Here is a 144,179-nt window from a genome sequence, read left to right on the forward strand (position 1 = left end):
AAGAGAGAGAAAGAGAAGGGGGGGGTGCTCTAGCCACACTTGTGGCTGCTTCCACACTGGACAAATAACCCAGTTTGATACTGCTTGAGCAGCCAGGGCTCCATGCTCTGGACTTCTGCGCCTTGGAGTTGGTTGTGGCACCAAAGGTGCCACAACCAACTCCAAGGCGCAGAAGTCCAGAGCATGGAGCCCTGGCTGCTCAAGCGGTATCAAACTGGGTTATTTCCCCAATGTAGAAGCAGCCTCTGTGTCTCTGTGTTTTGTGGCAACAGCAGAAGCGCCTGGAAAGGGAAAGAAATGTAGCACCTCATTCCCCTGGTAATAGTGACACGTGGAACAGACATCCCCAAAGTCAATATGGGTCAGTCAGTCCCCATAAATCCCAAAGGGGGAAAAGGCGCCAACTTCCTCTCTGGCCAGCATTCCTCCAGGGCAGGGAAGGACATGGCTGAAGCTTTCAAGGAATAATACTTTTCTGTGAGAGGCTCTTTGGACCAAGGAGGAGGAGAGGATGAGGTGTTCCCTGGCTGAGGGCAGCCACACTGCAGAAATAAACTTGATGAAAGCAAACTTAAAGTGTCATGCCTTATCATGAAAGAAAACTTATTATCCATACCTTACTAGGAAAGAAACCTTATTATCGTGCTTTAATGTGGAAGAAACATTATCATACCTTATTATGAAAAGGTATTATCATAACTTGTGAGGGGGAAAAAAATCTTATAATCATCCCTTATGAGGAACGCCTGAGGGAGCTGGGGATGTTTAGCCTGGAGAAGGTTAAGAGGTGATATGATAGCCCTGTTTAAATACTTGAAGGGATGTCATATTGAGGAGGGAGCAAACTTGTTTTCTGCTGCTCCAGAGAACAGGACCCGGAACAATGGATGCAAGCTACAAGAAAAGAGATTCCACCTCAACATTAGGAGGAACTTCCTGACAGTAAGGGCTGTTCAACAGTGGAACACACTCCCTCGGAGTGTAGTGGAGTCTCCTTCCTTAGAGGTCTTCAAACAGAGGCTGGTTCTGTCGGGGATGCTCTGATTTAGAGTTCCTGCATGGCAGAATGGGGTTGGACTGGGTTGCCGTAGTCTCTTCCAACTCTACAATTCTATGAGTCATACCTTATTATGAAAAAAACCTTATTATCATATCTTATGAGGAAAAAACCCTTATGATCATACCTTATGAGGAAAGACTTAGAGAGCTGGGTGTGTTTAACCTGGAGAAGACATGGTTAAGAGATGATATGATAGCCTTGTTTGAAGGGGTGTCACATTAATAATAATAATAATAATAACAACAACAATAATAAATGTATTTATATACTGCCTTTCCTTAAGATCAAGGTGGTTTACAAATCTAATGCCTATTTGTACGGTGGAACAAGCTTGTTTTCTGCTGCTCCAGAAAACAGGATCCAGAACAATGGATGTAAGCTACAGGTAGAGATTTCACCTTAATATTAGTATGTACTAATGTACTTATATTGTTTTACAGCCACAGTACTCTATATACATTTCAGAGTCTCTGTTATTAAATTTTAGTTCTTTTCTATTTGCTATAGAATTTCTATAGGGTTTTATAGTGTGTTTTACTTGTCTTAGTGTCATTTTGTGTTATTTTGAAATGGCCTAAGGGCTAATCAATAAACACTACTACTACTACTACTACTACTTCTTCATAATATTAGGAAGAACTTCCTGACAGTAAGAGCTGTTCTGCAGTGGAACACACTTCCTTGGAGTGGTGGAGTCTCCCTCCTTGGAGGTCTTTAAACAGAGGCTGGATGGCCATCTGTCAGGATGCTTTGATTGTGAGTTTCTGCATGGTAGGAGGTTGGACTGGTTGGCCCTTGTGGTCTCTTCCAACTCCTATGATTCTAAACCAGTTTGGAACAGGTTTATTTCCATTACGTTCACACTCATCCCAACTGGAATTGATGCAGTTCACAGGGGAGTGGCTGAAAAGCCCACTTAAATTGGTACATTTGGCTAAGATATACAAATGGATTAATTTTAAAAGGACGGTAGTTGACAAAACAGAAGAATCACATAAAAAAGAGAATGTATTGTATATCTGGGAGAGGAGGCAAGGCAAGAAGTCCTAGAAAACCTGGGTTTCCAGTAAACCAATAGGATATTTGTTCCATAAGATAATTTTCTACTTTGTCAAATGCTTATGAAGATGTTATAATTTTCTTTACTGTGTAGTCAGTATTTTATATAGCACAAAAAACTCAGAATGATGTCATTAGAATTTTAGCAAGAAAAGAAGGGAGACAAAGTTATAGAAAAAGAGGAGGCTGGCAGAAAATTGAGAAGTAAAAGATAAGTGTAGCAAAAACAATCTAAAACAGGTCTACTTCTAGTATTTTAGGACACTTGTGGACAAATTGCTAAGGCTTTTCTTTTGGAGGGAAACACTAATTGTGGAGATATTGTGTTTGCAGTCTTATGTGCAATTTTATAACTTTTTTTTAATCTGGTGAGCATTCCTGTTCTCAACTACTCATTGTTTACCTTCGCATGGAGCTTTGTTAGTGTGCAAACGAGAGCTTCAACTCGAAACTTCTGATCCAATCCTTGTGCTCAAGATGGCTGGTAAATACCAAATCACCGTATGGGCAAAGACTCAATGGATTCACAAATCCAAGAAATTTCTATCAGTTTCTTCCTTAAGTATATCATAGTTTAGCTTGCAATTTTAATTCCAAACAGGGTTCCATAATATGTTGTAATATATCCTCAGTGTTTTAAAAGGAACAAGACAAATGCACTACCAGGTTTGCATGCCCCCCCCCCCCCAAATATAGACTATACAGTATATGAATATTTTCATTAAAATATTCAGGGCTTCAGCAAGCATCAAAGTCTTGTAATTGGCTTATTCATGAAGCATTGTCCCCATCAACCAGTGCCTAGCCTGATCTCTACATGTGTCAAATAGCCTAGATTGCTATCAGGAAAAAGAGTAAAATAAACCAAGCACAGGGCCAAATGCAGATATTTGTGAATGCAACCTTCCTCCTACCCACCCCAATGAATCTCATGGACCACAATCTGATTTATATGACTGAAGATGCTTAACTTATGTTTATATCATCTGCAATACATTTTATCAATGTTTATGTAAGGAATACTCATGGGTTTATGTTATTTTTTGTTAAGACGTAGTGCTTATTTGAGGCATCTAAATGGCATTGAATGTTTTTAAATGGTTCCACATATAGATGATCCAGCAGTGATGGATAAGCATCCTTCCTACAGAAGCACAGTTAAATTATTCCCAAATTTCCATGGCAAGTGCAGTGCCAGATTTGCATGAGGAAGAAAATCTCAGCAGTCCATATATCCATATTTTTATTAAAATACTTCAGTTGAATTTTGTGTAGAGACATATCTTGAGTACTAAACTCAGCTAAATTTGCAAGTATTACACCAAATTTCCCATCCATCAGCTTCCCAGTTGTTTTGCACATGCCCATAAGGAAATCATTTTAAATTTTTGTTCCACATTTCTGAAAGAAAAGCTCATTTTTAAAAAAAGAAGCAAAAAAAGTTACTTCAGGAAAAAAAAATGCCCAATCCTGATAGAATTCCCTAAATCTGTTCACCTTGTATAGGTTTAAATCTGAGGAGAAAGACCTAGTGATATGATTTTGTACAAATCATTGGACCCTGATATCCTAAACAAATATTTTGCTGCTGCAGTGGCAGTAGGAGCAGATGTTTCCTCCTTTCCCTTATTTAACTACAGTATAGCCAGAGGGATGAACTTTCCTTTCTCCCTAACACCTGAAATGGTGCTACAGCCATGACTCAGACATGAAAAGAAAACACCTACTTATCTGCTCAGGCTAAGTAAGAAGAATGAAAGGGATGAATTGGTAGCTGGATTAAGTAGGGAGGGAATCTTCTCCAATTCAGGTGGGTATCAAGCCAAACAGTTCCAAACACTATAACCCTTATCGTAGTTAAGACATCACAAAAATATTACAAAACAAGGAATTACAGTTAATTTGCTCAAGTTTATTTTAACAGTTACTAATAAGCAGAAAAGCAATCTGAAGAATTTGTAATTGTTTGCTATGACCAGTATATTTATGTAAAACACACCTGTTCTGATTCAGATAGCACATTCATCACAGATGTAAGCCTGAGATTTCCACTTGGTTAATACCTTTTGGGATGTGAACCCTGAAGATGTGGAAACAAGACCCAAGGATAGCACTCTTGGCTTGCATCCTTTTTGGCTGGTAGGGGAGACAGGCAATGGAAGTGGTGAATCTATACAGAAATCTAGGTGTAGTACAGCTGAAACATATTACAATAACCTAAACAAGACACTATCCGAGGATGGATAACTGTAACCAGACATTCTGTTTATGACTACACACTTAACTAGTAAAAGTAGTCTTGAGGCACAGAAACCAGTTTAGCTCCCAGTGATAAAGATTTTTCTGAATATGTCTGAATATGACCCTGTATTTGGGGGGTGGGGTGCAACACCATACAGAAAAGGCTGGAGTCCATCTTCCCATGCTCCCAGACCACAAAGCAATAGTAATTCCATGATGCCTGGATAAAACTTCAGTTTATTAGTATTTTCTTGTTTGTTACCAAAAAACAAGATAGCACTTTTATTTTTGGATTAAGGAAGTCATGGCTTTATCACCCACTATTACCATAAACAGCACTTGGAAATGATCACACAGACATAAACAGTACTTCTGAAGCATGTACTTCTGAAGGAAATAGATTAAGACCCAGCTTTCCAAATTACTTAGGCTTTATTAATGTAAATGAGTGTTATGATCGAAATTGCCAAAAAATAATAATTTTGTTCCCAGGTGACTCTGAGTACACTCCTGCAGTTTCCATTTGGGCTGATCTGCAGTTACCTAGAATAAAAGCTAGTTTATGGATATTACTTCCTAAGCATACTGCCAAAGCAAACAGAATGAAGTAGTCTTTGCTAGACCTTGCTGCTTTCTTGACCCTATATGCTCTGGCTTGTAGTTTTCATTTCTCACCCATCTAAGCCATAAATACACTTAGCCCAATCAATTGGATTTGTCCATATGACTCTGTTTCTGTTTAAGAGACAAAGGCGGGATACAGACCGCCGCTTTGCGGCGGTCTCCCGCCGGCGCCATTTGCTCTGCGCGGGAGCTGCAGCAGCCAAACTGCACAGCTCCCGCGCGGAGCAAAAAAGAAGCTCCATTTCGGAGCTTTTTGTGGCGCCTTTATGATGTCGCAAGGCGCCGCTGGCGCATTCGCAACGTCATAGGCGATGCGACACATCTGGACGCTATGCGTCCAGTACGTAAACATGGCGGCCCCCATGTGGAAGGGGCGCTGCCATGTTGTACGTATTCTATACGTACTAGGGTTAGGGGGGTGCGGAAGCACCGCCCCTTCCTAACCCTAGTACGTATAGAATACGTACTATATGGCGGTTTGTATCCCGCCATAGTAAAAAAGGTAAAGGTTTCCCTTTTGACATGATTGTTAAGTCATGTCTGACTGTAGGAGGTGATGCTCATTTCTGTTACTAAGCTGAGGGAGCCAGCGTTGTCAAAGACAACTCCGTGGTCATGTGGCAAGCATGACTACACAGAACGCTATTACCATCCCACTGAAGTGGTAGTTATTCATCTACTTGTATTTTTACATACTTTCAAACTGCTAAGTTGGCAGAAGCTGGGACTAGTGATGGGAGCTCACTCTGTTACACAGCACTTGGGTCTCGAACTGCCAACCTGGTGATTTTGCGACTGTCAGAGTCAGTGTCTTAACCCCTGATCCCCCATGTGCATAGCAAAAACTTTAAATTCAAGATTGAAGAGTGCTAATGTCCCATCCTATTGCATGTAATCACAGTAGATAGCTTGATACACTGTTGAGAAGGCACATAGCAATCTAGGACAAAGTGAAAGACACCAAAGAAACAACTGGAATGGCAAGTTACAGTATACTTAAAAGGTTGCACTTGCCCTATTTAAAAAATGTTTTCGAAGCCAACGAACACTGAAGATTTCTGATATACAAGTGTTTGCATATGTGGCAAAACGGAAGTGAGAGTAGCAAGAGTTTGGAAAATTAAATGTCTATATGGTTAGGAGGGTAAACTACAGAAGTTCCAGAAATGGATTTCACAATCTATACTTTCCTACACAGTGATGTGAAAGGATCACATTGTTGCATGAAATGAAACCATGCTAGTGCCACCAATGTACAATTAAGATTTGTACTTTTCCTGAATAGGCATGAAACTAAATCAAATCCATCTGAGTAAATTGGATTAGCAGTTCTTTAGTTTTGCTTTATTTTTCCTGGGCACCAAGAGAGATGGCTTCAGTTCTTCTGTCCCATGAGCATAATGACATGATTCTGAATTCAGAGGACAGCCGTGAGGATGATGAATATAAAACCAACATAGACGAGTTTTAAATGCTTTAGGAAGTCTTTGTTTAACCTGATTTCCCGGCCTGTTTTTCTTGAGTGGCTCTCCTTCTCTCCAGTCACGAATATGAACTTTGCCATTAAAAACTATGATTAAGAAAACAAAGTCAAATATTAGAGATTGCAATTATCAGTGCTAGAATTTAAATACAAATATGAACATGAAATATCTAATTTTCAAAGGGGTTTCAGATGGATATGTTGAAGAGGATACCCCACAAAAAACTATAATAAATATATTAAGTTTTAAAGTGTTGTAGGCACTCTACTGTTTATTGTTCATCTAGCTGTATATTGTTTTGTAATTATCCATATAACTTAACATAATTAACAGTACCAATAAATACAGTTTTAAAAAGGTAACAGCTGAGATCTAAATAAGTGCTAGCAGAGCATGAATCTCCACCAAGATGCCTACCAAGGAAGGAGGTTGCCCTTCTTCTCTGCTTACTTCCTGGGTGCACAATAGCAGCTGGAGGATAGCACAACTTAACCTTTCAGCTATTGATTAGCTATGGGAATAACACCTGAACCTGTTATGGTTGCCCTTATGTACATGGGTAAGAATGAGCAGTCTCTGGTCCCAGTGTAAGTCTGTCCTTTCTTCTGTACTGCTTAAGGGCAGCCAGAATTTATCTGGATGCATCACAGCACCTGAAAAGTAGCTTGTGGGGAGAATTGTGCTATATGCATGAACCCCATAGCTACTGTTGTGGAGGTGGGATGAAAGGCATTTTATAAGGACACTGAACACCTTTTTTAAAAAGTACATATGCTGGTATAAACAGATTACACCAACACATGCCATTGACAGGATACTGACTAATATATAAAATCCAGTTATTGCTCAGTATGGGCAAAAGTAAACTCAACATGCAAACATATGGATATGAACAGAGGAGAATTTAAATGAGTTATGGATGACATTTAACTTTGTTCTGACAAAAAAGCAATAAATTATTATAAACAAAGCAAAGCCCTTGTGCTACTTGCAAAAATGCAATTTTTAAATGATTCTGAAGCTGAATGTACATGCTGTTGAGAAGTGAAGGAAACCGTTTTTCATAAATATTTAATGCAATTCATTAGACCACAACTTAAAGGAAGAAGAAAAGCCTGGCTTGCAAAAAGGCCAAGATACAATCAAGTAAGATTAGAGCATGTGTTTGGCCTCAACTATTCCCAGGTCTGATCCCTGGTATCTCTCCACTAGGGAAGAAGCATTAGGAAGATAGTTTTGGGTTCTGCAAAGTGGTCTGAACATTTTCTAGCAGCATCCAAAACTCACCTAGCCATGGTGACACACATCTTAATTGCATCCCATGGATTACTGTAATGTGCTCTATGTAGGGGTTTGCCTTTGAAGAGTGTCTGGAAACTTCAGCTGGCCCAAAGAGCTGTATTCAGACTGTTAACTGAAATGGCAAATGTATGCCTGCATATTATGGGGTATGTAGCCCAGAGATTGTGTTACAGCACCAGCTATTTACTGGGATGGCTATGTTTCCACAGGTAGGTACAGACTTGTTTCACCAAGACTTGGAAGGAGAAATGACCTTACATAACAGGCTGGATTTTCAATGTGCTGTTTTCTTTTTAATTTTTTATAGGTTTTATTACATTTTTAAGTGTTATGTGTCATGAATTTTTAGCTAGGATTTTTAACTGTTTAACTGGGAAAAAGAAGAGGTATAAATAAATATAACAAAAATATAATAATCATCATCATCACCATCACTACCACAATAACAGCAGCAGCACAGGAGACAGCACAAGGAAACGTAGGGGAAAGGGAGAAAACACTGAAAATCGCTTCTCCCCAACTTCCATACATAGAAACGTCAACTGTAGCAAACACCTCCTGTGAGGAGTTGACACCTGTAGTAACAATGTTTTAAAATCAACATAAAGAAAACCAGAATTCACTTAACATGCCCAGTCCTTACCTTCAAACACTTGATGATTGTTTCTCAGCAAGGTCTGCAGGCCTCCATATTCATTCTTTAGAGTTTTTAATGTTTCTTTGTCTAAATGTTCTGCAATTTCTCCCAAGGCAAGACTCACTACAGAAAATAACATATTAGTGTGAAATAATGATTAGCCCTTGGTGATATTTTTAGTTTTGAGTTTCTAAGAACTGTGAGCTAATACTCTAGCTGTCCTGTGACACATATCCTTCTGTGACTGTGTGGGTGCACACAAACATGTGCTGTACATACATGTACACATATACACCCATTTTTCACTAACCACAAGAGGCCATTTCAAAGCAAGATTTTGCCATAAAAGGCATGAAAGAGGTACAGACTCACTAGTCTATTTGTCACAGTTAATCAAGTATGAATTAATGCAACTATCATCCAAAGGAAGGTGGGTGAGGGTTATTTTACAGGACTCTACTCGTAAATCTGCTTTTCAGTGGTGCACTGAAAGAGTCACTGCTTCCCATGCCAAAAGTTCCACTGTAGCTTTCCTCCAAATTTTATCCCAAGTAGGTACATCTCTTTCCTTCTTACATGTGCTCTTCACACCATGCCCTCACTGAATACAGCTGTGATGTATTCTCATCACAGCTCTGCTCTGTTGTCATAGTTACATCTTTTGATTCCACCCATCAAAAACCTACCTTTGAAGCCTGGCACCCAAGTGAAGTGAGGCACCCTTCCAGTCCCAGGGTACACAGAACACTTGTGTTGCTGCACACACCATTCCCCAACACTCCAATCTGCAGTGCCTCAGAAACACTTTGGTTGGGGTGCTGCATTGCTGCAAAGGTACATTTCTGGCATCATGTTTGGTCATTCACAACTGTAAATGTGATTTCCTAGCAATTACAAGATCATAGGTCCAGTTTATAGGATTATAAAGTTGAAAGGGGCATCTCATGGAGCATCAAATCCAACCCCCTGCTCAATGTATGCCCAACAGGAGCTGTCCAGACTCTTTTTGGAGAAGATCCAGAAAAGGAGCCCCTGCCACCTTTCTAGGCAATTGGTTCCATTGCTAATCTGCTATTATCAATATGTTATTTCTAATGTTAAATTGCAACTAACCTTCCTGTATCTTAAAACCATTAGACCCAGTCTTACTCTCTGGAGCAGCATAAAACAAACCTGCACCCTCCTCTCTGAGACAGCCCTTGAGTATTTAAAGAGTGCATTCATGTCATCTCTCAGTTGGCCAGTTCACCAAGCTGGCCATGCTCACCTCCTTCAACCTCTCCTCCTGTTTTGTTTTCCATACCTCATCCTTAAAACATATCCAGAGGTAGCCATATTGGCCATACAGCAAAATGTTATTGTTCTTACTCCAACTTGTCTTTCTTCTTCTTAAAATGACACACCCAGAACTGAAAGCAGTATTCCAGATCAGCATGACAAGAGCAGAATATCGTACGAGTATTCTCTTCCTGGACTTGGAAAGTATCCTTCTATTAATGAAGGCTAAAAGAGTATTTGCCTTATTTGCTGCAGCATCACAACACTGGATCATATTCAATCCATGAGAAGCAATAATCCCAAAGTCCTTTTCACATGTAGTACTGCTGAGAAATATATTTTCCCATACTATATCTGTGCATTTTGTTTTTATGGCCTAAATGTTGAATTTCGCATCTGTCTCTATTAAATTTATAATTTTATTAATTTCAGTCCATTTTCTAGTTTATCAAGGTCTTCTTGAATTCTGTTCCTGTCTTCCAATGTGTTAGCCACTCCACCCAGGGGTTGAGCAGACAGGCCAATCTTATTATTATTAACCTTTATTTATAAAACGCTGTAAATTTACACAGCGCTGTACATACAATCTTTTTACTTGGATGGTTCCCTGCCCTCAAGCTTACAATCTAAAAAGACACGACACAAAAGGAGAAGGGAGTGGTGATGGGAAAGGGGCCTTTCTAGTAGGATAATACATATAAAATACATAGCAATACAGGAAATGATTCAATAAAACAGACAACAAAAAAACTCTCTGGGTCTGGTGCTTGTCAAGGTATGCTAGTTGTGGATGAGAATGTAGTAAACTGGCAGGTGTAGTCCATGATGCACTAGCAATCAGTCATGTAATCAGCTAATTAGGTCAGGTGACTGTGTTAGCCAACTAGCAAAGTATAACCGCCTTGTCAGTCTGCTGGGTTGTTGGGAGCACTCTCTGTACATGCTCTCCATGCCGCTGCAGTGGTAAGGTAACATTGACATGCTGCTGGACTAGGAGTTTTTACTGTGCTTGTTTTTTGCTGCTACGAACTGTGCCATTTATACTTTGTTTTTTGCTTCAGTTTTAAGACTTCTGCTGAGTAAAGCTATTTTTGTTAAACACCTCCAAAACTCTGCTGTTGTTATTTTTTGCCTCAATATACACACCCCAACAGTGCTCACCGAGTTTGGTCCCCAGATTGGCACAGGGATAGCTGCATATTTACATATCTGTCCCTGTCCCTGTCCCTGATAGGACCCACTATCAGTGCACACTCCTTATCTTGCCATGCCATCACTTGTACTCAGATGTTCCCTGCCACTTCTTCTGACACAAAAACAGGGCACATACCTGCATCCATGTGGACAGGCACTGTATTTCCACATCAGATGCAGTGATAGGAGATTCTGAGTATGAGCAACAGTGCAACAAGGTAAGGAGTGTGAGAGTTCAAACAGGAAACCTCATGGCAAATCAGAGATCAAATTCCCCTGGGTAACGGCTGTTTACCCCAGGGTCAGCCCAGATCCACAGGATGCACATTTGGTCTGGCAAGATCAGACATGATCCTGCCCCTAGGGCATCTGCATCTTCTGAACTGGACACGAGGCCAGGGAGAACACAAGCCTTTTGGCCTGTGAAGACAACCCCCCCCACCCCAGTTTTGTATCAATTGCAAACTTGACAAGGATTCCCTCCACCCCATCATTTAAGTCATTGATAAAAATATTGAAGAGTAATAGCCCTAGGTGAGAACACTGATGCACTCCACTCAAGACCTCATAGAATCATAGAGTTGGAAGAGACCACAAGGGCCATTCAGTCCAATCCCCTGCCATGCAGAAAGATACAATCAAAACACCTCATTTCGGTTTGAAGTGCAGCAACTGATGATGACTCTTTGAGCAGTTTTCCAACCAATTATGGACCATCTGACAGTGTTCCCATTTACTTCAGATTAAATCAATTTGCTAATCAAAATATAATGGGGGACCTTGACAAATGCTTTCCTGACATCCAGATAAACCCAGAACAGCATTTCCAGCATCCACTAAAACTAATGACCTGATTGAAAAACAATATATATAAACAAGATAAATAAGATCAGTTTTGCAGGAGTCATTCTTGACAAATGCTTACTGGCTTCTACTGATCCCTGTGTTGTCATCAAGATACTTACAGACAGCCTCCTGTACAGTCTGTTCTAATATTTTTTTCTGGTATTGAAGCCATGCTTACTGGCCTTCAGTTTTCTTGATCTTTTATCTTTTTTTGAAGAGAAAAAAACACATTTTTTTTTTCATCCCCAGTCCTCTAGTACCTCACCCATTCTCCAAGATTTCTCAAAATAATGACAAGTCGTTCTGTGAGTACATCATCAACTTCCTTCAATACTCTGGGATACAGTTTATCTGGTCCTGCAGATTTGAACTTATTTAGGATAGCTAGGTGATTTGTGACTCTTATTCATCTTGATTTGCAATCCAAATTCCTTGCCAAGCACTCTGCTGGTGCATGAAAGCTACACAGTCCTCTTCTGGGGAGAACAACGTAGTACTGGTAATAGTTATCGGACAGTTCTGCCTGTTTTTCTTCTTTTTTTGTGAATTGTTAGTTTTTTACTTTCCGTGTTGAGCAGTGGTATCACCATTTCCTCAGTCATTCTCTTGCTTAGAACGTATTTCCCCCCCAAAAAAACATTCTTGTTGCTTCCTGTTTCTCAGCTCATTTGAGCTTTAGCTTTCCTTACACTATTCCTGCAAGCTTGAGGGGCAGAACAGACCGCTGTGAAGGGGTGGCTTCAAGCTGCCCCTGAGAAAGCTGGAGTGGGGCTGTGGCAACCGTATGCCATGGCCCCAATCTGCCTTTTTGCCAGCCCAAAATGCTGCTCCTTTTTGCACCAGCAAAAAGCTAGTTTTTCCCACCCTGCTTTTAGACATACGATGTCTAAACATCATGCCGCCAGAGTGCCCGCAAGCCGACTGCTGTGTGGGCAGCCGGTGGCATAAAGCTCACTTCTGGGCATCACTGGGGATTCGTTGTGCATACACCATGCCCCCCAAGCCAACTGGAAGCCAGCTTTTCAGGCTGGTCTGTACCAGCCCTCTGATACAAATCTGTAGTCTTCCTTGGTGATTTGGACTTCTCTCCATTCTTTATACATGCTCTTTTTTCTTTTCGCTTCCTCCTTGTGTTTACTATGCGGCCACATTGCCTTTTTCAGATGTTTCCCATTTTGATTCTTCTTACATGGAATTACTCATGATTGTGCTTTAAGCAACTCCTTATTTATGTAATTCTGCTCATGCTGATTGTCTTTTTCCTTCAGCATCTCAAGCCACGGGATTCTACCTAGTATTTCTGAGCTTGATAAAACAAGCTTCCTAAAACCCAAGGTTTGTGTCTTTTTTGGCCTGTCCCACAATCATGAATTCTAGCATTACATAGTCACTCCCCCCCTAAAGTGTAATCTGTTTTTATTCCAGTGACCACCTTCTGCAAATTGGTTAGGATCAAGGATTGCTGATTCCCTTTTTTCTTTCTCCACATTTTAATGAAGATCATCTGCAAGGCACATCAGGAATTTGTTGGCTCACCTCCATTTAACAGAGCTAGCTTCCCAGCAGATACCAGGATAATTGAAGTCCCCCAGAACTACCAGTTCTTGTATCTTGGAGATTTCTGAGCTTCATCTCGGAAAAGCATAATCCACCAATTTATTTTGTTTTGGTGGCCTACAGTGAATTCCTACCACAGTTAGTTTTTATTTCTTTCTCCATTTACATTTATGTGGATTTCAGAACAAGTAAATTAGTCTTTGACATGTCACACTACTCCCCCTCTTCTTTCCTGTCTATTCTCCGATTTTTGAACAGATTATATATTTCAGTTACTATATTCCAATCATGGGAGTCATCCCAGCAAGTCTCCTCTGTATTTATAAAGTCATATTACTTTCCTGCACTAGGACTTCAAATTCACTTTGTTTGTTTCCCACACTCTCTGCATTGGTGTAGAGACATCTCAAGCCTTGTTTGTTCATATCTTTTGAGTTTCACTATGGCTCCCATCCTCTGCCTCAGCTTCTCTTCTATAATTCACATCCTTATGTTTAGAGCTTGCTTTTGGACAGATGTCTGAGCTATCATCTGTAATCCCAAGGATTTAGTTTAAAGCCCTCTTGCTCAGATTCACCATACTTCTGCTAAAAATATTCTTTCCATTTCTGCTAGAACATGGCCACATAGCCCGAAAAACCCACAAAAAACTATGGATGCCGGCCATGAAAGCCTTCAACTTTACATTCTTTCCAGTCTTTGTGAGGTTCAGCCCATCTGTAATCAGTATTCCTTTGTCTAAAAAGAGAAGACCATGGTCTCAGAAGCCAAATCTCTCCCACCAACACCATCTGTGTAGGAAATAATTCACTTTTAGTATCTTCCTGTCCCTATGTAGTCCTCTATGTTGCACTGTTAGAACTGACAAAAATACCACCTGGATCCCTAAAGCCGTCACTGTCCCAGGGTTTCACTGTTTGCAGTTATCTGGTCAAAAGTGGCTTTTGCAGTGTCACTAGTCTCCACAAGAATGAGGGGGAAGTGTACTGATGTGTTCTTGATGAGCTTCAGCAAGTTGTCAAGTGAAATCCCAAATCCATGCACCAGAGGGATTGTACACCTCCCAATTCATCTTGTCAGGTTAGCAAACAGTCCCTTCTATACTTTGGAGCAATGAGTCTTCTACCACCAGAACCTTTCTTTTCTTCCCTTTTAGATTGTAGTAACTCTTCGGAATAAAGCAAGGGCACACCTCTGGCTCAAAAGCTTGCTTCCTCACCCAATCCAGTTTCCTTTCCACTCATGGTGATTTCAGCAATGTCTGCTAGTAAAGATATTAAAAGAAGCTGCTCTTCTGCCCAGAGCTCCACCTCCTGAAATGATCTCATAACTGCTGAACAGGATGCTAGCCATTATATTCTGTTTTCTACAGACTGTAAACTAAAACTTGTTAAAAAAACATGGATGTTTGTGCAATTTATAATGGTGCAGTATGATGAAACCAGTATACTTATTTATCAGCATACTTTGGTCTGAAAAAGTCTAATAAACAGATAATTTTAATCTGTTACAAACAAAAAAAATCTTACCTCCTTTATTCCATGTGCTTGAATTTCCAAGTGGACTCTCTTTGGTTTCATTTAACAATAGATTTGCTACTTTCAAAACCACTCTGTCTACAAAATCCTGAGGAAGAGTAGTACAGTTTCTTATTTGTTCTTTACTCCTGGGCAGAAACCCAGATATTAAAACTTTTTCCATGTATATCCCTTCAGACACTTCATTATCTGCTACCAAGGAAAGGGCATCACTTGCAGCTAAGATATTATCATTGTGATATAAGCTATCCATTTTCTCTGGAGTTGTTATACTGCATAATCGGCGTCTTTTGATATACTGTGCTCGCTGTTCCTCAAGAATACTCTCGTGTGTTGCAAGATAGGTTCTAGACATCCCAATTAAGCAGACCTAGGAATAACAGAATTTTTATTTAGATGCCAATCACTAACCACAAAATTAATTGTTGTGACAAAATAGACTCCACCCAAATAATGAGCCTCAGTTTCATCAGACTGTAAGACTAGGTCAGCAGTGATAACATCCTGAACGAAGATAATGTTCTCCATGATACATGTATCACTGCATTCCTTACCCAGGCTATCCATCATCACGAGAAGCCATGAAAGGCAAAAATCACTAGAAGTGGAAGGCCTTCCTAATTATTTAAGTTATGTGCAACTACAAGGGAAGAAAAAGATCAACAGACACTGACAACTACAAACCCAAATCCATTAGGTAGTCTATTCCAAGGAAGATGCTTTTCTGTAATTTAAATGTCCACTGAAAATAAATTACACTGCCAGTGTCTCACCACTAGACTATCCTGAAAAGAAAGTCTCAGATACAATTTCACCACATTCCATATTTGGTGGTAAAAGAACCAATGTGAAACAGGAGAAAGAAACCCCAGACAACCTATCAAACAAATATTTGATAGGTTAAAGATACATGTCTGAACTGCCTTTCTTGAGCTGTACTAATAACTATACTATCAAATATGAAAGCTCCATCTATCTATAATATCTAGCGTATGAAAGCCTGGAACCAATGGTCTATGTACAGTGGACCCTTATTTTCCCCCGGGGTTTGGTTACAGGACCTCAGTGGATAACAAAATCTATGGATGTTCAAGTCCCATTAAATACAATGACATAGTAAAATGGCGCCCCTCATATACAATGGCAAAATTAAGGTTTGCTATCTGGAATTTATACTTTTAAAAAATATTTTCAAACCATGGATTGCTGAAGCCATGGACAAAGAACCCGTATATATGTATGGCCAACTATACTATTGCTACATCAGTCACCTTTTGGTCTTATTAACATCATATTAGACAGAACCACCCTGTCTCATTTATTTAACTGGAACTAAACATGATTAATTTGAGTCTGGAACCAAACCACAGTCTCGCTTCTATATTTAGCAATATTTTGACTTGAAATCAGTAAGATTCCTTACTTAGCTGTAACTTAGCTGTCAGCCAAATTTACTGCACTGCACTGATAGACTACTAGTGCTTTTCACTCAATAAGTAAAATATGTGTCCAGTTTACAGCTATTAAACCTACAGCTTTCTTAAATGCCCTTAAAGCCCTGGTGACGCAGTGGTTAAATGCCTGTACTGCAGCCACACACTCGAAACCATAAGGTTGCGAGTTCAATACCAGCGAAAGGGCTCAAGCTTGAGTCAGGCTTGCATCCTTCCAAGGTCGCTAAAATGAGTACCCAGATTGTTGGGGGCAATTAACTTACAGTTGTAAACCGCTTAGACACTGTTAGTTCAGTATGAAGTGGTATATAAATGAAGCTGTTTAAAGTACCTCTCCCACATTATTTAAAGGGAACATGTCATGCAGCAATGTAAGACATGCATGGCTGGTGGAAGGGAGGAGTATAGAGGTTAAAAAAAAAAATCATCAACCTTCAAAGCTTTTTGGGCCTTTTCTGACATGAACAAAAAGTGTACCATGTAGCTCTACTATAAGAAACTTATTTTTGCTGCAGCCCTGATTTACAAGTAAAACAATAAGACAACTAAGACATTTTAAGAACAATGGAAATGCAAGTTACCCTTTTTGTTGAAGGGATTCTAAGGCAATCTTCTTCCACATGAAAGCCACATACAAATCCTACTTCTGTTACAAAATCAAGGTATTCTCTATACTGGGTCTTCTTACTTTGCCTTCGGTTGTACTTTCCATGGAAATCAAAGAAACAGCAAGGCAATAAGAAATATCGACAAGAATAAGAAGACCTGTAACAGGATGAGAGGTTAAGCCATCAAGTAAAAAGACATTTCTCTGTAAACCCATGAACATCCTAGATTTGATACCAGTATTACAGATGTTCAGAAATTATGCAAGTTAAAAACAACATTTTAGTAAGATTTTCAGTTTTCAAATTTATGAAATAATTCATTTGAGTATACCCAGCTACCTCAATAGATAGAATTGTGTATACAGTTACTACAGAGATTGGTTCGAAGACTTTTTTTGGCTTGGTTAACTACTGAAGGGCTGAGATCATATTCATGACACATAGCTTCTAACTAAAAGGATAGTTTTGTGCAAGCCTTTAAATAATTATATTCTAATTAAGTAAAAATGTTATTGGCTTCTCAGCAATTGATTCCTTACATTCACAACTAATTTCTCAAGCTTTTGCATTGTGTTAGCAAAGCTTTTACTACCATTTTACTATCAAACATCAATTCCATCCCCTGATGTAACTAATTTTTATGCAATTGACCTTCACATTTTCCTCACTTGAACTAATTTTAATTATTTAATTATGTCCTATGCTGAAAGTGCATTAATAAATAAATGAACAATTATATATTGGTTCCTTCTTCTAAGCTTCAGAAATGCTCCTAGAAATGCTGAAATTTGGTACCTAGCTGCAATTACAGGTATCCATGGTGTCAGTTCATCAGAATGGTTTCCAATTAACCAGTCAACATCAGGATACAAATTGTTTGGACTCACTACATTTTCCTGAAAGAAAACAAAAAAGTTATTTAGATCACATGGGATGCCAACATGGTAAAGTTGTTTGAGTGTTGGACTACGATTCTGGAGGCCACGGTTTGAATTCCCAGTTGGCCATGGAAACCAACTGGGTAGCCTTGGGCAAATCACACTCTTCCAGCCTTAGAGAAAGGCAAAGGCAACCCCTCTGAACAAATCTTGCCAAGAAAACCCCATAACAGGTTCACTTTAGGGACACCATAAGTCAGAAATGACTTTAAGGCACTCAACAACATTGGATAACCCATGGATAACAAAATCCGTGAATGTTCAAGTCCTATTAAATATAATGAAATAGCAAAATGGTGTCCCTTATAAAAAATGGAAAATTATTATATTTGAAATTTATACTTTTTTGAACATTTTCAAACCATGGATGCTTGAATCCATGTATAAAAAAATCCGTGTATAAGACGGGACGACTGTATTGTTAAAATTTAGCTACAGTAGACTATTTCTTCTAAAAGAGACATAACTGCCTACAGTATATTCGAAACATTAATTTCCCCAGGAACAAATGTTGTTTTACATGCAGGGAGATTTCAGACACAGACTAAAAAAAATATACTGACTGATTTGCACAGGATAATCTAGCGCTTTAGTCCATTCAATTCTAACTTCACTGACATCAAATTTAGTGTTTTTTGCAAAACAGTTATAAACTACACTTGTTCATTTCTTTTTCTCTGATGGTATGATAAATGTTACCAACATTTAATAAGGATGATAGAGCTCACGTTCTCCAATTGTTCTCCTCTTTTTTCCCCTTCTTTTTTCCTTCTCCTTTGCATTTATATTACAAAAAAAAACTAACGATAATAAAGCTGTCATCCATATTAGATTTAAAATTTGATTCTTGTCCAAAATAGCATGCAGCACCATGCTGAGGATTTTGAGAATGGTTCATATCTGATCTACTCATCTTATTAGAAAAGAAGATTAGCCTTGTATGTTATCATTTCTTGTATGCATGACAACAGTCACAGTGTTTAAGCTGAAAGTGGTACATGGAGGGATAGCACTGCAATAATGACAGTCCTCTATTCATAATGCAACTTAAAATTACCCATGATTCCACACAGACATTACAATGTGAACATGGTCAGTGGACATCCTTTTTGGTTGCAACATATTAATTTTAAGCAACTAGATCCTGTGTTTTCTGAAAGCAGGTCAAAACCCTACTGTTCGCATGATCTGGTTTCAAAGTGGGCCAAACACTCACAACTGGTCTGCATTAACTGAATCAAGCCATGCTGCATCGCCATTATTAATTTTTTTGCCACATTCCCACCACGCATTCACACCATCACACAAACATACCACCTGCAACCTCAGATTATCTCCTACTTCCTGCCCAGATGGTATTAAATTGGATGGGTAGCCCTTTGATCGACCAGAGAGCCACATGTGCGATGCACTACCAGTACAGGGCATTAGTGTGCCGAGTGATACATTGGCAAAGCACAAACATGGAGGCCCCTCTGTTGGACTGTCTAGCTTGCATATATTGTAATTACAGCCATTGGAGCTGTCACACTTTCACTTTTTTGCTTTCCTACAGCCCCATGCTGGTGCCGGGCTGTTTATATATAGGCACAAAGATGTGCATTTCCATGTTAAGTCAAAGTATCAGGGCTTCTTTTTGTTCCAGTTTTTAGCCCCAGAGCACAGCTTCGTTCTATTTTCCACCCGCTTTCATCTCATGTGCCATCTTCATGGCATCCTTTCAAAGCGGTTGGAAGCCGCTTTACTTTGCCTGTGTATTTAACCCCAAGGAAAAAAGAAACTTCAAACTATACAAAGTTCTACTATGAAATTTGTTGAGGTACAAACACACACACACACACACACACACACACACACACACAATGTGTGGGATTTGATTATTAATTCAGAGAAGGTAATGCTTTCAGTGACTACTAGGTCAGGATAATATATATTACTTCCAATATCAGAGGCAGTATAGCAATTGCTGGGGAATAGCTGAAGAGTGCTATTATCACCATGTTTTGTCAGCAGGGATGGAAAATTCCCAGAAATGTTAAGGCATTAGACAAAAACTGATAGAAATTCTAGGGGAAATAGGTAGTCCTGTTTTAATGTCATTGTCATAGCTAGAGTTACTTTCTTATCATAGGAAAATAATCATAAACAACTTACAATATAATTTCAAATTAATTAAATGAATGAACTTTCAAACATATTGGCACAAATGGCACTACAAGCTGCTGAATTTGAAGAAATCTGGCATCTATACATTTTTGCCAGTTTATGAGAAGCAGGCAAAAGGACTAAAACTAAAAAAAATCAACAAAATAAAACCAAGGAAGTTATTGCATACTCTGAATTTAGACTCCTCCACAGTGTCAAACAGACACAGAAAGCAAACGTTTTCAGAAAAGACCTAATCGAATACTAATTTTGCTAGATGGAACTTTGTAGAATCAATCTCATTAATTTTGCTACATGGCACTTTGTAGAATCAATCTCATTTTTCTGAGCTATCACTATATATACCAATAGTATTTACTTAGTGCTTCGTATTTATATTCTCCATGGACTTTCTGCATGGCTTCTTTTCAAAACAAAAGTGAGAAAAAGGACTCTTTTGCTGCTCCTAAATGTGTGATATAGTGGAATAAAAAATCAGGGGTTACCCCCTCCTGAACTAGAATATGTTTGTGCCAACAGAAGGCAAGGGTGAGTTCTCCTACAAATGTCCCCTTGTCAAATAAGATCCAAAAATCTGCAATGGAGGTTTAGGGGATCTTGCACAGTGGCACTGGGGAAGGAAGGAATGGCAGAAGTTAAGACCTCTCTCCTTCTACTAACAGAATCTCTCTGTTGAATACAAAGAACACTGCAATTGGAAGTTCTCCATTTACAGAAGGCTAAATTAGTATCTAATTCGCAGCGTTGGAGGTAATGGTTTAAGTAAAAGACATGAGAAAATTACTTTTAAAATAACATCAACCTAGTCTTGTGCATAAATATAGACATAAACATTCCACAGTATAATTATTTTGCCCTAAAATAATTTCAGGGAGTGTTTTTGCAAAACAAAACAGGTCTCAATCAGTTGATAAAGACACCATATAGAAAACACAAGTATTAACAATACCTCCAAGCATGTATTTGGGCCATACATGTCCCATATTCTTCTTCTTCTGACATCAATACCTTTGCCTGGATGCTGAAAGATTTCATATATGGTTAGTCAAGTGGTGTTCATATTATCATATTTCTCCTTTCCAAAAGTGATACAATGGACAGAATGCCACCACATTTCCTGAAGTCACTGTGAAAACACAGAGTACCAACAGTACTCAGTTTCAAATGTAACAAGTGATGGTAGGTCTTAAAACTGTTTGTAAAATCATATAATTTCTACCTGGAAGTTCTCACCTCATAACAACATACTGGTAAAGTTATACTTAATACTTATGCTTAATAACTGGTTAAGTATTTCTTATTGTCGCAGTGCCTCCTTGTCCTATGCACAGCCTGAACTAGCCAGCCACAGCTTCTGCAGTGATACTTAAAATATTAGGATCACAGGTATTGAGATTTCTGAGCTGCTTTCTGCCAAACATGCTCCATTGCAAAACACACTAGAAATACTGAAATAATACACAATTAAATATACTTTCAAAAATAAATGGTTAAAAAACATTCTGGCCCTATCCATCATCCAGAAGACCAAGGACCATTCAGAGGATAAAACCCCTCTATTCCTCCCCCCAAAAAACCAAAATAAAAACAAAACAAAAAAAACTAATCCCAGCCATTTGCCTATAATAGAACAGCTTCAAGGAGCTCACTTCTCCCATCCTTGCCAGAAATAATATTCTGCTCCAATTGCCACTATCCTGGGACTGAGGAAGCAAAGGATCATCTGGGCAGGCAGGGAGATGACAGACAGGAATAAGATTGTAAGGCACAGTAACCCAGTGATATTCCAATTCATTTAACTGAGTGGAAAATGGATGCAGTGGAATCTTTTCTCAATAGAAGTATTTACCCCTTCATTGCTTAATATGTGAACTAAGAGACCATTTCCACAGCCAAGATCCACAAAAGATTGCTTCTTGAAAAGTCCTCTCTCAGCTCTCTCATCTTCCCAAAGGATCTAAGGAAAGATAAAATCCAGGTTTTAGAAACTATAGGAGGCATCAGCATTTATTTGATACAGATATCAAAGAGATTTTTCATCGAGTTAATAAGGGGGTATGAGGTTACATTCTACTTTGACACACACACAGCCTTCATACATGAAGGGACAAAGTATATGAAAAAGACTGTGGGGTCACATCTTGACTGTATCCCTGAGCAGATCCTCCTGTCCACACCAGTGTCTGAATGTGGACCAGAACCTAGATTTGATTTGAAAATTAACTCAGCAATAAACATTAGAAACAAGAGAATTCATTACCACCAGCATTAATACATGAAATTGTTTTGACAGTTCTTATCCTTAATTAACTAATTCTTTAAAATTCCATGAGATGTACAAAGAATGTGTAGTCAGTTGGTCCAACAACACACACTACCTTTTAACAACTTCATTCTAACTGGCCCCCATCACTCAAAAGAAGAAATAAGAAATTCTTTACATTCCTGTAAATTTCAGTGCAAAGGGCTATCCAGATTCATTCTAGAGCCATTTGTCTCACTGGAGAGTAGGGGAGAACATGGATTTGTAACTGGTTGACCGACCAAACCCAAAGGATGCTCAATAATGGCTCCTTTTCATCCTGGAGAGAAGTGACCAGTGGAGTCCCACAGGGTTCTATCCTGGGCCCAGTGCTGTTCAACGTCTTTATCAATTACTTGAAAGACAGAATTGGGGATATATTTATCAAATTTGCAGATGACACCAAATTAGGAGGAGTAGCTAATACCCCTGAAGACAGGATTAAACTTCAGAATAACCTTAATAGATTAGAAAGCTGGGCCAAAGCTAACAAAATGAACTTCAACAGGGAAAAATATAAGGTACTGCACTTAGGGCGGAAAAATGAAATGCACAGGTATAGGATGGGGGACACCTGGCTGAATGAAACTACGTGTGAAAGGGATCTGGGAGTCGAAGTAAACCACAAACTGAACATGAGTCAACAGTGAGATGAGGCAGTTAACAAGGCCAATGCGATTTTAGGCTGCATCAATAGAAGTATAGTGTCTAGATCAAGGGAAGTAATAGTGCCACTCTATTCTGTTCTGGTCAGGCCCCACCTGGAATATTGTGTCCAGTTCTGGGCACCACAATTTAAAAAGGACATTGAGAAACTGGAGCGTGTCCCAAAGGAGGGCGACCAAAATGGTGAAGGGTCTGGAAACCATGTCCTATGAGGAACGACTTAGGGAGCTGGGATGTTTAGCCTGGAGAAGAGAAGGTTAAGAGGTGATATGATAGCCCTGCTTAAATACTTGAAGGGATGTCATATTGAGGAGGGAGCTAGCTTTTTTTCTGCTGCTCCAGAGACTAGGACCCGGAGCAATGGATGCAAGCTGCAGGAAAAGAGATTCCACCTCAACAATAGGAGGAACTTCCTGACAGTAAGGGCTGTTCGACAGTGGAACAAACTCCCTCAGAGTGTAGTGGAATCTCCTTCCTTAGAGGTTTTTAAATAGAGGCTGGATGGCCATCTGTCGGGGATGCTTTGATTTAGATTTCCTGCATGGCAGGGGATTGGACTGGCTGGCCCTTGCGGTCTCTTCCAACTCAATGATTTTTTGATTGATTCTATGATTCTAAGCCCAAAACTCTGGGAAAGAAAAAGATACTCAGCATGTGTGTTCTCCCCTACTCTCCAGTGAGGAAAATGGCTCTAGAATGAATCTGGATAACCTTTTGTACTGAAATCTACAGGAATGTAAAGAATGATAGAAGCCCAAAACCATATGCAATTCCAAAGTGATTTATTTAATGGGTGAGTCCTGTACAGTTAGCCTTCCTTATCCACAGATTTTTTTATCCACAGATTCAAGCATCCATGATTTGAAAATATTCCAAAAGGTATACATTCCAAATAGGAATCCTTGATTTTCCATTTTATTTAAGGGACACCATTTTGTTGTGTCATTATATTTAATGGGACTTGAGCGTCCACGGATTTTGTTATCCACGGGGGGTCCCAAATTCCAGCAGATAACAAGGGCCCACTATACTTTAAAAAATGATGTAGTGCTTTAATGTCATATTTTTAATATTAAAAATTACTGTGTTTTTATTTGTACCATTTTAAAAATCGTGTTGTGATCCACCTTGAGTCCCAGATCTTAGAAAAATATAGAAATGAATTAATATAATATAATAAATATTTCCTTTCTTCACATAGGTATAGGCCAAATCTTGTTTGGTTGGAAGCAGCCCTGGAAATACAGATAAATGAAATATTTTAAAATACTAAAACAAAATCCATCACTATTAGTTATCCCCCAGAGTGGAATGGCCACTCTATGACCCTTCATTTGTGAATTATGTATCCAAATTTGATATAATACTACTACAAGAAACATGGTTGAGGGAAAAGCTAACACTATTAGAACCATAGAGTTGGAAGAGACTGCAAGGGCCATCCAGTCCAACCCCCTGCCATGCAGGAAATCCAAATCAAAGCATCCCCGACAGATGACCATCTAGCCTCTGCTTAAAGACCTCCAAGGAAGGAGACTCCACTACACTCCAATATGTCTGTATTTCAGATAATTCTGTGCAATATGTTTTAGGGGAAATTCTGATAGTTATCAGATTTTAAGTTTTGGCTAAATTCCATTTTTTCCTTCAATTATTCATAGTCATTTACAAGCAATTTATGAAATTTGTTCAAGGAAATATACGCATTGTTACAGATATTCAGCTACTTAGGTTTTCGACCACTACCTACCAGCAGATATGTAGCTATAGCAACATCTTCATATACAAACTTTTCAGGATTTGTCACTTCAGGCCAAACCTGCAGATGACCAAGAGATAGGGTAATTAGACAAATGCTTGCCACTACATGTTGTGTATGTACCTACATACAAAGTGTATGTACCTACATACAAAGAAGTGAGGGGGACTTATTTTACAATCAGTGAGGCTCTTGGTTGGCCCAGGGTAGAAAATTTTAAGGTCACTGTTTCCATTAAGTTCAAGAACACTCAAAGCATGTACTGGGCATAGTTTAGGCTTAAAACCAGAGTCACTTTCCATCTGATTGGTTCAGGGTAAGTCCAGGGTAAGGCCTCAATTAAGAAAAAGAGCCCACCCTCCAGTCCATCTGCCTTGGTACAGGCCTCAGAGGGAGAGAAGAATGCTGGACCTGATCCCCTCCCCCCATTCCCTTCTCCTTTTGTGTAGTGTCTTTTTTGATTGTAAGCCTGAGGGCAGGGAACTGTCTATTAACCCTTCTGTTGTAAGCTGTCCGGATTCCCAGTGATTGGGCGGCAAATAAATAAATCCTATTATTATTATTATTATTATTATTATTATTATTATGATGATGATGATGAAAGGTGTAACCATGCTGCTCGAACAGCTGTAACGTTTCTTCATCATGCATAATGTTTACAAGACAATAATTCCCACGTGTATCGTAAATAAAAAAAGCAGGTAGTAAAAAGTTAGTCTCACTCCTCTGCTCTTTACCTTTACAATCTCTTTGTATTTTTCCTTTAGATCTTGGTAAATTTTGCTGTATTTTGCCACAGAAATGCAAGAAAGAGTACTTTTAAATTCATTCTTTATGATTTCTGTAGACCATTTAGCCAGTTTTGCCAGCAGTTCACTTCTAAGCCATGTTGTTTTGGGATATAAAATTCCATCCGAAACATAATTTTCTGGTGAGGACGATAAAATTGAGATGGACCTTCAAACATTAAAACAGAAGAATTCAATTTTTTTTCCATTCAGTCGTGTCACAGATCAATTAGGTATACTAGCAAGGACCATTAATTATGTCAACTAAATCACACTTGTAGTTGTAAATCACAATGGTAGTTACTTGTGGCACCCGAACTCTATGACATAGAAGGCTAAATGTCTCACAAAACTACAGTTCTCAGAATTTCACAGCACAGAGCCATGGCAGTAAAAGTGGCATGAAACTGGATTATGTCTGCAGTGTGGATGAAGCCTTACGTTTGTGCTCTGCCAGAGATAACTCTCTCAGATATTCAAGTCAATCACACGTTCATCACTGATCGGAGGTGGAAGGAGAACCTTTCTTGCAGATATTAAAGACCATGCAGGCTCATATAAAAGAAGACAGACATTTATGTACACTGACCCTAAGCATTGGAGGTATGGGTTGACAATCCGTGGTGTAACAGTAAAATCCAAATGTTGTTGTGTTTCCACTCCCATCGGACCTAGACACTATTGCAAATGGGGATATATGATGGGAGATGCAATTTGACAATATCTGGAGCACCACAAGTTGCCCATCCCTGATAAAAAATAGTAGATAGTAAATAGTCTATAAAATAGTAAATATAACTCTGTTTCAATGTTGGTTAGCACCTCAATTAACAGAAATGAACTGGAGCCCAGTGCATGTGTTCTAAAACAGGTAGTGTATGCCCTTGAGAGTATTCACTAGAAGCCTTGCTGCCACACTGTTCACTAGTAGATCTATGCACTGAAGTAAACCAATTTGGATATAATTTCAATATGTATCACTGTCTCTACATCGAACCTCCCTAGTTTATATGTTATTGCAAATTTAACATTTAACCTTAGCTATCCTTTTATTTCTTCAAGACATATCCTTTGCTTGACCCACTGGGGCCCCTGAATCAATGCACAATCAATAGAAAGACTTTTAAAAAGTGAAACAAATAACTATTATTATGTAACCTGGGATCACATAACTAATTTCACAGGATATGCACATCACAGGACAAAGAAACTCAGAATAACAGCACATCTTTCCAACACTCACCACTCATTGTTTTTTATGTGCAGAAGTCGAATTTGATAAACATTGCACTTCTTGATCTTGCATTTGCCTTCAGGGGTTTGCTCCAATGGCAAAAAGGTTACAATTCCTTTAATGATATCTGCAAATATTTGCAAAGAGTATGATGTTATTTATATAAGTAAACTCTGGAACATCAGAATTTATATAACCCTAGATTCAAATAATTTAATCTATATTATTCTGTTGTAACCCTTTCAGGAACCTTGTGAGGGATGCAGGCATTCCCACTGGCAATGGAAGTCAAGATGAAAGGAAGTGAGTTGCTGAAAGCTAATTCACAAAATAGCAGGGGAACATGTTAGAGATGAAACAGATAGTCAAAACAATCAGGTTTCTGGCCAGCTTCAAGGTGGGGCATTCAGACGATGCATGCTTTGAAGCTGGCCAAAGAAAAGCTGGATTAAAAAGGAGCTGGATTTTTCTGCTTCTTTCCAGAAAGTGTGTACCTGCACCTGTACATATAAATGCACCGGACCCAGGGCAGCTCTAAAGGGGTACTCTTTCCAAATCCTAACCCTAACTGTGCATGTAAATGCCCCAACGCAGAAGCGTAATTTAAAAGGATGAAGCTGTGTACCCTAGGGGTGAGGGTGGCAATGTCGAAAAGAGAAACTGTGACACCTCTCTTGGAGATGAGCACAACATACACAAAACAAACAGTCAAAGAGGGGGAATGGAGTGAAGGGGAGGCATCATTGTACCTTGTCAGCACCTGCATGGGCACACCTCTGCTCCAATGTGCTGTCTGGCGAAGCACTGCACATGCGAGCGAGTGCAAATTCAAAGGGACAGCCATCCAATGGGATGGTAGTTATTGTCAGTTTGCTTCTGCAAACATGCACAGGGATGGTTGGGGGGGGGGGGACAGTAAAAAAAAGGTACCCAACAGCGCAGCATGAAGCCACACTGTGTGATCATGACATTGCACACTCCAGCTGCCTTGGGAGCAGGCGGTGCAGTTTCAATGAGGCTTTGGAAAATGCTTCTTCTTTCCACTGTGTAACAAAATCCAGAACATGATAACTCTCACCTAACCAGGCCTTCCGTGTTGGTTAGGATCACATCTAAAATAGCTGATCCTCTTGCTGCCTCTTCCACCTTTCACACCACTTCCAGGCAAGTGAGGAATTTTCTAGGTTTTGCTCGAGTTTGACTTCCAGTCTGGATAGTTGAAGTCACCCATCACTAGGTTTTTTGTGTGTGTGTTTTTCAGGCTAAATGACCATGTTCTTTATTCCTGACGTTTCACCTGCATCTGAAGACACAGATGCAGGTGAACACACACAAAAAAAACTATCTTGGACTTCACATCCATCCATCTCTACTCCATCTCTCTTTTCTGAGTGTGTAGTCATCTGTTCTAGAAAGGCATCATCCAATTCTTCCGTCTGACTTGGGGGTCTGTAGCGGACTCCCACCACAACATCCTTGTTGTTTCCCTCCCCTTTAATTTTTATCCAGATGCTCTCCACCTGGCTTCCAGGATTGATGTCCTGGATCTCTTCACTGGTATTTCTCAAGTTCCGTTATATACAATAGACAGTAAAATGGTGTTCCTTATAGAAAGTAGCAAAATCAAGGGCTGATTTTTTGGAATTTATATATTTTTGGATTATTTTCAACCTGTGGATGTTGAATCTATGCACAAGGAATCCACAGAGTCTGGAAACCATGCCTTATGAGGAGAGACTTGGGGAGCTGGGTATGTTTAGCCTAGAGAAGAAACGGTTAAGAGGTTATACGATAGCCCTGTTTAAATATCTGAAGGGATGTCATATTGAGGAGGGAGCAAGCTTGTTTTCTGCTGCTCCAGAGACTAGGACCCAGAGCAATGGATGCAAGCTCCAGGAAAAGAGCTTCCACCTCAACATTAGGAGGAACTTCCTGACAGTAAGGGCTGTTTGACAGTGGAACACACTCCTTCCTCGGAGTAGAATGGAGTCTCTCTCCTTAGAGGTCTTTAAGCAGAGGCTGGATGGCCATCTGTCGGGGTTGCTTTCATTGAGAGTTCCTGCATGGCAGGGGGTTGGACTGGATGGCCCTTGGGGTCTCTTCCAACTCTAGGATTCTATCCCTGACATATAATACTATTCCTCCTCCTTCCCTGTTTGGCCTGTTTCTCATTAAATGGTTATATTCTTCTGTTACTACATTCTGTTCACCTGTTCTAGAAAGGCATCACTCAATTCCTCAGTCTGACTTGAGAGGTCTGTAGTAGGAGCTTAACACTCAGCATTTTAAACCGGCTCCAGCCTCCTTTGTCGGGCCTAGATTTGAGACGGAGGTGGGCATTATTGCACACCAAAATGCTGCTGAACCACCAGCTGCCATCAGCCCAGGTTGCAGCTGTGCTCCGCCAGGAAGCCCGAAAGCTTTCCAAGTTCTAAAAAAGTGTTGGTGGAGAACCCGGGTTCAGGGCAGCCAGCCATTTAGTGTGCGATAGTCCCCGCATCCATCCTGCGTCCCAGCTCCAGCCTGGGAGGCTGTAGCCCAATTTAAAACGCTGAGCAGTAAGCTCCATAGACTCCCACAATAACATCCATGTTGTTTCTTTGTCCTGGTTCACAGGATCGTAGATGCGGAAGAGACCCCAAGGGCCATGCAGTCCGACTCCGTTCTGCCATGCAGGAACTCTCAATCAAAGCGTCCCCAATCAGCCTCTGCTTGAAGACCTCTAAGGAAGGAGACTCCACTCCACTCAGAGGGAGTTTGTTCCACTGTCGAAGAGCCCTTACTGTCAGGAGGTTCCTCCTAATGTTGAGGTGGAGTCTCTTTTCCTGGAGCTTGCATCCATTGCTCTGGATCCTTTTCACTGGAGTAGCAGGAAACATTGCTCCCTCTCAATGTGACATCCCTTCAAGTATTTAAACAGGGCTATCATATCCCCTCTTAACCTTCTCTTCTCCAGGCTAAACATCCCCAGCTCCCTGAGTCCTTCCTCATAGGGCTTCATGGTTTCCAGACCCTTCCCCATTTCAGCCTCCCTCCTTTGGAGACATGGCTGCAGTTTCTCAGCATCCTCTTTGAACTGAGGGAGGGAGGGAGGGAGGCCCCAGGCAAAGGTCACCTTTCACCACCAGCTCCCTGGCGGGCGAAGGAGGGCTGACTTTGGGCACCAGGGTGCGGAACGACACCTCCACCTCCCCTCCGTGCTCCTCGGGGCAGCCACTGAGAGCCTCCCAGGAGACCGAGGAGCGGAGGGCTCTCCACGCCGCTTCCGAAAGCCCTCCGGCGGCGGCGGTTGAGGGGGCGACCCTCCTGGCTCCATCGAGCTTTGCCCCGCAGAGCCTCTTGTTGGCCACCTGGGGCTTCTCCAGCCAGACGCCCACCGCCTCCCAGAATCCTCCGGGAAGCAGCCTGTGAGGGTCCCTCACGGACACCGTACCCAGCGCCTCCATGGAGAAGGAAACGCAGAGGGGAGGCGCGGGGAAGTGACGTCACGGCGCTGCGGCCGCGCGGAAAGGTGACGTCACCGCGCGCGCCCTGGCAGAGAGAGAGAGAGAGAGGGGGGGGGACTAAGGGGCGGAGTGACGCAGTTCTGGGCGCGCCGCCGGGAGAGGGGCGGGGCTTAGTTACATAATAACAGCAGTCTTAGCAGCTCTCTCTCCCTTTGAACCCCAGAGAAGCCAAGCAGAGAGAAGAAGGGCCTGCTGCTCACCCCCAAAGCAAGGTGCATGTCCCACTCTGGTCACTAGGTAAAGAAGTACAGGGGTTTGGTACAGAGCTCACCTTGGATGCCATTGAAATGATACAATTTGTTGTTGTTATTGTTATTATTTTGACAACAAAGATTGTTATAACAAGTTGTTGCATTTTTATAGACACAAAACATTGCAACATCATTGTCTATTTTGTTGTTGTTGTTGTTTACCATGCTGTTTTCTCCAGCCTCCCTTCCCAGCTTCATGAGATTACTGCTTTGGTGTCATTAAAGCTCAAAATCTGCACAATGTTAATAATAATAATCATCATCATCATTATTATTATTATTGTTACTGCTTTGGTGTCATTAAAGCTCAAAATCTGCACAATGTTAATAATAATAATCATCATCATCATTATTATTATTATTGTTACTGCTTTGGTGTCATTAAAGCTCAAAATCTGCACAAAGTTAATAATAATAATCATCATCATCATTATTATTATTATTGTTACTGCTTTGGTGTCATTAAAGCTCAAAATCTGCACAATGTTAATAATAATAATAGTTATTATTATTACTGCTTTGGTGTCATTAAAGCTCAAAATCTGCACAATGTTAATAATAATAATAATAAAAATTATTATTATTATTATTACTGCTTTGGTGTCATTAAAGCTCAAAATCTGCACAATGTTAATAATAATAATTATTATTATTATTACTGCTTTGGTGTCATTAAAGCTCAAAATCTGCATGATGTTAATAATAATAATAATTATTATTATTATTATTACTGCTTTGCTGTCATTAAAGCTCAAAATCTGCACAATGTTAATTATTATTATTATTATTATTATTACTGCTTTGGTGTCATTAAAGCTCAAAATCTGCACAATGTTAATAATAATAATAATTATTATTATTATTATTACTGCTTTGCTGTCATTAAAGCTCAAAATCTGCACAATGTTAATAATAATAATTATTATTATTATTATTACTGCTTTGGTGTCATTAAAGCTCAAAATCTGCACGATGTTATTCTTATTCTCCATCGCTTCCACTTAGATCCGCTCTGTTCCCCTCCATATTTGCTGTTTTATAGAGTAGTCCCGGTCGAAATTGTGTATCTCAAAAGCTAACAGTTAGCCATGCCTTGAGACTCTAGCTCTTACCATAATCATTGTCTTATCGTAATCATTATAGCATGTTTCTTTCTAATTTAGTATATATTTTCAATCTTTGGGGGACCATTTGTCTTTACAAGATGTTTGCACTTCCCCTCGTTCGCTGTCCCATCCCTCAATTAATTTCCCACTTATTGGCGCGTTACGCCACCACCGCCATTTGCTACGCCCGGGAACCGCGGCGGTCAAACCGCACAGTTCCCAGGTTCAGCAAGAAAGAAGTGCTGAAATGGTGCTTCCTTCTGCGACCCGGAAGTGCCACCACAAGGCACTAGTCACGCACTCGCGGCGTCACTTCTGCCATGCGACGTCAGGACACTACACATCCGCAACATCAAAATGGCGGGCCCCGGTGGATGGGCACCACCATTTTGTACATACTCGGTCCGTATTAGGGTTGAGGGGCGTCCGGAAGGGACACCCCTTCTCAACCCTAACACGCCCCTTCCTAACCCTAACACGCCCCTTCCTAACCCTAACACGCCCCTTCCTAACCCTAGCACGCCCCTTCCTAACCCTAGCACGCCCCTTCCTAACCCTAGCACGCCCCTTCCTAACCCTAACACGCCCCTTCCTAACCCTAGCACGCCCCTTCCTAACCCTAGCACGCCCCTTCCTAACCCTAGCACGCCCCTTCCTAACCCTAGCACGCCCCTTCCTAACCCTAACACGCCCCTTCCTAACCCTAACACGCCCCTTCCTAACCCTAGCACGCCCCTTCCTAACCCTAGCACGCCCCTTCCTAACCCTAGCACGCCCCTTCCTAACCCTAGCACGCCCCTTCCTAACCCTAGCACGCCCCTTCCTAACCCTAGCACGCCCCTTCCTAACCCTAGCACGCCCCTTCCTAACCCTAGCACGCCCCTTCCTAACCCTAGCACGCCCCTTCCTAACCCTAGCACGCCCCTTCCTAACCCTAGCACGCCCCTTCCTAACCCTAACACGCCCCTTCCTAACCCTAGCACGCCCCTTCCTAACCCTAGCACGCCCCTTCCTAACCCTAGCACGCCCCTTCCTAACCCTAGCACGCCCCTTCCTAACCCTAGCACGCCCCTTCCTAACCCTAGCACGCCCCTTCCTAACCCTAGCACGCCCCTTCCTAACCCTAGCACGCCCCTTCCTAACCCTAGCACGCCCCTTCCTAACCCTAACACGCCCCTTCCTAACCCTAACACGCCCCTTCCTAACCCTAACACGCCCCTTCCTAACCCTAGCACGCCCCTTCCTAACCCTAGCACGCCCCTTCCTAACCCTAGCACGCCCCTTCCTAACCCTAGCACGCCCCTTCCTAACCCTAGCACGCCCCTTCCTAACCCTAACACGCCCCTTCCTAACCCTAACACGCCCCTTCCTAACCCTAACACGCCCCTTCCTAACCCTAGCACGCCCCTTCCTAACCCTAGCACGCCCCTTCCTAACCCTAGCACGCCCCTTCCTAACCCTAGCACGCCCCTTCCTAACCCTAGCACGCCCCTTCCTAACCCTAGCACGCCCCTTCCTAACCCTAGCACGCCCCTTCCTAACCCTAGCACGCCCCTTCGGTGCGTCTGTAACGCGTCATCATTAATGTATCATCTGGAAACATTTCATGAGCCAATCATTTATGTTGGGCTCACTTTCATCTTTCCATTTCTGTGCATATATATATAGGTCTGGCTGCTGCAGCAGCATATAAAATGAGTTTCACGTGTTTCCTTGCGTTTTTCCCTTCCACAATATTTAGTAAAACAAAGTTCTGGCAGCATTTTTATTGAACGTTGAAGTATTTTTTGTATTATTTGACGGATTTTTCCCCCAAAAAATTAGTAGCTGCCTTTGAAGTCCCTCAAATATGGAATAAAGGACCTTCATTTTTTTAATGTTTATTTTTTTGCATTTCCAACATTCACCTTTTTCAAACCCCTTGGTTTCCCCTCACTTCTTTGGTGTAAGACACCATCTATGTACCATTTTGTAAGAGTTCAATTTGAGATCTGTGCACAGTACGAATGTTAAGCCTTGGCCCCAAGCTCTCTCCCAGCTTCCTAATTTGACAGAGGAGTGTCCAATATTGTTAGCCCGTTTTATGGTACATTCATTAATTGAATCATAGAATAACAGAGTTGGAAGAGACCGCAAGTGCCATCTAGTCCAACTCCCTGCCATGCAGGAAATCCAAATCAAAGCATCCCCGACAGATGGCCATCCAGCCCCTGTTTAAATACCTCCAAGGAGGGAGACTCCACTACTCTCCGAGGGAGTTTGTTCCACTGTCGAACAGCCCTTACTGTCAGGAAGTTCCTCATAATGTTGGGGTGGAATCTCTTTTGTTGTAGCTTGCATCCATTGCTCCGGGTCCTAATTTCTGGAGCAGCAGAAAACAAGCTTGCTCCCTCCTCAATATGACACCCCTTCAAATATTTAAACAGGGCTATCATATCACCCCTTAACCTTCTTTTCTCCAGGCTAAACATCCACAGCTCCCTAAGGCATTCCTCATAGGGCATGGTTTCCAGACCTCTCACCATTTTAGTCACCTTCCTTTAGACATGCCCCAGTTTCTCAATGTCCTTTTTTAATTGTGGGGCCCAGAACTGGACACAATATTCAAAGTGGGGCCTGACCAAAGCAGAATAGAGTGGCACTATGACTTCCCTTGATCTAGACACTATACTTCTATTGATGCAGCCTAAAATCGCATTGGCCTTGTTAGCTGCCGCATCACACTGTTGACTCATATTCAACTTATGGTCTACTTGGTCTAATTGCCTCATCTTCGAATGCTGTCTTTAACAAAAGTTTATATAATTTAAAGATCGGTGACTTTTTTTGAGTTTACAGTAATATGGTCCAATTCATTTCTATTTTTAGCAATTCCTTCTAATTTTGAATCCATTCTGAACCTTTCTTTAATTTGGTGATAAGTAAACCAGTCACATCTAAATCCGGATTCTTCCAATTCATTGATCGCCTTTAACTGTGGCTTATCTTCTTCCCAGTTTAATACATTTTGATATTTCAAAAAAAAATTTTTAGTTGTATTTCTCGACCAAATTTCCAATGACAACCAATTTGGTAATTTATTATTAAATGTTGCTTTCACCTTTTTCCAAACAGTAAGTAACGATCTTCTGATAATGTGGCCAATGTGCTTCAACTCGATTGTACCATAAATATCCATGTCATCCGTACCTTTGATTAAACCCTTCAAGATTCAAAGTTTTTTCATCATTAAATGTTATCCAGTTCTTTATCCAATCAAGAGCACATGCGTAAAAGTATATTTTGAAGTCTGGTATCCCCAGTCCTCCTCGCTCCTTGGCATCTTTCATTACTTTCCATTTAAATCAAAGTTTTTGACCGGCCCAAGTAAATTTAGATATCTTTCCCCCAAATTTTGAATTGTTCATCATTGTATAGTATTAGCAAATTTTGAAATAAAAACATAAATGTGGGTAATATGTTCATTTTTGCCATAGCCATCCTGCCCAGTAAGGATACATTTAATTGTGACCATTTATTTAAGTCTTCTCTTATTTTTCTCCATGTTGTTGCATAATTATTATCAAATGATTCTGAATTTTTCTTAGATAAATATTTAACTTTTTTACTAACTTGGAACCTGGTTGTATTTTGTAATACTTTATCTTCTTTTTGTGTCATATTCATTGTTGAAATTTGTGTTTTTGTTTTGTTGATTTTAAGTCCGGCAAATCTTCCAAATTCTGAAATCTTCACCATTAATTTGTTTATATTTTCAATTGGGTCTTCCGATATTATCACCATCTCGTCCGCATATGCTTTTATTGTATATATTTGCCCTTTGATTTGTGCCCCTTTTATTTCAACATCATTCCTTATTTGGTTAAGGAGTATTTCAAGAGTCATGATGAATGTTAGAGAAGAGAAATGTTACAATTGTAATGTCAAAAGGAATTGCTCAGGAAGTCTGCTGGGTCTGGGTGCTATTTGGTTGTGATGCCTTAATGTGAATATGTATTATGTCTAGGGTTGCCATAAGTCAGGACCTCCAAACCAGGACAAATGTAGGACAACATTTTCAAATGTAGGGCACATTTTTTTAAAAAATGGAGGACACACGAAAAAATTGATGATTTTTTAAAAATGTTAATATAAATGCATGTTTCTTAGGCATGATCAAAATGGAGGACATTTTGGCATTATTTCTAGACAGATGGCAGAAATGGACTTCCCTTTCTGGCCAAACACCCCCAACCTCCATTCCAAAACACACACAACAGCACATTTGGGCATTGAACATGGCTTTACTTAACATGGCCTCTTGCATCAGAGGCTTATTCCATAACCAAACCCCTTGGGTTTAACACTTAGCATGGTTTAACATGGCTTATGCATATTGAACATGTCAAGGTGGTTTCACAGTTCTTGCACCAAGTGTACTTCTCAGAAGTGTGTACTTGGTCAAGGGACTTTGGTTTTTCTTCACTGTGCATGAGTTTGTAAAAATCACAGCAATTTACATTGACCATGCCTCAGAGGCTTGCTGATATCAATATCACCATTAAAGAACAAAAAACACACAGAAAGGGCACTTTGGAAGGTGACACTCTCTCGGCTTCAGAAACAGTGCATGCATGCCTCTGAAGCTGACTCATATCATCATCACCATCACCACACTATCATTGTCAAAGCAAGGGAGACTTGTTAGCATTAAAAGCACACAAAACACACTTTGGAAGGTGACACTCTCTCGGCTTCAGAAACAGTGCCTGCATGCCTCTCAAGCTGACTCATATCATCATCATCATCATCATCATCACACTATCATTGACAAAGCAAGGGAGACTTGTTAGCAATTAAAGCAGGCAAAATAAAATTTAAAAAAACCTTGAGGCCTCTGGCCACTCACCACCTCCTCCTTCTGCTCCCCCTCCTCCTCTTCCTCCTCTTCCACCTTCTGCTCCCTCCTTCTCCTACTCCCCTTCCTCCTCTTTCTCCTTCTGCTCCCCCGCCTCCTCTTCTTCCTCCTCTTCCTCCTTCTGCTCCCCCTCCTCCTCCTCTTCCTCCTCCTCCTTCTGCTCCCCCTCCTCCTCTTCCTCCTCTTCCTCCTTCTGCTCCCCCCTCCTCCTCTTCCTCCTCTTCATCCTTCTGCTCCCTCCTTCTCCTACTCCCCTTCCTCCTCTTCCTCCTTCTGCTCCCCCGCCTCCTCTTCTTCCTCCTCTTCCTCCTTCTGCTCCCCCTCCTCCTCCTCTTCCTCCTCCTCCTTCTGCTCCCCCTCCTCCTCCTCTTCCTCCTCCTCCTCTTTCCTCCTCCTCCTCCCCCCTCCTCTATGTGCTGCGCGGCCTGGTGGCGGGCGGAGGAGGCAGAGGAGAAGGAGGAGGGTGGCGCGGGGCTTCCCCTTTTGCCTCCTCCGCCCCAGGCCGCGCGGCCCTCCTCTTCCTCCTCCGTGCGGTGGAGGAGGAGGAGGGCAGTGCGGACAAGCGCTGCAACCCGGCTGTAACTGGGGTTGTCCCGGTTTTTGGCGGCACCCGGGACGGGAGGGGCCTGGGGCCGCCAAAACCAAGATAATCCCGGTTGCAGCCGGGTTATGGCAACCCTAATTATGTCACCTGTAATTAGTTTATATGTTTGTACAGTTTTCTGTTTTTTTCTTCCTGTTTTATATTACTGTGTTTAAAAAATATTTTATTTATGATGTATAAAACAGATAAACTGTGACCTGAAGCAGCTTTATTTTGGCCTGTCTGTATGGGCCCTTTGTTTACTTTAAGGGTTTCTTCTTTCCTGTTGAAGTTGTCCAGGTATTTATGGATTTCAGTGGCTTCCCAGCGCATTCTGACCTGGTAGGTGTTGGCATGGTCCAGAATTTCTGTATTTTCAAACAGCAAGTGAACTTGGACTTTGGTACTCCCTGGCATAAATAATCATCATCTAGATTATGCAGGGAGTTGAAAGTGTATCTGGAAAGAATAAACAGGGCTATCCAGTTTCTTCTTCCTCTGTCTAAGCAGCCATTCTAGCTTTTTTTTTTTTTGGTGCATCCATGAAGAATTAGGTTATAAGAACTTACAAAATGATATCTTTTCTTCGATCTCTGCCTTAAGGGTGCTGGACAATATTTAGAAAAGGATGTTCTTATCTTATTTATTCATTATAGTTATATCCTGCTTTTTTTCAAGAATGGCGGGATCAAGGGAACTTGTATTCTAATGTTATTTGCTTGAATAATACTAGTAACAAGACATAATTAAAATACAAAGCAATTAAATACTGAAATGATTTAAAACTCTATTTTAAACTCATCTAGAGAAGGAGAGAGAGAGAGAGAGAGAATACCACACTGACATGGTAAAACACAGTCACCAGCAAGTGGTCAGCTGCCAATACCCTATCTGAATAACAAGATAATTGCTTACTGACTGAAGGTAATTGTTGAGATAAAGGGAGTTTTGCAAGTGCTGAGGAAGGGCTTCCATTATGAGATAAATGGAGAAGGGCATAGTTCAGCAATGTACAATATTTTCAGGGGAAAAAATCTCTAACGGCTAGGAACATCCTTTGCCTAAGATGTTAGGAGACCTATTTCTTGTCAGATAATGCTGAACCTGAAGGACCAGTAGGTGATATTTTCCTGTTAATTTTTATTAGTTCCATGAATCATATTACTCTTTGTCTGAGTTTTTCCTCGTCCTTTTAATGTATTTTCCTCTCCTGGTATTCATATCAAGGGTTGATTTCTGACCAAGGAGAAATATTCAGAGCACTTCTGAGATAATTATATAAGTCTAGAAATTTTAGTCAAAAAAATTGACCCAAAAAGCCAAGTTGACTTATCTATGGGTCGATGAAAATATTGCAGTTCTTACTTTAAAAAAAAAAGGGATCCATCCCTGGTGAAAGGCAAGAGTATAATCTGTCCTGGAAATACTGACCCCTCTCTACTCTCTCATCCATCCAGTCTTTACTGTGAGCATAGACAGTTATGCCTTCCGGGATTTTGTAAGTTTTTTGGTAATGTTTTTCCTTTGCTTTTCCTTGAGATCCTCTGTTACATAGTCTTATGTTTTACCCTTGACTTATCCATGGGTCATATCAAAATGCATAGTTTTGCTCCCAAAATCTGTGCTCAACTTATACATGAGGTTGACTTATAGGCCTGATACAGACAGCCAAAATAAAGCTGCTTCGAGTCACAGTGGAGGTATGGTGTTTCAATGATGCATGCATCCTAAGAGTCCAGAAGCCACACCAAAGCCACGCTCCAGGCTGGAGCGTGGCTTTGGTGAGACTTCTGGACTCTTAGGACGCATGCATCATTGAAACACCATATCTCTACTGTGACTCGAAGCAGCTTTATTTTGGCTGTCTGTAACAGGCCCTAGTCAAGTATATACAGTGCTTCTAAGCATCGAAGTAGATCAGTATAAAATATAGCTTAGATACTCTTATCATCCATTGTTTCCAGTCAGACCCTGAAACTTAAAATGCCACCTTAAAGAATTACTGTAGAAACGTCACTATCAACCTGTGGTCTCAGTTCAGGTGTACTTTGAGGACTAGCAGGAGTTCACAAAGGCATGGTTTTCCTATGTGTTCAGTGGCCATCATTTTCATTCAGAGAACCAGTTCACAAATTGCTCCTAACAGCTACTGTCAGGAAGGTTCTAGGAGCAAAACGTCCCTCCAGCCATGACTAGCTGCTTGATCTGCTGCTTTCTGGTTGATCTGGTTTCTCCCAGCAGTTTCAACTGACAGGAAGGAGCTGGGAGAAGCCTAGCTTTTTTCTGGCTTAGGCTGCATTCTCTCTGTGTTGGTGCACCTATTTCTCCCTGCCTTTAAGTGTAAGGATTGGATCAGGACAAAAGTTTTTCCCATTGACTAAGAGTAGTAATTGTACCAAGTGAAAAACAAAAGGTAATGTTTGTTAAATAATCTGTGGTTACCTCCTAATTTATGGATGATTGTTAATTGTAAACTGAAAGGATTATGTACTGGCTGTATTTTCTTCTGCTCATCAGAAGTGTTTGTGATATTTTTAAACAGCTTTTAAAAAATTGGGGGACATTGCGTTGGAGGACAAGTATTCTGTGCCAAGATGGCATCTATCAGTGATCTGGAAAAGTCCAACTCTTTGAACACTTCACTGCTACCAGACCTACCCAAGGGACCACTCTGTGCTTACCGGAAAAAGGCATCCTTTAATTGGAAAGAGATGGCATTATTCATAGAGGGTGAAGATCTCGTCTATTTTAAGGTAAGGTTTAAAATATTATTTATTAAAGAGTTTTTGTATACCACTTAACACCCTATTAAAAGTTTGTTCTTTTTTTTTATGCCCACATCTTACCTGTTGCCAGGAAATCTGCCAGGAAATTTTAGTAGTTTTAAATTCAGCATAGGCAGAAATAACTACATCCAGGTAGACCAAATGATTCCTTTGTACTGGGAATTTACACTGACAGACATGATAGTCAACAGTCCAAAACCCAATGCAGAAATAATCCAGTTTGAGACCGCTTTAACTGCCGTGGCTCCATGCTAGAGAATTCTGGGAACTGTAGTTTTGTCAGCTATTTAGCTGCCTCTGTCAGAGAGCTCTAGGGACATAATAAATGACAGTTCCCAGGACTCCTCTGCACTAAGCCAGGGCAGTTAAAGCGGTCTCAAACAGGATTATTTCTGCACTGTGTTTGGACCAATATTCTGCTTAGTTTTGACACTTTGCCATCCCAGTTGTAAAAATGACTGTGTATACTTGCCTTGCTTAATCACTGAGGGGTTGTTTTTAAAAAAGAAACATACGTTATTTGAAAACATTACAGAAGAAGTTCTGTTAAAAACATTGGACACTTCACATGCAGCTATTAACATTTAGGTATTACCTTGAAGGAGAGCCTAATGCCCCAAAGGGACCAGATCTTATCAGGTCTTGGAAGCTAAGCAGGGTCAGCTCTGTTTAGTAATTGGATGAGAGACTGCAAAACAACAACAACCAGGTACTGTAGGCAAAGTCACAGAATATTCTGTGATTACGAAAACACTCGGTGACTTGAAGGTACATATACACACTAACTTGGAGACACATGATCCTGCCAGGTCTTGGATGGGGGACCATCATGGAATATAAGATGCTGTAGGCTATATTTCAGAGGAAGGAACTGGCAAAATCACTCTTAATATTTCTTGCCTATGAGATCCATAGGATCAAGTCAGGCAAGAGACTTGAAGGCACAAAGATACAGACACACCAGGATTTGGGACTCTACTGCTCCTCTTGTGTTTTTACTCTCTGGTGCCATCTGTCCTATTTTTACTTAAGGAAGAGCCTTCTCCCATATATCCCTCATCGATCTGAGGATGTGACCTTGTCCTGTGTTGTCATGTTTACCCATATTAAATCAACTGGGCATGAACTAGACCATAAGTAATTTCATACAGTTATTGCTCACTGAAGCAAAATTTAATTGTGCTCTTACTTACACATATTGTTGTATTTTGTGATTTTAAGTGATTTTTTTATTTGATTTTATTTATATTTATTCACGAACCTTTAACTGATTTGAAATCTATCATTCTTATACTACTCTTGGGACATAAGGAAATAATTAAGAATGTGTTAGTGCAGAAAATAATAAGTAATCTGCAGTTAAGTGGTGGCTTCAAGTGTATCTTGTTCAAGAATTCTCGTATTTTTCTTCCATAAAGAATAAAATATTCTCAACTCTTGAAAATGATCCTCTCTTTGCTCATCGTGCTGGAGAAGAATTATCTCTTGAGAAATATCGTGAGTTAACCTTCCTTCGCTCTAGAAGACTCTTTGAATATGATTTTCTAAGGCTTGAAGAGCTGATGGAGAAACCGTTAAAACTTGTGGCACTGATTACCTGCCTTGGAATGTATGATTGGTCCCTTGGGGCCAAATATTTGCTAAATAGCCAGGTATGTGGAATAAAGATGAAAACTTTGTTATAGATAATGCTTAAAGTTACATACTCAAGTCCATTAACAATGCATTTCATTTTAATTTTGAGAAATATTCTTGGTAGCTATAAAAATCCTTCTCATCTGCCCATCTTCAGGGAAATTAAGTTGACAAATGCAACAGAGGGCCTTTTCTGCAGTGGCACCATGTGTCCTTGGAAACTCATGTCTTCTTGTTGGGTTTTTAAAATGTCTTTTGTTGGACTCTTAGAATCACTGAGTTGGAAGAGACCACAAGGGACATCCAGTCTAACCTCCTGCCATGCAGGAAAACTTAAAGCATATCTGACAGCGATCCAGCCTCTGTTTAAAGGCCTCCAATGGGGGAGATTCCACCACCCTCTGAGGGATTGTGTTCCACTGTTGAATAGCCCTTACTGTCAGGAAGTTCCTCCTAATGTTGAGGTGGAATCTCTTTTCCTGTAGCTTGCATCCATTGCTCCGGGTCCTATTCTCTGGAGCAGCAGAAAACAAGCTTGCTCCCTCCTCAACATGACATCCCTTCAAATATTTAAACAGGGCTATCATATCACTTCTTAACCTTCTCTTCTCCAGGCTAAACATCCCCAGCTCCTCATAGGGTTGGTTGCCAGACCCATCACCATTTTAGTCGCCCTTCTTTGGACACACTCCAGTTTCTACACATCCTTTTTGAATTGTGGTGCCCAGGTAGCAACATGGAGTTTCAAACTAACTGGACTGGTTGTTTGTTATTATTGCTGGTGCTTATTGATTTTGTTAATATTTGCTGTCTCAGGGTGGGAGCTTTTGCTATGGTCTAACATGATGTTAGCAATCAGAAATGGAAACAATATAAATGTTTTGTATGGCCCAAGCTTAAAGTGTTACTTTTTGAAAGTAGCTCATTACTTTTGAAAAGTAATTTGTTGGCCCACTTTTGGTTGTTAGTTAATGATGGTACAATGCATACTGAAGTTTGTTAGGTAGACCAAAGGGCCGGAGGAGCCCATGATCTGACCTGGGAGCAGGGGCTTCACTCATAAATGATAATGTGAGTCACTTCCACTGTTCAGACTGTGAACCACTGGAGGATGAAAGGTCACTAGAGACAGAGCAACATTAACAGCAATAATTAGCAGCATCAGCCATCATCATCATCCCCACAGCAGCATAAGAGCAATCTTTGCAGACAGGAAGACACAAAGGAAGAAAGTGAATCAAATGGCTAAATAAATTCCAAATCCACCTATTTGCATGTATTAGGAAGTAGCAGTGATAAATATAATCCATGCACCAGTGTCTTTTGCAACTACACAATCTCTTTTAGGACAGAAAGTTCAGCTCCACAGGAGCAAAGCAAATCAGATGGTTAAAATTATGAGTACAAATTGTGGGAGTAGAGGGAAGCACACAAAATATTGATCTAAAGACATGTTCTCTTACTCCAGAATGAATCTGTACTTTGCTTTGGGAGCTGAAGCAGAAAAATAAATATCTTTTTTTAAAAAATAAATACCGTAGTAGTACTAATCACAGCAGCAAAATGAAAATGGTGATGATAATCATCTATACAACAACACATGAAAAATGTATCCCATAACAATCCTGTTGCATGTAGTAACAACAACACAGCAAGATCAAAAGTACCTAGTTTGAGCAGGGGATCTACACATACACTTATTTGAATGTATTTGTTAATTAAAATATATTTAATTAGTTTTGCCTGATATAGCTTTGTATTGAGGGGACAGCTATACCCTTTCTCTTTTCCATAAACTTACACATAGACACTGTGTTCTCTCTCTCTCTCTCTCTCTCTCTCTCTCTCTTTCTCTTTCAATCTCCATCTCTGTGTGTTTCTCTCACCCATTCAGATATGAAACAGTAATGATGAGCAACAATCTATCATTATGTGGACATGTTTTGGCCTAGTCAAGGGGCTCCCTAGTGCTCCCAAGTGAAAGCAAATTCAGATGAAAATGTTATTGAAACTTACTCATTTGCAAGGCCTAAATTATTCTAGTCCAAACCACATCCAGAGCTTTAGCCTTTAGACATTCCAGACTTTTTATTTGTTAACTGTGTCCTACATGGTTGCCAGAGATAAAAGGTGTGAAAAGCATACCTTTTGTCCATGTTCCACATTGCTACACAATGTGCTACTGTCTAGTATTATATGTTAGCCATTGTGCTGTCTTGGCCTAAGAGTCTTTTGCTCTGTATATGCATTATTCTTGTGGTATGCTATGTTGTTAGATATTTTGGTACTTATATGTTTGTAATTTTCTGCCTGTTGTAATACTTTCCAGAGTATTTTTTGGTCTATAACTATCCCCCCAGCTTTCCTACTTGGTGTAGATAAATCCATCTCCCCAATTTGGTGCTGAGCTATTATGGAATTTGCTTTGGTCAAGGCCAGGCCAAACCAGACCTCTTGATTACATGCTAGTGTCTAAAGCTCTGGATGTGGTTTGGGCGTTGCATCTTACAGTGATCTAGTGTCAGATATAGGACTGGGTTATCCCACTTCAGACTGAGTGGATGGGTAAGGTGTGATTGTGGTGCTGGCAGCATTATAACTTACCGCATGAGTTTTAGCCCTACATAAGAGGTAGGAGCCAGAAGACTCAGTTCAGCTGGTTGGAACCTAATAATCCTGGTCTGGACCTCTCACATAACACAAAAAAACCAAATGAACAAAGACACAAATAACAAAACTGCTATAACCATCGCTAAGGGAGAGCCCACCTGTGAGAAACGTGTTGGAGAATTTCTTTTTTCCTTGGGGAGATGTGTTGAAATGTTTTCACCAATATCTTAGCCCACAGGTGGGTTGGAGAATTTGGAGAGCCTGTTTGTGCACAACTGCAAAAGATGTGGTACCCTGTAAGAATCCAGTGAGTGAAAGTCACATGTGAACAGAATATATGCGACTTTCAATCACTGGATTTTTCAGTACAGACCCACTCTTTCTCTCTTAAATACAGGAATGTTATCTGAATTCTTAAATATATCTTTGCCACCAGGAGGCCAAAAATATCCTGATAGCTAAGTGCCTCAGAACTTTGTTCAGAGCTGAGAGATTATGCACCAGGTACCAGATTTCTGTATATAGCAGTGTATAAAGCTATCTCACCTGCCTAAGTCATTGTAAGGAGCCATTTTAGAGAGAACGTCAGGATATCAGTCTAGTAATAATAAATATTTAAGTGCAGAAACACTTAGATTCTAATACCTTTGCGACCTCATCCATATCTGAGGATAACTAAGAAATGCAGTTTTTCTGAATGGACTATGCCTGTGCCCAGAGAGAAGAGTGCTACATACAAGAGAGATCAGATCCCCCCAATCCCCTCCCCTCAAATGACCACAAAATACAATACAAGAGTAGGTTAACACATGGTTGAGTTTCCCTTTATTGTTGTTGTGTGCCTTCAAGTCATTTCCAATTCACGGCAACCATAAGGCAAACCTATCATGGGATTTCCTTTGCATGTTTCTTCGCGGGGGCAGGAGGGAAAGTTGCTTTTGCCATCCTCTGAGTGTGACTTGTCCAGGCTCATCCAGTGTGTTTACATGGTCGAGCCAGGATTCGAACCCTGGTCTCTATAGTCCAATACTCAAACCACTACACCATGCCGGCTTTTTTAAATTAACACTTGTCAGTGTTGCTCTGCAAGAGGACAGTCATGGGAAGTACAAAATCCCTGATTTAATAAGAAAAATGTTTTTACATCTCCCTGATATTTAGAAAGAATAGGGCCTTCTCTACTGAAATGTAGTGGAATAGTTGTCCTTTGTACCATCACTAGAAACGTTACCTCCCTGTACCAAAGGTTAAGGGTGTAAATCTGCTATGATTAATTTATCAGACAAATCAACTAATCATGTATTGCAAGCTAGTTTAGCAGTTCAGTCCATTGGTGGTTCCATTATTCATCTGCCAAATATTTCACCAGTGAGCTCTGCTGCCCAGTGATTACTGGTGGTAATCACTTTACAATCAGTTCATACAACTTTAAGCAGAGTACTAAATCTAGGGAAATAAAGCTCATCCAGTGACACAAATTTCAAATTGAAAAGATTTTGATAGCTTGCTGTGATAATGAAGCTTGTAAATTGATCAGGACAAAGAAGAAGGTACTGCAATTTACAGTTATCTGTCTTGGTATCAAAAAGCCCAGTACAGCTTTTTCTGTCTTGAACTTGCTGTGCTATTGCGTAAAAGTGGCTTCTCCTACATGAGTGTTCTTTATTGGCGCAGCTGCTCGGAAGTCAGGGGGCAGGGCAGGACAGGCAAGGCAGATTGGGTGTGCAGAACACTTCTGATGGTAGAACCCTTTCATCATCCCCCAAATTCTAGTTTTATATTTAGATGAGTTTATAATTTAGGATGAGGCACTGGAAAACTGTAAGGTATCTGAAAATTGTAACAGTTCCTTAGACCAGAGCTATTTCCTCTGGGAAGTGAGGGGAATGTATCTGAAAGAGTCTTCAGCACAGAGCAAGGAGATTTTCTCCCTTATTTACCGTATATACTCAACTATAAGTTGACCTCATGTATAAGTTGAGGTCAACTTTTGGGGGCAAAAGTATGGATTTTGGTATGCCCCGTGAATAAGTCAGGGGTCAAAATTCCTAAGGCAGCCGGGCTGTGGACAAGCTGCAGGGTGATCACTCGCCCCACCCAGCTTCCCCGCAGCGGGGCTGAGCAATTGCCCAGCCCAGTGTCTCCAAAGCCAGGCTCTCTCCCTGGGAAAAAAGCCTGGCTACGGAGAGGCTTCTGGGGGTGCGATCAGCCAGCCCAGCGTCTCCAAAGCCTGGGGAAAATGCCTGGCGACTGAGAGGAATATATACGAGTATATTCGGTAACTAATTTGGGTGTGGGATGTTTTCTGTCCTCCTTTACATACTGTTCAGAGAAGAAACATAAGCAGGTGGTGGAGCATGAGGGGGGGGAAGGGGTCACCCTTAAATTTTCAGTATTTGTTCAGTATGTAATAAACTGAGGTAGGGTGGAATGTAGGCCAGAACTATCTTCCTGTCACACTTATGTGAACTGTGCCACAGGAGGATGCAACAAAACATTTCCTTCTGGGAAGGAGGGAAGGGACACTTATCTGTTCATTTTAACTGGAACCAGTGATGTGCTCTAAATCTCCTTGACCACATCATTATGACTTTCCTGTGCTTTCTATCGCCATCCATCTTTCCATTAACTGTTACTCATTCACATCAAAACTTTGTTTTAACCTCTACAGGTGTTCAAAGGTGCAGTTGAGAGTGCTGGCCATGGAAAACATGCTGAAGTCCTTCAACAAAATGGAAATATGGAGGTACTTCCTTAAAAGCTCCTTTTTACTAATCTTGCTCTTATGAATTACTACTTTGTGTCTAATATAAATTCATGTTGTGGCATAAAAGTAATGTTTAGACAAGCAGTACAGGCTGAGTCTTTCTTATCTGTAATGCATGGTGCCGGAAGTGTTTTGGAATTCAGAGTTGTTTGGATTTTGGAATATTTGCATCTACATAATGAGTGATCTTGGAGATGGGGCTAAAGTCTAAATATGAAATTCAGTTTTGTTTCATATACACCTTATACACATAGCCTGAAGGTAAATTTATACACATATATATTTTTTAAAAATTGTTCATGAAACAAAGTTTCTGTACACTGAACCATCAGAAAGCAAAGGTGTCACTGTCTCAGCCACCCATGTGGACAATTTGGATTATTTTGCATTTCTGAATTACTGATAATGAGGACTCAACCTTAAATGTGGAGTTACTTCATTTTAAAGCTGTATTTAGCCTTTGTTAAGCTTCCTTGAGTCCCATGGTTAGGAAAAGGTGGAATAACAACAGCAACAATATTTAATTAGCTCTGTAGCTCTGATCTTACAGCTGAACAGCTTTAAAAAACAGTAAAATGAGTCAAATGTTCATACTGAGGAGTAAGGGGACGAACAGTTGGATAGAAATGACTTTGGCTATTGATACTTTGACAAGAATCTGGGATTGTCTGTTATAGAAGTGATCTGCAATTAATTATTTTAAAGACTTAACCCTGAAAGTCCTGAGCTGGTCTTTTCTTTCTCCTTCCAGTTCCCAGGAATGGCATGTGGGGGTGAGAGTGGGCTGGGGACTTATCATTTGGGCAACATAGCTGAAGGGTTCCGTGTGGAGACTCACATAACCCATTGAATGAACATGTTTAGTCCTGGTTTGTGTTGCCAGCACAGAAATGCTTGCTGAGGTGTGACATTTCCCAAAGTGGAGCTAAGGAGTGACAAGTAACCTCTGCCAAGTTACAAAACCATATTTTAGTATTCATAAATAAGCAACTACAAGATTACAAGTTGGAGCCACAGTGCAGCTCTTGTAAAAGAAAGAGCGCTCATTATTTTAAAAAGCCTTTACATTACAGAGGTTCCAGTACCATATGAGTAATGCGATTTTGTGTATTTTGTTTGCAGAATTTTGGATGTTTTGCACTGACTGAACTCAGCCATGGCAGCAATACTAAGAATATGCGGACTACAGCTAGATATGATCCAACCACACAGGTACATAATTAACCAAAATTCAGCTGTTTAATATTTTTTCAGCAACATTTTATTAACAATTGTTGTTCTTGCCCCAGGTACTCTGAAATTTATGTATTACCTTCTTACAGTGAGGCTGGGTCCCTGATACAGGTGCCATTGCTTTGGTCCTAGATAGTCAGGATTGGCTATGATGGTTCCTAAAATATATACAAATTAGTTGTGAGAATTCTAATACAAATATTTCCTACTTTGTTTTGTTTACCTGATACATTTTCAGTATAACAGCATTGTGCAGTGGTTTGAGTGTTGGCCTGTGATTCCGGAGACCAGAGTTTGAACCCGAGCTTGGCCGTAGAAACCCACTAAGTGACCTTTGGCAAGTCACACTTCCTCAGCCTCAGAGGATGCCAATGGCAAATCCCCTTTAGAGACACTTGTCAAGAAAACCCCATGATAGGGTCAGTTTAGGGTTGCCATAAGTCATAAATGACTTGAAGACAACCAACAGTATCCAGACCATTGACAGACTCCTTCATCTTTATCCTTTGAAACTGAATGTAAAATATCTTAGAAGTAACATGTTTTCTCTTGTCAACTATGCAGGAATTCATTATTCACTCACCTGATTTTGAAGCTGCCAAATTTTGGGTTGGTAACATGGGGAAAAATGCAACACATGCAGTTGTGTTTGCACAGTTGTATACACCAGATGGACAGTGCCATGGATTACATTCCTTCATTGTACAGGTGAGAGTGGGCCAATGCCATTGGTTTTCTAGTTAAACTGGATTGCTTGTGACATTAGCCAATCAAGAATTTCATATTTGAACACTACACATTTTCCACAGTGATTAAAAGAAAATGTATCATTTACTTCTATAAGAAACTACAGAAATGTTAATGTCTGCATTTCCTGTAATCTGTTTATGGAAGACTGTAGTCTTGCAGCAAATAGAAGAAGAGATCATTTCCTGATGCACAATTCAGTGCATTAGTGTAGAGGCAGAAGAGCTTAGCTTTTTAGTGACATGACTGTGCAATTGCTATAGTGCAGTCTTTTCCCCTACAGTGAAGGGACAGGAATAACATATTGCCAAAGACTTAACTGCTCTAAGGGTTAGGAGCTGAGGGAGAAGCTAGAACAGCCTCACAAATTATTGTATTTTTCCTTCTCCCTCGGCTCCTAACCCTTAGAGCAGTTAAGTTTTTGGCAATATATTATTCCTGTTCCTTCAGTGTAGGGAAAAAGACTGCAGTATCGCAATTGCATAGTCATGTCACTAAAAAGCTAAGCTCTTCCGCTATGACCCTGTCCAGGCAAACATGTTGCTATCTGGTGCAAAAGATCTGAATTTGTCTTTGCCCTGCGCTATCCAGGCAGTAAATAACATATAATTTAGTGCAATGCTAGATCCATTTGGACATGAGATACCACTGCTGGAATCATGATAAAAGCCAGTCCCTATCTGTATAGCTACACCGCTAGTCCTGCTCTGATGTCTTTATCTTGGTCATGCTAGACTGTGATAGTCATGTAAGAGTATATAAGGCTGGCTTTTATAAATTTGATTTACCAATTTGTGATATGCATTATAATACCCTATAAAAATAATTACATAACCATATGCAGAATTAATACATTCTGAACCTGAACAAACTGATAGTCCAGATTTTTTTAAAAAATAAATGTTTCATAGAATTGAAACTTTTGATGGACATAATGTATAATGAAAGCTTTTGTTACAGATTCGTGATCCAAAAACACTTCTTCCTATGCCTGGGGTACTGGTGGGTGATATAGGCAGGAAACTTGGACAGAATGGTTTAGATAATGGGTAAGTGTATCCTAGACTACTTCATTTCAACTTGAGCCCTCAAAATAATATCCAGAAGTTATGAGTGATATGTTTTAACACCTAGAACAAAAGCCTTTTATTATGTACCATAAAAAGGAAAATAACTTTCATGCTCAGAATCACAAAATGGTTGGTAGTCATTAGGCCAATAATACTGGTTCATTCTATTGTATTTGAAAGAAAAAAGGCCCAAAATAGAGATCATAGAATCATAGCGTTGGAAGAGACCACAAAGGCCATTGAGTCCAACTCCCTGCCATGCAGGAAATCACAATCAAAGCATCTCTGACAGATGGCCATCCAGACTTGTTTAAAAACTAAAATCTGGAGCAGATGTAGAGAAAAATACTCCCAATCAAGTTGCCAGTCACAGAGACAGCTAAAATAACCTTCTGGAAGCTTAAACAAGAACAAGACAGAAGCATTTCCTTCAAAAGCAGGAAGTTCCAATATTAATACCAGTCTTCTACAGATCGAAAAAATACTTAAAAGAGATTGTTTATATGTTTAAGAGCTTGTGCACAAGTGTGCATATTCAGAGTAATCTTCTCTGTGGTATTCATTTATGGAACATTGTCATAATAATGATGGACATACCTTGGGGTTGCCATAAGTCAGAAACAACTTGAAAGCACACAACAACAATGATTCTAATTTACTGGATGTCTTTTTGACATTTTCATAAGAGTACATTACCAGCAAGTACCCAGCAGGTGGCAGAGTTGTATTTACCTTGTGCCTTGTCATTGCTGCCTATGGACTTTGAATTGTAGAGCAGCTCTTAATTGCAAGGATTCCTTATTTTACAATAACAAAAAGGGCTGAATGCAGTTTTACTAGCTAATGGTAAGAATCAAGAGAAATGAAATGTTTCATGGAACACTGAAAGGCTTTCTCATGCAGTTCTAAGGAGCATGGGCAGCCTTTTCTGAACCCACTACTGAAGCTGCTATCAGCCTTGCCAAAGATGTTTCTGTTGAGACTAAGGTTGTCAGGTTTTCAAAACAGGAAAATTCATGACATACAGGGCTAGCAATTAGGAAGTAGCTATTAAAGTTGTGTTCTGCCTAAAATAAAGTATTGAATTCAGTCCACTTAGCCATGCATTTCTGTATAAAATTAACATATGGTCCACATTGTTCCAACATAGTTTATATGATGCACAAGCCTCTGTCTGTAACAATAATAGAGTCTGAAATTCTTTGGCGCACACCATTATTCAATATATGTTTGCAATATGATCCCTATCAGTGCCTCTTCCTTACCTCAATCCAGCTTGTACATTGGGCATTTCTCACTTCATATATTGTAAAGGTTTCTGTTGTAGAACTTTAGGCATTACTTTGCTTGCATACAAAATTAATGGAATGGTTCTGTGATTACTACAATCTCTGGTTTCTCTTTTCTTGGGAATTGAATGTATGGAGCATTTCCAATCTGTGGACCATTCTTTACAGATTTTATAAACATTTTACAGGTTTTTTTTTACAGATTTTAATTAAAACTAGAGTAGATTCTGTTTCTGTCTGTTGAAGCAGCTCCATCTCATCGTGGTGATTTATTTATCCCAAGTGCTCTGAGGAGAGCAGCTTCCGTTTCACATTCCAGAACTATAGATTCATCTTCAAATTGTTCTTCCTTGAATGAATTTGTCATCCTTTCATCTCTTTTATATAGTTCTTCAGAGTATCGTTTCCATCATGTTTTTATTTGTTCCTGATCATTTAATTTGTTCCCCTGCTCATTATAGAGTGTCCCTTTTTTTGTTTAAATTTCCCTTTCTCAGATCTTATGGGAAAAGTCTCTTGTTTTTCCTTTTTTATTGTTGTCATCTTCTCTTTCTCTGCACTCATTATTATAGTACTGTAGTTCTCTTTCTCCCTGCAACACAAGCTGCTGAATAGTTGCATTCAGGGTTCTGACCCTATTTCTCTCTCTCTCTCTCTCTCTCTCTCTCTCATATATATATATATATATATATATATATATATATATATATATATAATCCCCATATCCACTGGGTAACCATATAGTGCAACATATGCACTTTGGAGGTCAGTGCACATGGCCTTCATCATGTAGCACAGTTTACTCTGTTCACTTCCATAGTGCTCTCTGAACATTAAAAGACTGCTGCATACCCCATGGTATGCAGCAGTGTAAAACTACCTGCAAAACTGCTTCACTGCCATCGGCTGCTGTGAATTGTCCAACTGCTGTACATTTTCCAAAAACTCACTTCATGTGCCTAGCACAATTCACATCTGCCTTAGACACCAACATGACTGTGGTTTGTATTGTACACACAGATAAAGAAACACACACACATACATATACATACACTGCCAACTAACATGCACACTTACGGTACTTGTAAAAAGAAACTGTGGGGCGAAACAGATGGGCAGGAAAAAGGAGCTTGAAACTGCCTTTTCCAAAAGTAATCAGAGTCCCCGCCAACCACACTGCCAGCTTCCAAGGCTGCTGGAGTGTGCATGTCATGACCACACTGCTGGGTACTTTTTATTGTTCCCCACTACCATCCCTGCGCACAGTCACAGGAGCACACCGCTGGCGAATGCCATCCATTGAATGGCCATCCCTGTGAACCTGCACACAGTCTCAGCGCTCCACCAGGACAGGGTATCAGAGCAGAGATGTGCCCATGGAGATGCCAGCAAGCCCCCCCCTCCCTTCACCCCATGCCCCCTCTTTGACTGTCTGGTTTGTGTATGTTTTACATATCTTCATGAGAGTTGTCATGCATTCTATTTTGGGCTTTGCCCAAAACTGCTTGAGTACAACAGCTCCATCCCTTCTAAATGCACTCCTGCGACGGGGCATTTATATGCATGGTTAGGGTTAGGATTGTCGCACCTTTAGCCACTCTGGTGGTGCTGCATTTAGATGTACGAGTAAAGGTGTGCATTTTCCAGGAAGAAGCAGAAAACTCCTGCTCCTTTTCAGTCTGGCTTTTCTCCCCATAGGGCAGTTTCAGAGCAGTTTCCGGCTGGCTTCGAGGCTTGAATCATCTAAACGCCAGCTGGAAACCTGCTTATTTTGACCATCTCTTTTGCCCCTATGACTGACTTTCTGCATCTTTCCCTTTCCCTGCTCAGTCAATTTCTGCCAGGTATGTGCTGTATGTTGAAAGCAACAGGAAGTAGTGAGACAGTATCTATGAACATGCCAAAGCAAGGCTCCCCTCACCTCCATTTTAAATGGTTGCTGTAGTTCTCAGGGGAAAAGTTTTAAGGCAGAGAAGAGATCTAATGATTTGCATTGGTAGTGATCTTCAGACACATTCACTTGCTTCTGCTTCTTCAACCCCAGCCAGCAATATGGAAGCTTCCTTCCAGAATCAAATAACAGCTGGTAGGAGGATCTCTTCAGGACTGTGTTGTGGAAGGTAGTGATTAAAGTTAAATGCACCAGAGATTGGATTTGTCATGGGGAGCTTGCTACAGCTGCTGTCAAGAAAGTCAGACAGACAGACATGGGAAAGGCATCCATGCATTTAATGTCCCACCTGTTTTTGGCTCTAAAAAACTGTAATGCTTGTGTGACTGTACATCTTTATTCCACCTTTGCTTTAAATAGTGCATCTGATCATTGGGTAGTAGCTTTGAATTGTTTTTAATTAACAGGTTTGCCATGTTTCACCATGTGAGGATACCCAAGGAGAACTTACTGAACCAAACTGGAGATGTCACAGCTGCAGGGGCATATACAAGTACTTTCAAGGTACTTAATTTCTGTTCACTATGGATTACTTTTTATCACTGATCCTTTCACTTCTTCAGGCTGTACTCTCAGAATGAACTCCCTTCAAAGTTTATTACAGACTATGAAGATTAAAAACCTAAAACTATTCCTTTTGAATGTCAATAGCTGCTGCACTGGCAGGAAGTTGTTGTTGCTATGACATGTCTTTATGAGTCATGTCTTATTTCTCCAGGATCGCAAGCAACGTTTAGGAGCTTCTCTTGGTGGTTTGTCCAATGGAAGAGTGATGATTATATCCATGTCTGTGGTCAATTTAAAGCTTGCCATATCAATAGCTATTCGCTTCTCAGCTACCCGACGACAGTTTGGACCAACAGATGATGAAGAAATCCCAGTTCTTGAGTATCAAATGCAGGTAAAAATGCATTACTTTATTAAAATCTGAAGTAAAGGCTACCATCTCGGGAAAGTAATTGCATGTAAAATCTAAATTAAAACAATAGGCTTATGTCAGTGTTTTGTCCTTCCTATTTCCTTTCATTGTAGCTTCACTTTCTCCTTGAATGTCTCCTTGAATTTGTATGAAAAGTTTTTTAACTATTATGCATATCCCAGTTTTCCTTGATGCAGATTTTATTTTTATTCCAGCAATGGCGTTTGCTTCCTTATTTAGCAGCAGCTTATGTCTTAGATTATTTTGCCAAGACATTGTTCATTAACTCCATGGAATTCCACATAGGCCTCCTCATGAAGGACAAGAGTCCACAACAGGTGAGAGAACCATCATTGATTCTTGGTCATAAGCCATATTTTGAAAGCCTAAGGCTGATCCTTGCTCCTCTTCTGAAGAGGGCCACTGACCCATAGGAAATATTTAATGCATGTGTATGCACATGCAAGCAGAAGGTGGGCACAATCTGTTGAATTACAGATCTTTCTGTGTGCTGCTTCTTTCCCCCCTCACCCTCTCACACACAAGTGTGTGTATGAGAGAAGCAGAAGGTGATTCCCAGATGGGTGGTCTAGAGAGGAAGAATAAACCCACAGTATCCAGATGACAGAATGATACAGAATTAGGGCAAGACTAGGGAACAGTCCCTGAGCCAGAGGTTTCCCACCCATCTTTAAAAGGTTTTTAAAAACATTTCTGGCAGTATTGCTACTAGTTCTCAAGCTGGCAAGCTTTGGAGGTTAATGAAGGCAGATACAGCAAAAGAGGTCCTGGCTAGTAATAGTTGAGTAGTGTTAAATGGGATGGGGGTGGGATTTCCCACTGTCTATTTGGAGAAAAAAGCTACAAAAATGCATTCTCTTTTGATCAGAACATGATGACCAGCTAGTTCTACATTATTAGCAATTGAGGCTAGTTAGGCTGGGTTATTGTCTGAAATGACAGAAGAAGATAGATGAACAAGAGCGATAATCCTTCCAAGATCTCAATTTGTAATTAGCACCTGGATTGGAGGGGCAGAGACTGTCACTTCCCTGCAAAGAAAATACATTTGGCAACAGGCTTTGTAACACATAATGCTTAGCTATTCTATTTTTACTTAATGATCACTCCTTTTCTACAAGATGGAACTTGGAAAGGAGATACATGCCTTATGTACTTCAGGCAAACCATTGGCTTCCTGGCTTGCTCAACGAGGAACTCAAGAATGTCGAGAAGCTTGTGGAGGACATGGCTATCTGGCCAGTAAGTTAATTACTTTGTCATCGCTCTACTTAAATTAGAATACAAACTCTGTCTAGTTCTACCAGTACTACAATTGTTTTGTTTTGCAGATATTACAGAGGTTTTTGGCCTACTTGTTTCCTTCCTAATTTCAACTGAGAAACCTGAAGATCTCTTAAATTCATAATTTGAGACTCTTTCATAGGTCCCCTCTCCAGCAGAAATTAGGAAGTTGGTGGCCAAGGAAAGGGCCTTCTTGGTTAAGATTCAAGTAGTACCAGATTTAATTACATTTAGCACTAAGAAAGCAACATGGAACCTTTTGGATGTTTAATTCTGCTTAAATATTGTTGACTTATTATTTTTATCTGGTAATATTATTGTTTTATCTGTCTGCTTTTTAAAACCTGCTCTTGTTTTGTACTGTGTTGCTTTAACTCTTCTATCTTTCTTTAAGCCCCTTCAACACCCTTAAAACTGAAAGGCAAAATGGAAATGTTTTAAATAAACTGAAGTTCCCTGGCAGTTTTTGCATACATACCAAAAAGCCTGGACCAGGTATTCTGAAGCATACCAATCATAGGACAAGGGGGAAATACTCTTATGAATTGGAAGTTAATTAAAGGGTAGGGATCCAATACTAAGACAAAATAGTCAGGGTTCTCATGACTTTTTAACTTCTCTGTAAATGACCTGGAGTTAAGGGCAAGTAGTAAGGTGCCTAAATTTGCCCACGAATAATTTAGGGTGCTTAGAATGAAAACAGATTGTAAAGGGTTCTGATTTGTGTGTTTTAATTGGCATCAAAATGCCAGAAACAATTCAGTTCTAACAAGTGTAAAGTAATGCATATAGGGACAAATTATCCCAGCGTCACCTATAGGGAGATATGATCTGAGTTGGCAGTGGCTGACTGAAAGAGAGATCTTGGATTTGGGATAGATAGCTCAGTGAGCATGCCAACCCGGTATGTGGTGGCTGTTAAAAGTGTGGCATGGGGAGGGGGGATTCCATGTTCGACATAATCAGAAAAGGAACTGAAAGCAAAACTGCCATTGTTTTACACAATCTACAGTATGCTGTAGCCAGACTTGGAACACTGTGTATAGGTCTAGTCACTACAGTTAAAAAAAAGATACTGGAGAGCTGGAAAAGGGACAAACCAGATGATCAAGAGTCTGGAGTACCCAGAAGATATAATGATAGATGCCAATATGGATGGCATAAAAAGGGGATTGGAGAAATTCATCTCTCCCACTCATGATGAGTTTTTATCATCCCTAGTAACAGAAGCAGTATGTAAATCCGGTGCTGTTGCCCTCATGTCCTGCTTGCAGGCTTCACACAGACAATAGGTAAGTCACTGAGTGTAAGATATATCTTTGGTCTGATCCAGCATGGCTCTTCTTATGTTTTTACATCTGCAGTTTGGTAGCATTGTGCAGTGTAAATCCTACACATGACCCCAATTGAGATCATCAATCCTACATGGCAGGGGTGGGCAAAATGCAGCCCTCCAGATGTTACTGGGCTGTATCTCCCAGCTTTCTAATCATTGTCTGTGCTGGGTAGAGCTGAAAGGAGTTACAGCCAAACAACATCGGTTCTTGTCACACTTTACCCACCAAAAGGTTAATACCCATAATTTTTCTTGTAATTCTTTTAATCACAAGACACCAAGCCCCTTCATATTGTGTTTGTGTTTGTTTTTGTTTTTCAAGTGAATCGTCTGGGTGATATCCGTAATGACAACGACCCAAACTGTACATATGAAGGTGACAACAATGTTCTTCTACAGCAAACTAGCAACTACTTAATAGGCTGGATAAATGGAAGACAACAAGGTTAGTGTGCAGAGCATGATGGTCTGGTTAAAGAAAGGTGGACAAAGACCAACAGTAGATACAAAGTTAGATTTATCAGCAGATGCAGCTTCATATCTGTGGATCTACCTGGAATGTGTGTTAACAATTTTATTAAGTATTAACATCATAACACCTCTGTGATATATTGTACTGAACTGCACTGTTAAAGTTTATCAGCAAACTAAGGATGCATCTACACTATAGAAATACATAATGCAGTTTGAAACCACTTTAAGTACTGTAACTGCATACTATGGAATCCTGGAATTTCTAATTTTACAAGATTGCCAAAGAGTGCTATGTCTTACAAAACTACAAATCCTAGGATTTTATAAGGTGGGGCCATACAGTTAAATTGGTGCCAGACTTCATTATTTCTACATTGTGGATGTAGCCTCGGTCAGAATGCACCTTTCCTCTTTAGTGATTCTACTAAAATGCTGATTAGCACTCAGGCATCATATTGTTGACAATTCTTTGTGCTGTTTTGGATCACATTCATTCCTTTATGTGACTTTCTTAGACACAGCACATGGATAATATGGTACTGTACCATCAATAGCAGATTTGTCCAGATGAGAAAAGCCTACCAATAAGAAACTGATACGTTTTAGTCTTTTCCTGTAATATGTGTGTTTTGAACATTAATATGTTTTCAGCCAGTTCTATCTGGGAACTTGCTCTTGTTTGTTTCTTTATTTAAAGCAGGACTGGGCGAAATATGATTCTCCAGCATGACCACATCTGGAAGGCTACACTTGGTCACCCCAGTATTTTCTGCTATATTTTGAGGCTCTTTATGGCTTACAAAGATCTATAAGACAATCCCTGCTCTTAAACTTACATTTTAATAGGCACCATCTAAAAGGGGAAAAGGATTGGGAGGGAGGAAGAAACAAACTTGGCCACTGACTGTTAAGTTATTGTCATGACCAGCTGGAACAGAAATAGTTGAAGGAGGGGAGCCAAAAATGGTTGGTGTCTCAGCATGGCCTGGCTTCCTTTAGAATGGCCATTAGTAGATGCTAGTCAATGAAACAAGGAGTCCAATAGAGCTGGTTTCTGTGGAGAGTGGATGGTGTCCTTCCTTCTCTTTGTTAATGCAGCCTGATGGAATGCCTGGTTTTGGCTGGCAGTGGAGAGAGAGGAAACACCTAATGGCTTCTCAGCAGAACTGATACACTCCCCTTTCCTACTTCCACCACAGCCTGATGGAATAGCTGCTGCCAGTTTGTTTAGAGTGAAGGAATCTGCCTTACAATTGCATATTTGGATTTTTAAAAATCATGCGCTTGTATTCACTCCTACATTTTGGAATAGGCACATTGGATTTTTTTTTACAGGCACAATACATAATATACATGCCAGCAATATAATTAGCCCTTAAATGCAGCAGCAAAAATACATCTGGAAATAGGTATGTTGCCTACAAGTATGAAAAGCATGGTTTTAACTCAGGCTGTTATGGGTGCAAATTAAATAGTTATGACTGTTGGGTAAGAATGCCAGCTGGCACTATTTAGAAGCTACAGACATTGTTTGTTTTATTCTGCTTCAGTATGTTCCCAAATAGTTGAGCTCAAATTCCTTAACCTATTAAATTCATTTACAGGGCAATCGTATCACAGAACTTGGGTTAGAGCACCTGAAATATCCAACATTCTGCTAGGCCCCTACTAATAGGAGAGAATGAAGGAGAACCGGGATTCCCAGCCCTTTCACAAGTGTTTTTTTTTTCCTGTTGTTAATTATTATTGTCCTCCCATTGTCTGCTTGCAATAGGAGGAAAAAATTTTATGCCAACCCTATAGCTGATGCAATGTCCTTGTTCTCCCAGCCCCATGTTTGAGGTACGAGAACTCCCCTCCTCTTCCCAGATCACATACTGTATCCTTCCCCTTCAATGTTGGAACTCTGGACATCAGAGGACTGGAGTTTATGGTATTTGCACTGGGGGGAGTGAAAGAGAATTTCAAATCAACTCTCTGACCTTTAAGGTGGCAATCTAATGTGTTGTCTCGTTCCCTGCTATGTCTTGTAAACTAAGGGAATGCACAGTGGTTCATTGATTACAAAATCCATGTCGAACTTTTAAAGACTTACAGAGTTGAAAGAGTAAATTCTAAAATAGTGAGGTAAAGATGTATTTAGATGAATTCTTGCCTGGGGCTGGAAAAAATGGGGAAAGGGTCTTAATCAGAACAGATTACTCAGAATGAATGCACAGATGAGCAGATTTTTTACCTTTCATTGATTTTCAAAGCCTTTAGTGCATAGATGTTAATGTACTTTGACTTGGCATTTAGATTTGGTATTGTTGGCATTTTAGACAAAGGATCTATTACAACACCACTGGGATCAGTAAATTTTTTGGAAGACTATGACCATATTCTTTGTCAGAAATTCATAGTGTCAGATGTTGAAGACTGCTTGGATTCTTCAGGTAACTATATTAACGTTAATATAGTTTGTGCTTGTCACATGTTACAATTTTAAGTGTGGCCCCATTTCCCCTAAATCATCTTGATTTAGGACTTGAATTTAGCAGTACTGTGTTGGAAAGAAGTTGTCTGTTCAAATGTCCTCTCCCCTTGAATCATTCACATACACACCATCATTAAATGGTGCTGGTGGAAGGGAATGCTGGTATGGTTTATTGATATTAAGGCAGTGCTACATGCTATTTGCCTACAGTGGACTCAGGCAAAATATGCTTGAGATGAGCAGCTGCCCTATCTGTAGTTTCGAAGAATCTGTAGTTTCAAACTGTGGTTATGTAGCATCTCTTGCTCAGTTGAAGTGAAGGAAGGATTGGGGTTTGTTACTATGCTTCAGTTTCAATCCCCATCAATTAATCTTCAGAAAATCTTATTTCTAGTTGTCATTCATGAGGAGTGTTTCAGCAGTAGAGTACTCTTTGCCTGAAAGGAGTTGTGCATTATGCACAATCTGACCTTTCTGCCAAAGGTTCATTCTATCACAAATCCCAAGAGGTAAAATTCTTGCTATCCTCATCTAGATATGCCAGGGAGGAGTAGTCATATTCTCAGGGTAAATTGGCAGAATATTTTATTTTATTTTATTTTATTTTATTTTATTTTATTTATTTATTTATTTATAAAGCGCTGTAGGTTTACACACAGCACTGTACATACAATTAAAATAAAATAAAATAAAGACCTGCCAATAGCGCACATTCTACAAAGAACAATGGAGATTAATACATATATTAAATTAGAAGCATTAAAATAAACAACACAGATTAAAACAGTCATGTAAGACCTGGGAATGCTTCCCCAAACAGGATTCTCTTCAGTTCAGCTTTGAAGCTGGTTAACAAAGTAATGAACCATGCTTGTGATTATGATTAAGATCATAATGGGATTGCTTAACACACATCCCATCTCTGCTTTCTTCTATCTATCCAGTGATAGCCACTTTGTTTAGCTGGAGAATGATATTTGGTTCAGCATGAATGAAACCCATTCATTCTGATATCATGTGTTTGTTTGTTTAGATGGAGAATGATATTTGGTTCAGCATGAATGAAACCCATTCATTCTGATATCATGTGTTTGTTAAATCTTGATTACTGATTTTCAGCTCTTCTCAGATGTTGGTAATGTGGCAGATCCAGCAGATACTGTGAGAATGGGAAAGCCCTGGTACCTGAGCTATAAAATCACCATGGACAAAAAAGAATACATAGACCATGCTGTTTTGAGAACTCCAAATCCTTTAATTATGGTTTGTCCTTCTCTCAGCAAGTAGAATTATGAAAAGAAGTACTTGTGTGCACTGTAAAGAGACAGATGTTGATGTGGTGGTAAAGGTATACCATATTCCCCTTAGAACAAATGTGGTTTCCAGATTTTCATGAATTAGTTCACCAAATGGACAAGCACAGTCTGGTGTGTTGTGACTGAGTAATAAATTAAAAAGCATATGTTCTTCACCCATAAAATAGTACTTAGCATGATGCCAAATTATTCCTGCTAAATCATCTCTTTATTTGAGTTACAAATACAAATATTCAAAACAGGGAACAGCTGGTTATGCAAAAAATAAATAAATACTTGACTTAATTTTCAGGTTATTTTTAAGCTCTGTTTCTATAGCGCACACAGAACACATACAGGAATTGCCAGAGTAGCTTGCTACCTAATTTATTATGAATTTTATTCTCCTGTATGAAAATATTAAGCATTCTTTTAATTATTCCAGTACCTTTAAGAGCATACAAGTGGCTTGTTTGTTACTTGCTCCGAGAGTGTGTCCAAAAGCTAAGAAACCAGGAAAAATCTGGTTATTCTGAATTTGAAGCAAGGAACAACAGCCAGGTAAACAAAATTTATAATTCCGTGTTATTTTGATTCTGAGTATTTTCATACACATTGCCAGCATACCTTTTTTAGCTACCTCTTGCTTCCATTTGTTCCCACCAGCAGCCCCTGCCCCCACTTTTGCAGGATGCTGTAAAGTAAAAATTGTTAAAGATTCACTGCTGGTTATAGCCTTTAAAGCCCTATACAGGTTAGGTGGTGGGAATGCAAGCCAGAGCCTTTTCAGTGGTTGACCTTAGGTTCTGGAATACCCCTCCTTCTCATCCTTGCTATCCTTTTTTCAATAGGTGAAGACTTTTTTATTCCAACAGTCTTTTGAGTAATGAAGGTTTTCCAAAGGCAGGAAGGTTTAAATGGGTGCTGTACTATTTTAGTTGCCATTTTAAAATAATAATTTTAATGTTGTCATTAGTTTAGTTCCATTTTAATGTTGATCTTTTGGGGAAATTTGAGATATAAATGAATAAAAGAAAATAATAATAATAACCTGTTGGCAGCACCAAAGGGTGACTACTGAAAGGGGAACCTGAGTTGAAAAGCTAGGGATTAATGAAGGAACATGTTAAGTAAGAGATCATGGTAGGTATGTCCAAGTAAAAAAAAATATGTGATGATAGAAACTACAGATCCTAGTCTGGAGTAAACAGCATTTGGAGAATAGAAATGCTTTGGGGGAAAAAGTAATAGTATACATAGACGATATGTCATAGAATCAACAAGAAACAGAGCAAGGGGCAGAGGTGGGAGTACCTAGGATTTAAAAAAAAAAACCAAAGTAAGAGGACAGATGGATAGAGTGAAGTACAGAACAGAATAGTTAAGACTGTAAGCAGGAAAATGAAGGCAACAGGTGACAGCCAGATCAGAGGGTTGGTTTTGAAATGTATTTATTTATTATCTTATTTCTATGCCAAAAAGGGACCCAAGGCAGCTCACAATATAAAAACACATTGAAACAAAATTATTAAAAACAATTAAAATAACCTAATTAAAACACTACAAGGTTAAAATTTAAAACATACAAAAGTTAAAAACATAATCTAAATTTTAAAAAGTCTGAAGGTAGTTCTATAGGGTGGGAGCAGCCACCGAGAAGACTCTCTCTCGTTTCCTCATCAAGTGAGCCTGTGATGGTAACAGGACTGAGAGAAAGCCTTCTCCTTAGGATCTTAAGGTTCTAGCTGGTTCATATGGGGAGATACAGTTTCTCAAATAGTCTGGACCTAAACCGTGTAGGGCTTTATAGGTCATGACCAGCACTTTGAATTATGCTCAGAAATGAACCAGTAGCCAGTGAAGCTGTTTCAGTATGGGAGTTATATGCTCCCTATAACTGGCTTCAGTCAGCATTCTGGCTGTGGCATTTTGAAATTGGCAAGAAGCAGTAAGTTTAGTGGGGTGGGTATGTTGTTAGAGAGAAAGAAGGTGGTCTCACTGTCAAGGTCTGATGTGAAGCTTAGAAATGGTCAATATAATATAGTAACATGAAGTTTTACCGATGGAACTTATAAGTTGGGAAAAGAGCTATTGATTGTAGTGTGAGGACAAATCAAGCAAGGGATACAGTTAACAGTTTGGCAAAGAAAAGGGTGGTGTTATGGGGAAGGGGAAGGAATAGCAATAAGCATGTTGTTGGGGAGAAGAATGAACCAGGTTTTGCTGGGGTTAGGGAGATAGAAGGACCTTTTTTTTTTTTTTTTTTTTTGGCTGTTAGTTGTGGTAGGTTTATTGTTATTTAATGTGGAGAAATAACTGCAAGGTACTAAATACAGCAGAGAGCCCTGTGGTGATTGGGAAAAATCATGCATCAGTCATGGGGCTATCCTAGAGACATAAACACAGACACACATTCTTTTTTCACATTTATAGATGAATACAAATAAATATGTCAATTTTTTTGTAACTTTGTTGTTCATCATTCACTTTGAATTTTGCTTTTCTTTTGTTTAAAGGTGTACTACTGTCATTCCTTAGCTATAGCTTTCATTGAACACGTCGTTTTGCAAAGATATCATGAATATGTTCACAGCTCCAAAACACCAGCCAGCCTTCAACCAGTACTGAAACAGATCTGTTCACTCTATGGACTGTGGTCTTTAAATAAGCACATGGCGGTGCTTTACCAAGGTGAGATCAACATTCTGCCTGCAGTGTTAAATTTTTAAAAAGGCTTGAAGTACATTACCTTAAGCTGAAAGTTTATCTCTAAGGAAGAAAAGGAAACAGAGAGAGAAATTGTTTGGTTGATCTAAATGCCTTGTCACATACTCACAGCAGCAGCACTTATATGTACACGCACATGCAGCAGCAGCACATCTTTCTTACATTCTTATCTGTGCTTAAGGAAAGCTTTTTTACTTTCTTACAGAGGAGAATATTCTGAATTGGAGTAGGATCTCTTTAGGAAATAGAAAGCAAGCTTGAAAAAGCCACTTCCTAGAAAGCAGGAGTTACCCAAACTTCAGTCTGTTTTATACTTGAAACAGCAGCAGCTTTTTCCAGAGCTCTTCAAGCCTCTGAGCTGAAAAACAGGCAAAGATGTTGATCATTGCCAAATTAGCTCTCCATAGCTCCTCTGCTCTCAGCACATTACCATGTAACAGGGAAGTCTTAGGGGTCTTGGTCTTATGATCCACCATCAGAACCTGGATAGTTCTCTGGTTCCAGGGCACCCCAGCCACTATTGGTCAGATTGTCCTCAGTTTGAGGAACACAAGGAAGTGGTGTCTCTGAGTATCCACACCTCAATTGAACTCTGTAGAGAGAAACATCTACTTCAACTGCTCCTCAGAATATCATGGCAAGCTTGCAGTCTTGCTTTTTCAGAGACAAGATGGTTAAATTAGATTCAATACTCCAAGCTCCCATCTATCCTTGAGAGATCAGGTTCACCAAGTCTCAGCAGGAATGAGAGGTTCTCCACCAGTGCAGACAGTACTTCCTGGAAGACATCTCCCATAGTGCAGCAATCTTTTGCATATCTGCTCAAGAATAAGCCTTACTGAATTCAGTGAGACGTAATTCCAACTATGTGTTTACAGGTTTGCAGCTTACACTCAGAACTAAGCCATTTAGACTATAAGAATTAGCTCCAGCATTTCAATTTAGCTCATAAATGAATAGACCTGTAGATGTAAATTGTGTTCATTAGTTTCATAATCACTAAATGTCTTTCAGGGGGCTACATCACAGGTGAAAATGCTGGTAGATTTGTACAAGATGCAATCCTAGAACTTTGTTCAAAGGTATGTTCTCAGCTGGTTTAATATTATGCTAAGTAAACAGTTGTTTAGCTGTAACCTCTTCATATATAAAAATTTCCATTGTGCTTACCTATTGCAGTTCTAAATATATTTACCATTCCTTCATCACAGTAAGGGGTTGAATTGATTAGATCTGGGCACTTTTGGAATCATTGCCAGTCTGATCGTGAGAAAGAGCACTCTTCAGTGGAAAGAGCTAACATTGTCTTTTCCAGTTCACTAACATGCAAAATATATAACTCATTTTGCATATCATGTCTAATGAGACGGCACTTCATCTTGAAAGCACAATGACATTCAAGTAACACTACACTGCATTTATTTATTTTTAAAATGTTTCCCTTCCCATCTTATAAACAATCTCCTGTCTACTGTAAAACTGGTGTACTAGTGAAAGAACAACATTGAACCTTTCTCTTGAAAGTCTTAATAACACAATTTACATGCAGGATGTTTCTTTTCTTTATTCAAAAACAGTGGCATCCCCATCTGCAGTGGTACAGTGTCAGTTTTTACCAATTTGTTCTGCTTTCAGTATAAAATGGCATTTATATGCATTACATTGTGGTGAGATTTTGTGGCCTTGATGCTCATATCTGAAGCCAGTTAGAACATGTTTGTTTTCACTAGACCATATTTTGAATCGAAATAGGCATAGTTTTCAGAGTGCTCATTCTCTACTCACCACTGCTTGAAAACTTGTGTTGTATTTAGTACCACATCTAAAATGCTCTGTATGTTTATGCTAAGCATTCCCAAGGGTGAACACTGGAGGCAAATTGAAACTGTAGTAGTGAAATATCTTCATTGTCTGGTGTGGAAGTTTTGTTTTCTGGAGTTTGTTTTAACACCTGGGATCCCCTTAAAGAACAGTCACTGCTGTGCTTGATCTTTGAACCCTATAACTATATAGTTCTTTTCCTAAACTGTACCCAAATGTGTAGAATAGAGCTGTGCCTTAATCCTACTTCCTTGTTTTCTGTCCCTCTGTGCTAGAGTCATTACTGCTTGGCATGTGCACAAAATTTTATTCCTTATTTATCAAAACTACCTCAGACGTTAAAATATATCTAAATGTCTAAAATATATTTTTAAAGCTTGCATAATGTTAATCCTGTTTTGTGTAGCCAACTATCTTCTGAAAATTGCTGTAGTCCCTTCATCTTTGACGAGAGAAGCAACATGAAAGCATGTAGCCTGAAGCAAATAGCTGGGACTTGGCAAGTGTCAAGGGCCAATATATGGTTCCCTTCAACTTTGCAACCCAGGGTAATTTGCAAAATAGAAGGCATTAATTTAACATTTGGAATAAACTGTTTTGAAGTAAAAGTAAAAATAGACATGGTCACTGAACTTTGTAAAGTAGAAACCTGAGCCTGCTGTTCCTTAGTGGTTTGGCCTAGCAATTATGCTTCTGCTCCATATTTTATGGGCAACCATAAAAACCTCAATGCAATTTCCATGTCTTTCCCCTGAATAGTTGAAGCAAGAGGCTGTGGCTTTGGTAGATGTTATTGCTCCTCCTGACTTCATTCTCAACTCACCGATTGGAAGGGCTGATGGAGAGGTAAAAAGTCTTTTTGCAAAGCTCTCTCCGATGCATGTTTCCTGTGTCCTTATGAATATTGTGTTTTTAAGCATTGTGTGTCACAGCTAGAAAATGAGAAGTGGGAGGCGAAGATACATTTTAGCAGCAGTTCAAACATGAATATCTATTGGTGTAGTTGTTTTTGATTGTTTGTTTGTTTTTGTTTTTGGTCTGATTCTGACAAGTGATCCAGTCACCCCAAATCAAATATGCCCATTCCTGTTTCTGAGTTTTGGGCTTCAGTTGCCTCAGTTTGAAAAAAATAACGAGATATAACTAGAACTTTTACTTTTACAGGCTTTGTACATCAAAAAATGATATCTGTCCCTAATACAGGGCACCCTTGATATTGATATCATCTGCATTTTGGTTCCAGGACCTTCCTTGGATACCAAAATCCATGAATATTTAAGTTCCATTATATACAATAGCATAGTAAAATGCTGTCCCTTATAGTAAATAGCAAAATCAAGGCTTGCTTTTTAGAATTTGTTTTTTTTTTTAATATTTTCAAGCCATGGATGGTTGAATCCATGGATAAAGAATCTGTGACTATGGAAGGCCAACTGTAAATCAACTTACCTTATATGAATAATAAATAGAAGCTCTTTTCTGTCAATATGGGTGTTATGCTCGCAAGTCTTTTGTAGAATCCAGATGAGTTGAGACTCAGAAGTGTTCACACTTTTTATCAGTTGGAAACTGATTCCCTAGATTGAAGCTCCACTTCAGTTTAGATATTATAATAGCCTTTGGAAATTATGTATGCTTCCTTATTTACTCTAACCACTTGTGTTCCACTGCTGAGTTGGAACCCACAAGTGGATTACAGTTGCAGGCTGAGTTAGCAGTTACATATGTGGTGCTACCCATTTTAAATTTTAGTTTGTTTCTGTTTAAAGATGAAACAGAAGGACAGGTTGCTTACCTGTAACTGTATTTCTTCGAGTGGTCATCTGCGAATACATACAAATGGGTTTCACTGCGCCTGCGCAGTGCTGTTCGGAAACTTCTAGAATCACTGGGCAAAGTTTACTTTGCAACATATAGAAACTTTTTGGCGGTAACTCCGCCCACCCGTTATAAGGCCCCTGCCTTCCCGCTCTTTCCCCAGTTCCGCAATTTTTCCGCCAAGCAGGCGATGGAAAGAGCCAATAAGAGCAGGACACTGAGGGGATGGACGGGTGGGATTTGTATGTATTCGCAGATGACCACTCGAAGAAATACAGTTACAGGTAAGGAACCTGTCCTTCTTCTTCGTGGTCTCTGCGAATCATACAAATGGGTTTAGACTGACAAGCTTAGGTATGCGGCGGAGGGAGTGTCCTGAGACCAAAGGTACATTTATTACAACAATAAACACCTTGAACCATAAAAGGAGTCAGTCTTTTTGTTCTTGCACAAACCAAACATAGCAACAACATTGCTAAACCTGAGAAGGGGAGATAAGGTCGTGCAAGACCTATCCCATTGAAATAGTGCAAGCAACATTCAACAAAATGTAAACGCAAAGGCAGTATATACACAAATGTTGAAACAACAATCATCAGTAGTGCAATCAATGCAACCCTGAAACCAACACAGCCCTCCCAAAGGCTGCGTCTCGAATGGCCCTTGTGTCCAACCTATAATGTTTGATAAAAGTCAGAGGTTGGGACCAAACAGCAGCCTTGCAAACATCCTCCAAGGGAATCCCTGATAGGAACGCAGAGGATGCCGACACTGCCCTCGTGGAGTGGGACCGAACCCTGCCAGGGAGAGGTTTACCCAACAGCTCATAGCAGAGGTGGATGGTACCGGCCACCCATTTGGAAAACCTCTGTGCAGACACAGGCAACCCCATTTTCGGTACCGAGTAGCATTGGAAAAGTCTCTCGGACCGACTGGAGGCAGCAGTTCTGTTTAGGTAAAACGCCAGCGCTCTCCTGACATCAAGAGAGTGCAGGCTCCGCTCCGCATCCGAAGTCGGGTTGGAAGCGAGGGTCGGCAACACAATGTCCTGGCACATGTGGAAAGCAGACACAACCTTAGGCAAAAAAGTAATGTCTGTCCGCAGGACCACCTTGTCCTTGTGAAACCTCAGGAAGGGCTGGTCCCTCCGCAAGGCACAGAGTTCGCCCGCACGGCGGGCAGAGGTGATGGCCACAAGAAAGGCAGTTTTCCAAGTCAGTAGTCTCAAGTCCGCCGTGGCCATTGGTTCAAAGGGCTTGGATTGGAGTGCGGACAGTACCGCCTCCAAGCTCCAAGCCGGTGCCGGTATCGACACAGGAGGATGTAGGTTGGCACATCCCTTAAGGAACCCTTTCACCAAAAGATCCCTAAAAAAAGAAGCCCTCCCCCCAAATTGGTACTTAGCACAAATGGCAGACAAATAGCAGTTAATGGATGCGAGGCAGAGCCCCTCATCCAAGAGCGCCATCAAAAATTCCAGCACCACCGGAGTAGACACTTGAGCAGGAGACAAGCCCTTTCCATCAAGGAAGAGGTTAAACCGTTTCCATTTCAGGGCATAGGACCGCTGGGTAGAAGGTTTTCTTGCAGCCAGGATCACCGTCCTCACCGATTCCGGCAGGGCGGTTAGGGCTGTATCTTCCAGGCCACCAGCGGCAGGTTCACGATGTCCGGGTGCAAGATCTGGCCGTCCTGGGTCGACAGCAGGTCGGGACGGAAGTCGAGGCGGAGGAAGCATCTCCTGGAGAGGTGGAGAAGGGATGCGAACCACGGCTGTCTGGGCCACCACGGGGTGATCAGGATCGCATGCGAACGGTCCGCTGTCATCTTGGACACCACCCTGGTGATGAGAGGGAAGGGAGGAAAGGCGTACAGCAGCTCTCCCATCCAGAGGAAGGCGAACGCATCTCCGAGGGATCCGTCCATTAGCCTTCTAGAGCAGAACTGGGGACAGTGGCTGTTCCACTCGGTCGCGAAGAGGTCGATCCGGGGGGTTCCCCACCGCTCGAACAGGTCGCTGACCGTTTCCGGATGGAGCCTCCACTCGTGGCACACCGAAGAGGATCTGCTTAGACGATCCGCCAGCTCATTGTCCTCCCCTGGGAGGTGAATCGCCTGGAGGAGCACGCGTCTCTGGATGCACCAGTCCCAGATGCGAAGAGTGATTTCGAGCAAAGTCTTGGACCTGGTGCCTCCCTGCTTGTTGATGTAATACATCACGGTAGTGTTGTCCGTCCTGAGGAGGACCACCTTGCCTGTGACCGTGAGCTCGAATGCCCTCAGAGCCTTTTCGACTGCGAGCATCTCCAAAGCATTGATGTGGAGATGTTTGTCCTGGGCCGCCCACTTGTCCTTGACAACCAGGTCGAGTAGGTGGGCGCCCCAGCCTTCCAGAGAGGCATCGGTCATCAGAGTCAATTGAGGTTGAGGCTGATGGAAGGGCATCCCAATACAGACGTTGCGATCGTCCATCCACCATCTTAGGGAGGCGGCCACCGGCCTCGGTACCGTGAGCCACTTTGACGGAGAGTCCTCCATAGGGGAGAAGACTGAGAGGAACCAGGACTGCAGGGGGCGCAGGCGAAGCCGTGCCCACGGTGTCACGAAGGTCGTTGACGCCATGTGTCCCAGAGCCACTTGGACGTCCCTGGCCCTCACCCTTCTGTGGGAAATGCAAGGGTTCAGTGATGCTACTAACACCTGAAAGCGGTCCACGGGAAGGAAGGCAGAGCATCTTTCGGAGTCGAGGATAGCTCCGATGAACTTGGCCTGCCTGGCCGGAGTGAAGTGGGACTTCTCCTTGTTGACGACCAGACCGAGAGAGTCTAACAGACGCAAGGCGAATGAGATTGCTTCTCGGAGATCCTGTTGCGAGTCGGCGACAAACAGCCAGTCGTCCAGATAAGGGAAGACCCTGTAGCCTTTCTGGTGGAGGTATGCTACCACCGGAGCCATGCACTTTGTAAAGACCCGTGGAGCCGTGGCAAGGCCGAAGGGAAGCACGTTGTAGTGGTATGCGGTGGAGCCGACGGCGAAGGCGAGGAATCTCCTGTGGGACTCCCGAATTCCGATGTGGAAGTAGGCGTCCTTCAAGTCAACCGTTGCGAACCACAGGCCCTGGTATAGGAGAGGCAAAATAGAAGCCAAGGTTACCATCCGGAACCGGCGATATTCAAGGAAGAGGTTCAACTGTCTTAAGTCCAAAATGGGTCTGATGCCGCCGTCCGCCTTCGGTACCGTGAAGTACCTGGAGAAAAATGCCCTGGAACAGTGTTCGGGGGGTAACGGAGAGATTGCCCCTTTGAGGAGCAAAGCGCGCACTTCGTCGAAAAGGGTGTCCGAGGGGGGGGTGGAAATAAAAGCTCCGGTGGGCAGGAGCTCTTCGAACTCGAGGGAATAACCCCTACAGACAATGTCTACTACCCAGGAGTCGGAAGAAATAGAGGCCCAAACGTTGGCAAAGGGCCTAAGGATGTCCAGGAAGCACAGAGGGGAGGCGAAGTGCGCGGGAAGTTTTCATGCCCTCTTCTTGCCTTGGTCGGGGTCTTGCCGGCGGTTTTTACGGTACCGGGAAGACTGGTTACGGCGGCCAGAAGATGAAGAGGATTGGGACGGGTACCTCTGGCGCTGGGAGCCCTGCTGATGAAACTGGCGGTCCTGATAGGAGGACCTATGGAATTGACCTTGCTGCTGCTGCCAAGGGCGAAATCGCTTGCGGAAAGGGGATGGAACGGGGGCCGACATACCATGTTTCCTCGCCGCCGCCTTCATCCTGAACTTACGATTAAGCCTATCGTCCGTCTCGGCATGGAACAGGCCCGAGTCATCGATGGGCATGTCTTCAATCGTGGCTCTGACACTAGAATTGAGGTCCGAGCCCCTTAGCCAGGCGTGCCTCCTCAGGGCGAGGGATGCTGCCATGGCCCTGCCCGAACACTCCACGACATTCCTGGACGCCGTGATGAGCCAGGCGCCAATGGAGTGGGCCTCATCCCTGATTTCAGTCAGAGTCCGTTGCACCCCATCCGGGACGTCCGGCACGATCGGGGAGATGCCCTCCATCAGGGTTTGGACATAGGCGCCCATACAGGCAGTGTAATTGGTCGCCTTCACCCCCAACGCAGCCGCTGCATAAGCTTTTCTAGCCAAGGCATCAATCTTCTTGGCCTCCTTATCCATTGGTGACGCCGCCTGACGCTGCGTGGAAACCTGCTGGGAGCCCTCGATGATAGCCGAATTCTGGCGAGGGTGTGAGGTCAGCCATGGTGAATTCGGAGCCAAAACCCTGTAGAGGGACTCGATCTTACGCGGCAGGCCAAGGAGCGAAGAAGGAGCATCCCAGGAGCGCTTGACCAAAGTCTCCAGAGACGGCAGGAACGGCACGGAGGGTGTCGCGTGGACTCAACCCCGAACCCTGCGCTCAACCGGGTCCTTGGCTTCCTCTTCAGGGTATGAAAGCTCAATGTCCAGAGCCCTGGACATCTTAATAACATGCTCCGCAAAAGATCTGACGTCATCAGTCGGGGAGGCTACCTCCGGGTGGTGAAGGAATTGAGGGGAATCCCGAGCAAGTTCCTCTTCACCCGAGGCGACATCAGAGCCGATGGGGTCCGGTTCAGAATCAGAAGAGAGCAGCTCAACATCAGCCACAGGTCTGGTGCGTACAGTCGGCTGGGTCACGGGCAGCAAGGAGGCGGCTGAAGACGGCCCTGGTCGGTCGGCCCATTCCTCGGGTCGGTGTCGATCCTGGCCATGAGCACGGTCCTGCTCACGAGTGCGGTCCCGCACCGAAGTGGGCTTAGCCAAAGCGACCTCTCTCGGGACTGGCAAGAAGAACTGGTCAGTTTCTGAGTCGTAGAAATACGTAACATCATCGGGCTCCCGAGCCGGTGAACGCGGAGCAGGTGAAGGAGACCTCGCTGGAAGGTCACAAGGGTCCTCATCCTCTGAGAGAAGAAAGGGAAGAGCTGTCGAAGTCGACGGGTCTTGAATTGAGGACGATTGGACGGCGGCCACACGGTCACGATCCCTTACAGGAGAGTGGACCTCGACAGACGGTGTGGCGAGGGAAGCAACCGTCACCGGGGAGTCGGGACGAGGGCGCTCCCGATGATGGGCCTTGCGGGGCCGAGAAGACTCCTTGGGCGCGGCCAGTCTCTTGGATGGAGACCCTGAGTGAGAACTTGGGTGACCACTAGACGACTTGGCCTTTTTAGCAGCAGAAGATGTTGAGGCCGGGGCCGATGATTGCCTCTTCTTGCTCGACTTAGGGCGAGCAGGTGCATCCGGGGGAAAGAAGAGGATCGGCGACTCCGAGATTCTAACCACCTGTCCGGCTTCATCCTTCTTCCCGGAGGCGGGCTCCTTCAGGCCCGAGGCATCGGGTTCGGAGGCGGCCCGTTTCGAGACGGAGTCAACCGGTTTGGAGGGCTTGGGATGGTCCGACGATCCCGACTTGGCCTTGGACTTCTTGGAGCTAGACGAAGTCGCCGAAGCCGCTTATGGGACCTCTGGTCGGAGGCCGCTCGGTGGGATGACTCCGATGCCTCGGAGGGGGCTCCCTCTTCGCGAGGTGGAGCAGAGGCGGCGGCAGAACCCAATGACCCAGATTTATGAGGGTGCTTAGCGGGTTTGGAGGTGGCACTGGGCTTAGTGGAGCCGCGGGCCACAGGGGGTGCGGCGTCAGAAACCCCCGAATCCAGCACCAGCGAAGTAGAGGAAGGTGCGCTGGCCGGGCCATCATGGGCCGGGAGAGAAGGAGCCACAGCAGAAGCCGAGGGGGCCGAGGCAGGGCGAGCATCCCCCTCCCGAATCTTGCCCTGGGCTATTGCGGAAGTCAGCCGCGATTCCTGGTTCTTTCGGGCTTGGGAAGACATAGACTTACAGAGGCTGCAAGCCCTGGGGTCGTGGTCCCGGCTGAGACACAGCAGGCAAGAGGAATGCGGGTCTTGTACAGGAACCTTTCCTCCACAGACGTCACATTTCTTGAACGGAGGAGACATCGTCAATCGAAGTCGACAAGCCAAAACGAGATCCAAAATCCAAATCGAAGTACACGGTCCGAGGTCAAAAAGCACGGGGGAAGAAGAGAAGCCAAAGTCCAGAAAAAACAGTCCGAGTCAAATAGAACCAGTGATCCAACAAACTAGCGAGAGCGAAGTTCCAAACAGCAACCAGCATGGCGGAAAAAAGGAACTGGGGAAAGAGCGGGAAGGCAGGGGCCTTATAACGGGTGGGCGGGGTTACCGCCAAAAAGTTTCTATATGTTGCAAAGTAAACTTTGCCCAGTGATTCTAGAAGTTTCCGAACAGCACTGCGCAGGTGCAGTGAAACCCATTTGTATGATTCGCAGAGACCACGAAGAAGAATTGAAAGTGTGGAACCTAAAATGAAAAGGAGAATAACTGGTTGGAAAAGAACACAGTTCCTCTGCTGTAGGCATGGGCAACTGTGGGAGACTACAAGGCCAAATAACCTCCAAGAGACGTTGGCAGCCACATCCCCAGATATACTTCTGCCAAAAACAAAATCAAAATTTTCACCCCAAATGGCCACAGACACTCTTTATTAGGCCTGGGGGCATTTTCTGCACATTTCTGTGCTCCCTGGGTAATTTTAGGGAAAGGAGAGGACCAACAAGTACATTTCTTCCTACTTGGCAGGGGATTGGTGTAGATGGCCCTTTAGGTGTCTTCCAACTCTGTGATTCTTGATTTGTTTATTTAAAAAGGCCTCTCTTGAACCTAAAATATTGGCTCAAACATAGGCAAAATGTCCCCCCAGACATCCTAGAAACCATTTGGGGGCAACTTGGAGCAAAAAAAAAAATCTATTTTGAAAAAAATAAAATAAATGGTCCACTGAGGTGACAAAAATGGCTATGGGGGCGCATGCGGCCCACAGCCACATTTTGTCCACCTATCTTCTAGGATGAAAAGGGGATTTTTAATCTTCTCAAATGACATATTCCACTTTCAAAACCCTTCTATTTCATGTGTTTGGCCACTCTAAAAAGATGAAGACAGACATATGTATTACTGTGGACCTATCACATCGGCGGGCTAGCAATCCACTGACTGGAGTATCTGCAGCTTGTCATACCCTATATTATGCAGTGGCACTGATGTGAACATGCAGGTGTCACTGACACACACATCACTGCCCATGGAATAAAATGAGGCCTGAACATCATGCATTTCCCCCCCATCTGCAGAGGGAGGCAGAACCAAACCCCTGCAGATGGGAAGCATCCACTGTGTAACAGTTAAAAGAGCATTGGGTTGAGACAGTTTTAGGTTAAACCTAAAAGGTTGAAAAACTAGTCTTTGTTCATTACCCTTTTTCCTTTTTCCTTCTAGCTTTATAAAAACCTATGGAGCAGTGTTCTTCAAGGTGAGAAGGTGTTAGAGAGACCATCCTGGTGGCCAGAATTTTGCAATAACAAACCTGTTGTAGGTCGATTGAGGTCAAGAATGTAAATAGAAAAATACTTTGGTACAGACCAGGAAGGGCCTGGATGATTAATTCTGATCTAACTTTACAAGGCTAAAGGATCATGCGATTTTATAAAATGAATTTATAAAGAAAATACTTACAATAACAGGCTTTGAAATATTATTTCAGCTCATTTTCAGGACTGTTAGCACAATCAAGATGAATGCAGCCCATTGTGGGTGCAATTCCCACTTGTGTCATTGAGTGAAGCCTTATGGGAATGGCATTTTGTCCAGATGGGCTACCCTGTGTTACTTCTGTTTCAGTTGATCATAGCTGATGTCTGACATTTAATTCCTTTGTTTTCAATAATTAACTCTTAAGTGTGAAAATGGCTACAACATAATTAAAAAAAAAATGATGTCCACATGAAGTCAGCTAAATTTTCTGTTGATTTTAAGCGTCATTGAAGGTTCAAGTAACCAGCACTGGGAAAATGTATATGGATTGTACAGTTAATAAAATGTTGTTATTCTTTCAGCATAGATCAGATGAGAACTGATTTTGATTAACGGTCATTTTTTCCATCTCTATTGCAAGTATTCATTCTCTTGTTTCATCTATGTTTTAATTAATGTTAATGGTGCTTTTTATTTTTTAAAAAATCAATGTATTGCTTCCAGCATTGTACACTGTAATTATAGTTGTGGCTTCTTTCTGAATGCCACAGATTTAATACCTGTTAAATGTGAATGTTATAATATATGTAACTAAACTCTTACCTGCTAGGTAATTGTGAGAATTTGTTTTGTGCTGACTCAGTGGCGTATATATTAATAAAAAATGTTTTAATACAGTTTTAAAACTTCAAAATATGAATGGATATTAATGTATTTAACTTTCTGTTTCACTATGTTTCCTCTTTTATAAGAAAACAGGATAAAATGTTTAAAACATTAGTGCAGTCTAAATAGCCTACAAAGTATAAAAGCAAAAGTCTGTTAGCTATGAATCCTTAACTTGGTATCTTTTCAAAACCTGTGCCAAAATTTTATAATAATTTTGTACTCCTGAGATTAATGTCATGATCCACAACTGTTGTACTGATATATCCAACAGGTTTTTTTTTTCTTTAAACCAGTGGTTCTCAACCTTCCTAATGTTGCAACCCTTTAATACAGTTCCTTATGTTGTGATGAGCCCCAGCCATAAAGATGAGCTGCGTCTCAGTTCTTAAGACCATCAGATCTATGTGTTTTCTGATGGTCTTAGATGACCCCTAAGAGGTTGAGGACCCACCAAAGGGGTTGCGACCCACAGGTTGAGGACCACTTCTTTAAACTTTACAAATAGATTCTCAAGATCTAAATCTGGGGTCTTCCCAGAAGCTGGTGCCAAGGGAGGGATTGGGGACTACCAGGAGTGAATCCAACCTCTTCTTTGGAGGGGTAAAAACTGTTAATTCCCACTAATTTCACATGTCAGCTCTATATATGACTGAGTCTGTACCCAGCCCAATGTTTTTCAATCACCTGTCAGCTGGGAGACACAGCCAAATCTGTTGCCCACATATACTTTCTCCTCTATAGTGCCTCTTTCTTCTGCCTCTCTACACCTCAGGAGCAAGTTCGGATGGTCTGAGTAGCAGAAAGAACTCTTTTGAAATTCCACTCCTTTGCAACTCACATGGCTAGCTGGTTCTTTATAGCTGTTCTCTACTGGTTTATCAGCTACCTACGAGTCTCAATGGCAAACTCAAAATCTAGCGACTTTACCTGTTATTTGTGTGTCCTGGTCAGCAAGCAAAAAAGAAAGATAAAATGCTTCTATTCTGGCTGAGACATTTTGAATAATGGATGTAATTACAGCATGGTAAAAAGGGCATTGTAGAAGAATGTGATTGAGGGTTTCTACTGCCCCGTTGGCACAAGAATAAGTGTGCTCATGATATGGATATGTGATTAGGGCATGTCTACATGACCCAAATTAATAGGTTCCCCCACCACCCTCTCACCGCCCTGACTTCACAACGCAGGGCCAAATGCCTGATTCAGCTGTGGATTGTCTTCACATGGGAAGGGCAGTTTGGCAGAAAATCTATGCCATCTCTGCATCACATTGAATTTTAAAAACCTTTTGCTCTGGCTCTTCCCAGAAAGTCCAGAGTGATGTCAGGTGGCTGTTAACACAGCATTCTGCTGCCACTGCCACCAGTGATTGTCGCTCCCACTGAAGTCACAAGGTATCCAGCTATGTGACTGACACAGAGTGCCTAATTTCTGACCTTGGAGTGATTGGCACAGTGGGATGCTATATAAGCAGTCACCTGCCATTGTTTCAGTGTGCAGTTAATGGGGAATTCAGGGTACCTTTGAGGTATTCTGGCCAGCCTTGCCCTTAGAATGTAGTTCATCTGGTGCTGGAGATCTTACTTAATTTATTTAAAGTAGCCAAGTGTTCCTGTACCCTATCTTTTGTCAGTTTTGGTCTGCAGCTTCTTCATGGCATAATTTATTAAATTTCCACCAGAACAAAGATAGAGGTAAAGCAGCTTTTAGGCAGTTCTGCTTTCTCTCTGTCATCTTGAAACAGGTGTGGTTTCCTACCTCTTTTTCTTAGACTGAGGAATTGAGGATACTTGGCACTTGTTAGCTAACCTGGATTCTATTGGTTCACTTGCCATTAGTTTCTGGCGATCTGAGCACCAAAAGTCATCGTAGTGATTGAATCACATAGAGTTACCATCAACTTACCATCACTTAAGGATTCTTAAGTATTGGAATTTCAGGATATTTACATAAGAAATAAGCAAGCTTTTTTGGTACTCTTTTAGGCTATTTATTATATGTGTTATATGATTCCAGATCACAAAATTGGCAAATGAATAATCTGGCCTGTAACAATCTCAACACAGCACAGCTGAGAGAACTGGGGATAGGTCAGGAACATGATAGGGATCTATAAATAATGTGGACAGAGAAATAATATTCCTATTAACTTAATGCTAACATTTAGGACCACGCAGAGACATTGTGTACAATAGGTCCAGGACACACATGTTTTGCAGCAACTAAAAAAGTCAATATGATCCTAGGCAGCATCAATAGGTGTGTAGTGTCCCGAGTGAGGGAAATAATAGTGCCACCCTATTTTGCTTTGGTAAGGCCTCACTTGGAATACTGTGTCCAGTTCTGGCCACCCCAATTCAAGAGGGATATTGACAAGCTGGAGAATGGCCAAAATGATGAAAGGTCTGGAAACCATGCCCTATGAGGAGCAGCTTATCCTGGGGAAGAGAAGGTTAAGGGGTGACATAATAGCCATGTTTAAATATCTGAAGAAATGTCTGAAGAAACATGCCAAGAAAACTCTGTGATAGGTTCGCCTTAGGCTCTACATAAGTCAGAAACAACTTGAAGGCAAAATAGCTCACACATATTGAGGACAGAGCAAGCTTGTTTTCTGCTGCTCTAGAGACTAGGACACAGAGCAGTAAATTCAAACTACAGGAAAAGAGATTCTACCTAAACATTAGGAAGAATGTCCTGACAGTAAGAACTGTTTGGTAGTGGACTATGCTACCTCCTAGAATAGTGGAGTCTCCTCCTTGGAGGTTTTCCAAAAGAGGCTGTATAGCCATCTGTCGGGAGTGCTTTGATTGTGTATTATTGCATGGCAGGGGGTTGGACTTGATGGCCCTTGAGGTCTCTTCCAACTGTGTGATTCTATGAACTTCTTCATACCATGCATGAATTAATGCAGAATGCACTGTTAAAAGATATAATAGCCACTAGGCCAGGTTTCAAACTCTACACTTGGGTGAAATGTGTGTTTGGAATAAGTTTATTAAAGTAAAAAACAAACTTTCACAATAGCTGATCCAGAATGTCCTCTTGCTAGTGCCAACACAATTATGTGCCATACATATGGGCTCATATCTGGAAATGGGACAATCTGTTAAGTTTATATTAAAGTTGGTAGAGATCTACTGAAAGTTATTGGAACATTATCTCAACGGTTCAGAATATGAAATACCTTTACAATAAAACCTCACATGATTTGGATGAAATAATTTATTCCACTGGAAATTTAAACAATTGTCTGTGATTAATAGTGTTAAACAAAATATAGTGTTAAAGAAAACTAAGTAGCAAGTAGCATTATTTTAAACAGAAGAGTGCTCACACTCATGATGCTAGGACTGTGATAACTGTTGCCCATATATTTTCTGTTGTGCTAGATATATGGGACTAGGATAACAACACTGCCATAATCAGGGATCAAATGGAGTCTCTGGCTATTTTTAATTTACCCATTCTTAATCTGTGATGAGTCTTAGTTTGCAATGCTGTCTGTTTTCTGATAATGATTTGCTGCAGTCTGTGGAGGGTCACATTACTATAATGTGAAAAATCTATGGCTGAACATCTAACGATGCAGTTTATCACACGGGGAAAATCAGGGGGTTAAAGTGACATTATCCCATGAAAATCGTGTGATTGCAGTCAAGAATTTCACACCATGTCACAATTAAAGAGGGCTTATCCCGGCAATAACTAGGCAGTAACCAGCAACAAATCATTTATAGGGAAATCCCATGAATGATTTGTTGCTGGTTATTACCTGGTTATTGCCAGGGTAAGTCCTCTTTAATTGCAATGTGTGAGAAAATTTTCACTGTGATTGCACAATTTTCACAGGTTATTATCAGGTTTAATCCCTGCTCCTCCCCCCCCTCCGATTTTCCCCTGTGTGATTGTTCAGTGTTTCACTTTCCCTCCTACTTCTGCAACACTGAAAAACACACCTCCCTTTCTTTCCCAGCCAACAGGCCAGCCAGATGTGGAAGGCTTATATTTGTGCGTTTCATTTTTCCGGTCTAGATGTAGTATTTTACATTTATTCCAGCTGAAATTCATTTTGTTAATCTTGGTCCAGAACTCCAATCTGTCAAGATCATTTTGAATTCCAATCCTGTTCTCTGGGGTACTAGCTAATCCCTCTCCATTTGGTCTCATCTGCTAATTTCGTAAGAATGCCTTTTATTCCATCATCTAAGTCATTTATAAAGATGTTAAACAACACTGGGCCCATCACATCTTAAGGATGAAGAACAATTATGGATGATCATGTTCCGTATTTGGTCTGCCAACCAATTACAAATGCACCTACACTGTAGCACTGTTTAGACCACAGTTCGCCAGCTTTCCTGCAAGAATATCATGGGAGGCCTTGTCAAAAGCCTTATTGAAGTCAAGATATGCTACATCCACAGCACTCCCCTGATCTACTTTGTATAAAAAAAGACATAAGATTAGCTTGGCATGACTCTCTTTTGAGAAACCTGTGCTAGCTCTTAGTAATCACAGTACTCCTTTCTACACTATAGAAATAATGCAGTTTGACACATTTTAAGTGCTCTAGTTCCATTCTATGGAATCCTGGAATTTGTAATTTTATAAGGTCTTTAGCCTTGTCTGCCCAAGATTGCTGGTGCAGAACAAAACTATGAATTCCAGGATTCAATAGGATGGAATCATGGCAGTTAAACTAGTGGCATCAATGCAGGTTGCAGGGGGTGAAGACCACACCGGGTAATACTCCAGAGCAGGGGTGATACCTGGTTGGGCCCTCCTTGCCCTTTGGAGCCCTTCCTGGCTGCTCCATCACTGGACTTATTTCCTGACGATAGAGGAGAAGGAGGGAGGGGTGATGCATCTCCTTTGTCCCTCCCTGATGTTTCACTTGCTTGGCCAATGCAATGGCAGGAGAAGGGAGGCAAGGGAGTCTGGGCCAGCCGGCAATTGGTGGAGAGGGGGGCAGGTGGTTAGGAGTCCTGGTGGCACAGTGGTTAAATGCCTGTACTGCCGCCACTCACTCAAAACCATAAGGTTACGAGTTCAATACTAGCAAAAGTCTCAAGCTCGACTCAGGCTTGCATCCTTCTGAGGTCACTAAAATGAGTACCCAGATTGTTGGGGGCAATTAGCTTACAGTTGTAAACTGCTTAGATGCCGCTAGTTCATTATGAAGTGGTATATAAATGAAGGTGTTTGTGGCCACGAAGGAGGTTGCAAATGAGCCAGTTAGGGGTGAGCATGGGCAGCTTTCTCCCCCCACCCCACCCCCTGGTAGCCATCCGCACTGGGTGACACCATAGATAGTGATATCACTGATCAAACCACATTATTTGTAGATACACCCTGAGTGTACACAGACTGTTTAGTTATTTATTTTGGAACTATTTCCTGGCATCAATGTCAAACAGACTAGATGGTAATTGCTCAGGTCTTTTTCTCCCTTTTGGAGGAAGGGGACAACATTCTGCTGGTCCTCCAATCTTCTGGGACCATTTCTGGCCTGTCTTTATGACAAAAAAAATGAAAGACATATTTAGATTTTACCAAATGGAAATATGGGAGAATCTTTGCACTGCATAATGATGTAAATAAGAACAAACAAAACCTGAGAAGCTTATGTCTACCTTGCTAGTACTAAATATACAGTGCGCCACATTATACCTGGGCATGCTATACACAGCTTCCAGCATATGCTGGAAGCCACACCGGAAAGACTTCTCCCGGGCCCCAGAAGAAGCAATGGGACATGCCAGGTGTGTGCCATGAGAACAAGCCCCATTAGTTCTAATGGGGCTTAAGTTTACACGCTTTTTTCCTTATGTGACGGGATCCAGAATGGATCCTCTGCGTAAGGGAAGGGCCAATTGTATAATCATAAGATGTAATAGGCAATCTGAAACCCTTTCATGACCTATTACCTGAGGTGGCTGCTTAAGGGCAGGAATGAATTCATGTGAATGTATTAGATGTGTATGGTCTAGTTGTATGTTATATTAGGTGCACTTTTTAGAAAAAACAACACTACTGACCACTTTATTATTATTTTTAATTAGCCACAATGAGACTCAGGGGAAATAACCACTTGTGGGAGACTTTTGGTGGGAAAATGAGGCAGGGAGAAGCCATACCCCCACTCTTTGCTTGTCTGAGTCTGGGTCAGGGCACTGCACAGCTGCTTTTCCTCAAAAAAGAAAGTGGATGGAACTAAGTATGCTTTTATAAAAAGGCATCCTTAACTGTAATGTGTAGTTTGAAATTTGTAACACCCAGTTTCATAACATATACATACGCAGTCACTATGACAATCTTTGTTTAACTCAAGATAAAGATCAGACACATCTGGAAGTCATAATCTCTATCCTGTAAAAACAATACCAATGAATCTGGGCTAGAGCTACAGTTAAAGGGAACGGCACTAAGCTCTGCTGATTTCCTGGTTGTCACTAATAGATTAAAAGGGTATGCCCATTTTCAGTTAAGAGTTCTCTTGTGGACATTGTAGATGCAACAAAAAAGAGCTGGGAAGGACAGGTTGCTTACCTGTAACGGTATTTCTTCGAGTGGTCATCTGCGAATACATACAAATGGGTTTCACTGCGCCTGCGCAGTGCTGCTCGGAACCTACTGGAATCACTGGGCAGAGTTTACTCTGCAACATATTGAAACTTTTTGGCGGTAACTCCGCCCACCCGTTATAAGGCCCCTGCCTTCCTGCTCTTTTCCCCAGTTCCACAATTTTTCCGCCAAGCAGGCGAAGGAAGAGAGCCAATGAGAGCAGGACACTGAGGGGATGGACGGGTGGGATTTGTATGTATTCGCAGATGACCACTCGAAGAAATACTGTTACAGGTAAGCAACCTGTCCTTCTTCTTCGTGGTCTCTGCGAATCATACAAATGGGTTTAGACTGACAAGCTTAGGTATGCGGCGGAGGGAGTGTCCTGAGACCAAAGCTATGGTAAACCAAAGGTATATTTATTACAAATAAAGACCCTGAACCATAAAGAGTCAGTCTTTTGTTCATGCACAGATAAAATAGCAATAAGTTTGCTGAACCTGAGAAGGAAACAGAGGTCATGCAAGACCGATCCCATAAGACTTGTGCAGATCAACATTCAACAGTATAAACAGTGTAAACTGTATAACACAAATACATCAGTAGTGCAATCAATGCAACCCTGAGACCAACACAGCCCTCCCGAAAGCTGCGTCTCGGATGGCCCTGGTGTCCAACCTGTAATGCTTAATAAAGGTGAGGGGTTGGGACCAGACAGCAGCCTTACAGACATCCTCCAAAGGAATCCCAGACAGGAATGCTGAGGATGCCGCCACAGCTCTTGTGGAATGTGACCGAACCCTGCCAGGGAGAGGTTTGCCCAGCAGTTCATAGCAGAGGTGGATGGTACTAGCCACCCATTTGGAGAACCTCTGCGTAGACACGGGCAACCCCTTCTTCGGTTCCGAGTAGCATTGAAAGAGTCTCTCGGACCGGCTGGAGGCAGCAGTTCTGTCCAGGTAAAACGCCAGCGCCCTCCTGACATCAAGGGAGTGCAGGCGTCGCTCCTCATCCGACGTCGGATCGGATGCTAGAGTGGGCAACACAATGTCCTGGCACATGTGGAAAGCAGACACCACCTTTGGCAAGAAGGTGATGTCCATACGGAGGACCACCTTGTCCTTGTGGAACCTCAGGAATGGTTGGTCCCTCCGTAAGGCACAGAGTTCGCCCGCACGACGGGCAGAGGTGATGGCCACAAGGAAAGCGGTTTTCCAAGTCAACAGTCTCAAGTCCGCTGTGGCCATGGGTTCAAAGGGCTTGGATTGGAGAGCAGACAGTACTGACTCCAAACTCCAAGCCGGTGTTGGTACCGACACAGGAGGATATAGGTTGGCACAACCCTTCAGAAAGCCCTTCACCAAGGGATCCTTAAAGAAAGACACCCTCCCCCCGAACTGATATTTAGCACAAATGGCAGAAAGGTAGCCTTTGATGGATGTGAGGGACAGCCCTTCCTCCAAAGCGCCATCAAAAACTCCAGCACCACTGGAGTGGAAACCTGTGCAGGAGACAAGCCCTTCTGGTCAAGGAAGAGGCAAAATCTCCTCCATTTCAGGGCATAAGAACGCTGGGTGGAAGGTTTTCTGGCAGCCAGGATCACCGTCCTAACCGATTCAGGCAAGGCGGTCAGGGCCGGATCTTCCAGGCCACCAGCGGCAGGCTCTCGATGTCCGGGTGGAGAATTCGTCCGTCCTGGATCGACAGCAGGTCCGGACGGGGGTCGAGGCGGAGGAAGCATCTCCCGGAGAGGTGGAGAAGGGATGCGAACCACGGTTGTCTCGGCCACCACGGGGTGATCAGGATCGCCTGCGAGCGGTCCGTTGTCATTTTGGACACCACCCTGACGATAAGAGGGAACGGAGGGAAGGCGTAGAGGAGCTCCCCCGTCCAAAGGAAAGCGAATGCGTCTCCAAGGGATCCGTCGAATCGCTTCCTGGAGCAGAACTGGGGACAGTGGCTGTTCCAGCTGGTCGCGAAGAGGTCGATCCGGGGGGTTCCCCACCGATCGAAGAGGTCGCGGACCGTCTCGGGATGGAGCCTCCACTCGTGGCACACCGATGGAGATCTGCTGAGGCGGTCTGCCAGCTCGTTGTCCTCTCCGGGAAGGTGAATCGCCTGGAGGAGGACACGTCTTTGGATGCACCAATCCCAGATGCGGAGCGTGAGGTCGAGCAGGGTCCTGGACCTGGTACCACCTTGCTTGTTGATGTAGTACATCACGGTGGTGTTGTCCGTCCTCAGGAGGACCACTCTTCCTGAGACAGCAAACTCGAATGCCCTCAAAGCCTTCTCCACTGCGAGCATCTCCAAAGCGTTGATGTGGAGGAGCTTGTCTTGTGCGGACCACCTGTCCTTGACGACAAGGTCGAGCAGGTGGGCGCCCCATCCCTCCAGGGATGCATCGGTTGTCAGCGTCAGCTGTGTCTGGGGCTGATGGAAAGGCATCCCGGCGCAGACGTTGGAGCCGTCTAGCCACCATCTGAGGGAAGCGGCTATAGGTCTGGGTACCGTGAGCCACTTTGAAGGTGGGTCCTCCAACGGAAAGAAGACGGAGAGGAACCAGGATTGGAGAGGACGAAGACGCAGTCTCGCCCAGGGGGTGACGAATGTCGTCGATGCCATGTGGCCCAGGGCGACTTGGACGTCTCTGGCTCTTATCCTTCTGTGTGAGATGCACGGCCTGAGGGACGTAGCCAGGGCCTGAAACCGGTCCGGAGGAAGGAAGGCTAGGCAGTTGTCGGAGTCGAGGATGGCCCCGATGAACTTGACCTGTCTGGTCGGCGTGAAGTGGGACTTTTCCTTGTTGACCACCAGCCCGAGGGAATCGAAGAGGTGCAAGGCGAATGAGACTGCCTCGTGTAGCTCTTCCTGGGATTCGGCTGCAAACAGCCAGTCGTCCAGGTAGGGAAAAACCAAGAAGCCCTTTTGATGAAGGTATGCCACCACCGGTGCCATGCACTTCGTGAAGACTCGTGGGGCCGTGGCCAAGCCGAACGGGAGCACGTTGTAGTGGTACGAGTCGGAGCCGACAGCGAAGGCGAGGAATCTCCGGTGGGATTCTCGGATCCCGATGTGGAAATAGGCGTCCTTCAGGTCGACAGTCGCGAACCACAGGCCCTGATGGAGGAGAGGCAGAATGGAGGCCAAGGTTACCATTCGGAAGCGACGGTAGTTCAAAAAGAAGTTCACTTGTCTCAAGTCCAGGATGGGCCTAACGCCACCATCTGCTTTAGGTACGGTGAAGTACCTGGAGAAAAAGGCCCGAGGATGTTGGTCGGGCGGCAAAGGGGAGATTGCCCCCTTACAAAGCAAGGTGCGCACTTCGTCGAGAAGGGTGTCCGAGGGGGGAGTGGACATGAAGGCTCCAGTTGGAGGGAGCTCTTGGAACTCGAGGGCATAACCCCTACGGACGATGTTAAGAACCCACGAGTCCGATGTTATAGAAGCCCAGGCGTTAACATAGGGCCTCAAGATGTCCAAAAAGAAGAGGGGTGAAGGGGAGACGAAGCGCGCTGCGTCCCTTCAGGCTCTCTTCTTCCCCTGGTCGGTATCCTGCCGGCGGGACTTGCGGTACCGAGGCGGGAAGGTGCGACGGCCAGAGGAGGAGGAAGACTGCGAAGGGAAGCGCTGTCTCTGAGAGCCTTGGTGCTGGGGCTGTCGGTCCCGGGAGAAGGTCCCTTGTGACTGACCTTGCGGCTGCCACGGGCGCTGTCGCTTCCGGAACGGAGAAGCCGGTGCTGAGGACATGCCGTGCTTCTTCGCCGCCGCCTTCATCCTGAACTGGCGGTTCAGGCGGTCGTCGGTCTCGGCGTGGAAGAGGCCGGTCCCGTCGAGCGGCATGTCCTCAATGGCCGCTCTAACCGTCGGGTTGAGGTCGGAGGCCCTGAGCCACGCGTGGCGCCGAAGAGCCATGGCAGCTGACATGGACCTCCCGGAGCAGTCCGCCATGTTCCTGGAAGTGGTGATTAGCCAGCTTCCGATGGAGTGCGCCTCGTCTCTGATCTCCACCAGCTGCCTCTGGATGTCATCTGGGACGTCCGGAACCATGGGAGAGATCCGTTCCATGAGGGTTTGGATGTAGGCCCCCATGCAGGCAGTGTAGTTGGCGGCCTTGACCCCAAGAGCCGAAGCCGAGTAAGCCTTTTTTGCCAGTCCATCAATTTTCTTTGCCTCTTTGTCGACAGGGGAAGTAGCCTGCTTCGGAACGAAGCTGTGCTGGGCTCCCTCCACAATGGCCGAGTTTGGTCTGGGGTGTTCTGCCAACCAGGAGCAACTCGCCGGGGCGACCCTATAGAGGGATTGGACCTTGCGGGAGGGTGCCGATAGGGCGGCCGGAGCATCCCAGGACCTTTTGACGATGGTCTGGAGAGAGGGAAGGAGAGGAAGGCATGGCGGAGTGGGGACCCGTCCATGCACTCTACGCTCTACCGGGTCCTCTGCGTCGTCCCCCACGGCTGCGAGCTCGATGTCAAGGGCCCGTGACATCCTGACCACGTGCTCTGTGAAGGCCCTGACGTCGTCCGACGGCGAAGACGGCCCTGGGTTGTGCATCCTCTGAGGGGAGGCCGAACCCGAGAGGACATCCTCGTCCGAGGGTGCCTCCGAAGGTGGCAGCGGTTCGTCTTCAGAATCCAGGTCGGAGGAGAGGGGGTCCGTCACCCTGACCTGGGATCTCGGGCGGGCGAAGTCCACTGACGATCGGGAGCGTCTGCGGGATGAGGACGGCGACCTCTCACGAGTACGGAGTGGAGACGGCGACCTCTCGCGTCTACGGGACGGCGATGATGACCTCCCGTAGACCGACACGGTGGGAACCGATCTGGCCGGGTCGGCTCGGTCTACGGGGTGGGGGTTCAGCCTGGTGAACTCCCTCAGGGCTCTGTCCTCCGGCACCGACATGTAGTAGCGGCGCGACTGCACGTCATAAAAGAGGTCCGGGATCCCCTGTATGTGGGCCAAGTGACCTTCATCATCGGTCGCCGGATGGGAAGGAGACCGATGATCAGGAGAGCGAGGGGCGTCATCCGTCCCGTGGATGAAGTCCAAGGCCGGGGGAGGCAGGGATGTAACCGGGGTCCCCTGGTCTACCGGCGTCGGCTCCTGGTATGGAGCTGGCAAGGCGGAGGCGCGGGCCTGTCTGGAGTGGGAGCGCTCCTTGTCCTTTGCCCTCGGCGGGTCGGTGGTGGGCCGATCCTTGGAGGGCTTGGCCTTTTTAGGGGCCGGATCACGGTCAGCCTTGTCATGGTGCCTCTTCTTCCCAGGCTTGGGAGTCTCCTCCGATGGGAAGAACGGGTTGTCCGGGAGGTCCAGGAGGACAGCAGTCGGTGTCGATGATGAAGGCCTCGGGGACCTTGTTCCTTGAACCGGTTCGGTATGCTCGCTAGGCATCGCATGCCGTGGTCCCTTGGATGCCTTGGAGGACGAAGGCGAGGCGAGATGGACCTCCGGTTTGGGAGCCTCCTTGGAACGGGGGCCCTCCGATCCCTCCTTTGGCTTGGAGGCCCGTTCGGTACCCTCAGTCCCCGATGGCTTATGGGGGCGCTTGGAGGGTTTGTCGGTGGCACTGGGCGGTTTGGAGCCACGGGCCACATCGGAGGTGGTGGAAGGAGTCCCGGCCGGGACACACACCACGCTGGGGACGGCGGCTCTCCCCGATCCCACGCTGGAGACACTTGCCCGAGAAGATGAAGCGGGGGGCGGCAGAGGCGGGACAGAAGAAGACCGCGGACCCCTTTCTTGCAATTTCCCCAGGGCAATCGCCGAAGTAAGCCGGGACTCACGGTTTTTCCGGGCCTGGGAAGAGAGGGATCTGCAGAGTGCGCAGGCCTTGGGGTCGTGGCTTGGACCAAGGCAAAGCAGGCAGGTGGAGTGCGGGTCCTAAACGGGCATCTTGCCCTTGCAAATGTCGCACTTCTTGAAAGCCGCAGGCATTTCAAAGTCGCCAAGTCGATGGGAGATCCGAAAAACGAGGTCAACAGCGAAGTTACCAGGGGCGGGAGACAAAGAATGGTCAAGATACAGTCCGAGGTCAAAAACGAAAGTGATTCCAAGCAAGCAAAAGCAAGCGAAGGTTCCTCTGAAGCAGCTAGCGCGGCGGAAAAAAGGAACTGGGGAAAAGAGCGGGAAGGCAGGGGCCTTATAACGGGTGGGCGGAGTTACCGCCAAAAAGTTTCAATATGTTGCAGAGTAAACTCTGCCCAGTGATTCCAGTAGGTTCCGAGCAGCACTGCGCAGGCGCAGTGAAACCCATTTGTATGATTCGCAGAGACCACGAAGAAGAATTGGCATTTCTCTTGGATATCGTTGGTTGGGGGGGGGGGGGGTTTGACAAGTGCACCTATGTAGGGTTACTATGTTGCTTGAGCAAGTGGCTCTGGGGGCAAGGAGGAGTGACCTCCTCACTAGTTCCTTAATTAAATCTCCTTTCACACCGACACTACTGTTAACTCTGAAAGTAGGACAAGATCCATACACCTGATGCACTACTATACCAGAAATGCTTGGGGAGCAAAGGATTTGATTGCCCCTTCCCAAAGCGTTCCTTCACCAGTCAAGTGATTGACAATCACACTGCTGCTTTGAAGTAAAAACAAGCACCAAATATGTTGTGTGCATGCACACACTTACACATGTGTGAACAGACTAGCTGCTATTTGCCAAAAGCTGCCATTAATAAAGACAATAAAGTGGCAGCAATGCAGTGTTGGATGTAGGGCTATTCAAATCTTTCTCATACACAGCCACATCAGAATTAACTGGGGCAAACTAAAAATGGAGGTTTTCTGTGGGGCCCATGCCCTATGCTCTCCCCAGATGAATTGGCCTTGCTGCCCATGCTATGAGTGTTCTACGAACCCTGTGTTTCACTTTTACATTTCACTATCTGTTGTGAAGCCTTAAACACTGTGTGATGCCCAAAATGGATCTTATGCCACATTTGAGACTGAGTCTGTGAAAATAATCCAGGATGAATCCGAGCTAAATCTCCATTGTTCACATACATCCCGAATGAACCCAATTAAGGTTTTCTGGTGGGGCTGCCAAAATCCCCACTTAATCCAGGATAATTGATACCAAGTTTTTAAAAAAAGATCTGCATCATCAGTAGAGTGAATAACCAATGCAAATAGACCCAGGATAAAATGCTACATACCCAAAAAGGAGTTCTGAATGTATTTGTATAATTGACTTCATCCTTATTTGAATGCTTGCATGAGTGAGCAACTGAATTCACATAGATGTGCATCAATGTGGATCAATGAGTTTCTATAGGGTGAATATCAAACCTGGAATGCATGAGTGAGGTGATTCACACCGTTGCAATAAAACAAATGACATCTGAATGACCTCCCAAGAGAAAGAATTTTGTAGCATTAGCTTTTGTAGACTGAGCCTACTTTATCAGATGCATAGAGTGCCTGTGGACAGACCTTTAGAGCTATGAATGAGCTGGTTGTATGTATGAACACCAAGAGAAATGCAAAACTTGTGGGTATGGTGATGAGGCAACAAGTTATTGGGGGACAAAGGTAGGAGGAAAGATGTTGCCTAAAGCCAGAAACCATAGAAATGATGGCAGGAATCATTGCAATGTAATATGATGCTAACTAGGAACCAGAAAGAAGATGTGATAAACTGGGCAAGTGAGCCATCATGAGGCTGGGGTGTAACTAGTGTTATACTATCTGTAATATGCCAGAATACCATTGTATCTGTTCAACCCACTGTCAGAGGACTGAAGTTTGTGGATATATCTGATTTTGCTGTTTCTCTTTCCAATCTTTTGTTCAAGCCCATGAGTAAATTACATTTTATAGACCTCATCAGTCATAGAATTATAGAATCAGAGTTGGAAGAGACCACAAGGGCCATCCAGTCAATAGGAATATAGTGTCTAGATCAAGGGAACACTAGTGCCACTCTATTCTGCTTTGGCTAGAACACTGTGTCCAGTTCTGGGCACCACAGTTCAAAAAAGATGTTCAGAAACTAGAGCGTGTCCAAAGGAGGGCGACCAAAATGGTGAAGGGTCTAGAAGACCCTTATAAGAAGAGACTTAAGGAACTGGGTATGTTTAGCCTTGAGAAGAGATGGTTAAGTGGTGAGATGATAGCCCTGTTTAAATATTTGAAGGGATGTCATATTGATTCTATGAGGAGAGAGCAAGCTTGTTTTCTGCTGCTTCAGAGAACAGGACTCGGAACAATGGATAAAAGCTACAGGAAAGGAGATGCCACCTCAACATTAGAAGGAAGTTCCTGGTATTAAGAGCTGTTCGACGGTGGAATACACTCCCTGGGAGTGTGGTGAATCTCCTTTAGAGGCCTTTAAACAGAGGCTGGATGGCCATCTTTTAGGGATGCTTTGATTGAGAGTTCCTGCATAGCAAGGGGTTGGACTGGATGGCCCTTGTGGTCTCTTCCAACTCTGATTCTATAATTCTATGACTGACGAGATGCAGGATCTCAGCTCGTCTAAGTAATGAGGAATACACACACACATACACACACACACTTTGCAGGGTAATGTTATTGCCCTGGCATTCCTCGCCCTGACATGCCTCCTCCCCACAGGACCAGAGAATTCCCAAGGCCTGAGATGTGGCAACACTAAGGAAATGCAGGTGGGGCCTAATAGTGGGATGCAGAATCTCAGCTCAGATCTAAGTAATGAAGAAAAAAAATATATAAGCACACACTTTCCAAGTCAGTACTCATGCCCTGATACTCCTCCCCCTCAGGGACGTAGCCAGGATTTTAGGAAGGGGGGGGGGGTCCAGAGTAAGTGCCACCATTATATTGGGGCTTGGGTGCGGCGGCACAGAAGCCCACGCCATTCATTTTTCTAATGGAAGGGGGGGTCCGGACCCCAAGAACCCCCCCCTTGGCTACGTCCTTGTCCCCCTCATCCTGAGGAATAAAGAAGAGGGTCCAGTCCCTGAGGTTTGGGAATGCCCTCTCCTTGGAAAAAGCAAGCTCCCTCTGACATGATGCCTGATTGCCTGACCATCTGTTCCTACAAGCAAGCCAAATTCCTGCTAACAGGTCTTTTTGTGTCCTTTCATGCCTTATGCTGGAGCATGCTTTGGCCCTAAACCAGACCTGCCTTCAAATTATCTTTACTCATACAATCTTTAAATCAGGAAACAGTTACTTCTTGTCTTGAAGATGATGTTGCATGAGTGGCTTATGAAGACCATGCCTGCTATTTGCAGGCAAAGGTGAGGAAATCCTTCTGTCTGGGTACACATTTCAAAATCTCAAATAACCTGACTTGACTTCTATTAATTTAATTTATAACTCAACTCTATGCATATTTACTTCCAAATAAGTGTGCAGTTAGCAGTCAGACAGCAATAAGATGCTGATGGGCGTTCAAGTTGTTTCTGACATGGTTTGATATTTACACTAATAAAATCTGAGAGAAACACTTGTTTTTGTTTACATGTCACTTCTTGAAAATAGTGGGGATGAGGTGTGTGTGATCTCACTTAATTTTTTTAAAGTAGTGTGCCATAATAATTTTTTGCATAAATTAAGGAAGTAATTCATTTAAAACTATGAACCAAACCTGTTTCTGAAGCAGAAGGTAAAAATGGCAGTGCCAATTCCACAGCGCCAGCCTGGCCAACTTCTTCAGCCTTCAGGACATAGGACCTCTCAAAATCTCAGGATGAAAACTCTGCTTTGAAGTGTGAGTTTGTGTGTGTGTGTCATTTGTCAGACTTTTTAAAAAATTGAATGGCATATTCTATTCTTGATGCTTAATATATCACACTTAATGATACTACTAGGGCTTCCTGTGATATCACTTGGTGTCATTCCCAAGGCTCAAGTTTCAGCCCTGAAATATAAGGGCCTGCAATAGATCTGACCTTATAATCCCAGCCAAGTCAACTCTTGGATCACTTAAGGGCAGCTTTGGGTGGGTCATTAAGCAAAGGGGAAATAGAAGGCCACATTGTCCATGCTTCCTACTTATCAGTTTCTCCATTCTCATCTCAAACAAAAGTCCTCCAGGGTTCCCCCAGAAACTGTGAGAACTGGCCTCCTATCTGACAAGAGATGAAGGACGGTGAAGCAAAAAGAACACTTTCTGGACCACTTGGCCAGCAGCCCTGTTAGTCTCTGTTTAGATGAAGTACTATGCAATGAATATGTTTTCACTGCAAGGGCCCATTTGTGGAGCTGCAGCTGAACTCAATACCTAGAATCATGTCTGGATACTCAAATACATCTTTAATACAGCATTTACATCTATTTTAGAGTTTTATTTTTAATGATGCAGAGCATTTCTCAAAATTATTCTTATTTTGCTAGAGGCTTCTAGCAATTCAGCGCAGGTACCGCCTTGTTGTTCTCTAGTAACCATAGAAATTAGGAATTACTGAAACATTGTTTTCAAACAACTGAAGGATGAGGCAGTTGCTAGTCAGCACTTTGGCACCTCCTGCCTTTATTCTTAACTCATTCACTGGCAGAGAGAGAAGGAAAGAAGAATTTGTTCTTCTGTCCAGTTATGTACTTAGTCATTGGACTAATTATTGTTTCCAATAAGCTTTAAAGTGATGCTGGAGCTTGATGTAAAACAACTTTTCCTCTATATTCTAGATTTTTGGTGTCCTCCAACTTTCAGAATCAGATGATTTGTTTAGAGGGGTGGGGAAATATAGGATACACATAGAATCATAGCAGTATATAATTGGAAGAGATCACAAGGGCCATTGAATACAACCTCTGCCGTGCACAAATACACAACTAAAACATTCCTGAGAGATAACCATCCAACCTCTGTTTATAGACTCCAGAGGAGGAGGAGAGTATGCTGAGAGTACAGTATTCTATTTGTGCATTGGGACGTATAATGCATCAAGGCATATTGGCCATGCTAGTGGACCTACTTGTGCAATGGCCTTGATGGCAATGTTACATCTCTCTGCATGAGAAGACAAAACATTGTGCAAAAGCACAACTCAACTTTATGTGATTATATGTCCACTTAAAATTATGTAACTTCCCAGCAGGAAGCCAGCCAAGCATGTACCATTCAATAAGATCTGGCCTTACTATGTTCTGCCACTCTTGCACTAGAAAACACTTTGGGACAGAACAAAGGCCCAAGCAAGCCAATGAAGTTTGGAACCATTCATGAAGCTGGACATATGCTGTCAGATTATCTCTGATCCAGGCCTAGAATTTGCACACAGATCCCCCTCTCATTTTGTGTTACACTGCATAATGTCCTCCCTTGTACTAGGTGTTACTAAGGCTGATTTGTAGTTTTGTGAGATATTTAGCCTTCTCAGTCAGAGAGCTCTGGTGCTAATAGCATTGAGCCATGGCAGTTAAAGCAGTGTCAAACTGCATTATTTCTGCAGTGCAAATTCAACCCTAGGCACAGTTGTTAAGTAAAATTCAACACACTACATTTGTTTCAGTAGTCAGAAGTATTGCCTATAGTACAATCAGTTTTTTATACTCTAATTTTTCTGGAACTAGCTTATCCATATAGACATATCTATAGATATATGGACTCTCATGAATAACTATAGTATACTAAGAAGACTCATCTCTGATTTCCTCTAAAGTTCTCTCAATTAGGATTAGACTCTGATGAGACTCTGAGTAATATGATGATGCATCTTTCTGGGAAGAACAGAATAAACTAGTTAATGAATCGCAAATGCTTTCATTCCCCTGACCTGAACTTGACCCAAATAAATTAAGGCAGCCAGAGATATTTCTTCAGACAAAGCCCAGACTTGATGTTAAGCCTATATTTTTGTCTTGGATGAAGACACTGTAACTGGGTGTTTACAAAAAAATCAACTGAACATCTTGTTTTAAACAGGAATCCAGGTCTATTTTCTAGAAATGAAGAACAAGATTATGTTCTTGTTACATATGAACTGCTTATTCAAATAAAGTCCTTATAAAACTGACAAACAATGGGCTGCATGGTGGTCGGTTGAGCCTTGGGGTGGGGCAGTGTCAGACTTGCTGTGATGGATCCATTTTCACTGCTATTAGTCACCCAGAAATCCAGCTAGTTTTTGCTCTCCAGGCTCAGAACATCAAGACCTTTTGCAATGAACCCACCCCACTAGCATGTGTTGTACACAAGCAAGCAACCTTAGTTAAATTAGTAGATATAACAAAATACAACAATTGATGCATTAAAGCGCTTCAACTTTCTCTTATGGAATTCTGTTTTGTACATAAGAGTACTAGAGAGAATTAAAACGACTGAACAGAATTAAACACAAAACTGCTCCTTTCTGTAAACTTTAATCTTTGTACAGTAGAAACATACAGTACTTGTCATAAGTATACAATTTGTATAATAATGTTTTCCAATACAATGAAAAAATAATTTTAAACCCCTGAAAAATTGTGCACTTTCTCAAAGTTTTAGCTTTGTTTTGCACATTGTTTAGAGTTTACATCAGGCAATAATTCTATAAGAATCATTTACTACATTTCTCTTCTGCACAAGCTTGGCACAAACTAGCCTGTGACCAAAACCAGATTAACCATATAGCATAATGGAGCAATAGCTTAGCCTGCATTTGAGTAATTCTTTTAAAAAAACATCTAGCACTTGCAGTTGCAGAGGACAGCTTGGAAATATTTGGGTTCCACACAGAGGCCATAGTTAAATGGCATTTGCTGAAGAGGAAAAGGGTGATCTCTCTCCAGCTATTTTTCCCCCAAAACAGCTGGTCCTCCTACCCACCTATCCATAACAGCCATGCTGTTCCCCTTGTCTCCTCACAGCATACTACTTTCTTGTTCAACTGGACCTAAAACTGATTTTTGGAAAAGATAGGGGAATTGTACTAAACATAATAAGCTGGGCTTGGAGATGGCAATTCAGTTCCAGCAATGTATGCCAGAAGAAGCAGTCATGAAGAAGGATCTGCCTTCCACTTTGAATGTTTTTGGTATTATGATGACAGACTGAACCTTCTCCCAACAACTGCTCAATCTGTTTACAAAGCATATTTCTTGACATTTTCACACACTCCCCTTACTTAACTCCACTGAGATGTACAATTCATTTTATTCACACACAAAACTCACAACAATGAATCCTTAATCTCACTTAAACACTCAGCTGCACTTTTAGCTTCAGAAAGTATAAAGCAGCAATACTGAAGCCCACCCATGTAAATTCACCCTGTACCCTCAAGGAGAATTAACAGATTCTGACCTAGAGAAGGATTCTATCACCAAGAGAAATAGATAAACTCTTTCTCCCTATTTTTCATTGGGTTTGAAATATTTGGTGCAAACATTCTAGCATTGGCTGTTTTCTACTAATGGCTGGAGAAAGGTGTGAATTCAGGGATGTCAAATGGGGCATCACAATATTAGTTTCCAGAGAGTGGGGTGTTTCCTGTGAAGAGAAGTTTTTTTTTACAAAACACATTTTCCTTGTAAACATCTGAGGCTCAAGGTGTTATTTCCTTCCCTTTTGTACACTCATCTACAGAGACAGAGACTTGGCACTAGCATACAAATAATGCAGAGGTAAGGATTATTGTTCTTGTTACCCACTCTCTGGGGTTATCACCACTTTTCTTCTTCCCTTGCATCTAGTCACTCTTCTTCCTTTTGAGAATAATAATTTCTCAGTTCTGTTCACATGTAACTAAAGACTCTGCAAAAGAAATACACTACTTCACATTTAAACTTTAGATTGCCAAGAGTTCAGCTTTGGATCAAACGGGCATAATGCTGCTACTTACCAACCATGTAAGAGCCAAAAATATAGCTGTGTAAACCATACAAAGGTTTGGGTGGAGTAGGCAGATTAATCCAAAAGTGTATTTGTAGACAGAAGCTGTATTTAGCTGCTTAGTACCTAATCCTAATTAAGCATAAATATTTTGTTTAAACCACAAGAATGGTGCCCAATCTATGCTTCATTCATATACAACAGTCATAAAACTATATAAAATAAAATAGGCAAAACTCCCATAATTCTGCAATGACTTGAAATATGAAGTAGTGATGTTGGAGCCCTGTTCATTGTTGACTATGAGGCACATCATTGGCTCAGGCATTTAAATTAGTTCAACTTGCCATTAGTCACGATAAGGCATAATTACTGTCACTGTTAAAGGAGGTATCTGAAGTTTTAGAATAAATGAGTTTAGTTGTGTCACAATGATGTTCTTCAGCTTTGTTTACTTAAGTACTTCAGGTTCTATGTTAAATAATAAATCATCGTTTCCTCTTCTAACTTCAAGTAGTAGAGGCGATTCATTCATCACTGCCTCTTGTAGGTCAGCAGAAGTCTTCAGTGGCCGTCCATTAACCTTAACAATGATATCACCATCTTGAATCCCACCTCTGTAGTCAAAAGACAAACAGTTTTAAACTGAATTCCATACCGTCCATATATAACTATATTTCAAAATGGCCTGTGTGTGTGTGTGTGCTTCCAAGGTGTTTCCAATTTATGGCGACTCTGAGGCGAACCTGTCATGGGGTTTTCTTTGTTCAGAGGAGGTATGCCATTGCCTTACCCTGAGACTGAAAGCTTGTAACTTGTCCAAGGTCACCCAGTGGGTTTCATGGCTGAGGAAGGAATTGAACCCTGGTCTACAGAGTCATAGTCCAACACTCAAACCACTATGCCACACTTGCTCTACACAAAATGACCTACAAAAGTATAATCTCAACATGCATTCTGGAGAGAATTTTCACAGCATGCTGATAATGAAGGCCAGAATTTAAATTCTTAATACTCTCACATCAGGCAATGTTAATGTTAATACAACATTCAGTCCCAGTATTCAACGACCGTCAATTCATAATATGACTTCTTTCTGGCTTATTTCACAACACCCACCCCCCAAACAAGGATAATAATTACTAACTAACTAACATTAAGTGCAACCTCAGGTATAGATAGATATAGATATTGCACAGGATCCTGTGTACAAGGGTGCACAGACTGAGTTTTGACATACAACCACTGAAAAGAGCTTTAACCTCAGGCACAACAAAGACTGTATCTTGGTGAGAGAGTCCATATTTTCCAAGCAGAGAACCCATGTTTCCATATCCCCAGCTGAATATGATTGCTCTAGAAAATGGAGAGATCTTGTAGCACCTTTGCGACTAAGTACATTTCTATAACACTTATCAGTGCATTTAAACACTCCCTAAGCGGTTTACAAAGTGTAAGCTAATTACCCCCAACAAGCTGGGTACTCATTTTAGCGATCTCGGAAGGATGCAAGCCTGAGTCAAGCTTGAGTCCCTGGGCTGGTATTGAACTCGCTCTTTATGGTTTGTGAGTGAGTTGCTTCAGTATAGGCATTTAACCACTGCAGCACCAGGGCTCTTCTAAACTAAAGGAAGAAGTGTCAGGACCATGTGGCACACTTGGTCTGGAAATGACATGGATGTGGCCACAAGGCAGAGCTGCAGTATAGGTAATTACAGCTCCAGTGGCAGGTGTGCATGAGTCAGCATTTTGTGATGTGAATCAAGGGATATCTGATGCAATATGCACTAGGGATGTAGCCAGCAATGTTTCATTGGTGGGATGATATCACATGACTGCACAGATGAACACCTATAAAAAGGAAATGGTGATTATCTCCTGTGTGGGTTTGTTGTGATTGGTGGAGCATTTTGTTGGTTCAGAGAAGATTTGTGAGTATACGAGACGGCTGTCCGATACTCTGCATATATTTGTAAATACTTGCAACAAAGATTAAAAGCCCTCATGTCGAGTGAAGGCTTGCAGTGCATCTGTCTTTATTTTGGCAAGTCGGGAGCTCAAGGCCGTTCGCTGCGAGTAGGGTTTCCCCCCCCCCCCCCTTCTCGGCCTGAATTCTTTTTGCAGACGTCTCTCCAAAACCCTTCTCCGTGGTGTCCTGTCAACGTGGATCAACTCTGCACGTGGTCGTAGTGGACACAGCGCGTCTCTCTACGCCCTAACAAGAAGTTGGCAGCATGAGCTTTCGCAGACTAAGTCTGCTTCCTCAGATGCATTTGGATAAATGCCTTTGCATTAGAATCCCAAATGCATCTGAGGAAGTAGACTTAGGGCTGCTACAGACCAGCACAATACGTTGGCTTCACAGGGGCGTGGCGTACGCACGACACACACCCTGACGCCGCCCTGAAGCGAAGAGTTACACCGCTCCACTGCTCAGTTGGAGGCAGCTTTTCGGCACTCCAGCAGCACGGCATGGGGTTGCTGCTGCCCCAATCCAGCGATCAAAGGGGCAACATCAAGATGCCCCCTTAGGGCCATCTGTTTCAGCCCTTAGCTCATGCTGCCAACTTCTTTCTTTAGTTCATCTCAAAGGTGCTACAAGGATCTCTCTACATACTGATTCTAGAGACTAACATGGCTATATCTTTGAATTCTACCACTATGGAAAGTAACAAATTTAGCTGGATGAAGTGGAAATCTATCAACCTCTTCAAGAAGATCAAATGCATCTGAGGAAATAGACTAAGGGGCTAAACATACTGGTGTTTAATGCCGGCCTTGAGGCAGAGTGGGGACATGGTGTCCATATGCCTCCCACCTGACCACATGGGGGGCGGTGAAAGAGTATGTCTTTGGCATAGCGTTTAGATGCACCGCACCAAAGAAACTCCTAATGGATGCTGCCGGGATGGTCTGTTTTGCCCCTTAGTCTACAAAAGCTCAGCTGCCAATTTCTTTCTTTAGTTAATCTCAAAGGTGCCACAACATCTCTCTACATACTGATTCTACAGACTAACATGGCTATATCTTTGAATTCTACCCCTCTGGAAAATAGTTTTCTCTTTGTTGTAAAACAAGTGTTCCTTAGAATAGACAACAAAGACATCATATTAGATGGCTAGATGCAAGGGGCAGTATACCACAGGGTTGTTCCACTCATGGGACTGTTTTTGCCAATGGAACAAGGAGGAGGAATAATTCCTTCTCCCCTTGTAGCCCTCCTGTGTGCCCTCAAAATTTACTCTGGATTCTGGGAAACTCTCTAGAACAGGTTTTTGGGTGACCACAAAGGGGATGGGAAGAAAATCTCAGTGCATTCACAGATGTCCATTAGGATAACATCAGGTTTAGGCTAAAGCAGCTTCATTGATGCCAGAAATGTAAGTCTGCACATAAGTTTGCTAGCACTATGAACTTTAAAAAGTTCTGTTAATTAATACAATGAAGATTATTTGTGCAATCAATATCAAATTTGTCATGGAGAATGTATCTACCTAGAGAACAATAAAATTGGCTATCTTGAAGGTCAAAACTATATCCAAGTTGCAGTATTTTTTTAAAAAAAAAATTGGGTTGAAATACTATTTGTGATCAGTTTTCTCTCCACTCAGTTTTCTGTTTGCCATTTTTATAGACTTATAATACATACAATATTCAATGGTAATGCCAAGTTCAGGCTCACGTCTGCTTAATTTTGCACATGCAAACTATCTGAATCTTTTTTCCATGAATAAAGAAATTATAAAATCAACCCCCTTCAGTTTTAAAGAGATAAGCTGAAGTGCTTATCAATTTATTCAAGCATGGAAAAGTGGAACCCAAATATTAACAACAACTAATATTTATTTATAATGTCCTTTTCACCAAAGGATGAAAAGGTGACAGTTCTAGGTTTATTATAGAAGAGGGAGCATGCCTTCCAGACCCAGAATATTGTGCTCACTGACAACAAAACCTCTGCTTCTAAATGCTAAAGATTTAAGTAAGCCTTTTTTAAAAGAAGCAGTTTGTTGCACAGGAAAATCCTATGCATGTTCATAAAAGTAGGGTTCCCCTTCTTCTTTTCTCTTGCTGGCTTGTGTGTGTATCACGCTCTACGTTGCATAGGATAATCCTATGCATGCTCAAAAATGTAGGGTTCCCCTTTTTCTTTTCTCTTGCTGGCTTGTGTGTGTATCACGCTCTACGATAACAAAAATACTTGCCCCTATGTCCATCTGCATTTGACCTGTTTTGTCTCTCTGCATCCTCCATCTTTCAGCTAGCTCACCCCCACACACAGCCATCACTACTTGCTTCACCATGTGGGCTTCCTGAACCAGATACCCTCAGTGTAGAGTTCACCTTCTCCTTGCCACTGCCTCCCATCTGCATGCTCTCTCCCTCTGGGCCCAATCTAAATGCTCCCCAGAAAAATGAATAAACAGTAAGTGACTGCTCTTTCTCACTCTTGTTCTTGAAGAGGGCAGGTAAATAGCCATCTACTGCCAGGAGTGGCAGCAAAGTTAAGAGGCTGCATGGGTCCCTCTGTTGCAATCTGAGGAGGTGCCCATTAAAACCACCCATGATTGTGGCCTTGCATGTTCTTCTTGCTAGTTCAAATGACAGCAGGTAGGGTGGACTGATCCAGATCCAAGTATATGCAAATGATCTGGTGGAAGCACACTTTCTTTCATTCCTACAGTAGCCTCTTCAGTCCCCTGAAAATGCAACACAGTGGTTTAGGGTAATCTATTGAATGGGGTGAGCAGTGTGTGTGTGTGTGTGTGTGTTTAAAATCTAGCAAAACTGTATCCAGAGATTCTGCATCTACAGATACAACTATCTACAGCTTGAAAATATATTTTAAAAAAATACATTCCAAAAACCGAACCTTGATTTCACCATTTTATATTAGGGACACTATTTTACTACGTCATTGTATATAATGGGACTTGATCATCCACGGTTGTTGGTATCCTGGAACAATCTCAGTGGATACCAAGGGTCGACTGTGAATATGACAAAGGCAACAATTTATTTAAAGTTTAAAATAGCTCACACTATGGCATGACACTTACAAAATGAAATATCAGCTAAGTGTACTACATAATTAAAGGAAAGGAAAGATCTCATTACAAGAATAGTTTTTTAGAACAAAAATAAATCATTATCAAGTTGAGTCTTTAAACTAAATGGTTTCTGTTGGATTTCGTATGTTTTAAAAAGAGGAAAGGCTACTAGTTTGGGATGAACATACCTCTGTGATGGTGAATTTGGAACAACTTCATGGACATAAATTCCACTAGTGACATCTGGAAAATCTGGATTATTAAGCTTAAGTTCTTCCACTAGTCTAAAAAACATACAAAAAGCTATTAACAGAATTGAACCATTTCATAACTATTGCCATTGACTCTTCACCACAACAACCATGCACAAAATTATCTCCTTATTGGTTTTCTTCTTGTAGCAGCTTTTGAAAAACCTAAGATTTCTACTCCAGTTTAATTTCTACCCAATTTAACATCCTAATTAAAAACAACAGTTTACTAACTTTTAATCAAATCAGCAGTAGAAGCAAAGTATCCCACTTAATGGCACTACCTTTCTATGTTGGTGGAAAGACTAGCTTTTCTCTCCCTCAACAAACAAACAAAATGAACTAAAATCTGGAGCAATTATTGAAGAAGGAGTGTCAAAGTAGTCTTACTGTTGAATAATAAGAAAATGAAAATAATGATCACCAAAAAACTACAAGAATTCAGCTATGAATCCAGCTACAAGAATTCAGAAATATCAGCAATGAAAGAACTGGACAAGATCATAAAATGTAAAGATGTAACTCTGAACACTAAAGTGGGGATAGTTCAAGCCACTGTATTACCAATCACCATGTACAGATGTGAGAGCTGAACAATGAAAAAAGCCGATAAAAAGAAAATCAACTCATTTGAGATGTGGTACTGGAGAAAAGTGCTGATGATATCATGGATGGTCAGGAAGACAAACATATGGGCTCTAGAACAGATGAAGCCCAAACTATCCCTGGAAATCAGGATGTCTGAACTGAGACTCTCATACTTTGCCACATCATGAGGGAAAAATGAATCATTAGAAAAGGCAATGATGAGGGAGGAAAAGGTAGCAGAGAAGATGCTGATGAGAGAGGTGATAGAAGTAAAACGAAAGGTAAATAGTAGTGAGATGAGGAGATAAGGTATAGGAAGGGAGTGGTGAGGAATGGAAGAGAGTAAGGCAAGATAGGATACAAATGGAAGTATTAAGGAGAGACTAAGTAAGATAAGGTGTTAAGTAAAGGAAAGTATAGGTCGGGAACAGACTGAATGAAAGGGGAATGTAAGGTGAATGTGGAATGTGACAGATATTATAAGACATAATAATACAATAGATTAATTAATAGAAGTAATATGTTTGATTGCAGAGATGTTATACTATAATGGTTGTTTGATATTTGTTGAGATGTATGTTGACATTTATTAGGATTCTACTCTGAAAATATAAAACTTTTACTACCAAAGAAAAGAGAATGATGCTAGGAAAGGTGGAAGGCAGTAGAAAGAGAGGAAGACCACATGCCATATGTGGGAGAACATGGGCCTGGATCTGCAGGACCTGAGCAGAGAGAATGAGGACAGGGGCTCTTGGAGATGCCAAGGATTGCCATGAGTTGAGGTCAACTCAAAGGCAGTTAACAAAAACAACACAAAGGTAGAAGGCAGTAATAAAAAAAGGAGAACTGTATAACAGACACATAGACTCAATCAAGGAAGCCATGGCCCTGAGTCTGAAAGACCTGAGCAGGGCTGTTGATGATAGGGTGACTTGGAGGTCTCTCATTCATGGGGTCACGATAAGTCAACACTGACTTGATGGTAGTTAACAACAACAAGAAACAGGGTATATCACACAAAGGCTTTTTGTGCATATATAGGTGGGGTGGGTGGAACATGTTTTTTAAAAAATTGAACATGCAGGGCCGAGACTTCGGGCAAAAGCAGCTGGATAGTGCTAGAGAGCTCCTTGGTTGTGAGGAAGAAAAAGGTGAGAGACGGTAGATAGCGACATAGAAGTATATAGAAATGACTGGAAAAGCTAAATCTTTTCATGGTGGGAACACAGTGAGGAGAGGAGCTTTGAGGGAGAGAAAAGCTAGTCTTTCCAAAGCCATTTCTGGGCATCTGAGTAAAGAAAATCAGCCTCTCCCAGGTTTATGGTTAGAGTTAATGCTGTTTAATACAGACTTGGTGGAAAATCTCTATCACCCATGATTTAGGTTAAAATGAAGACATAGCCATTCCACTTCCCAAAAATTGTCACACCAAAGACCTGTTGGAACTTGTCCAACCATGCTGTAGAGCATCAACTGAGGCTCAGATAGGGCAGGTTATGATTATGGCTCCTGCTCCACATCCTCCCCAGGAAGTTACGGGTAGTGCCAGCAGGTCTTGACAGCTGCCTGAATGTGTTCACTCCTGAGGCCAGCCCTATTTCTGATATGTATGATGAAACTCTCTGGCTCATTGGTTATACATGCTCAGTTACCCACAATTACAGCTGGATTTGGGCCCAAGGCAACATACAATCCAACACACTGGAGACACAGGCATGAAGTACAAATCAGAACATCCTGTATTTGAGTACAAAAATAAAGACTTACACGGGTGTGATTGTCAGCATCCTTATGCCAATAAATCTTTTCTTCCCATCTGGAATAAAAATCAATAATATTTGTTTAATAAATACATACATACATACATACGAATTAATTAAGCATCAGAAACAAAGACTGGTCCAAAATGGCAGGTGCACTAATTGAATTCTTAAGCTTCACAAAGACCTTAGTTTTTTGTGGGGGGTTTTTCGGTCTATGTAGCCAAGTTAAAAAAAAACTATGGATGCCGGCCATGAAAGCCTTCGACTTCACATTCACAAAGACCATCTTCTTAGGTACTGGAAGCCTACATTTGGGTTTTCTGAAGTGTGCTCTGTTTCAAATGGCCCTAATGGACAAGATATCCCCAAAGCCTTGGAAAATATGTCCATTCATCATCCCAGCTTGATTCGCAGCACTTTGTGCCATTCAGCACGGATGGGTAAGAGTGCAAGAATTTGTCCCTTTAGCAGCATTAGTAAGGGTCCTGCTAAGAATATCTTGCTGTAAGATATTTAAGAGCAAGAAGGCAGAGGAAAAAGCAACTTTGCTCCATGTGTGTGACAATACAAACTGTGCAAATTTGCCTTAAAATGAACCAAAGCTTTGGCCCACCTAGCCCACTACTTTTGACACTGACTGGTAACCCCTCTCCTGATGTTCAGGCAGGAGTTTTGCCTTGAGATACCTTAAGATACCCAAGACTGAATCAATAACCTTCTCTCAGTGACAGTAGTACAATGCTAAATACAAGCATGCCTCCATTGACAGAGTAGATGTGTTCCTGAGGATTACTTCTTTAATGCAAAATTTGGTACCAGAAGCATCTACCCTGCAAAAAATAATGCAGTTTGATACCACTTTAACCGCCATGGCGCCATTCTGCAAAATCCTGGGATTTGTAGTTTTGTAAGGCACCAGCATTCTTTGGTAGAGAAGGTTAAAGACCTTATAAAACTACAAATCCCAGGATTCCATATAACAAAAGTACAGCACTTAAAGTGGTATCAACCTGAATTACTTTTACAGTGTAGCTGCACCGCATGTTATCCAACCAGGCATGCCACTTCAGAGTTTAGTGCTATGTCATCAATCCAGTGGTGAACTCTTGAGATCAAAGGCAAGGGTAGACAGACAACAGGTTTGTGGGATCTATTCATTTCACTAGAATCCCATGATCTGGGGCCTGGTACAAAACAGACACTTAAATTTAAAGAATTTAGAGTTCCAGAAATTATTTTGAGAACACAATATGAACATTCATCCCAATCCTTCTCCAAACAAATTCAGACGTGTAACATCAGGGTGAGAGAATGGATCATGTAATATAATTAAAAGGTCAGGGATGGATAAGAAATTCACAGCATTTTGCAAACTTTTGTTTTGAAGCACTGTTGTCATTCATTTATACATTTAATAGCATAATTTTTCTTCAGGTGCTCTTGATGTTTTGTTTTGTTTCATTCCTTTGGATGACAGCATTGAATACTGCTGGAATTTCTGTAACATTTCTAGTTCTGAAACATCAGGACACATAATTAAGAAAAAAGAATGACTGTTAGGTAGAATGGTGACAGATGCCCCAAATAATACCCAAAAGAAGGTTCTCACTTAATTTTAGCTGACAGAACCATGACCACACTCATATTTACCATCAGACTGCAAGCTGCCCATGCAAACAGGATTTACGTGCACAATTCCTCTCAGGGATCCAACAGCAAAGTCAGCATCCCAAAACCTCTTTTGGTTAAAACTCTCTGGTCTCATGTTGCTTTTCAAAATGATAGTTCTGTAATTCAGAGTTCTAACCATTTTCACATTATATTTTCTTCTTTTATTAATATGTACCCTAGATACAGATAGTAATTATTTCTGCAGCTGGAGCTCAAGTCTTTCCAAAGTTGGTTGGAATAATATCAGAAATTACATAAGCATTTTAAAATGCTTTAATTATGTTTACTGCCACATGTTGTGTCCAATCCATTGTCACAGGCAGATACTGAAATGTGAGCAAAAAGAAAAAAGAAAAAGAAAAGCACCAAAACCACCTTAAGCACTATGAAAACTGATTGCTTTGTTGGCTGGCCCAACAGAAAATCTGGGCTTCAACAGGCAGTTCTAGCACTTCATTGCTGCAGGTCCCACAGCTTCCAAGGTGAGGATTGAGTCACCTTGGTTCAGCAGCAGCACAGGAGAAGCTGGTGTAACTACTTATGATGCTGAGCCTATTCTGTGGATAAGCACTCCCCAGGGTTATCAGTCTAGCAGCTTGAATGAGCATTTGCTGCAATAACATTACATGAAGAAAGGAAAGGGGGCAGGGAGGCAGCTAACACAGAATGCAGAGCAGTAATATGAGAAATAATACGTAAGGTTTAAAAGGGTCTCAGCAACTTACCATGTACTAATTTCTACACATACACTGGAATAGATGACTTCACACATGGGGAAAAAAGTCACATCAGGCTCAACAGAGAAGCTGCTGCTCCATTGAAAAATAAAGGTTTTCCAAGCACCAGAAAAGCCAGACAAAAGCACAAAAACAGTACACTACTTCTCCATTTTATAATACAGACAATATTCACACTCCACTAATGATGTACTTTACAAACTTTACTCACAAATATGCATTTAGAGCACAAGTGGAGGTTTATGTGTATTTTGTAGATTGTATGCCACTGGCAGGTTTTATATTTTTATTGATTTGAGTATCTGTATGTACAGCACTGTGAACATTTACAGCACTATCAAAATAAACTATAATAATAATAATAATAATAATAATAATAATAACAACAACAACAACCAAGAGGAAGAAAAGCTACTATGAGATCTCCAGAAAGAAGTCCAGCATGCTAAGGTGTTAAGGTGCCTTTGGGCAATAGAAAGCACAGTAAACTCTTCCTCTGCTCCCATTGTTTTCAGAACAAATGGACTGTTTTGGCTATCAACCACAATATTAATTAAGTTAATTTTCTCTCCTGCTGAACAGAGATGATGAATTACTGAATGCATAATAATGTCACATGGACTCTGCCTTATCACAGATTTCTGATTAGAACAGATGACTCCTTTTAAGCATATGCCCACTTGTACGATATATCAGGGTAAAAGGCAGAAGAATTGGTGGGGGTAAGGTTTTCAGAGAGATTCTGTTCCTAACTATCATTGTGCTGCATATTTATAATTCTTCGGAAAATGACCTATGGCATCTCTCTTTGAAAACATTTGTAGTTACACTAAATTTGAAGCACAGTATAGTCTCCTGCCACTGTTTATGAATGTTACTTTTACCTTGTTTGTCATAATTCTCTGAGAGGAATCGGGCAATACGATCAGAAGGAATAGCAAAGGAAATCCCAGCAGTAACTTTCAAAGTATTGATGCCAATCACTTCACCATCCTGTTGAAATATAGATCACAGATGCAATTATCATGTACTTTAAAAAGTTGTATCTTAAAAAAAAATGGAGAGCCAGTGTAGTGTAGTGGCGTGAATGTTGGACTGTGGAGATAAGGATTTGATTCCTCACTTGGAAACCGTTTGGGTGACCTTGGGCAAGTCACATACTCTCAGCCTTAAAAAAACTGTGATTAGGTTTGCCTTAGGATCACCGTAAGGGACAGAACACCAACATCTTATCATGCATTCAAAACATCTTCTGCTCTTATGTTGTTGTTATTATATGGTATTCCTAGAAGTGTTGTTGGGTGCCTTCAAGTTGTTTCTGACTTATGGTGACCCTAAGGGAAACTTATAATGAAATTTTCTTGACAAGATTTCACAGGAAGCTGTCTTCCTCCAAGGCTGAGAGAGTGTGACTTGCTGCAAAGCATGTACTCCACCACTGAAATCTGGTAGTTGCCTGGTGTCTAATTTGGAGATGTTAACTGAAACAGAGTTCCTGGGAATTCAGCACTAACAGTCCAAGCTGTGAAGTTCCCCTGCAAGCTGTCACCACCTTCCAAGGAGGAAGGGAACCACTTTGTTACTGAAGGCATGTGCCAACTGTTAACATTTGTACAAAGCTTGTGGCACATTCTACCCCAAAAACATCTGAGCGTGTAAGAAATGTAAACCAGGTTCTCACCACTCACCTCTACTTAAAGGAATAAGAGTTCCCCCTTTCACCAGTCGGTATAGGGCACAATTGTCCTTATCAGTAAAGAAAATTAACTATTCCTGTACTTCCTTTCTGCCTTATCTTCTGCTTAGTGTCTTGCTTGCAGATTTTGTAACATTCCTGCCCAAATACTCTTGTTCTGCAAATATAAAATGAGCATCTGTGCATATTTAAGAAATCTGGTTCTTTTGAATATGGCTTACATCTATGTGGAGCCCTTGCTCAATGTTCTTCCTGCTGATTGAAGATTCATAAGTGTTATCAATGTGCACTCATGGCACTGCCCAACTATGTATGCAACACAGTTACTATGTTATATCCTATTGTTCCATCTTCCTAAATCAAGCTTTTGTGGGTCTCTACAGAATTTTTTTTTAAATAACCAGACAGCATTTATGTTATCACAGACCACTTAGTAGTAATTCCTAGCACAAACATTTTATTCCCACCTAGAGGGTGAGTTGTTTTTTGAACACATGGAGGAGGGGGGAGAGAATCCAAGAGACTGTACAGTTGTACACTTGCAGTCCATTGTAGGTTCCTTGGCCACCCCTACTCCTTACTGCGTGTGTGTGCTCCATATAGTTTTCATTGAAATTTTGAAAATCCTGTTCTTTAAAAAAAAAAAAGGCATGCCCATACTGGGGGGCTCAACATCCAGAGCCATTAATGAGCGCAGGCACCAAAGAGACCAGTGTGATGATTGTCCAAGTTGCCTATGGTGTCATATCAGTTGGATGATGACTGGCTAAGTTGCCAACAATGTTATACAGTTTTCTTGATCTCTCTCTCAGACACACTTTTCACATGAAGTAAGAAAAGGTTGGAGAGGCTGTGTTCCTCTAGATCCAGAAGACCAAGCATTGTTGACACAAAGAGGTACCTATCAGTAGTAACTGAGGAGCTCTTTTGTGACACTTTCACTTCTTTGCACTGGTCTGGAAGAGTCTAAAATTAAACTCAAGATACCTATCAGAGTTCAGTGATGGGGCACATGTTCTCCATGTATAGGGTTCCTTATTCAATCCCTGACCTCTCTCCTTGAAACCTTGAAAAGCCACAGCTGCTGAACTGAAAATAAAAATATATGAACTGGTTTGGTTTAGGAGAAGAGACAGAACTAAGTATTATCTGTGCTTTGGTGAACTCAGCTTCCTTATGCTCCTGTTTTTGCTGCATACGAAAAAGAAAGATTGCTCTAATAACTCATTAGAGGAATATGAAACACCTTCCTAATTTGATCATAGTGAAGTTATCAAGATCACAAACTTAGCAATTCTTTCGAATTCCTGCCCTTCTTGAAATAACTACAGTAGTGCCCCTGCGCTTGTCTGTAGAGGATACCCAATGGATACCTAAAATTGTGGATAGTACTGAACCTATACCAGTAATATTTTTAGATCATGATTGGCCATGGGAAACATAAGCTGCAGAGAGGTAAACCATGGATAAGGGATGGGACTACATAATATTTTGGGCCTTGGCTGACCATGGATAACTGAAACCACAAAAAAGCAAAATTGCAGATAAGGGTAGATTACTGTATTTTATTACATTCTGCAAAGAGATATATACTCAATTAAATTTCTTACCAAGTTTACCAGAGGTCCTCCTGAGTTCCCATACTGTAAAATATCAGAAAATGTTCAGGTGGATTTCAGAAAGTGAAAAACATATTTAAGATACAAATATTTTATTAAACAACACTTCCATGTTCTATGCCTCACAGGGAGATATACTGTGGCACTTCACTATCTTATATTTTGTAAAGTTTGAATTAAAAGGTGTTGTTTTGAAAAGTTTCAGTAAGATAGGCAGCAGTTCAGCTAGAGTTACCAGCTAGAGCCTTAGAAGAAACTTAGAAGAAACTAATATTAATATATTCTATAATTATAACATAATCAAGAGTTATTACATTTTACTACCACACTGAAGAATGGCAGAAGTGGCTAAAGTAGGTGGCCAAAGAGTTGCTGTCTAACCTTCCCCCTTCAGTTTTCACATTTACCAGCTCTATTACTGAGAAGAACAAGTAGTACCCAACATGGCTGGTACCCAACTTCACCCCCCCCCCCCCCCAGAATATTATAGGAGACCTCACCATACCAAAGTGAGGAAATGACAAATGAGCCCAGTATGGCTAGCCAGGAAGTGACAAGAAGAAGAAACCAGCAACAAATAGCAACAGCTACACCGTCTGAGAAAATAACACAGCTGCTAACAGTGGGAAGCGAATGAGCCACGTTAACCCAATTAGTAAACAGGGACTGGGACCCATACCCCAAAGTACATATACAGATCTGTCAAATTGATGAGCTAATGCAGCGGTAGGGATTACATGGCCTTCCAGATGTTTGTAAACTGCAACTCTCAGCACTCACCACAGGCAGTGCTGACTGGGGCTGCAAGGAATTTCGCTTCAACAACATCTAGACGGTCACATAATTTCCATCCCTAGGCCTATGGAACAATGCCCCCTTTTCAACATGTTCTACAACTGACTTTATTTAAACAAATAAACAAAAAAACAAAAACAAAAACTAAATGATAGTGACAGATAAGCTAAGTATAAATTCACACATTTATACCATTAAAACAGCAAGTACATGTTTACTTACATTGATAATAGCATCTGTCTGAATGTAATCCATATCTGAATCCTTCAAGCCCAACTCCTTGCCATCCCGTTGGGCTGTACTGACAATACCTGTTGTCACTGTATTCTGTAAGGCAAATGGGCTCCCAATAGCCACCACAAATTCCCCAGGCCTCAGATCACCAGACTGTCCCATTGACAAGGCAGGCAGTTTTTTCTGAAAGATAAAACAAAGTTTACAACTTTAATGTACGCATGTCAGAAGCCGAGTCTCTCAGCTTGCCTACCATGGTTAAGATGGATTTTCTTGTTACAGCTTTTCTTGTTCACCATGTATTATAGAGTAGTGCTGCTAAATTATGGGGCATATATTTCCATCCATCAACCTTTATTAGGCATCTCAATAGTCAATAAGGGACATATATTAATTGCTATGGCTGTTGCCCATATTTCTTTGAGGTTAGCCAGCAGGTGGGAAAGGAACTGAGGTTGTGCCTGGAGACTAAAGGTCAGTCTCATGAGAATGGATGATGTGAGAGCAGAAGGGGTGGGGGGGCATCCATGGGAATGGAGAATGTTTTGGTGTTGTGATGAATGAGAAGGACAGGTTGCTTACCTGTAACAGTATTTCTTCGAGTGGTCATCTGCGAATACATACAAATGGGTTTTACTGCGCCTGCGCAGTGCTGCTCGGAACCTTCTGGAATCACTGGGCAGAGTTAACTCTGCAACATATTGAAACTTTTTGGCGGTAACTCCGCCCACCCGTTATAAGGCCCCTGCCTTCCCGCTCTTTTCCCCAGTTCCGTAATTTTTTCCGCCAAGCAGGCGAAGGAAGAGAGCCAAAGAGAGCAGGACACTGAGGGGACGGATGGGTGGGATTTGTATGTATTCGCAGATGACCACTCGAAGAAATACTGTTACAGGTAAGCAACCTGTCCTTCTTCTTCGTGGTCTCTGCGAATCATACAAATGGGTTTAGACTGACAAGCTTAGGTATGTGGCGGAGGGAGTGTCCTGAGACCATAGTTATGGTGAACCAAAGGTATATTTATTACAATAAACACCTTGAACCATAAAAAGAGTCAGTCATTTGTAGATGCACAAACCAAACATAGCAATAACATTGCTGAACCTGAGAAGTGGACAAAAGGTCATGCAAGACCAGTCCATGGGAATTGTGCAAATCATCATTCAACAGATAAACACAGTAACATACGTACATAAGTGTGTTCAGTAGCAATTAATGCAACCCCGAAACTAACACAGCCCTCCCGAAGGCTGCATCTCGAATGGCCCTGGTGTCCAACCTGTAATGTTTTATAAAAGTCAGAGGTTGGGACCAGACAGCGGCCTTGCAGACATCCTCCAGGGGAATCCCTGACAGGAATGCAGAGGATGCTGCCACTGACCTCGTGGAATGAGCCCGAACCCTGCCAGGGAGAGGCTTGCCTAACAGATCATAGCAGAGGTGGATGGTACCAGCCACCCATTTGGACAACCTCTGCGCAGACACAGGCAACCCCCGCTTCGGTACCGAGTAGCACTGGAAGAGTCTCTCGGACCGACTGAAGGCAGCAGTTCTGTCCAGGTAGAATGCCAGTGCTCTCCTGACATCAAGAGAATGCAGACGCCGCTCCTCCTCTGACGTCGGGTTCGACGCGAGGGTAGGCAGTACAATGTCCTGGCACATGTGGAAGGCGGACACCACCTTAGGCAAGAAGGTAATGTCCGTACGGAGAACTACCTTGTCCTTGTGGAATCTTAGGAAGGGCTGGTCCCTCCGTAAGGCACAGAGTTCGCCCGCACGGCGGGCAGAAGTGATGGCCACAAGAAAAGCGGTTTTCCAAGTCAATAGTCTCAAGTCCGCTGTGGCCATCGGTTCAAAGGGCTTGGATTGGAGGGCAGACAGTACCGCCTCCAAACTCCAAGCCGGTGTCGGTATCGAGGCAGGAGGATAAAGGTTGGCACAACCCCTCAGGAACCCTTTCACCAAAGGGTCCTTGAAAAAAGACACCCTCCCCCCGAACTGATATTTTGCACAGATGGCAGAGAGATAACATTTGATGGATGCGAGGGAGAGCCCCCCATCCAAAAGTGCCATCAAAAACTCCAGCACCACTGGAGTGGACACCTGTGCAGGAGATAAGCCCTTTTGTTCAAGGAAGACACAAAACCTCTTCCATTTAAAGGCATAGGCACGCTGAGTAGAAGGTTTCCTCGCGGCCAGGATCACCGACTTCACGGCATCGGGGAGGGCGGTCAGGGTAGGATTCTCCAGGCCACCAGCGGTAGGCTGTCGATGTTCGGATGGAGGATCCGTCCGTCCCGGATCGACAGCAGGTCCGGGCGAGGATCGAGACGAAGAAAGCACCTCCTGGAGAGATGTAGAAGGGATGCGAACCAGGGCTGTCTCGGCCACCACGGCGTGATCAAGATCGCGTTCGTGTGGTCCAGCATCATCTTGGAGACCACCCTGATGATAAGAGGAAAGGGGGGAAAAGCATAAAGGAATTCCTCCGTCCACAGGAAGGCGAATGCGTCCCCGAGGGATCCAGTCATTGGCCTCCTGGAGCAGAACTGGGGACAATGGCTGTTCCAAGCGGTCGCGAAGATGTCGATCTGGGGGGTTCCCCACCTGTCGAACAAGGCGCTGACCGTTTCCGGATGGAGTCTCCACTCGTGACACACCGAGGACGATCTGCTCAGACGGTCTGCCAAGTCGTTGTCGTCTCCCGGCAGGTGGATTGCTTGAAGAAGAACCTGTCTCCGAATGCACCAGTCCCAGATGCGGAGAGTAATCTCGAGGAGTGTGCTTGACTTGGTGCCACCCTGCTTGTTGATGTAATACATCACGGTGGTGTTGTCCGTCTTCAGGAGTACCACCTTGCCTGTCACAGCGGGTTCGAAGGCCCTCAAAGCCTTCTCGACTGCAAGCATCTCGAGAGCATTGATGTGAAGAAGGCTGTCCGAGTCCGACCACCTGTCCTTTACGACCAAGTCGAGGAGGTGGGCGCCCCAGCCCTCTAGGGATGCATCGGTTGTCAGGGTGACCTCTGACTGTGGCTGGTGGAAGGGCATTCCGGCGCACACGTTGTGTTCGTCCAGCCACCAACCCAGAGAGGCGGCTACCGGTCTCGGTACCGTCAACCATCTGGCCGGGGAATCCTCTATCGGAGAAAAGACGGAGAGAAACCAAGCCTGGAGCGGACGTAGGCGAAGTCTCGACCCCGGTGTCACGAAGGTCGTGGACGCCATGTGCCCCAGGGCGATCTGGACGTCCCTGGCTCTGACTCTTCTGTGTGATATGCAGGGGCTGAGTGATGTTACCAGCGCTTGGAACCGGTCTGGTGGAAGAAAGGCGGAGCATCTTACGGAGTCGAGGATGGCTCCGATGAATTTGATCTGTCTGGACGGGGTGAAATGAGATTTCTCTCTGTTGATTACCAGTCCGAGAGAGTCCAGTAGCCGGATTGCGAATGAAATTGCATCCTGAAGGTCCTGCTGGGAGTCCGCGACAAACAGCCAGTCGTCTAAATAAGGGAAGACTCTGTAACCCTTTTGGTGCAGGTAAGCTACCACCGGGGCCATGCACTTTGTGAAGACTCGTGGAGCTGTGGCCAGGCCGAAAGGAAGGACATTGTAATGGAAGGCGTCGGAGCCGACGGCGAAGGCGAGGAATCTCCTGTGGGACTCCCGAATTCCGATGTGGAAGTAGGCGTCCTTCAAATCGATGGTCGCGAACCACAGGCCCTGGTGTAGGAGAGGCAGAATGGAGGCTAAAGTTACCATACGAAAGCGGCGGTAATGGAGGAAGAGGTTCAAATCTCTCAAGTCCAGAATTGGTCTAATGCCCCCATCGGACTTCGGTACCGTGAAGTACCTGGAGAAAAAGGCCGCATGGAAGGAATCGGGGGCTAGGGGGGAAATAGCCCCTTTGTCCAGTAAGGCGCGCACTTCGTCGAGAAGGGTGTCCGAGGGTGGGGTGGAAATGAAAGCTCCGGTGGTCGGGAGCTCTTTGAACTCAAGGGTATAGCCCCTGCGGACGATGTTTAGCACCCAAGAGTCGGAGGAAATGGAGGCCCACACGTTGATAAAGGGCCTAAGAATGTCCAAAAAGTATCTAGGAGAGGCGAAGTGCGCGGGAAGGTCTCATGCCCTCTTTTTGGACTGATCAGGGTCCTGCCGTCGGTTCTTGCGGTACCGAGAAGGCTGGTTGCGGCGACCAGAGGATGACGGAGACTGGGAAGGGTATCTCTGGCGTTGAGGGCCCTGCTGTTGAAACTGCCGGTCCTGGTAGGAGGACCTGCTGAATTGGCCTTGCTGCTGTTGCCAAGGGCGGAACCTCCTACGGAATGGAGCAGGGGTGGGGGCAGACATACCGTGCTTCCTCGCCGCTGCCTTCAGTCTAAACTTCCGGTTTAGCCTGTCATCCGTCTCGGCATGGAAGAGGCCCGAATCGTCTATGGGCATGTCCTCGATCGTAGACCTCACGTTGGCGTTTAGGTCCGAACCCCGCAACCAAGCGTGCCTCCTCAGGGCAAGGGAAGCTGCCATAGCCCTGCCCGAGCACTCCACGACGTTCCTGGAAGCAGTGATGAGCCATGCGCCGATGGAATGGGTCTCATCCCTAATCTCAGTGAGGGTTCGCTGGGCTTCATCCGGAACGTCGGGCACGATGGGGGAGATGCCTTCCATAAGGGTCTGAATATATGCACCCATACAAGCGGTGTAGTTTGTTGCCTTCACCGCCAGTGCTGCAGCCGCGTATGCCTTCCTGGCCAAGGCATCGACCTTCTTAGCCTCCTTATCAAACGGCACAGCAGCTTGCCGTTGGGTCGCAGTCTGCTGGGCACCTTCGACAATGGCAGAATTCTGCCGAGGGTGGGAGGTCAGCCACGGAGCCGTTGGGGCAGAAACCTTGTAAAGGGATTCGATCTTGCGCGGCGGTCCCACCAGGGAGGAAGGGCAATCCCACGAGCGTCTGACCAGGGCTTCCAGGGACGGCATGAAGGGAACCAGAGGTGTAGAGTGGGCCCTGCTGCGAACCCTGCGTTCAAGGGGGTCCCTGGCCTCTTCCTCGGGATATTGGAGGTCAATGTCCAGAGCCCTGGACATCTTGATCACATGCTCGAGGAACGACCTGACATCATCCGTAGGAGAGGCCGTCTCCGGGTGGTGCAAGAGCTGTGGAGAGCTCCGGGCCGGGTCGTCGTCTCCCGAAGAGTATTCCGAATCCACAGGCTCGGGTTCGGAGTCAGAATCTAGCAAGTCCACCGCAGCATGCGGTCTGGGGTGTTGGACAGGCCTGTCCACACGCCGGGAGGAAACCGCTGTCGATGGGCCTGGCCGGTCAGGAAGTTCGCAACGATGGGACACTTGGTCGCGAGGTTGGTCCAAATCCCGGGGACGGTCCCGACCTCGGGAGGATTTGGAAAGAGCCACTTCCTTAGGGACCGGGAGAAAGAATTGGTCCGTCTCCGAGTCGTAATAATACTGCGGATCGGTCGGAGAGCGTGGAGCCAGCAAAACTGGAGAAGGAGACCTCGGCGGCTGATCAGCTACCTCTTCGTCGTCCGACAGGAGGAAAGGGAGCGTTGTCGCCGACTGAGTCTGAGTTGGCACGGTCTGGGCAGCGGTGTCCCGAAGGCGACTCGCAGCCGGATGGTGAAGGTTTGGAGAAGGATTGTCCACCGTAGGCGTGGCCAGAGGGTCGACCCGTCCCGGGGAGCCGGGACGCGGACGGTCACGGCGGGACTCCCGGTGTGGTTTGCGAGGGAGGGAAGCATCGTCCGAGCGCCTCTTGGAAGGTGAGCCCGTATGGGAGTTAGTCTTGGAGGTCGACTTGGACCTTTTAGCCGAAGAGGATGAGGTCGCCTCCGGGGCCGAAGACTGCCTCTTCTTGGCTGACTTGTGACGAGGCGGTGCATCCGGAGGGAAAAACTGGATCGGAGACTCCGAGATAGTAGCCGTCCGACCAGCTCGCTCTTCGGTACGGGCAACGGAATCCCTCGAGCCCGAGGGTTCCTCGGAGGCGGTGTTCCTCGAAGTGGGGTCCGAACCAGGCTTGGACTTGGACCTCTTTTTCTCCGGGGCCGCCCGGGACGTTCCCGGTGTCTCAGATGGAACTCCCTCCGTACGGCTGGTAGCCGTTTCCTGCCCGACTGACCCCGATGTGCGGGAATGCTTCAGGGGTTTGGGAGCGGCATCTCGGGCCGGCTGGCGAGAAGAGTCCGAACTCCCCTTGTCCTGCCCCAGAGAAGTAGAAGGAGGAGCGCTGGAGGGGCCGCTACGAGCCTGGGCAGGTGGAGCCGAGGCAGAAGGCGCTGACGCCGGGCGAGGGTCCCCTTCCCTGATCTTGCCCTGGGCAATGGCAGAAGTAAGCCGCGACTCCCGATTTTTACGGGCTTGGGAGGACATGGACTTACAGAGGCTGCAGACCCTAGGGTCGTGGTCCCGGCCCAGGCAGAAGAGGCAAGAGGAATGGGGATCCTGGACAGGAACCTTTCCGCTGCAGATGTCACATTTTTTAAAAGGAGGAGACATCTTGCGAGTCAAGGAGATCCAAAGCCGAAGTCAAAACAGTCCGAGTGTCCGAGTTACCAGGGGCGGGAGAGAGAGAGTAGTCAAAAAACAGTCCGAAGGTCAAAAAACGAGAGTGATTCAAAGCAAGCGAAAGTTCCTAGGAGCAGCGAGCGCGGCGGAAAAAAGGAACTGGGGAAAAGAGCGGGAAGGCAGGGGCCTTATAACGGGTGGGCGGAGTTACCGCCAAAAAGTTTCAATATGTTGCAGAGTTAACTCTGCCCAGTGATTCCAGAAGGTTCCGAGCAGCACTGCGCAGGCGCAGTAAAACCCATTTGTATGATTCGCAGAGACCACGAAGAAGAATGTAGCAACTAAAAAAAATTTATTTACCAGTATATATGCTTTAATTATCCCTTATTAACAATGTCTCTTTAGTCCATGACAACACCCATCTGGGGTAAACATCTAGTTTCTGAATAAAGCTTTACTAATTTTCCAACTGAAAGCCTGAATCTCTTAACTCCAGTGTTTCTGTACCAGGCAAGACAGAAGTGATTACTATTAAAGATCCCAATTTGGGAATAGAGGTGTGTCAACCAATTCTGTATTGGTTTACAATCCCCCTGAAAGACTATATTCACAGTTTGGGAGTGCTCTGCCTCTCCAAATGTCAGCCCAGATAGAGGCAATGGCCAGAAGTGCTTACTATCAGCTTTGGCTGATATATCAGCTGTGTCACTTCTAGAATTGGAAGACCTAAAGATGATAGTGCACATACTGGGCAACCACAAGACTGACTTGTGTTCTACAGGGGGCTACCTTTATACCAATTCTGTCTGAATTTAAAAGAATATTAAAGACCTGTCTCTTCCTACAGAGCTCCCAAGTCAATTTTAAACTATGAATTTTAAATTGGGATATTTTAAACTATGATGGATGGTTTTAATCTGTCATAGGTTTATGTATTTGAACAGTATTTTTGCAATATTTTTACAATGTTCAATGATTTTCTGTTTTAATTTATGTTGTTGCCTGGCTCAAGCCTTGGAGAAGCAGATAATGAATAATAATAATAATAATAGTTGTTGTTGTTGTTGTCGTCATTGTTCCCAATATAAAGCACTGGCATTTAGTCAAGGACCGTATGCCTCACCCACACCCCGCCCCAAATCTACACTCCTGGTTTTTAAGCAACTGCACACATAGCACATTACAAAAGCATTTTCTCTACTTACCCGTGGATTGATCTTTATTGTTGCTATATCAGACTTCTTATCAATGTCTTTGATTTTTGCTTCATAAGTGTCTCCATCTTGTAGCTGCACTTTTAATTGCTGCCGTCCAGTTGCGGTACTAGTGCTAGACACAACATGGGCATTGGTCACAATTAAACCTGTATCCGACATAATAAACCCAGATCCACTAGAAAGAGGAACATTGCGACCAAACAGAGGGTGCCTGTTAAAAAAGAAGAAAAAGATGCCATCAGGCTCATCTCATAGAATCATAGATTTGGAAGAGATAGCAAGGACCATCCAGTCCAATCCCCTGCCATGCAGGAAATCAAAGCATCCCCGACAGATGGCCACCCAGCCTCTGTTTGAAGACCTCTAAGGAGACTCCACTACACTCCGAGGGAGTTTGTTCCACTGTCAAACAGCCCTTACTGTCAGGAAGTTCCTCCTAATGTTGAGGTGGAATCTCTTTTCCTGTAGCTTGCATCCATTGCTCCAGGTCCTAGTCTCTGGAGCAGTAGAAAACAAGCTTGCTCCCCCCTCAATATGACACCCCTTCTAGTATTTAAACAGGGCTATCATATCACCTCTTAACCTTCTCTTCTCCAGATTAAACATCCCCAGCTCCTTAAGTCGCTCCTCATAGGGCATGGTTTCCAGACCCTTCACCATTTTAGTCACCCTCCTTTGGACATGCTCCAGTTTTTCAACATCCTTTTTAAACTGTGGTGCCCAGAACTGGACACAATATTCCAGGTGGGACCTGACCAAAGCAGAATACAGTGGCACTATTACTTCTCTTAAAACAGTTTACACTATATCAAAATCTAAGTAATGCCAGAGTAGTCATTTGCATTGTTTTTTCAGAAGCAACCACAGAATAAGATAGTGCCATTTCTCAACAGATTCTGCAGAGATATTGGATCTGTTAAGAGATGTGAACAGGTGAACAATAATCATGAAGTGTAAATTAAGAGCAACCCCTGGGGTCTAAGCTATTCAAGTGCTATACTGGTAATGGATCACTAGTGTCTTCAGAATCAGCCTGTCTTCAACCATTCTTTCTTTATCTGCAAATACAAAAACCCTATGTATTCAGAACAAACACCGAACTCTCAGGAGGATCTCACCCTCTCCACTGTGAAATTATAAAGAGGCAGTCTTATCATTTTACCCATTTTTCTCCCTTAACTACTAGGGATATTGCCAAATAGCATGAAGCCAAGTACATCTAATGTAAGATATCTGTGTTTTTATGTTTTCTAATCTTTGCTTAATTGGTTTTATCCTTGCTAATAATGTTTTAAATGGCAGTGGTTATTATTATGTAGTACAGTATATTGTTTTAAGGTTACTTTGTAAAGCCCTAAAAAGTAAAACATAAATATTTTAAATAAGACTTTCTGAGGTTTTTTTTATTTCTCTAAGCTATAGGGAGGCATCGCATGGCTCTGGGCTAGCAGGCTTCTTGTTGTAAAAGCCAATCAGACTGCTGCTTCATGGTTTCTTGGGGAGGAGGGAAAAAAGATGAAAAGCTCGAAGCAAAAGAACTGAAGTACAGAAGCAAGAAAACAGAAAAAATTGAGAAATTCTAAGCTAATGTCTGGAATTCAGAAATGGAATGAGGACTACAGCATTTTGTTTGCTTGGCAGAAGACCCTCTCAGAATGTCAGTCATTTTATTTCCTTTATGGAAGTTGTTGAAGTCTTACTGGGTAGCAAGGAATAATGTAAATCTCTTGAGTTCCCATCTAATTTTTATTTGTTTTATGTTCTGGCTTCTCCTGTATGTCATTATTTGAGGTGAGCTTGAACAAACTTTTCCTTATTCTTTTGAGCAGGACTGTATATTACAGAGTCTCCTGGAGATCTCTTACTCATAGAGATCAAAGCTGACTTGATGACACATAACAAAAAAGTGTGTTTATTGCTCACACAGTGCGTGAGCATTTGGATACTTAAGAGAAAGGTTATCTTCAACCAACCTTCCTCAATAAAAGAGAGAGATGGAAAGAAAGCAACAAGAAGATGCTTTTCAATTAACACTACTAGATAATATAACTGACAGCTGCAAATGCACCAGAACCGTAAGAATCTGATACACGAACAATTTTGTAAGAAGAAAAATTTTGGCAGATTGGAAGAGGTTCCATATAGCCCATTGTTTTTCATTTCATTCCTTGCTTCCTAGAATGCTACACTGAAATTTCAACTAAAGTACTAGGCAGACCTACCATTGGTCATCCTTGTATATTTCAGGGATTCTCAGGGAAGGAGAAATTATTATTCTACCATAAAAAGATAGTAGAACTGCCTTCCTGGATAAGAGAACAGTCACCTGCTTTCAATCAGAATACAGTGCAAGGATTCTGGGGAGCTTTGATGACACAACCCAGAGACACTGGCATATAATTCAGGGCATCAACATGCACCCATGGTGGCAAAGATAACCAAAAATTACTTTGGACAACATTACTGCTCTTTTTCATCCTAAAATGCAAGCAATTTACCTTAGGAAAACTTCAATATGGACAACTGCTGGTGCAATCTTCTCCACCACATCTGCAATGAAGTTAAACTTAAACCTTGGACTGTTTGGCTGTGGATGACCTGTACTAGCAAAGAGAAATGGACATCTTTTAAGAAATTAGAAAATTAGAGATTTTGATAATTTCTGTACAAGTACAAGATGAACCTTATACAAACATTAACTTCTCTAAAAGATGCTGGCTTCTGTTCTACTCAGAGGGAAAGCCTTTCTCCCTGTTATTAGTTATTAATTGTTAGTTATATCTGTATCCCATCTTTCCCTCAATGAATGGCACACATGGTTCTCCACCCACTCCACTTGATCTTCCTAGTAGTTATGTGGTCTGGCTGGGAGGGACTGAGTGGCCCAAGTGGATTTCATGGCTCTGGGAAGATTTGAATGTGGATGTCCAGGAAAAAAAAGTTAATGACCACACAGAATTATTGCGATTTGACTTTGAATCACAAAAAAACTAGTAAGCCCAACCCCTCCCTCCCTCCCTCCCAAAAAGGGTGCTAGCTCAAATTAAAATTTAGGGCTCATTACCAAGAATTCAATGTTATTTGGCAGCAGTAACAGAAGAGTAATGGTGAACTTCTGTGTGATGATTATAATAATTACTTTATCACTAGGTAGTCGGCAGGTAATGCTTGAGAAGAATTCATACTGGTATGCCCATCTCATGACTGCAAATTCAAGGAGTGCTACATTATGTTTGAAAGCGTTGCAAACACCAAAAGCAGAATTTTTATATATTGTACAGTACTTCGAAACACAAAACTACAGTGAATCAAGTGTAAACCACAGCTTTACCAACGGCACACTGGAGCTTTTTACTGCAACACCTGAGACACTCATGTACCACACAATACACTGATCTCATGCATATCCCCCCCCCCCCCAAATGAGTGTGTATATTAGTTAGCTTGGGATGACTTTTCATCATCCCACACATCTGATGAAATGGGCTCTGCTCCACAAAAGCTTATGCCATGATAGATTTAATAGTATGTAAGGTAAAGAAGATTCTTTGTTGATGCTACAACAGAATAATGTGACAATCAGAACTTACAAAGTTAGGCCAATGTTGTACTATACCAGGCCTGTGCTATACCATAAGACTGTTTGGTGCATGCAGAAGACAAACTCTACATTTGATAGGTGCCAACACAGTCTAAAAGAGAAATGAAATAGCAGTACAATACTATGTGTTGTTACTCAGAAGCAGCATTAAGTAAGTGAAAGTATTACTTTTTCTTTAGCCAAAGCATGCTTTAACATTTTAAAACATACTTGCTCTTCAGAATGAAGCAAAGGATAATATCATTAATTTAAAATGAGTTAAAAGTCCTTATATCCCCAAACTAATGTGCTGGTATGTCCCTGCAGGAAGAAGGAGGAAAACCCTTTTAAGAAGGCATTTTTATTCTGGATGCTTTATTTTATATTTACTCAGACAAGAGTAAAATTATAATTAACAACACACAAATTTCCCAGAAGAGGCTGGGAAATGTTTTTCTTTTTCTAAAAACATGTTTTTGTTTTGCTTTTCTGTAGGAGCACATCTGCTCCTGCTCAGGGAAACATCATTATTAAGTTTATTCTGAACTACCAGTGGAAATTTTTCAAAACATTTTCAGATCTCACTTCCTGAGCAAACATGTTTTCTTAAAATATTATCTCTACTTTATTCCATGCAAGTGTTCCAATTCTGAAAGCAATGAGTGTAACAAAACCTTCAAAGAGAACAAAGATGCAGCACATGAAGGCACGTATCACAGGGCTTTCAAGAAACGTTCACCCACCATTAGATCTCTCTGTCCTCAAAATATGGTTACTGAGCCCATGTCTGTTTGCCTGCTCACCCTTTCTCCATCTGAGATATCATGTATACATATGATGAAGGGGATACAGTTTCAAGCTCTGATCATCTTGAGTTTATCAACCAAATGTTTACCCATCCACTTGCCAAATACCTCATATAACAGCTAGCTACTATTGAGGGCAAAATCAGCTTTGGATGAACACATTTTGTTAAAATTAAATGTGAAATGGATTAGGGTTTGTGAGAACACACTTAATCCGTTCACTGAATATTGCTCAAGGGTAACTTTCAGTTCAGCTTGTAATTCTAGGGCCTCACATTCTCTTTCGTATCGTTGCCTGCACATGCTACTATGCTTTGCAGGTATCCCATCAAGTGGCTTTGGAAGAAACAGGTCATCCATCTGGAAAAATTCCATTACTTTGTTTTATCCCAGTTTTAGTATTTGGGTTTCGTAAGAGAGAGTTATTGCTCACTCTGTGGAAAAAGGAAAGACAGTTTAAAAGCCTTTCGTTTGTTCTTCAGGGCAAAACTACACATGACCTTAATTCTGCAGATGATTCCCCCCACCCTCCACCCTGCTACAGTTGTCAGTGCAGGACCCCTAAACCAGACTGAGAAAAGGCAAAGCGCAAACACAGGAGGACAATCTGAGAAGAACTGTAGTGGGTACCTCCCCACCAATGCCAGGGTTCAATCCAGATTATGAGCCTGCTCTAGCAATTGGTGAAAAGAAAAAGGTTATGTGTCACTGGGGCTTCAAGGTTATGTGGGAGTGACTAAGTGGAAAGACATTGTTGTTGCCCTTCAGTCCTTCCTTCCTTCAAGATTTGGTCTCATGTGAAACACTTCAAATGGTTTATTGCTTCTGTACAAGATGATGGCAAAGATTTTTAATTATTTCAGCATAAGTTTTTAAAGTTCTTTTGCCTGATGAAGAAGCTAGTGGAGCTTCAAATGCTTGCATGGTATGTTTTGTGGATTCTGGTGGACCAATAAAGGTATGTCTCTTTGGGGCATTGAGACACACAAATTGCTATTCTTGCAATTTAAAATCCTCTAAAAATTCTTATCTGTTAAAAAAATGTGGGAGAAATCCTATGGGCTTTTTATGAATTACACCAGCCATTCATTAAACCTTTCTATACACCTAACCACTGCTAGCTGTTAATTCTAAGATGCAGTTTTTCTCGCCAGCTCCCAAATATTAAATTATAACTTCTAACTCATATTACCAAAGCTGCATTAACTGGCTTGATTTATGACATAATTATTCTTTTAAAAACTGAAAGTATAACAAGAATCACCGCCCATTTTTCACATACTTCATGAATTAGATCTGTGGCAGAACTATGAAATGGTCTTTGTAAATTAAAAAAAGTCAGAAATAATATCAAACACAGACACCAAAGAAAACATTTTTAAACTCTTCAAAATGCAGAGAGAATCTCCAAAATAATAATGTTCCACTATTTGAACAGCTGTATTTCTAGCCAGTGATGAAGGTTTTCCAGACAATTATGAATTGGAAACTTTTCTGAAAACTTTTCTCCTGCCCTAAATTGAATGAAACCAGGTTAGCCTATGTAACTTACATTTTTAAGCTTCTGTTTATTAAGTGCACATTACATTAATACTGTATTAGAACATTAGAAGAAATGAATATCAGATGAGGCATTTCCATAGCCCAAAGTAACTGAACTTCAGTATCTGATTCAGGCAAAAAAGATTACACAAAGTGCACATACAGAGGAAGAAAAATGATGTGTAGGCCACCCTTTGAGTCTTTCCTTATCCTTTTCCCTCCACTTCCCAGTGACATGTACAGGACAGGGGGTTCCTCTGAGACAGCAGCTTCCAGAAGCCGTTAACAGCCCAAAACAAGGCCACTAAACTGAAGCTGAAACCCAACAAGACAGTAATTCTGTGGCTAGGTGGTTCTCATGTCTAGAAGCAGGATGTGCACCTTCTTTTACATAGCACTGTTGTTGTTGTGTGCCTTTGTTTTCAACTTACAGTGATCTTAAGGCAAACTTGTCATGGGGTTTTCTTGGCAAGATTTGTTCAGAGGGGGTTTGTCATTGCCCTCTGAGGATGAGAGATTGTGACTTGCCCAAGGTCACTCTGTGAGTTTACATGGCCAAAGAGTGATTGGAACTCTTGTCTCCTGAGTCCTAGTCCAACACTCCAACTACTATACCACGATGGCTGTAATAACACAATACTCCCTTGAAAAAGGGGGTACGCAAGGCTGGCTCAAGTGGCCCTGGTACTTAAATCTGCATTTCAACACTTTTAATCAATCTGACGACTGTGAGCAGCCACAGACAGGGACAGTCTAGCCATGGTGGTTTATATATGGGCAACCTCCTGATCTGTAATGAACTGTAGATGGCTCTGAACATCAAGATGACATGCTAGAAGATTCAGACAGCACAGAACATAGTATGAAAATTCTAACTAGTACAGGCAAGCAGAATAAAATTACAGGATTTTGAAAGTGATGCAAAGGCTGCTGAGTCACTTTCACCGCAACTGATGGATTGGTGCTTACCTTTACACTTTTGTCTCAATATCTTGAGATGAACTCAGAACTGCCTCTTCCTTTGCCAGCCTACCCCCAACTTAAAATCACTGTGTGAGGCTCTTCTCCAAATACATTTGGTAAATCTTATCTCCACCAGTTTTGGTACTGCAGCTGTGAAACATTCCCTTCATGCAATTGTGGCTGACACCAACACTGCAATTGTTCCAGATCAAAATCTTTTTGAAATCTCAGGCATTTAGCTAGTACTTTCTGTTGGTTTTCCTGTTGCTCCTCACTACAGTTCTTCCTTGTGAGCTTTAAGTGTGTATAATCCAAACCAAAGATGCCACCCCATGCCACAAACCCCTGTGGGATGTCCATGGTGATGGTGGACTGACAGGTTGCTGGATTATGTCCTAGTCTATGCAATGCCATAGTAAGGTGGGCAGGTCAATCGTCAATACACAGATGTTATTTGGAGTTTTCTTCCTCCCATTTAAGTCAATGGAGAGAAATTCCTTTCTCAGATCTGGAGCTGATATAAAGTTGTACCATCAGCAGGGATACAGCCACAATCCAGAGTTATGGAGTTGGAAAGGTCAAAGGCCATTAAGTCTAACCCCTTGTCACTGCAGAATTCCACAGCTGAAGTATCCCTGGGGGGTAGCCAACTAACCTATTTTAAAACCTCTAATAAAGGAGAGACCACACTTTCTATTCCATTGCCAAACTGTCGCCATTGAGAAGTCCTTCTTAATATTTAGTTGGAGCCTCCTTTCCTGCATCGGAAACAAGCTCATGCCATCTCTGCTTCTCAGTCTTCTCTTCTTCAAGCTAAACATACCTAGCTCCCTCAACCATTCCTCATTGTCCTTGTTTTCAGACCACAACACTTGATTTCCAGACCACAGGAGTGAGCAAATGCATGGGAATCAGGGAGCAATTTCCTCCTCTGACTCCTTCCATGGGCCAGCCACCCGCAGCAAGCCCAAAATACTTCAATTTTCCTCTTTGGCTCATCTCAGAATAGTCATCAGTTCATCTACCATTTTCAGTGGGATTGCAATGACCAAAATGGTGGTATCTGTAACTAGTACACAGTCCTGAGGTGCTGTTCTGTGCTTGTTAGGAGTATTTTCTTGTGGTTTCACATGTTTGGGGGGGCTTTCTATGTAATTTCAGGGCAAATACTACCTAAAAATTGCACATTTTCAAACAAAAAAAATTACAAAGGTTCGGGGCTTTGGTTGTCTTATCTTGGAATAGAGGATACAGAACAAGCATGCTCCTTTTCTCTGCCACAAATCCATCCTGTTTCATACAGTCTCCATCCAGCATCTGGGGTGTTCTAGCAGCATACCTACCAGGCTGCCATGAATCATGATTCTGTGAAATCCTACAGTCTCTCATTTGGCAGAATCTGAGAGCAGGACTGCTTTGCTCAGTTTTCCTTAAGTGCTATATTCAAACATGTTGAAACTTTTACTTTGGAAATTATTGGTGAACATCTAGAAGGTAATTCCATAATCACAAAAAGTCAACATGGGTTTCAGAGAAACAAGTCATGCCAGACAAATCTAATCTCTTTTTTTATATAAAATTACCAGCTTGGTAGATGAAGGGAATGCTGTGGATATAGTATATCTTGATTTCAGTAAGACTTTTGACAGGGTTTCCCATGACATTCTTGCAAACAAGCTAGTGAAATGTGGGCTAGACAACGTAACTGTTACATGGATTTGTAATTGGTTGACTGGTCAAAGGGTGCTCAACAATGGCTCCTTTTCATCTTGGAGAAAAGTGACCAATGAGGTCCCACAGGGTTCTGTCCTGGGTCCAGTGCTATTCAACATCTTTATCAATGACTTGGATGACAGAATTGGGGCCATATTTATCAAATCTGCAGATGACACCAAATTAGGAGTAGCAAATACCCCAGAGGACGGGATCAAAATTCAAAATGGCCTGAATAGACTAGAAAGCTGGGCCAAAGCTAACAAAATGAAATTCAACACGGATAAATGTAAGGTACTGCATTTAGGGCGGAAAAATAAAATGCACAGATATAGGATGGGGGACATCTGCCTGAATGAAACTACATGTGAAAGGGATCCAGGAGTCCAAGTAGACCACAAGTTGAACATGAGTCAACAGTGTGATGCAGCAGCTAAAAAGGCCAATGCAATTTTAGGTTGCATCAATAAAACTATAGTGCCTAGATCAAGGGAAGTAACACAGCCACTCTATTCTGCTTTGGTCAGGCCCCACCTGGAATACTGTGTCCAGTTTTGGGACCCACAATTCAAAAAGGATGTTGTGAAACTGGAGCGTGTCCAAAGGAGGATGGCTAAAATGGTGAAGGGTCTGGAAACCATGCCCTATGAGGAACAACTTAGGGAGCTGGGGATGTTTAGCCTGGAGAAGAGAAGGCTAAGAGGTGATATGATAGCCTTGTTTAAATACTTTAAAGGATGTCATATTGAGGAGGGAGCAAGCTTGTTTTCTGCTGCTCCAGAGAACAGGACCCGGAACAATGGATGCAAGCTACAGGAAAAGAGATTCCACCTCAACATTAGGAGGAACTTCCTGACAGTAAGGGCTCTTCGACAGTGGAACACACTCCCTCAGAGTGTAGTGGAGTCTCCTTCCTTGGAGGTCTTTAAGCAGAGGTTTGATGGCCATCTGTCAGGGATGCTTTGATTGAGAGTTTCTGAATGGCAGGGGGTTGGACTGGATGACCGTTGTAGTCTCTTTCAACTCTACGATTCTATGGTATAGAAAATATTGAAAGATTGCATTGCATATACTTTCCTTAATCAAACTTTAAGTAGAACAAAGGGACCTTTAATATAATTATTTAGTTGTACTTTTAGCAAGGCATTTATTATTACTTATAGCTAATGGCATTTATTATAGCTAATGGAGTTTATGAAACAATTTTTTATGGAACAGTTAAGCATTAAGAATTGTGCACAGAAAATTGTCTGTCCCACACCACTGCATACATCTTAGGTCTATACTTGTTTATTAAGAAGTACTATATAACCCTACACTTGCATTTCACCTGGTATTTTTCCAGGCAAGTGTGCACAGAACTGCTGGTCAAGGATGGTTATGTTCAAGGAAAACCTCAGAGACATGCAGTTGCTAATAGTATTGCTTTTATAAATATTTAATAGTGAAAGCCTAGGATTACTCAAAACGTTTTAAGCCTTTCGGTGAAGTGTTTTTGGACATCATTTCCTCTCTGGATCTTGGATCAACTTACACAGTATTGGTTTAATGCCAGCAATTCGCCATGTTAGTTATTGGCCAGAAGGCCAGACATTAGAAACAAATAGTAGCAGATGTGTCATTGCCTTCGTGCCTTTATTGTGAACTTCTAGAAGCATCTAAGTAACTGTTGTCCTGATTGGAATATGCACCCATGCAGCAATTCTCTGATCAAACACAGCAATTTTGATGCTCTTATGATCTGGTCGAAAGCCCAAAGCCAAAGCAACAAGTCCTTAAAAAGCCTTTTTGAAATGTGAGGCTGTTGCACAGTACATCATATGTACCATTTGTAATGCACATAAGACTGAATTGGCACTGTGGGGAGCCTCTCATAGGGGTTGTTCCCACTAGGTGAAACCCCGCGTTCTGAATCGAATCCAAGGAGTGGCGTTCCTATTAGGATCCGATTTAAACCTAGAACGGTTCTAGAGCAACCCGCAATCGTCCCCACTACAAATCGAATCGTAGAGCGGGATAGAAATTTAAATCGAGCTTTCCTCATTTAACGCGTGTTAAAAAAACACTAGGGTCTGACCTACGTTTTTCCATTGATTCGAGTTAGGAACCGGAGTATTTAAATAGGAACGACAGCCTTTGAATCGTGTTAGATGGATGGGAGGAGCGTACTGCGATGGGGCTGGCCTTGGGGGAGTTGCCCTTTCTGTCCCCATCTGTCATGGCTGTCGCCATTTTTGCTTCCCTCACCCCTCTGTGTGGGGAGAGCCCATTTCTAACGGAGGAGAGGCAGGAAGGGAAGGCTCCTCTCCAAGAGGCATTCCCTGCCTCTGATCTCGCCCAGACAGGGAAGGGAAGGCTCCTCGCGAGGAGGCATCTGATCTCGCCCAGGCAGGGAAGGGCTCTGATCAATGGGGGGGGGGGGAAATAGAGCCTTTCTCCCTCTCTTTCTCAAACAGAATCTGCCTTCTCCTCCAACCCTGGAAAGAGAATCTTTGGGAAGAGTGCTCCCTCCCTGCTTTTCCAGCAGCCTCCTTCATTGATCTCTGTGCTCTCTGAAGGGATTCTCCCTGGCTGTCTTTTGGGAGACATGAAGAGGGGAATGCTGTCATGGAAAACCTATCCCATAGTTCCTCTGGAAAGAGCTTGGGTTTCTTAAATTTGCTTTGCCAGAAGCCTCCCCCATTGATCTCTGTGCTCTCTGAAGGGATTCTCCCTGGCTGTCTTTTGGGAGACATGAAGAGGGGATGCTGTCATGGAAAACCTATCCCATAGTTCCTCTGGAAAGAACTTGGGTTTCTTAAATTCGCTTTGCCAGAAGCCTCCCTCATTGATCTCTGTGCTCTCTGAAGGGATTCTCCCTGGCTGTCTTGGGAGACATGAAGAGGGGATGCTGTCATGGAAAACCTATCCCATAGTTCCTCTGGAAAGAGCTTGGGTTTCTTAAATTCGCTTTGCCAGAAGCCTCCCCCATTGATCTCTGTGCTCTCTGAAGGGATTCTCCCTGGCTGTCTTTTGGGAGACATGAAGAGGGGATGCTGTCATGGAAAACCTATCCCATAGTTCCTCTGGAAAGAACTTGGGTTTCTTAAATTCGCTTTGCCAGAAGCCTCCCTCATTGATCTCTGTGCTCTCTGAAGGGATTCTCCCTGGCTGTCTTGGGAGACATGAAGAGGGGATGCTGTCATGGAAAACCTATCCCATAGTTCCTCTGGAAAGAGCTTGGGTTTCCTAAATTCGCTTTCCTAAATTCGCTAAATTCACAAACAGTCAATGAAATGGAAACGATGCCAAAAGATAAATCGCTTCCAAATATTCCAGATTAACGTTACGTCATTCTGACGTACTATTGATTGACAGCTCCAAATAAGGTATGGAGGAGAAGAATCGCTTTATTTAAACACCGATTTCATGCCAAGTAGGAACGCTTGCAGGTAAAAACTTCGATTTAAATAACCAGATGGGAACGATGAACAAAGCGATTCGGATAGCGGGATAAGAACAGTGTTATTTTGAATCGATTTTATTAAAAACGTTGTATTTTAAATCGTTTCAAATCTTAAGTGGGAACAACCCCATAGTACTCTTTTTGTTTTCTTTCTCAACATTTTGTCTATACACTTTAATCCTCTGGTGTGCTAGAGAGGCAGCATGTTACACAGGCCTAGTTCAAAACAATAATCCCAGTTTGATAAAACTTAAAGCAGCAACTGGTTTATAGGGGAGACTTGTATCACAGCTTCTTACTTTGAAACTTGAAGCTGATTAAGGAAACAAAAATGCCAAAGAGGCACACAACAGAAGGAGCAAGGAGGGAACCAGTGAGCACATAACGTACTCCCAGGCTGATAATCTCTATCGTTTACTGAACTGGGATTATTACACCTCAACTGGGCCACAACTTGATGTGAGCCAGATGCTGCAACTATTAGGTGGATCTACATGTAGCTGAGCAAACATAGCTGTACATCTGCCTAACAGGAGGTGAAGTAACAGCTCAGCATCCCCCAGAAAGGAGGCCTTGAGTGGGATGATGATGATGATGATGATGATGATGATGATGATGATGATGATGATGATGATGTTGTTTCCAGGGCTCTGTCCTAGGACAAGGCTTCTAACTTTTTAAAATAAATGAACGAGATGTGGTGAAAAGGGGCTTCACAGGCAGATGATTTGAAGCTAGGAGGGATGACAAATATCACAGGAGACTGAATCAGTATTTAAAAGGACTGGAACACTGGGCTAAAACTAACAAGATGAGATTCAACAGAGATAAATATAAAGCCCTAAAAGTCAAAGGCACAAATACAGGATTGGGGATATTTGGGTTGGCAACAGCTCCTGTGTAAAGCGCCAAGATGATCTGATATCAGGGTAACTGCAATAAGCCAGGGGCCATTCTGTCATATTGAACAACTTAACTGCATTAGTCTGTATCAGTATACAAAAGGACCATTGAGAGCGAAAGAAGGTTGTAGCATAAGCTTTTTTTTAATCAGTTCACTCAGGGACGTAGCCAGGATTTTAGGAAAGGGGGGGGGGTCCAGACTAAGTGCCACCATTATAATGGGGCTTGGGCATGGCGGCACAGCAGCATGCACCATTCATTTTTCTAATGGAAGGGGGGGTCTGGACCCTTGGCTACGTCCCTGGTTCACTTCATTAGATTCGTCTAATGCTACAAACTTCTTTGTCTCTTTAGTCTCAAAGGAGCTACAAGATCCTTTTGTATTCTATTTTGTGTTAGTTAATCCACACTTGGAACACTGTGTACAATTCTGGACAGCCTGACAAATTAGCAAGCATCCATAGAAGATGCTGACAAATTAGCAAGCATCCATAGAAGCCTGAGCAAAGGAGAATCTACCACTCCTGTTCCACTGCTGAATGGTTCAGATTGTTAGAAACCTTTCCCCAACTTTTGCATATGTATCTATGTGCATATGCATGTGTGTATGTTGGTAAGGGCTGGAAATCAAGCCCTACTTTAAGGCTTTAATGAAAATTTAGGTAGACAGGAGCAAAGATTAAAGGAAGATAGGACAGTAGCCAACTTTATATATCTGAAAAAGGTGTTGTGCAGAAGGAACGAGCTTCCTCAGGTTGCTCGAGAAGACAAGACTAGAAACAGTGTGTGAAGCTTAGAAGTAATTTGGTTTCAAATGAAGGTTGGAAAAGCCTGCCTGAAAGGCACCAGATAATAACTGATGCAGGAAGTTAAGCAGGGTAAGCCAACAAATGCCAGGTGCTGTAGGCTATATTTCAGAGAGAGGAACTGGCAAACTACCTCCGAGTGCCGCTTGCCGCCATAAATCAACAGGTGATTTGAAGGCATGTAGATACATATGCAAAATGTGGGGAGAGGTTTCTAACAGTCTGAGCCATTCAGCAATGGAACAGGAGTGATGGGTTCTCCTTTGCCAGAGAAAGTTAAGAAGAGGCTTGATGACCATCTGTCAGGGATGCTACAGTTACATCTGGCTTTGATTGACTGTGGTCCAGAAACCAGATTTTTTGGGTTTGCCAAAAATGTGAAGCCTGTGGCTTTGTGGGGGGGGAGGAGGAGGATATTTCTGAAGTTACATACTGCAGAGGAAGAACCTTGCTACCAACTTAAAAGGTAATCTGCTGTGAGGATTGGCCATTTCACCACCATCCCTACTACTTCTTCTTAAGCTAGAAAAAGGGTAGTCTAGAAAGTATGCAGAGGTGCAAGCTGCAAAAACAGCCCTGGAGTTGCCTGCATGTTGTCCGTTCCTGGACTAGACAATGGTTTCTCCACAGGCTTTGCAGGTTTTCCAGGCACCTTGGAAACCTGCAAAACCTTTCCCACAGAGATGACTCTGGTAACAAGTGACTGGAGACTGTCACAAACCATGCTCTCATCCACACTCCGTGCTATAGAAGGAAATAATCAAAATGGTTCCTTGAACTTGAAGAATGGGGGGCCGTACCTGCCCATAGGGAATCGCTGGGGAATACTTGCCCATAGAGAAGCCATACCTGCCCATAGGGAATCATTGGGGAATACTTGCCCATAAAGAAGCCATACCTGCCCATAGAGAATCACTGGGGAATACTTGCCCATAAAGAAGCCATACCTGCCCATAGGGAATCGCTGGGGAATACTTGCCCATAAAGAAGCCATACCTGCCCATAGGGAATCGCTGGGGAATACTTGCCCATAAAGAAGCCATACCTGCCCATAGGGAATCGCTGGGGAATACTTGCCCATAAAGAAGCCATACCTGCCCATAGGGAATCGCTGGGGAATACTGGCCCATAAAGAAGCCATACCTGCCCATAGGGAATCATTGGGGAATACTTGCCCATAAAGAAGCCATACCTGCCCATAGGGAATCATTGGGGAATACTTGCCCATAGAGAAGCCATACCTGCCCATAGGGAATCGCTGGGGAATACTTGCCCATAGAGAAGCCATACCTGCCCATAGGGAATCGCTGGGGAATACTTGCCCATAAAGAAGCCATACCTGCCCATAGAGAATCCCTGGGGAATACTTGCCCATAAAGAAGCCATACCTGCCCATAGGGAATCGCTGGGGAATACTTGCCCATAAAGAAGCCATACCTGCCCATAGGGAATCGCTGGGGAATACTTGCCCATAGAGAAGCCATACCTGCCCATAGGGAATCGCTGGGGAATACTTGCCCATAAAGAAGCCATAGCTGCCCATAGGGAATCACTGGGGAATACTTGCCCATAGAGAAGCCATACCTGCCCATAGAGAATCCCTGGGGAATACTTGCCCATAAAGAAGCCATACCTGCCCATAGGGAATCGCTGGGGAATACTTGCCCATAAAGAAGCCATACCTGCCCATAGGGAATCGCTGGGGAATACTTGCCCATAAAGAAGCCATAAATGCCCATAGGGAATCATTGGGGAATACTTGCCCATAGAGAAACCATACCTGACCATAGGGAATCACTGGGGAACACTTGCCCATAAAGAAGCCATACCTGCCCATAGGGAATCACTGGGGAACACTTGCCCATAAAGAAGCCATACCTGCCCATAGGGAATCACTGGGGAACACTTGCCCATAAAGAAGCCATACCTGCCCATAGGGAATCACTGGGGAACACTTGCCCATAAAGAAGCCATACCTGCCCATAGGGAATCACTGGGGAACACTTGCCCATAAAGAAGCCATACCTGCCCATAGGGAATCACTGGGGAATACTTGCCCATAGAGAAACCATACCTGACCATAGGGAATCACTGGGGAACACTTGCCCATAAAGAAGCCATACCTGCCCATAGGGAATCTTTGGAGAATACTTGCCCATAAAGAAGCCATACCTGCCCATAGGGAATCATTGGGGAATACTTGCCCATAGAGAAGCCATACCTGACCATAAGGAATCATTGGGGAATACTTGCCCATAGAGAAGCCATACCTGACCATAGGAAATCATTGGGGAATACTTGCCCATAGAGAAGCCATACCTGCACATAGGGAATCATTGGGGAACACTTGCCCATAGAGAAGCCATACCTGCCCATAGGGAATCGCTGGGGAATACTTGCCCATAAAGAAGCCATACCTGCCCATAGAGAATCCCTGGGGAATACTTGCCCATAAAGAAGCCATACCTGCCCATAGGGAATCGCTGGGGAATACTTGCCCATAAAGAAGCCATACCTGCCCATAGGGAATCGCTGGGGAATACTTGCCCATAGAGAAGCCATACCTGCCCATAGGGAATCGCTGGGGAATACTTGCCCATAAAGAAGCCATACCTGCCCATAGGGAATCACTGGGGAATACTTGCCCATAGAGAAGCCATACCTGCCCATAGAGAATCCCTGGGGAATACTTGCCCATAAAGAAGCCATACCTGCCCATAGGGAATCGCTGGGGAATACTTGCCCATAAAGAAGCCATACCTGCCCATAGGGAATCGCTGGGGAATACTTGCCCATAAAGAAGCCATAAATGCCCATAGGGAATCATTGGGGAATACTTGCCCATAGAGAAACCATACCTGCCCATAGGGAATCACTGGGGAACACTTGCCCATAAAGAAGCCATACCTGCCCATAGGGAATCACTGGGGAACACTTGCCCATAAAGAAGCCATACCTGCCCATAGGGAATCACTGGGGAACACTTGCCCATAAAGAAGCCATACCTGCCCATAGGGAATCACTGGGGAACACTTGCCCATAAAGAAGCCATACCTGCCCATAGGGAATCACTGGGGAACACTTGCCCATAAAGAAGCCATACCTGCCCATAGGGAATCGCTGGGGAATACTTGCCCATAGAGAAACCATACCTGACCATAGGGAATCACTGGGGAACACTTGCCCATAAAGAAGCCATACCTGCCCATAGGGAATCTTTGGAGAATACTTGCCCATAAAGAAGCCATACCTGCCCATAGGGAATCATTGGGGAATACTTGCCCATAGAGAAGCCATACCTGACCATAAGGAATCATTGGGGAATACTTGCCCATAGAGAAGCCATACCTGACCATAGGAAATCATTGGGGAATACTTGCCCATAGAGAAGCCATACCTGCACATAGGGAATCATTGGGGAACACTTGCCCATAAAGAAGCCATACCTGCCCATAGGGAATCACTGGGGAACACTTGCCCATAAAGAAGCCATACCTGCCCATAGGGAATCGCTGGGGAATACTTGCCCATAGAGAAGCCATACCTGCCCATAGGGAATCGCTGGGGAATACTTGCCCATAAAGAAGCCATACCTGCCCATAGGGAATCACTGGGGAATACTTGCCCATAGAGAAGCCATACCTGCCCATAGAGAATCCCTGGGGAATACTTGCCCATAAAGAAGCCATACCTGCCCATAGGGAATCGCTGGGGAATACTTGCCCATAAAGAAGCCATACCTGCCCATAGGGAATCGCTGGGGAATACTAGCCCATAAAGAAGCCATAAATGCCCATAGGGAATCATTGGGGAATACTTGCCCATAGAGAAACCATACCTGACCATAGGGAATCACTGGGGAACACTTGCCCATAAAGAAGCCATACCTGCCCATAGGGAATCACTGGGGAACACTTGCCCATAAAGAAGCCATACCTGCCCATAGGGAATCACTGGGGAACACTTGCCCATAAAGAAGCCATACCTGCCCATAGGGAATCACTGGGAAACACTTGCCCATAAAGAAGCCATACCTGCCCATAGGGAATCACTGGGGAACACTTGCCCATAAAGAAGCCATACCTGCCCATAGGGAATCGCTGGGGAATACTTGCCCATAGAGAAACCATACCTGACCATAGGGAATCACTGGGGAACACTTGCCCATAAAGAAGCCATACCTGCCCATAGGGAATCTTTGGAGAATACTTGCCCATAAAGAAGCCATACCTGCCCATAGGGAATCATTGGGGAATACTTGCCCATAGAGAAGCCATACCTGACCATAAGGAATCATTGGGGAATACTTGCCCATAGAGAAGCCATACCTGACCATAGGAAATCATTGGGGAATACTTGCCCATAGAGAAGCCATACCTGCACATAGGGAATCATTGGGGAACACTTGCCCATAGAGAAGCCATACCTGCCCATAGGGAATCGCTGGGGAATACTTGCCCATAAAGAAGCCATACCTGCCCATAGAGAATCCCTGGGGAATACTTGCCCATAAAGAAGCCATACCTGCCCATAGGGAATCGCTGGGGAATACTTGCCCATAAAGAAGCCATACCTGCCCATAGGGAATCGCTGGGGAATACTTGCCCATAGAGAAGCCATACCTGCCCATAGGGAATCGCTGGGGAATACTTGCCCATAAAGAAGCCATACCTGCCCATAGGGAATCACTGGGGAATACTTGCCCATAGAGAAGCCATACCTGCCCATAGAGAATCCCTGGGGAATACTTGCCCATAAAGAAGCCATACCTGCCCATAGGGAATCGCTGGGGAATACTTGCCCATAAAGAAGCCATACCTGCCCATAGGGAATCGCTGGGGAATACTTGCCCATAAAGAAGCCATAAATGCCCATAGGGAATCATTGGGGAATACTTGCCCATAGAGAAACCATACCTGACCATAGGGAATCACTGGGGAACACTTGCCCATAAAGAAGCCATACCTGCCCATAGGGAATCACTGGGGAACACTTGCCCATAAAGAAGCCATACCTGCCCATAGGGAATCACTGGGGAACACTTGCCCATAAAGAAGCCATACCTGCCCATAGGGAATCACTGGGGAACACTTGCCCATAAAGAAGCCATACCTGCCCATAGGGAATCACTGGGGAACACTTGCCCATAAAGAAGCCATACCTGCCCATAGGGAATCGCTGGGGAATACTTGCCCATAGAGAAACCATACCTGACCATAGGGAATCACTGGGGAACACTTGCCCATAAAGAAGCCATACCTGCCCATAGGGAATCTTTGGAGAATACTTGCCCATAAAGAAGCCATACCTGCCCATAGGGAATCATTGGGGAATACTTGCCCATAGAGAAGCCATACCTGACCATAAGGAATCATTGGGGAATACTTGCCCATAGAGAAGCCATACCTGACCATAGGAAATCATTGGGGAATACTTGCCCATAGAGAAGCCATACCTGCACATAGGGAATCATTGGGGAACACTTGCCCATAAAGAAGCCATACCTGCCCATAGGGAATCACTGGGGAACACTTGCCCATAAAGAAGCCATACCTGCCCATAGGGAATCGCTGGGGAATACTTGCCCATAGAGAAGCCATACCTGCCCATAGGGAATCGCTGGGGAATACTTGCCCATAAAGAAGCCATACCTGCCCATAGGGAATCACTGGGGAATACTTGCCCATAGAGAAGCCATACCTGCCCATAGAGAATCCCTGGGGAATACTTGCCCATAAAGAAGCCATACCTGCCCATAGGGAATCGCTGGGGAATACTTGCCCATAAAGAAGCCATACCTGCCCATAGGGAATCGCTGGGGAATACTTGCCCATAAAGAAGCCATAAATGCCCATAGGGAATCATTGGGGAATACTTGCCCATAGAGAAACCATACCTGACCATAGGGAATCACTGGGGAACACTTGCCCATAAAGAAGCCATACCTGCCCATAGGGAATCACTGGGGAACACTTGCCCATAAAGAAGCCATACCTGCCCATAGGGAATCACTGGGGAACACTTGCCCATAAAGAAGCCATACCTGCCCATAGGGAATCACTGGGGAACACTTGCCCATAAAGAAGCCATACCTGCCCATAGGGAATCACTGGGGAACACTTGCCCCTAAAGAAGCCATACCTGCCCATAGGGAATCGCTGGGGAATACTTGCCCATAGAGAAACCATACCTGACCATAGGGAATCACTGGGGAACACTTGCCCATAAAGAAGCCATACCTGCCCATAGGGAATCTTTGGAGAATACTTGCCCATAAAGAAGCCATACCTGCCCATAGGGAATCATTGGGGAATACTTGCCCATAGAGAAGCCATACCTGACCATAAGGAATCATTGGGGAATACTTGCCCATAGAGAAGCCATACCTGACCATAGGAAATCATTGGGGAATACTTGCCCATAGAGAAGCCATACCTGCACATAGGGAATCATTGGGGAACACTTGCCCATAGAGAAGCCATACCTGCCCATAGGGAATCGCTGGGGAATACTTGCCCATAAAGAAGCCATACCTGCCCATAGAGAATCCCTGGGGAATACTTGCCCATAAAGAAGCCATACCTGCCCATAGGGAATCGCTGGGGAATACTTGCCCATAAAGAAGCCATACCTGCCCATAGGGAATCGCTGGGGAATACTTGCCCATAGAGAAGCCATACCTGCCCATAGGGAATCGCTGGGGAATACTTGCCCATAAAGAAGCCATACCTGCCCATAGGGAATCACTGGGGAATACTTGCCCATAGAGAAGCCATACCTGCCCATAGAGAATCCCTGGGGAATACTTGCCCATAAAGAAGCCATACCTGCCCATAGGGAATCGCTGGGGAATACTTGCCCATAAAGAAGCCATACCTGCCCATAGGGAATCGCTGGGGAATACTTGCCCATAAAGAAGCCATAAATGCCCATAGGGAATCATTGGGGAATACTTGCCCATAGAGAAACCATACCTGACCATAGGGAATCACTGGGGAACACTTGCCCATAAAGAAGCCATACCTGCCCATAGGGAATCACTGGGGAACACTTGCCCATAAAGAAGCCATACCTGCCCATAGGGAATCACTGGGGAACACTTGCCCATAAAGAAGCCATACGTGCCCATAGGGAATCACTGGGGAACACTTGCCCATAAAGTAGCCATACCTGCCCATAGGGAATCACTGGGGAACACTTGCCCATAAAGAAGCCATACCTGCCCATAGGGAATCGCTGGGGAATACTTGCCCATAGAGAAACCATACCTGACCATAGGGAATCACTGGGGAACACTTGCCCATAAAGAAGCCATACCTGCCCATAGGGAATCTTTGGAGAATACTTGCCCATAAAGAAGCCATACCTGCCCATAGGGAATCATTGGGGAATACTTGCCCATAGAGAAGCCATACCTGACCATAAGGAATCATTGGGGAATACTTGCCCATAGAGAAGCCATACCTGACCATAGGAAATCATTGGGGAATACTTGCCCATAGAGAAGCCATACCTGCACATAGGGAATCATTGGGGAACACTTGCCCATAAAGAAGCCATACCTGCCCATAGGGAATCACTGGGGAACACTTGCCCATAGAGAAGCCATACCTGCCCATAGGGAATCGCTGGGGAATACTTGCCCATAGAGAAGCCATACCTGCCCATAGGGAATCACTGGGGAACACTTGCCCATAAAGAAGCCATACCTGCCCATAGGGAATCGCTGGGGAACACTTGCCCATAAAGAAGCCATACCTGCCCATAGGGAATCACTGGGGAACACTTGCCCATAGAGAAGCCATACATGCCCATAGGGAATCGCTGGGAAATACTTGCCCATAGAGAAGCCATACCTGACCATAGGGAATCACTGGGGAACACTTGCCCATAAAGAAGCCATACCTGCCCATAGGGAATCTTTGGAGAATACTTGCCCATAAAGAAGCCATACCTGCCCATAGGGAGTCATTGGGGAATACTTGCCCATAGAGAAGCCATACCTGCCCATAGGGAATCGCTGGGGAATACTTGCCCATAGATAAGCCATACCTGCCCATAGGGAATCATTGGGGAATACTTGCCCATAGAGAAGCCATACCTGCCCATAGGGAATCACTGGGGAATACTTGCCCATAGAGAAGCCATACCTGCCCATAGGGAATCACTGGGGAACACTTGCCCATAGAGAAGCCATACCTGCCCATAGGGAATCACTGGGGAACACTTGCCCATAGAGAAGCCATACCTGCCCATAGGGAATCACTGGGGAATACTTGCCCATAGAGAAACCATACCTGCCCATAGGGAATCACTGGGGAATACTTGCCCATAGAGAAGCCATACCTGCCCATAGGGAATCACTGGGGAATACTTGCCCATAGAGAAACCATACCTGCCCATAGGGAATCACTGGGGAATACTTGCCCATAGAGAAGCCATACCTGCCCATAGGGAATCGTTGGGGAATACTTGCCCATAGAGAAGCCATACCTGACCATAGGGAATCACTGGGGAATACTTGCCCATAGAGAAGCCATACCTGACCATAGGGAATCATTGGGGAATACTTGCCCATAGAGAAGCCATACCTGCCCATAGGGAATCACTGGGGAATACTTGCCCATAGAGAAGCCATACCTGCCCATAGGGAATCATTGGGGAATACTTGCCCATAGAGAAGCCATACCTGCCCATAGGGAATCACTGGGGAATACTTGCCCATAGAGAAGCCATACCTGCCCATAGGGAATCACTGGGGAATACTTGCCCATAGAGAAGCCATACCTGCCCATAGGGAATCATTGGGGAATACTTGCCCATAGAGAAGCCATACCTGCCCATAGGGAATCACTGGGGAATACTTGCCCATAGAGAAGCCATACCTGCCCATAGGGAATCATTGGGGAATACTTGCCCATAGAGAAGCCATACCTGCCCATAGGGAATCACTGGGGAATACTTGCCCATAGAGAAACCATACCTGCCCATAGGGAATCACTGGGGAATACTTGCCCATAGAGAAGCCATACCTGCCCATAGGGAATCACTGGGGAATACTTGCCCATAGAGAAGCCATACCTGCCCATAGGGAATCACTGGGGAATACTTGCCCATAGAGAAGCCATACCTGCCCATAGGGAATCATTGGGGAATACTTGCCCATAGAGAAGCCATACCTGCCCATAGGGAATCACTGGGGAATACTTGCCCATAGAGAAACCATACCTGCCCATAGGGAATCACTGGGGAATACTTGCCCATAGAGAAGCCATACCTGCCCATAGGGAATCACTGGGGAATATTTGCCCATAGAGAAGCCATACCTGCCCATAGGGAATCACTGGGGAATACTTGCCCATAGAGAAACCATACCTGCCCATAGGGAATCACTGGGGAATACTTGCCCATAGAGAAGCCATACCTGCCCATAGGGAATCACTGGGGAATACTTGCCCATAGAGAAGCCATACCTGCCCATAGGGAATCACTGGGGAATACTTGCCCATAGAGAAGCCATACCTGCCCATAGGGAATCACTGGGGAATACTTGCCCATAGAGAAGCCATACCTGCCCATAGGGAATCATTGGGGAATACTTGCCCATAGAGAAGCCATACCTGCCCATAGGGAATCGCTGGGGAATACTTGCCCATAGAGAAGCCATACCTGCCCATAGGGAATCGCTGGGGAATACTTGCCCATAGAGAAACCACACCTGCCCATAGGGAATCGCTGGGGAATACTTGCCTATAGAGAACCCATACCTGCCCATAGGGAATCACTGGGGAACACTTGCCCATAGAGAAGCCATACCTGCCCATAGGGAATCACTGGGGAATACTTGCCCATAGAGAAACCATACCTGCCCATAGGGAATCACTGGGGAATACTTGCCCATAGAGAAACCATACCTGCCCATAGGGAATCATTGGGGAATACTTGCCCATAGAGAAACCATACCTGCCCATAGGGAATCACTGGGGAATACTTGCCCATAGAGAAACCATACCTGCCCATAGGGAATCACTGGGGAATACTTGCCCATAGAGAAGCCATACCTGCCCATAGGGAATCACTGGGGAATACTTGCCCATAGAGAAACCATACCTGCCCATAGGGAATCATTGGGGAATACTTGCCCATAGAGAAACCATACCTGCCCATAGGGAATCATTGGGGAATACTTGCCCATAGAGAAGCCATACCTGCCCATAGGGAATCACTGGGGAACACTTGCCCATAAAGAAGCCATACCTGCCCATAGGGAATCACTGGGGAATTCCCGCTGTGGCCAAGCATTCTCCAATGATTCTCTATGGGCAAGCCCGGTCATTTCTTTCAGTACCTCCCCTTGGGGAGGTCACACTCTCTCAGCCTCGGAGGGAGGATGGCTCTCTCCGCCCTGAGGAAGCCAGCCCACGTGGCGGCGGTGCCTCCGGGGGTGGTGGTGGCGCTGGGCCTTACCGGCTCTGCAGGCGCCCTTCTGGGCCTGGCGTACCGGGGGCAGCCCCCTCTGGAGCGCCTGGCGCTGGGCGGTCTTGAGGCGGCAGGCGTTGGCGTAGCTCCTGCCGTCGGTGCCGCAGACGGCTCCGCTGAGCTTGCACTGGCAGGTGCCCGGGGGGCCTTGGTCGGAGGCGAGGCGGCACTGGAGGCTCTCCCCGCACGGAGGGTCCTCCGCCCGGCCGCAGGGCTCGCCCTCGCCCGCCGCGCACACCAGGCAGCAGTTGCAGCCGTCCGGGACGTAGCCGCTCGGGCAGCCGGGGCTCGGGCAGCGGGACACGTCGCACCGCGCCGGGCAGCGCTCGCTCCCCATCGCTCCCCGCCCCGACAGCAGCAAGACCAGCAGCAGCAGCAGCGGGACCCCCTCCGTCCGCATCCTTCCAAGCTCCGCTCTGAAGTGGCTCCCGCAGAAGCAGCAGCAGCAGCAGCAGCACTAGCTCCCTTGGGCGGGGCCAACGTCAGCCAATCAGCGCCAGGCAGCCTCCAGCCAGAGGCGCGTCCGCCATGTTTGGGCCCGTTGCCATAGTAACGCACTCAGAGGGGCGCCTCAGACAGGGCCTAGTCTAGGCCAAAGGCACTAAGGCAGGCCCTCTAACGGGCCAAAGGGAGCGCCTACGTGGAAGGCTCTGTCTCCCGTCCCAGGCCACTTCGGCCAAGGGCAGGGCGAGGAGGAAGAGAGGGGACATATTCCCCCTAGGGTCCTCCTGGGCTGCATGCACACTGGAGAAATAATCCAGTTTGACACCCCTTGAGCAGCTGCCAGGGCTCAGTGCTGTGGAATTCTGGGAACTGGAGTGGGTTGTGGCACCAGAGCTTTGCCCAATTGGGTTATTTCTCCAGTGTGACTGGACTCTTTCTAAAGCAGGGGCAGATGTGGAAACCTTGTCCTCCAGACTAACTATGGGCAAACACTGGAAACAGTAGTCCTCCAGACTACTGTGGGCAATCACTGGAAACACTAGTCCTCCAGACTAGCTGTGGGCAAGCACTGCGGAAACACTAGTCCTCCAGACTAGCTGTGGGCAAGCACTGTGGAAACACTAGTCCTCCAGACTAGCTGTGGGCAAGCACTGTGGAAACACTAGTCCTCCAGACTAGCTGTGGGCAAACACTGTGGAAACACTAGTCCTCCAGACTAGCTGTGGGCAAGCACTGTGGAAACACTAGTCCTCCAGACTAGCTGTGGGCAAGCACTGCGGAAACAGTAGTCCTCCAGACTAGCTGTGGGCAAGCACTGCGGAAACAGTAGTCCTCCAGACTAGCTGTGGGCAAGCACTGCGGAAACAGTAGTCCTCCAGACTAGCTGTGGGCAAGCACTGCGGAAACAGTAGTCCTCCAGACTAGCTGTGGGCAAACACTGCGGAAACACTAGTCCTCCAGACTAGCTGTGGGCAAGCACTGTGGAAACAGTAGTCCTCCAGACTAGCTGTGGGCAAACACTGCGGAAACACTAGTCCTCCAGACTAGCTGTGGGCAAGCACTGTGGAAACACTAGTCCTCCAGACTAGCTGTGGGCAAGCACTGTGGAAACACTAGTCCTCCAGACTAGCTGTGGGCAAGCACTGCGGAAACACTAGTCCTCCAGACTAGCTGTGGGCAAGCACTGTGGAAACACTAGTCCTCCAGACTAGCTGTGGGCAAGCACTGTGGAAACACTAGTCCTCCAGACTAGCTGTGGGCAAGCACTGTGGAAACAGTAGTCCTCCAGACTAGCTGTGGGCAAGCACTGCGGAAACAGTAGTCCTCCAGACTAGCTGTGGGCAAGCACTGTGGAAACACTAGTCCTCCAGACTAGCTGTGGGCAAGCACTGTGGAAACACTAGTCCTCCAGACTAGCTGTGGG

General features: G+C 43.3%; 3 protein-coding genes across 8 annotated transcripts; 1 reads left to right on the forward strand and 2 right to left on the reverse strand.

Moving 5' to 3' along the window:
* Positions 1-4,010: 4,010 nt before the first annotated feature.
* LOC149280666 (putative tRNA (uracil-O(2)-)-methyltransferase) lies at positions 4,011-30,189 on the reverse strand. Its single transcript, XM_089500191.1, has 11 exons — positions 29,851-30,189; positions 26,745-26,862; positions 25,451-25,670; positions 24,705-24,773; positions 21,836-21,943; positions 20,936-21,007; positions 17,678-17,778; positions 16,856-17,039; positions 14,812-15,190; positions 8,414-8,530; positions 4,011-6,554 (listed from the first exon to the last, which is right to left on the reverse strand). The coding sequence occupies exons 1-11, from the start codon at positions 30,179-30,181 to the stop codon at positions 6,307-6,309; spliced, it is 1,947 nt and encodes a 648-aa protein (XP_089356317.1). The 5' UTR covers positions 30,182-30,189; the 3' UTR covers positions 4,011-6,306.
* A 152-nt stretch (positions 30,190-30,341) lies between these two features.
* LOC149280667 (peroxisomal acyl-coenzyme A oxidase 3-like) lies at positions 30,342-75,644 on the forward strand. Of its 6 annotated transcripts, none has more exons than XM_089500216.1 (19): positions 30,342-30,478; positions 37,349-37,420; positions 39,621-39,831; positions 41,283-41,516; positions 46,781-46,855; positions 47,999-48,088; positions 48,674-48,817; positions 49,817-49,905; positions 53,574-53,670; positions 53,885-54,067; positions 54,301-54,423; positions 55,228-55,348; positions 57,049-57,171; positions 59,522-59,635; positions 61,417-61,532; positions 63,488-63,662; positions 64,713-64,780; positions 66,279-66,365; positions 74,696-75,644. In XM_089500216.1, exons 3-19 carry the CDS (start codon positions 39,673-39,675, stop codon positions 74,813-74,815), a joined length of 2,118 nt encoding a protein of 705 aa, XP_089356342.1. In that variant the 5' UTR covers positions 30,342-30,478; positions 37,349-37,420; positions 39,621-39,672; the 3' UTR covers positions 74,816-75,644. The 6 variants fall into 6 exon arrangements, with proteins under 6 accessions (XP_089356342.1, XP_089356344.1, XP_089356341.1 ...); XM_089500218.1 differs by having other exon boundaries at positions 30,342-30,453; XM_089500215.1 differs by lacking the exon at positions 37,349-37,420.
* Positions 75,645-94,460: 18,816 nt separating this feature from the next.
* Positions 94,461-142,712, reverse strand: LOC149280668 (serine protease HTRA3-like). Its single transcript, XM_089500228.1, has 9 exons — positions 142,301-142,712; positions 120,574-120,673; positions 118,064-118,286; positions 110,326-110,520; positions 109,300-109,332; positions 106,878-106,986; positions 103,590-103,638; positions 101,169-101,264; positions 94,461-96,546 (listed from the first exon to the last, which is right to left on the reverse strand). Exons 1-9 carry the CDS (start codon positions 142,710-142,712, stop codon positions 96,381-96,383), a joined length of 1,383 nt encoding a protein of 460 aa, XP_089356354.1. The 3' UTR covers positions 94,461-96,380.
* Positions 142,713-144,179: the final 1,467 nt, after the last annotated feature.

Source organism: Sceloporus occidentalis, unplaced genomic scaffold (genome assembly GCF_023333645.1).
Source record: "Sceloporus occidentalis isolate IW3139 unplaced genomic scaffold, rSceOcc1.0.p SCAF_150, whole genome shotgun sequence".
Classification (NCBI taxonomy): domain Eukaryota; kingdom Metazoa; phylum Chordata; class Lepidosauria; order Squamata; family Phrynosomatidae; genus Sceloporus; species Sceloporus occidentalis.

Coding starts and splice junctions, on each gene's coding strand:
- LOC149280668 (XM_089500228.1), bottom strand. CDS start 142,712: ATGCGGACGGAGGGGGTCCCGCTGCTGCTGCTGCTGGTCTTGCTGCTG. Junction 110,521..118,063: donor CAATAAAGATCAATCCACGG/GTAAGTAGAGAA, acceptor TTTATCTTTCAG/AAAAAACTGCCTGCCTTGTC. Junction 106,987..109,299: donor GAGGACCTCTGGTAAACTTG/GTAAGAAATTTA, acceptor ATATTTCAACAG/GATGGTGAAGTGATTGGCAT.
- LOC149280667 (XM_089500216.1), top strand. CDS start 39,673: ATGGCATCTATCAGTGATCTGGAAAAGTCCAACTCTTTGAACACTTCA. Junction 53,671..53,884: donor CATATACAAGTACTTTCAAG/GTACTTAATTTC, acceptor TTATTTCTCCAG/GATCGCAAGCAACGTTTAGG. Junction 54,424..55,227: donor AGGACAAGAGTCCACAACAG/GTGAGAGAACCA, acceptor CTTTTCTACAAG/ATGGAACTTGGAAAGGAGAT.
- LOC149280666 (XM_089500191.1), bottom strand. CDS start 30,181: ATGGAGGCGCTGGGTACGGTGTCCGTGAGGGACCCTCACAGGCTGCTT. Junction 25,671..26,744: donor CACATAAAAAACAATGAGTG/GTGAGTGTTGGA, acceptor TAATGTTTGAAG/GTCCATCTCAATTTTATCGT. Junction 6,555..8,413: donor CAATCATCAAGTGTTTGAAG/GTAAGGACTGGG, acceptor TCTTAATCATAG/TTTTTAATGGCAAAGTTCAT.